The 121896-nt window shown below is 41.9% G+C and overlaps 2 protein-coding genes and 20 non-coding genes across 23 annotated transcripts; 12 read left to right on the forward strand and 10 right to left on the reverse strand.

Moving 5' to 3' along the window:
* Positions 1-5082: 5082 nt before the first annotated feature.
* On the reverse strand, positions 5083-5154 carry trnam-cau (transfer RNA methionine (anticodon CAU)). The gene has a single exon. It is a non-coding gene; the product is annotated as a tRNA-Met (tRNA).
* A 10238-nt stretch (positions 5155-15392) lies between these two features.
* On the reverse strand, positions 15393-15464 carry trnap-agg (transfer RNA proline (anticodon AGG)). The gene has a single exon. It is a non-coding gene; the product is annotated as a tRNA-Pro (tRNA).
* Positions 15465-15996: 532 nt separating this feature from the next.
* trnae-uuc (transfer RNA glutamic acid (anticodon UUC)) lies at positions 15997-16068 on the forward strand. Its single transcript has one exon. It is a non-coding gene; the product is annotated as a tRNA-Glu (tRNA).
* A 6617-nt stretch (positions 16069-22685) lies between these two features.
* Positions 22686-24931, reverse strand: LOC144213398 (uncharacterized). The gene is made up of 2 exons (XM_077741843.1): positions 24866-24931; positions 22686-24261 (listed from the first exon to the last, which is right to left on the reverse strand). The coding sequence occupies exon 2, from the start codon at positions 24083-24085 to the stop codon at positions 22865-22867; it is 1221 nt and encodes a 406-aa protein (XP_077597969.1). The 5' UTR covers positions 24086-24261; positions 24866-24931; the 3' UTR covers positions 22686-22864.
* Positions 24932-46879: 21948 nt separating this feature from the next.
* On the reverse strand, positions 46880-46961 carry trnal-aag (transfer RNA leucine (anticodon AAG)). The gene has a single exon. It is a non-coding gene; the product is annotated as a tRNA-Leu (tRNA).
* A 4804-nt stretch (positions 46962-51765) lies between these two features.
* Positions 51766-51839, reverse strand: trnai-aau (transfer RNA isoleucine (anticodon AAU)). The gene has a single exon. It is a non-coding gene; the product is annotated as a tRNA-Ile (tRNA).
* Positions 51840-54806: 2967 nt separating this feature from the next.
* trnaf-gaa (transfer RNA phenylalanine (anticodon GAA)) lies at positions 54807-54879 on the reverse strand. The gene has a single exon. It is a non-coding gene; the product is annotated as a tRNA-Phe (tRNA).
* Positions 54880-55244: 365 nt separating this feature from the next.
* On the forward strand, positions 55245-55316 carry trnam-cau (transfer RNA methionine (anticodon CAU)). Its single transcript has one exon. It is a non-coding gene; the product is annotated as a tRNA-Met (tRNA).
* A 1246-nt stretch (positions 55317-56562) lies between these two features.
* Positions 56563-56635, reverse strand: trnaf-gaa (transfer RNA phenylalanine (anticodon GAA)). Its single transcript has one exon. It is a non-coding gene; the product is annotated as a tRNA-Phe (tRNA).
* Positions 56636-57628: 993 nt separating this feature from the next.
* Positions 57629-57700, forward strand: trnae-uuc (transfer RNA glutamic acid (anticodon UUC)). Its single transcript has one exon. It is a non-coding gene; the product is annotated as a tRNA-Glu (tRNA).
* A 2242-nt stretch (positions 57701-59942) lies between these two features.
* Positions 59943-60024, forward strand: trnal-aag (transfer RNA leucine (anticodon AAG)). The gene has a single exon. It is a non-coding gene; the product is annotated as a tRNA-Leu (tRNA).
* A 7910-nt stretch (positions 60025-67934) lies between these two features.
* Positions 67935-68016, reverse strand: trnaq-uug (transfer RNA glutamine (anticodon UUG)). Its single transcript has one exon. It is a non-coding gene; the product is annotated as a tRNA-Gln (tRNA).
* A 365-nt stretch (positions 68017-68381) lies between these two features.
* LOC144213388 (uncharacterized) lies at positions 68382-92251 on the forward strand. 2 transcript variants are annotated; one of them, XR_013329945.1, is made up of 3 exons: positions 68382-68794; positions 69950-70114; positions 91983-92251. XR_013329945.1 is itself a non-coding variant. In XM_077741830.1 (2 exons), the coding sequence occupies exons 1-2, from the start codon at positions 68659-68661 to the stop codon at positions 71359-71361; spliced, it is 1548 nt and encodes a 515-aa protein (XP_077597956.1). In that variant the 5' UTR covers positions 68382-68658; the 3' UTR covers positions 71362-72343. The 2 variants fall into 2 exon arrangements, 1 of the variants encoding a protein (XP_077597956.1); XM_077741830.1 differs by lacking the exon at positions 91983-92251 and having other exon boundaries at positions 69950-72343.
* On the reverse strand, positions 88589-88660 carry trnap-ugg (transfer RNA proline (anticodon UGG)). Its single transcript has one exon. It is a non-coding gene; the product is annotated as a tRNA-Pro (tRNA).
* A 2884-nt stretch (positions 92252-95135) lies between the features above and the next one.
* On the forward strand, positions 95136-95207 carry trnap-agg (transfer RNA proline (anticodon AGG)). Its single transcript has one exon. It is a non-coding gene; the product is annotated as a tRNA-Pro (tRNA).
* A 7610-nt stretch (positions 95208-102817) lies between these two features.
* trnal-uag (transfer RNA leucine (anticodon UAG)) lies at positions 102818-102899 on the forward strand. Its single transcript has one exon. It is a non-coding gene; the product is annotated as a tRNA-Leu (tRNA).
* A 6616-nt stretch (positions 102900-109515) lies between these two features.
* Positions 109516-109588, forward strand: trnaf-gaa (transfer RNA phenylalanine (anticodon GAA)). The gene has a single exon. It is a non-coding gene; the product is annotated as a tRNA-Phe (tRNA).
* A 2882-nt stretch (positions 109589-112470) lies between these two features.
* trnai-aau (transfer RNA isoleucine (anticodon AAU)) lies at positions 112471-112544 on the forward strand. The gene has a single exon. It is a non-coding gene; the product is annotated as a tRNA-Ile (tRNA).
* Positions 112545-113858: 1314 nt separating this feature from the next.
* On the forward strand, positions 113859-113932 carry trnai-aau (transfer RNA isoleucine (anticodon AAU)). Its single transcript has one exon. It is a non-coding gene; the product is annotated as a tRNA-Ile (tRNA).
* Positions 113933-115823: 1891 nt separating this feature from the next.
* trnae-uuc (transfer RNA glutamic acid (anticodon UUC)) lies at positions 115824-115895 on the reverse strand. The gene has a single exon. It is a non-coding gene; the product is annotated as a tRNA-Glu (tRNA).
* A 1892-nt stretch (positions 115896-117787) lies between these two features.
* trnal-aag (transfer RNA leucine (anticodon AAG)) lies at positions 117788-117869 on the forward strand. Its single transcript has one exon. It is a non-coding gene; the product is annotated as a tRNA-Leu (tRNA).
* A 3468-nt stretch (positions 117870-121337) lies between these two features.
* trnai-aau (transfer RNA isoleucine (anticodon AAU)) lies at positions 121338-121411 on the forward strand. Its single transcript has one exon. It is a non-coding gene; the product is annotated as a tRNA-Ile (tRNA).
* The last annotated feature ends 485 nt before the right edge of the window (positions 121412-121896 follow it).

Below are 121896 nucleotides of genomic sequence, written 5' to 3' on the forward strand. Positions count from 1 at the left end.
ACTGCAAATTGTATTGCTGGGAGTGCTTATCATTTGCCACAGATGGAATTTCTGTTTGGAGCAACACTGGATTTGTAAATTAGACTTGCCTAACCAAGGCAGCAATGAGACACCAAAGCACTGCTGGACACTTACAAGAAACGGTGCTCTCCAAAACCTTTGGGGAAACCAGAGTGGTGTTACAGCTCAGCGAGCAAATGCACAGGGAAACAGCTCCACAATGAAAAGGCAAAGAAAAATAGGGACATTTTAAAAAGACTAATTTTGGGGTAAGCAGGAACTTTCATTTCAGGGACACGATGAAAGTGCTGCATCCCCAAACAAAGGGAATTATGTAGAGCAGTGGTCTCAAACTGGTCCTCAACGGGGCGCAGTGGGTGCAGGTTTTCATTCCAACTCAACAAGGATACCTTTTGCAAGGGCAATCAGTTAATTAGAGTCAGGTGCTACTTATTTTAAAGACACCTGAATGGTTAAAATGTCGCCACTGGATCGGTTGGAACAAAAACCAGGACCCACTGCGGCCCTATGTGGAACCGGTTTGAGATCACTGATGTAGAGCTTTCTTTCATTGGTGAGAGAAACACAGATTTACATTACAACCTGTCCACTAATAATATGTTTAGTGGGATGTCGATCAAAATACAAAATGACCTGATCACTGCTATTGCTGAAGTGATGAGCGAAGAGATCAAGAGGGAAGTTGATAAAGCAAGCCAGGGTCACTGGCCAATAACAGAGATGTTGTTTCTGCCATTTCCACTATAGTGGCCATACCTCGTGATGCACTTCGGTCTTTCTTTATGTAATTGTTATATGATTGTTAGGTCAAATGAAGGCGTGATTGTTTTTAATCCAAATGTTGTTGGTTTTAGTCTCCTATTTTGTTATTGGTAAAATACCTTGATTGTTATTATAGTTACAGATCTTTTTGTTTACGCATTATGAAATAATCTGTTATGATCACGTCGCGTAGCGCGACGCGATCGGGGGAAGGTTTACCCAGATGCGGAGGTGCCGAAGGAAAAGGGAGGCCGTTCCGTTGCATTTGTTTCTTGGTTTAATTAACTGGCAAAAAACGTAACATAAACAACTTGGGCTTGAAACAACTTACCATGACTGAACTGAAAACATGATCTCCCACGATGCAGACGTGACGTAAGCATGATAACGTGGAACAACTCAGGGGAACAAATCAGTCGTTCCGACGACGATCAACACAACTCATAATGCTTAAATAGCCAAGGAAAAGATAATCAGATAATTTCAACAGCTGATAATAATCATGACATCACGCCAGGAGAGGCAACCGAGCCACTCCTGACATAATCAACAACCTTGTAAATTGTTTTGATTCATGGCAATAAGAGTCGTACAAAAATGTCTATTCGAGGAGGTGCTTCAGAGTGAAGGGGAAATCCGTGTTGCTTGATGTACCTCCCCTTAAGGTTTCTTATCTGTGATCCAATCTATTTAATTAAATGTCAATAATTGAATAAGATGTCTGCCTGCAGTTATTGATAATTACAAAGAGGGGTAATTATTGATGAACCTATCCTTTGGTCCTTCAAGCCGGATCTGAACCAGCGACCTAAGGATCAAATGATAGGTTCCTCAATAATTACCCAACTTTGTAATTATCAATAACTGCAGAGGAGTAATGAAGAACAAATTTGATAGAGGCCATCGAAGGCTGGAGTTCGGCACGCTAATGTAATGTCAGTTTCATTCATTCATCTTCCATACTACACATCCTAGCAAGTGTTGCGGGGGTTGGTGGAGTCTATCCCACCAGACTTCAAGTGAAAGGCAGACAAAACCAGTCAGCCGTAGAGACAAACAACTATTTGCACTCCCAATCATACCGGCACCATTGAGAATTGAGGCCACGCCTGCCTGCAAGTCAGCCGGGTGTCCCACTGTATCCTCGGGAGACAAAGTTGGAAACCTTCACGAGGTGTCTCCTGAGAGGCTGCTCGCCGCGGCCTGCAAATTCCAACAAATACCACTCAGACCTGCCAACAAGGAACTTGGCACCCTACGTTTTTCATTCAGCCGGAGATATTTGACTGCCCCTCACCTCCGACTACCCCCCGGATGAACTAATCCGCGTTCCAGTGGCAGCTCTAGCGCTGTCTGAGGGTGATCCTCAGGCGCTTGTAGTGACTCAACAACAACAACTGCATCCTCAGAGATCTGGGATTGATTGCTATAGTTTTGTGGAAACCTTCTACAACCTCATCTCAAGTAGTGTGGCCATGTGGTCTAAGGCACTGGATTAAGCCTCCAGTCTTTCAGGAGGCGTGGGTCCAAATCCCACCACTGCCAACATTCTGTTTTGATGGGTGCAAATGGCTCTTCCCTGACATTTAAACTAAAATGTCAAAACCACTGGGGAGGGAGCCGAGTCCCGGGTGCATAAATAGGAGACTCGTGGTTTCCCACCACTGCCTTTGTTAACATCCACAAAATACATTTGTTCTGTGTTGAAGCCATCATGGATGACAGTCAATCGTTGGAAGAAAAAAAAAACCCTAAAAGAAAATTTGGAAAAACACTCTTTTGTCTAAAATTAGAAAATTGCAAAAATAGACAAAATAAACAAAAATGGGCCGAAATAGCAGAATTTCAACAAAAATTCCAAAAGAAAAATAACCCTAAAACAAAATTTGGAAAAAATACTATTTTGTGTAAAATTCGAAGATTGCAAAAAGATGCATATAAATGTATTCCTAAAATTATTGGCCTTATAATTGGGCCATTGATGACAAAAATAATATGATGAGAAAGTTATAAAAAGCAAATACATACACGTTACCAAACTTTTTAATGCCAAGTAACGGCCATAAGAAATGTCAAGCTCCCCGCGTTTGTCGGGGAATATTTGAACCACTGAGTGTCTTTCTCTGGGACAACACTGCCAAAAAAGAGAAAAGCAGTTTTTTACTTGCCAGGGGAAGTACAAGCTTACTCCTTGTTGTTGCCTTCCGCTCACATTGTGTTGTCCAAACGGCAAGTTGTGCCACGACAGTTACATAACTCTCTCACAAACCATTCAAAGTTATGACCGTGAACCTGCCACGTGACAATGTGTTGGTTTGGTAAGGGTCCCTCCACTCCATTGAGTAGTAAATCCTTATTATTGCGGCAGATGTATTCATTAAATGACACTTTCTTTCTCAGATGGCTAATGTCCCATATCACCCCACCAAAAATCACAAAGCAGGAGCCCGTCTGGGAGTTGGACCCGGGTCCCATGGCAACCTTAGCAAGAATCATACCACTAGACCAACGAACCTGGTGTTCCCCAAAAGTAACACTTTTTTTCTCAGGTAAAGTATGTGACATATCAACACCCATAATAAATCACAATTTGACAAAGCAAGCGCTCATCTGGGAGTTGGACCCAAAACCTCTCACATCCTACACAAGAATCATACCACTAGACCAAGAAGCCTAGGGTGCCTTAACAGTTACACTTTTTTTCTCATGTCCCATATCTACCCCATAATAGATCACAATTTTACAAAATAAGGGATAGTCCAGGAGTTGTGCCCGGGCCTTCTCCCACTCATTGCAAAATCATACCACTAGACCAATGAGCCTAGTCTGCTCATACCTTGACACTTTTTTTCTCAGGTGAAGAATGTGACATATCAACCCCCATAATAGATCACAATTCGACAAAGCAAGCGCTCGTCCCGGAGTTTGACCTAGGACATCTCGCCACCAGACCAATGAACCAGATGTGCTCTCTGAATGACACTTTTTTTCTCAGATGGCTAATGTCCCATATCTCCATAACTACACACATACCCCGTACAACGTTGATTTTATAATCGTGCCTACCCACAGCACAGGACACTTTCCTTCAAACTGCCCCAAATCTACCTGCCAGAGACTAGTATCAACAGGGTTTTCCAAAAATCGCCATTTCCAGGATGCAAGTCTCATTTCTCAAATGAACCATCACACCCTTTCGCGCATTTGGAGCCTCAGTCACAACATGCTGGCATTTACGTACTCACTAGGGATGCCGTCAGAAGGGTGTTGTAGACGCCGTGCACACGGTCCCTTTCTCAGACGTCGATAAGTAGCGCCTGGCTTCCCGCTTGGGCATATTGACCTCCAAGGCTCTTAAGACCAAAATGTTAGGTACATCAATAATTATTCTTCAATATAATTATAAAACAATACAGGGGGACACCTAATTCAATTATATATATTTAATTAATTTGGCATCTCTGGTGATCCACTTTCAAGGGAGAATACATTCCGACATCGTCCTTGTAACGAATAATTCTACCGTGCGGTAATTTCTCCTGCCCCTTTAAGGCCATAAATCAAAACAATTAAAATGTTATTGATTAATCCAACTGCGTAAGCAAAATCAACACCTGCAACAATCATAGCATATCAAGTATTCAATAATAACAATTAAGGGGAAACTCAAAACAAAACTCCATTGAAATTTAAACCAACAAGCCTTCATTCCACATTCTAATGCCACAAAGAAGCGGAAAGAGCGTCACGATTTACGACAATATGCGAGTAATCACGAAGGTTGCTTGGATAGCGATCTTGCTGCATCCAATCCAATTTGACTGGAGGGTTTGCAGTCAAAATAAATTGAATATCCCTCCCTGTCAATGGCAGCTAATGACACTTACTAAAATCAGCCTAAGATGTGAGTTTTTGGAATGTAGGAGGAGACCGGAGTACCCGGAGGAAACCCACACAGGCTTTTGGAGAACATCCTAACTCCACACAGGTGGACTGACCTGTTCTTGAACCCAGAACCCCAGAGCTGTGAGGCCACCCGCACCACCGGGCCATCCCGAATGTAAATTCAATAAATCAAAAAATCTTGTTTTTATTCGATTCCAATACTCTGAAAATGACAAATTGGGCCCGATTTTCGTAAAATTCTGATACGATTTTTGATCAGTGGGCATCCTTAAGAAGAATGTGAAGTGAGTTATTAATTTTAAAAATTAAAAATTGTCAAGATCAGTTTTTCACAGCAACTGCAATACTTGAAAGTGAGGTATTTTGCTTCTGAAAATAAGAAATGATTGTAAGTAGCAGAGAATGGTTTCGATCCATTGACCTCTGGGTTATGGGCCCAGCACGCTTCCGCTGCGCCACTCTGCTTCTCCTTGCATGTCATATGACAAGTTGACTCACAAATCAAATCAATCAGACTAATCCAAGCCGACATACAGTGGCACGTGACGATTCCCAACTGCTGCCGGAGCTCCTGAGGACCACCAGCACAAGCACCTCAGTCTCGACTGTGGACTGTCACACCCACGGCGAGTTCTGCATTTTAGTCATCCATTTTGCACTTCCATTTGAATGAAAAACACAAATACAAGGAGTTCGGCGGCGCAAACAACATAATCAAGATACCATGTCGAGTTTAAAATGGCACTTTAGCTAATAGCTAATGTTACTTTACAAATCGAGCAGGAAGATTTTTTTTGTTTTACCAGTATGAGTTCTTGTGTTTTTTAAAAGTGTTCTTGTGATTGGATGTTTGATCACAGGGAAAGAATATTTTTTCTGTGTGTGGATTAGTTCTGTGATGCTTTACATTGGCCTTCCAAGTGAATGTTTAACTACAAACTGACAAAGAAAATATGTCTAACCTGTCTGGGTTCTTTTGTGTGATTTTAAGGTCTTTTGGCAACTGAATTTTTGACAACAGACTGAGCAGGAAAAAGGTTTTTCACCTGAATGGGTTTTTGTGGATTTTCGATATTATAAAAACATAGTTAATCATACCACACGTCAAAAAGCTGTCACAAGCGTACTACCCGTGTGTATCTTCTCAAATTAAAACTTTCTTTAAACTTTACAAGCTTATTCCCTACAATGTTTGCAGTTGTTTAAATATATAGATGTTATCTAACCTTTTTAGTTGGTCTGATAAGATTTATGTCAGAAACTGTATTGTAATATAAGTTGAATATTAACATTTTGAAATTGAAAAGGGGTCTATATTTATTTATTGACATATGCCGCCGTAGTAGGGCGCCGTTCAAAGCGGCTGCTTGTTGCAATAGCTCCCTAAGCCCTCACTCGAATTCTGTGTTTGTACAGCTTTTTTACGGATTTTTATCCTTTATTTTATGTTTTTATTGTCTCTTAAGACTTTACTTGTTACTTCACTTTATATATTATATTCGATACTTTAATGTTTTGGGACTTTACTTTCAAGACTCTACTCCAAAACTCAAGCTGTGCGAGAGGCAGTCTTTGATCTACTAGTTCAGTCCATCTTTTCAAATTCAAATTTCACATTTTTGGACACTATTTTTGACCCACCCAGCCTTGCCTATGCTGCTTTACACGAAGGATCAGCTGTAAGCGCTATGCAACACCGGGATTCCCCTGGACCTGGACTTTGACCTCCCCGCTGAGTTAAAGAGGAAGAGAAGAGGATGCAGGGCCGGACGAAAATGTCAGGAGAAAAAGCGACGCTTCAGACCCAGCATTCCATCTATTATTATGGGGAACGTAAGATCTCTCCCCAACAAAATGGAAGAGCTAACGGCGCTGACCAAACAACAAGGACAATATCGGAGCACCTGCATTATCTGCTTCACGGAGACCTGGCTGGATGAGCGAATACCAGACTCTCTCATCTCCTTGGATGGCTTTCAGCTGGTGAGGGCGGACAGGGACGCTGAGGAGAGCAGTAGGAAGAAAGGTGGGGGACTAGCTGTCTTTATTAACAGTAGATGGTGCAGTCCTGGGCATATTACCGTGAAGGAGCAATTTTGCACTCGAGACATCGAGCTAGTAGCTGTTAGCATCAGCCCGTTTTACATCCCCCGGGAGTTCTCGCACGTCATCATAATAACTGTGTATATACCTCCTTCGGCCGATGCGGCAGTGGCTCGTGAGCTGCTCCACACTACTCTGTCCCGGCTACAGACGTCACACCCCGAGTCTCTCCTTCTTATCTCTGGTGATTTTAACCATGCTCCCTTGACTTCGACTCTCCCCACCTTCACTCAGTATGTGAAGTGCCACACCAGGGAACAAAAAACTCTGGACCTGCTGTATGCCAACACAAAGGAGGCATACAGCTCAGTCCCCCTGCTCCCACTGGGCCGCTCAGACCACAACCTGGTCCATCTGATCCCCACCTACATCCCTTTGGTCAGGAAAATAAAACCTACCACGAGGATCATACAAAGATGGACCGAGGAGACCAGCATGGTACTGAGGGACTGTTTTGAGACAACTGACTGGGAGGTGCTGTGCAAATCACGTGGGGAAGACATCGGCAGCTTGACCCACTGCATCACAGATTACATTAACTTCTGTGTTGAGAACATCGTACCCTACAAGAAGGTCCGTTGTTACTCCAACAATAAGCCGTGGGTCACCAGGGATCTAAGGGCCCTCCTGAACAAGAAGAAGAGGGCTTTCAGGTCTGGGGAGAAGGAGAGTCTCAAAACGGTCCAGAAGGAGCTGAAGAGAGGGATAAGGAAGGGAAAGACCAGCTACAGGAAGAGGCTAGAGAAGCAACTCCAAAGAGGCAACACCAAAGAGGTCTGACGAAGCTTGAGGACCATCTCGGGCCATGGAGGCAACAGTGGGAGAGGCTCGGAGTCCGGAGACGGGGAGTGGGCCAATGAACTGAATCAGTTCTTTAACAGATTCAGCCCTGCCCCTGCTCCCCTAACCCCCAGACCAGAAGCAACTCTCCCCCCTCGTTCTCCTCTTCCTCCCCCTCTTCCTGCCCCTCTTCCACCGGTCTCTGCATCTCTGTCGATCAGGTGACAAAACAACTAAAGAAGATCGAGGCAAGGAAGGCTACCGGTCCAGACGGCCTCAGCTCCAGACTACTGAGAGAGTGAGCGGATCAGCTTGGCACAATGATTCTGCATATTTTCAACATCAGCCTCAGTCTGCAGAAGGTCCCCACCTTGTGGAAAACTTCCTGCGTGGTCCCAGTCCCAAAGCCTGCGAACCCCAGGGAGCCAAACCACTTCAGGCACTAACCTCTCACCTGATCAAGACACTGGAGAGGATCATCCTCAACCACCTGAGGCCCCTGATGAATGCAGAGCTGGACCCTCTGCAGTTCGCCTCTCGTCCAGGCATTGGTGTGGAAGATGCTACCACCTACCTGATGCACAGGTCTCTTTCACACCTGGAGAACTCAGGAAGCACGGTGAGAATTATGTTTTTTGACCTCTCCAGTGCATTCAACACCATTCAGCCGGTCCTTCTGAGAGGGAAACTGGAGGTGGCTGGAGTAAGGAACCACCTAGCCGCATGGATCATCGACTTCCTCACCGACAGACCACAATATGTGAGACTCCAGGACTGTACGTCTGATGTGGTGTGAAGTTGCTTAAAACAGGTGTCAGGTTCATTAATAATTACCTTCGTCCGTAATTATCAATAACTGCAGGAAGACATCTTATTCAATTATTGACATTTAATTAAATAGAAATGGATACAACAGGTAAAAGCCTCCGGAAGGGAGAGTTACAGCAAGTGTCCCTTACAACTTCCGAACGTCTCCTCGAATAGACATTTTCGTCCTATTCTTATGGTCACAAGTTACAGAGTTGTTGATCATTCCATCACGTATGAGTAAAAACAACATCTGGGACTACAATAACAATCAAGGTATTTTACTAATAACAAAAACAGGGACTAGACCTAACAACATTTAGATTAGAGTAATTATACAACCTCCTTGACCTAAGAATCATATAATATAATCATAATCATATAATCGTTACATACAGAAAAACCCGAAGTGTACGGTTACATAACGATAACAATATTCTTGTTATTGTCCGAATAGCCCTGTCCTCGTCACCAAGGGCCCACCAAATCTCAAGGACCCAGATTGGGTGGATTGTTTGTATAACCATCCTGGAACAGGCTGTCTAGGTTAAAGATGAATTGGCGTGACCTCAACACTTTTGAAAAACAGAAAGAGAATGATTTAAACAAAGTAATGAATTAATACAGAGAAAAGAAAGAGAATGATTTAATAAAGAAATGAATTAATATAACTATTATAATAGTAAAACAGAACAAACCCAACATTCCCCCGTTTTTATAATATGTATGTTATTAGTCATTTCTTAGTAATCACTAAATGGAAATGTCGGTGACTGCGATTTTATCCGCCTACTCCTTACTCCCATGGCTGGTCTGAAAGAGAAAAAACATAATTATATTCGTCCAATTGGTCCTCGGATTTACCGTACTCCTGGACCTCACTGCTTTCCCCAAACCGTCCCATAAGATACAACTCATGTACTTTAGAATTTGTAGGGGCCATTGCAGTAGTTATAAGTCGGCTTAGCAAGGAGCGCAAACAGGGGATACTACATCACCCACACAATGTTAGGATAGCGGTAATTGTGCCTATAGTCCAAATCTTTAGATTTTCCAAAGGTCTTATCCCACCAATCTGACAATGCGGACGTATCTACTCCAGAGTGCTCTTGCATATTGCGGTTCAGTGTTTGCAGGCCAGTAATGGCCCTGGTGAGAGATCCACTGGGTGACGCGTTGTTCGGTATGAAGGTGGAACATTGTTTTCCAAACATTGCACACACGCCCCCTGTTTCAAGGATCATATCCACCGCTATGCGATTCTGGAACGCCATCAGACTGGTAGCTGCCAGTTGTTCCTTCATGGCCACAAATCCCTGTTCAGTATAATTTCCAAGTTTTGAACATTGTAATGTAAGTAATTTATTCTATCCACATTTTTGTTTGGGGTGATTAGAAGGAAGATAGACTCCCAACCTGCTGCGATCTGATTAGCCAGCTTATACTCATCTGGTACGCCCCGGGGGATGCCAATCGCATCAATGTATGTTGGATCTCCTTCCCTCCATGCCTCTCGACGATGTCGGGAGGGTCGACCCTTCACCTCCGAATTATGAGCCGCCAATTGTATCTCCTCCGCTGTGGATGGAAAAACAGACATCGGTAAGAGCAGTGAGACCAAAGTACCTAGTCCTGCCGCGTTTCGGCAGGAGTCGTATAATTTATCTACCACCCCGCCACCATAGGCCAGAACGTGGTATCAGGGGTGTAGTTTGTTTTAGAACGCCGGTACACCACGTCTCATTTATCGCCCCCAGCTTCAGACCATGCCCTGTAAGGTTTAAGCAGGTAAAATGATTAAACAGTGGAAAAATTGACTTCCTATTTACCGCGTAACAGGATAAACACTGCTTCAATATTTTTTTTCTTGCCAAGTAGGACACGTTTTTTCATTTGTAAAAACACTTTTCCCCAAATGAATGGTGATTTAGGGAGTTGTTAGATCCCATCGTATTTTCCCTTGTCTGGTAGGTTATCCTAATCCTTTGTAAGATGGTTTAGTCTCAATTGAAACCATATGGAGACGTCAAACCCAATATAAAAGAGTTCCCTATAGTTTTATGGTATTGCTTGCTGAGCAATAATCTTTTCAATTAATATTGGTGTTTCCCGTATCTTATTAAGTCAGAAAGTTTATCTTACCCGTCCCCTCAATGTTTCAATTGAGACCACCCTTTTACCAAAGTAGCTCCACATAGTGCTTGCCTTCTTTACACTCCATTAACAGCGCCCAATTATCCCCCGTTTGGGAAATCCCTGTTTCAGAAATAATTTTCACAGGTTAATATTTCAGTCCAAGCTTTCCAATCTTGACCAATTTCTGCAACAAGGCTTTTCCCAATCTTCAATTTTCTGCTGTTAATGTACCACACATATTTCCCACCATAGATTGCCCCTTTGTATGGCAACCGGGGCGTCGCCGAGTCCAAATATATATTTTCATTTTGGAAATTTGATTTAGTAGGTAATGTTAATTAAATGTAAATGTGTATGTTTCTCGGTTTACCCTCCCGTAAGAAGGTGTATCCTCAATTGAAACGCCTCCGCCTTTTTCTCCAACTGGAGAAAACAACCCTACTGTGGAAAGGAATAGAATCACAATCATCATTAATCTCATTGCCCCAAAAGCAATAATTGTTTTCAACATGACTTTTTGTCTTTGTTTAGGGAGTTTTCCTCTTGAAACGTTTCAATTTAGACAACCTTCTTACTGTGGGAAAGGTGCATCCGTGTCCCCTTTCAGTAACAAGGACCCTCCCACTTTGCGTTGCTCCGATGTTTCTTCTTTTATGCTGCTTATCAGCATCCAGTCTTCAAGAATCACCGTCGCTTCGTCCGTTTCCTGTTGACAAGCAAAATCTCCCTCTGATAGTCTAAATTTGGTGTGTGCGTTTTTTTTTTCTCTGATAGATTCGCCTCATCATCCAATTGTCATTGTGTAGTGAATAATAACAATTTGTAAGGTCTACCAAACAGGACTTCATATAAGGTCCGCCAATTGTGGATGGTAGACAACTATTATATTAACAAAATGGGAGCCATTATCACTATAAATAGTTTCTGGAATTCCATATCGTGGAATGATATCCATATGATCTAATAAAAATAAAATAAAATCTATATGTATTTTTTGAAATGGATATGTGGGTATGCATATAGATTTAAACCCTAAGCCTTGTAGTGCCGTTGTAGCAAGGCCACCTCCCCCTTGTCGAGACATAGGTCTTCCCTTGACTCAAGCCCAAATTATTTTCTTTATTGATCTTTTATTGATAGATTATGTCTCGGTGGTCTGCCAATCAAAAAACACAAAAAGACAAACTATCATTCACGCTCACACTCATAAACAGAAGAATTTAGTGTGTTCAACCAGTCTAGCATCCATAATTTCATTTTGTGGGAGTAAACTGGAGTACCCGGAGAAAATCCACAAATTCTCGAGGACGCCATGAATACCCCACATTCCGGAAGGTCTGGATCCACCCCGCATTCAATTAGTAGATCCTTTAATATACACACACCCACTCTAGCATTTTAACCGTTTGTAAAAAATTACCTTCAAGTTTCACACAAAGTTATATCCTTTTTAATGCTATCAGTTTACCTGTTTGTTCCCCGAATTGAGGTGGGAATAGTTTCACATCTAAAGTTTTTATTTTTTACAGCCGCCATGACCTAATGGCCCCCTATCATGTTTTTGGAAAATCCCAATTCCCTCTAATAGCATGCCAATCACCTTTTAATGCGGCCATCCAATTTTGTTTCTACTTGTTTCAGGTGATAAGATAATCTCCCCCATTTGTAAAACAAATTCATCCACGCCTCTTTTATACAACATGACGCCTATGGCCTTTATTACGTCGCCTTGACTCCAAATTCTATGAACCAAGATAACACGCCGAATTTGTAAGCGAATTTCCCCCATCCCATTTTGTTCATAGACAACCCATCTACCTAAAAGCATCACTTGTTTCAAAACATGAAAGGCCCCACTAGAATTCGTGCATCCAGCGCCAAATAGAGCCTATTTACACATTTGTCTCAAACTTGTTTTAGATATGGGGTCCCCAATTTCCCAAAATTTCCCAGAATTCATGTACCAACACATCCTGTCAAAATCCATAGCGACTAACAACCTGTTTCTAAGCCAGATTTTGGAATTTGGAGAATCTTTCCTTTCCCCCCCTTATCTAAGCTTGTTATTGCCACTCGTTATCACTGTAACATTCAGGCGTATCAACCCCATCGTTGCAATGGTACAAATTTCAAGCTAAAGTTCTCACCAATTTGCATGCCCTTAAAGCCGTAAAAGCAACGTTATTTGGTTGTATCAATTGACCAATGCTTATCCAATCCGTAATATCCTTAAAGTCATCAATACGACCTGTGACAACGCATATTTCCTCCCGCCAGGACAACAGACAATGTTCTTTCAAGTGCACTTTGAAAAACATTCCATGTTACTCCATTCTTAGGGAAAATATGCTCATCCTAAACCAATTATTTTATTTACAATTCACCTAATTATTTGGATGAATGCCATGAATTTTATCATGCCACTATTGCATTGTAAATTTCCCATCTGATGTCGTTAACAGCCAAATAATTCAATACCTACTATATACTTTGTAAACCACCTCATATGATGTCTACTTAAGACAAGAGTCATTACCCATAGCTCCCTGTTACCAAAACAAAAACCTACAACAATTAAATTAGAGAAATCAACCTTTTGTTAGGCATTTCCTAATTACAATTTTTAATGTTTTAAAAACCTTATTGTCACCAATATACCATAATATTGTAAATTTTGTCATCCTGGCCTTTTCCTTAACCAGCCAACCTCCTGGATTAAAGTATTTTGAACAATCAAAATATTCAGAAATAGTATTAATATTATTTTATTCTCCAAAAGCTAGTTTCCTTTAACTAAGAGCCCTTTGAAATCCACAATTGCTCAAAAATGACTACCCAATTTCAAAGCTTTTTACCAAATTAACCATTTACTAAACAGATTTTCTATCACCTTAATATACATTTCTGTTTAAAACCCAAAAAATAAATGCGAAAGCATTCGCATAACCTTGCATTCCTTGCAGACCATGTATTGTTCTTATTCTGAAAAGTCCAAACAGAAAACGCCATAAGCCGTTAACAATGACCTCCACTCTGCGAAAGCAGCATTGCTATCTTCTGTTTACAACCCGGCGAGTCAACATTTGAAACGTGGCCTCTTATTCCCTGTGCCCAAAATAAAATGCTTTTTAGAGAAGACAACCATTAAACAGACAAATTAACCCCTCTTCCGATATCCAACTACATCACAATATTTTTCCCAGACCCCATATTCAGAATATGTATGCTGCAAGCACAACAATATAGCAAAAACCCATTTTCTGCCCTCAAGTTTGCTTCAGCACTCCCAAGGCCCCATATTATTATTGTAATGTCTTCACGGAAGGGATCCACAAAATTTTAGTCGTTTACAGGGTCCGCGCGCACCCCAAAGGCTAACACAGTCAAATCGTCTGTCCCGCGGCCCACATGTTTCACTCGCATCTAATCAGCCGCCGCTGCACCAGAGCGCTTCTCCCGCAGTCGACACATTCTTTGGCAATCTAGAGCATAATAAAAAACATAGATGACATTCTCTGCTAAACATTTAAATGATCATTTTGTATATATTCTTTCGTCTTTTTAAACACCATCTTCCCGCTAGCGGAGGGGATCAAAAACCAAGCTGCAATAAGCCATCACATTGCTGTAAATTGACAGTACATATAGGTTATATTAACAAAGCACCACCAGCTTGCTGCGAAATAACCATTCTAATTGTTGTTATACAAGCCCAAGCATCACAAAAAAACCCAATTTAATTGTAATCACAAAACGTCATACCTGGATTAACCAAATCAAATACCAGTGTCTCCATTAATTTTCTAGCTCAACATTCTCGTATCCAAAATATATAAATAAAGTATTCTAGTTTTTACTCTATTTTTTTTAAATTACATTTGAATATTTCGTAATACATTCCTTTTTACTTTAGTTTGGCCTTTATACTTTTTACTTTAATGATGAGGGATGAGTATGTTAAAACGTTAGTCTTTTTTCTGTTTATTTTTAACATGTTCTGTTAACGGATGCATTTTTTATCATATCATATCATATCTTGTGCTGACCTGAGAAATTTGAGATACTAGGAAAATTCGGAAATTTTTTTTTCCTTGAGATACGAGCACAACAGATGGTTTCCGATTGTGAGTCGGTGGAAAATTAGAATGGTAAAGATGTTTTTCTGTTGTAACATCCTGTTTTATTTAATTTTTCAGGATGTAACTGATACATTTGTATTTTGTTCATTTTTATGGGAAGAATTGACTTGAGATACAGGTAAATTGACATACTAGCTCAATGCCGCAGTAAGCTCGCATCTGAAGATAATACTATTTTGCCCCCAAGATGGCGCTGTCACCCGGAAGCCACTGGCAATAGCTCTGTCCACTTTTATTAGTTTTTCGTGTTTTAAAGCCCCTCTCTTTTTTTTAAATTACATTTGAATATTTCTTAATACATTCCTTTTTACTTTACTTTGTACTTTATACTTGAATGATGAGTGATGAGTACGTTAATAATTCAGTCCTTTTTTTCTGTTTATGTTTAACATGTCCTGTTAACGGATGCAGTTTTTTATATGTATCATATCTTGTGCTGTTTGAAAGTCGATGTGGCCCCCGGGCCGAAAGGTTTTCCCACCTCTGCACTAGACAGACGAGCCAGGGGCGCCCATACAGTAACACTTTTTTCCTTAGTTGGCTATTGTCCCATATTACCCCATTATAGATCATAATTTGACAAAACCAGGACTCGTCCGGGAGTAGAACCTCTCACACCCAAAGTCAGAATCATATCACTAGACTAATGAGCCAGGGGTGCCCATTTGCTTACACTTTTTTTCAAGTGGCCAATGTGCCATATTACCCCCCATAATAGATCACAATTGGATAAAATTCGGGCTCGTCCGGGAGTTGGACCCGGGACCTCTCGCACCCTAAGCGAGAATCATACCACTAGACCAACGAGCCAGGGATGCCTTAGACAGATATTTTCACAGGTACCTCATGTTCCATATCACCCCATCATAGATCACAATTCGACATAGGAAAATAGAGAGAACTCGGGATCGTAACAAGTCACCGAGTTCTCGTTCCAAGCTTCAATTTTTTGTTTTGTCATTTATTTCAAATATTAACAACAACAAGTGTTTAATTGCATTCTAGTTTCATAAACATACTTGAGAGCAGGTTATCAACAAAAAGAAAATGCAGTATCAGTTAAGAAAAACAACTGGACAAGACAGGTCAAAAAAGTGAAACAAATCGAAAAGTACATCTAAATATGAGAAAAGAAATTCTTATCCTTAGTGTTGGACAGCATTCTGTAATCCTATTATATATGTGTGTATTTAACCATTTTTGTATGAAAGCTTCTTCTTTCTTGGTCGCAATAAGCCTTTCCCGGTTTTAACCAAGTCGATGTCTGTTGCTAATGATGTGGTTATTTATCGAGTCTATCGTCCAAGCTTCTAAATCATCTGGATCTGCTTCCAATGAAACATCCCATATGGTCTAGCGGTTAGGATTCCTGGTTTTCACCCAGGTGGCCCGGGTTCGACTCCCGGTATGGGAAACATTATACTAGACACCTGTAATTAGATGTGTTGTGACAAGCAACTTTTTATGGTCTCAAGTTTTTTTTTTCTTTTTCAAATGAATGACAACAAAACACAACACAATTTGACGAAAAGCGATACATATGACCCTCTTGTTCTTATAGATGTGGTGTCATTGACTGAACAACTCCCTCCTCTGGCTAGCGGAGGAAGTTCTTGGCCTTAATGAGTGGACAGAATTATGCGCTTGGTGACCTGAGACAGGCCAAGTCAGCTTCCTGCACTCAACATCAGCTACAAATGATAGAAGAAGAGGCAGGAACTACTAGATATCCTCATGAAATTCCATTGACCCAGGTATCAGACGCCTTATTTAAGGCAATTGAAAATGCCTTCCCAAGCCCTCATGATTGTTTACACAAACCGATTAAGCTGGAGGTCCGGTGCACTATGGACAATTTGTTAAAAACTGGATAGAAAGCACCGGCCGCCATCCATCTGGCATATTTGAGAGTGAAACCTTGTTCAGAACAGCTGTTGTTGCGGGTCTTCCGGAACCTGTGAAAAAGGAATTGAAGAAGGACCCAGACTTGTTGACAGGTGACGAACTTAGATTTAAACGTCACCTGACTCACCATTAGAAGATGTATGATGAAGAAAAGGTCAAAGAAAAAAACAAATCAAAAAATTTGACCTCTGCCCTGTTAAACCTCCAACTTTCCAATTTACATAGTGAAGCCAAACAATCCAAACAGGATCGACTGGGCAATCTGCCCAGATGTTCCAGGGTTATGATGAGGCCCGAGATGATGGTCAGTTCAATGGTGGATGCGGTGGTCGCGGGTGCGGTTTCTCTGGTGGCCGGGGAAGAGGGTACTTGGGACAAGGCCAACAGGGCAACTGTTTTGTGTGTGGCGTTATTGGTCACTGGGCACGTGATTGCCCCAGCCAGCAGCAGCAACAGCAGCAACCATTCCCACAGCAACCACTGGCACAGCAGTATGGCCCACCACAGCAACAACGGCAGTATGGCCCACCACAGCAATAACGGCAGTATGGCCCACCACAGCAAGAACGGCCTTTGTGAGGTGGAGGACGAAGCACTGGCAGACCATGGCAGCCCCAGCAAACGGCTCAGTCACCTGGACAATATTACCAGGACGGAGATGATCGCTATGGTCCATGGGATCCTACATGCTCCGAATAGGGGTGCCTGAGAGGATCAAGAAGCAGTGGTACGGCAGACCCAATGCTTCACATGAAAGTCAACGGCGTACAAATATCAGCTTTGGTGGACACGGGGGCAACACACACTCACCCGCTCGCCCCCAGTTGTCTCTCCTCTTCCGCCGTGACTTTGGTCGGCTACTCGGGTTCTCCTCAAGCTCTGCCTATTACCCGACTGAAAAACTTCTTAAAGTAATTGACTGGCAGCCCACTGGCATGCATTTGTAATGTTTATAGAAAGTTTTAATTTAGGAAAATGCACACTGGTAGTACGTTTGTGACACCTTTCTGATATGTGGTAAGATTAACTATGTTTTTATAATATCGAAAATCCACAAGAACCCAAAAAGGTGAAAAACCTTTATCATGCTCAGTCTTTAGTCAAAAATTAAGTTGCAAAACACCTTAAAATCACACGAAAGAACCTAGGCAGGTTAAACATATTTTCTTTGTCAGTTTGTAGTTAAACATTCACTTGGAAGGCCAATTTAAAGCGTCACAGAACGAATCCACAAAGGAAAAAAACTTTTCCCTGCCCAGTGTGTGGTCAAACATTCAATCACAAGAACATCTTGATTTTGTTAATTGCGCTGCTGAATGTCTCGTATTTGTGTTTTTCATTGAAATGGAAGTTTTTAACTGCAAAGGGGATGACTCTGTAAATTGCAGAACTCACCGTGGATGTGACAGTCCACAGTCGAGCTTGTGCTGGCGGTCTTCAGGAGCTCCGGCAGCAGGTGGGAATCGTCACGTGCCTCTGTATGTCTGCTTGGATTAGTCTGATTAGATTTGTGAGTCAGCTTGTCATGTCACCATTGAGAAGAAGCAGAGTGGCGCAGCGGAAGCGTGCTGGGCCCATAACCCAGAGGTCAATGAATCAAAACCATTCTCTGCTACTTATAATTATTTCCTTTTATGCAGAAGCAAAATACCTCACTTTCAAGTGTTGCAGTTGCTGTGAAAAAAATGTTCTTGCAAATTAGGAATTCAGCAAAAGTTACCTTTTCTCACTTCATATTCTTCTGATCAAAAATCCGATCTTGACAATTATTAATTCTGTAAATTAATAACTCACTTCACATTCTTCATAAGGATTGCCCACCGATCGAAAATCGTATCAGAATTTATTAGAAATCGGGCCCGATCGCGTCATTTTCTGAGTATTGGAATCGGGTTAAAACAAGATTTTTTTTATGTACTGAGTGACATTTGGGGGGGACCGGTGGTGCGGGTGGCCTCACAGCTCTGGGGTTCTGGGTTCAAGAAAAGGTCGGTCCACCCGTTTGGAGTTTGCATGTTCTTCCCAGGCCTGCGTGGGTTTCCTCCAGGTAATCGGGTCTCCTCCCACATTCCAACAACATGCATGTTAGGCTGATTGGACATTCTAAATTGCCACTAAGTGTGAGCGTCATTAGCTGCCATTGACAGGTAGAGATGTCCAATCCATTTTGACTGCAATCCCTCCAGTCAAATTGGATTGGATGCCTCTCGTCGTCAATGGGAGGGAAATAGGATCACTTGCTCTGGCAGATAATGTGTTAAGATAGCAAGAAACAAAATGATCCATAAGGGTCAGGCTAAAATGACCTGACACATTTGAAGGTTTAAAAAAAAAAAAAAAAGTCAAGAATCAAAAATGTGTTTTAATTTTATGAACCTAAAATGAAAAAAAATCCCACAAAGCTCTGATTTTTGGAGTGCAACGGCTGAGTCAAGTGCACGGCTTCATACGAGGTGAGCCTCTCAAATGCTGTGAAACATTGCACAAATGACATTCATAATTTCCATTTTCTGAACGGCTCTATCCTCTCCAGGGTTATGCTGTAGTTTATTTCAGCTGACTTCAGGCCAGAGGCAGGTGACACCCTGAATCAGTGAACAGACGATCGCAGGGCACAAAGAGACAACCATTCACGCACACACTCATACCTAGGTTAATTTAGTGTCCAATCGGCCTACCATGCATGCTTTTTTAGGAATGCGGGAGGAAAACGGAGTACCCTGAGAAACCCCACGCAAGCCCAGGGAGAACATGCAAACTCCACGCAGCTGGACCGACTTGGATTTGAACCCAGGACTCCAGAGCTGTGAGGTCGATGTGCTAACCACTTGCATCACTGGGCTGAAGCTTAGTTCTTATTTGTTGATTATTTTTTGTCTGTATGTTGTTGATATTTGTGCACTACATGGTGAAAGCATTCAATCTCATTACACTTGTACGGCAGTGGTGGGCCGTCGGGGCCTTCAAGGCCTTCTCTGATACCCTAAGAAATATCTGAATCATGTCATTGTCCATCAATACTTATTAAATAATTCCAAATTGTCTGTTAGCTTCCTTTCTTCCTGGTTGCACTACTTCTAGGTGTGTGTTTTCATATTGAAGCATTCAACCAACCACATTTGAGCCATTATTTGTTGCCAGGGTCAGAAATCTGCCTCACAGCCTTCACAATCAGTTCTGCGGGCCCTGCTGCATTAAAACAAGCGTCGATAAGACTGTTGCTTTAACCAATCAGATTTCGAGTTGGCAACACCACAATGTAATATAGCGGGCGTAGGGATACGTCATTGCCTTGTTGCAGGTGGAGGGATACGTCATCGCTTTCACCAACTATGAGGCTAGTCATTAGCCAGAGCTACCAAACTGTATTTGGAGCGGGCTGCACAAGCAAATATATTGTTGTGTTGATCTAAAGCCATTTTCAAGACGGACTATGCCAGACAGGACATGCTTGACTTCCAGCATTAGCTTGGATGGCAATATAAAAGAAGAAAGAAAAGAGGATGGATATTGTGTACAGTGAAAAAAGGATTTTTTGTGAGTAAAATATGGCTATAATACTAAATAATATTTCAGTTGTGGGCCAAGTTCTGATATCTGAAAAGCTCCAGTGTTTGTATTTAATCAATGAATGCTGCTAGGGAGTGGATTTTACCCCAGTTTAGTGCATTTTTTGCCATTTCACCATTGACATCCATCGCTGTCTTTTCCCGGGGAAATCACCCCACTGGCCCGGTTGTAAGCTCCAGTATTTTTATTTAATCAATAAATGCTTCCAGGAAATGGATTATGCCCATTATTATGCATTTATCTATTGATTATTTTTATGTGTTGCAGCTGTAGCTGCAGTCGAGGTTTTATAGCCATAAAATAGTTTTTGAGGGTTGGATTGATTCGTTGAAGGCACTACGAGAAAATGCACGGACCACCATTTATACTACTCGTTGACAAGTGGCCGCGCGTTATCCTATTGTGAGGACATTTGTGTGCATCATTTTCGGAATATTTTGAAGGGAAGACAAAAGCAAACAACCCTCTTTAGGTTGTATCCGAAAGTCAGGGTGGAGGCGGGGCAAACAGAGCCATTCCGGCTGGGAGAAGAAAGGTATAAAAATGTAAAACAAAATTAGTATTGAGTTTAGTGTAAGGTTAGATTCAATTTATTTTGGAGTGTGTCTGTGTTGCACCCTCCATTTTCATAACTTGAACACAGGGAGAAATAATCCCGCAGAGATTAGTCGTTGTCTTCAATCCAATTTTTACTGTAATGACTAAAAATCTCCCGTGCCTCCACCTATGTGCACCGAGACATCAATAATCGAATACCGATTCAGACTTTAACATGTCACTCTTGCTATTTGGATCAAGGCATCAATAATCGAACACTGATAAACTTCCAATCCAAAACTAGTTGTACATCACACATGCAATCATTAATAATTTAAATACTTTAGCGTGTCACATCTGCACCGTAATCAAGTTAATTTAAATTAGTTTCTTATTTGACGAGCTTGTTGCCGTGCAAAAAGTCATATATGACTAAATTATGGAGGCAATGTATAGTATTTTGAATGCATCACAAAATTGCTTCTCATTGGTTTTATCATAAATATACTACCTTGATAACTATGAATATATTTACATACCTAAGCATGTTCATTTATGCAAAATAGGAAGGGCATGTTTGTGTTTTATGGAATTACTTACCTGGATATAAACCTGGTAAAATCTTTTTTTAGGTTTGTGTTGTTTTGTAAAGATTTCTTCTTGGCTTTTTCTCTTTCTTGTGATTGCCTTCACCTGTGCATGTCGTCGCTCAACTGTTTTCAACGTCTCGTTAACCCAAGTCTGTGTTATTTAATTCTAGTTACTTTGTTTGTCCATTCTTTCAACATTTAAAACTAAACATTTTGTTAAAATCAAACCCAAAAAGTATTTTTCCCCAAAAGAGAGCTTTATTGGAACGACCAAAATAATGTTTGTCCATTCTTTCAACATTTAAAACTAAACATTTTGTTAAAATCAAACCCAAAAAGTATTTTTCCCCAAAAGAGAGCTTTATTGGAACGACCAAAATAATGTGTATTGCAGTGAATTGGTTTAAAAACATGATACATTTTATAAAAGGACAAAAGTATAAAGACATTATACATTTTTTTTACAGAAAATTAAATGTGTTTTATACCATATTTCTACAAGAAGAAGACACATCCTAGATTCTATATATAAATTATAATATTCATAACACGCAATAGTTTAATTTCATTTTCAAGATGAAGTGTTTAAAATTTCTTAAGAATGTCTTTAACTGAAGATATTTTATAGTGTGGAATTATATTACAGAAAATTGAAAATTAAAACGAAAAAAATTAAAATGAAGAATATAATTGCCTTTCATGCAGAAATTGATGAAGCAATGTCAGGTTCATTAATAATTACCTTCGTCCGTAATTATCAATAACTGCAGGAAGACATCTTATTCAATTATTGACATTTAATTAAATAGAAATGGATACAACAGATAAAAAGCCTCCGGAGGGGAGCATTACAGCAAGTGTCCCTTACAACTTCCGAACGTCTCCTCGAATAGACGTTTTCGTCCCATTCTTATGGTCACAAGTTACAGAGTTGTTGATCATTCCATCACGTATGAGTAAAAACAACATCTGGGACTACAATAACAATCAAAGTATTTTACTAATAACAAAAACAGGGACTAGACCTAACAACATTTAGATTAGAGTAATTATACAACCTCCTTGACCTAAGAATCATATAATATAATCATAATCATATAATCGTTACATACAGAAAAACCCGAAGTGTACGGTTACATAACGATAACAATATTCTTGTTATTGTCCGAATAGCCCTGTCCTCGTCACCAAGGGCCCACCAAATCTCAAGGACCCAGATTGGGTGGATTGTTTGTATAACCATCCTGGAACAGGCTGTCTAGGTTAAAGATGACTTGGCGTGACCTCAAGACTTTTGAAAAACAGAAAGAGAATGATTTAACAAAGTAATGAATTAATACAAAGAAAAGAAAGAGATTGATTTAATAAAGAAATGAATTAATATAACTATTATAATAATAAAACAGAATAAACCCAACAAGCAAGCAATTGTTTTTTGGCCACTACTTCCCACATTTGTGTCATCAACTGCGCAGGAATAAGTTTTTTTCACCAATGTGGGTTGTCATGTGCATAAATGTTGTTTTAAGTTTTCCTTGTAAGCAAATGCTTGAGCACAAACTGGGCAGGTAAATGTTTTTTCACCAGTGTGGGTTCTTGCGTGCCTCATTAAGCTTCCCTTCTGTGTAAATGCTTGACCACAAACTGTGCACGAAAATGGTTTTCGCCAGTGTGGGTTCTTGCGTGACGATTTAGGTTTCCCTTCTGTGTGAATGTTTGTCCACAATCTGAGCATGAAAATGTTTTTTCACCAGTGTGTGTTCTTGCGGGACTATTTAAGCTTCCCTTCCGTGTGAATTTTCGACCACAAACTGAACACGAAAATGGTTTCTCACCCGTCTGGGTTCTTGTGTGTCTTTTTAAATCGTGCTCATGAGAAAAAGCTTTAACGCAAAGTGGGCACGAAAAGGGTTTTTCACCAGTGTGGGTTGTTGTGTGGGTTTTTAAATGTTGCCGTTGAGAAAAGGTTTGACCACAGACTGGGCATGAAAATGGTTTTTCACCAGAGTGGGTTCTTGTATGTACTTTTAACGTTCCCTTATCTGTAAAAGTTTTACCACAAACTGAACACGAAAATGGTTTTTCACCAGTATGGATTCTTATGTGGGTTTTTAACATTCCCTTATCTGTAAATGTTTTACCACAAACTGAGCACGAAAATGTTTTTTCACCAGTGTGGGTTCTTGCGTGTACTTTTAAACTCCCTTTGTGTGTGAATGTTTTACCACAAAATGAGCATGAAAATGGTTTTTCTCCAGTGTGGGTTCTCGTATGTCTTTGTAAATTTTTCTTTTGAGAAAATTCTTTACCGCAGAATGAACAGGAAAATGATTTATCACCAGTGCAGCGTTTTAATTTGACTTTGGGGATGAATCTTTGTCTGCAAACTGAGCAAAAAATTGTTGTTTCACCCATGTGGCTCATCATAATTCTTTTCAAATTAGACCTTTTCCCAAATGTTTTCCCACACTGAACGCATTTGCTGAGTTTGTCACCTCTGGGATTTTCCTTAAAACTTTCATCGTTAACATCGTCGTGAAGCAAGTCGTCACTATCTGGTAAAGGAGAAATTGAACTTTCTGCTTGCCATCCGTCTGTTGAGCTGCCGCTCAGAAGCTCCACCCCTACGCTGGCCACGCCCATATAATCCCACTTCACGGACTCACCAGGTGACCAGGTGGCATAATCTTCCTCATTTTTGATTGGAAGTTGCTCATCTATCATTGTTTGTTGAGAGAACTCTGGCTCCTCCTCTTTAATTCGGGGCCATGAGGAGGTGTTTGCAGGTTCTGCCCCTCCCCTGGCTCTGCCAAGATCACCTTGCCTCATCGACACCTCACAGGTTGACCAGGTGACATCATCGTCCTACATCTTGATTGGAAGTCACTCTTCTCTCATTTGTTGTTGAGGGAAACCTGGCTCCTCCTCTTTGATTTGGGGGAGCTCAACTTCCTCTTTAAGACCAACAAACTCTTGCCCATCAGGTCTAAGATTTTCCCTGAAACCTGCAAAGACAAAAAGATATGTATACCGACATGTAGTCAAAAACGGGAAATATTTGTTCTTACTTTTACAAGTTTATTATCACAGCATGGTTGAATATTTTGCAAAAATGTATACAAGAAAAGTCACGTTTTAGGTTCGATCCAGTCATCCAGTACACAATTTAAAACAAAATAGTGGTGAATTCAGATTATGTTGATTGATTTAAATGTTTGCGCATTTTTATATATTGTGTTTCATTTAGTGATTCAGGGTTTGTGCATGTTTGAGGGTGGAGCTAAAATGATACAATATCAAAGAAGACAGGCGTTTCTTTTTTTAAATTTGAGAAATTTGTAAATTGGGGTTCGGCTGAGTGGGTGGGGGTTTATTTTGTTTCATGAATTTTCGGACCAATAGACGCAATCACAGTCTTCACACGCAAATTGTTTTAATTCGCGGGTAGTATTCCCAATTGCAGGCTTTTAAAATGGAATTGGGAGATAATCAAATGTACACATACCTAAATAGTCTCACATATATTGCAAATTGCAACATCAATTCATAACATTTGGACACGGATAATATAAAACATGCCGAGCAAATGCTCATCAAACATGAACCTACCTTCTAGTCTGTGAAGAATAACTTTTGCTTGCATTAATTTGCAATCAACAGGGTGCTGGTGACGTGTAAGGTCCTCTATTACATCAAAAAAGTTCCTCCTGCAATTTTGATGTTTTTGTTTTCATGGCGGCACAGTTTTAAGATGGGTTACTGATGTTGAATCCGTAAAGTTATTAAATGCTAGACACGTCGTAAATACTTCAGTTTAGTTAAGTGACTGAAATTAAACGACAAATCAGACGGGCAAAAAGTCAAATATTCGCAGAGTAAGCGCCCTCTATACGGCCATCTTTGTTCCCTCCTCGCATTTCCGGTCAGGGGTGCGTGATGGGAAAGACAGTTTCCCGTAATGCCAACCTTCCGTTCTAAATAAGATGTTTCACGTATGTATAATATTCAATCTATATTTGGAAATTTCGGGGGAGGGGGGCATCACTAATGGGAGACACATTGTGTCCGAATTGCTGATTTTTGTCGATATGTTGTGTTCTTTTTTAACAGAAATAAAAGTGTGTTATTATCATTCATAAGGTTTATTCAAACATTCTATTTGTAAATGGATCAATGATGTGTGTTGCAGTCCACGAGTATAAAACCCATGTTAATATATATGGCAGTGGCTCCTTAGCCGTTGACTGGTCAAATAGTCCCAGGGGCTATTTAGCCGGTAACCGGTCAAATAGTATTGCACCCTGCATTTTCATATTGCTGAAACACAGCGAGAAATAATCACAGTGATTAGTTGTTGTCTTCAACCAACTTTTACTGTAATGATGTCAGGTTTAAAACCATATACATTCAATAACTTCGGATCAAAGGTAGCACACGGAGAGTCGGCTTGATGAGATTTTCAAAGACTTCAGATGAAGGAGGGGTCAGAGTAGCCAGCGCTGGGAGATGTGTCCATCCCCCAGCCTGACCAGTTCGGATCCCTAGCTACTACCCCCAACAGTTGAGCTAGTTTTATTAACAAAGTTTCATGTGACCTAGATACAAACTTAAAGTGTATATGTGACAGGGTGAAGTAGTTGATGTTATACATGAGTGCAGGTGTTAAGTTAAAAAGGGACTCATGCCGCTAGCATGCGTTAAACACGGGGCGATGACGTAATGGGCACGCGCAAGTCACGCAGTGATTAACCAATGGTCATAGACCTTGGTATAGTATAATAACGGGCTATTCAGACATTTCTCTAAGTTGGTTTGAAATACAACAAAGGACCTGTCTGATTATTTCACCCGTCTTTTAAAGGTATGTTGCTTTGTTTTGAATATCGATTGAGTGTGAGATGTGCAAGAGGCAATAGTAGCATGTGAGAAAGAACGTAATGCTTAGTGATGCTTGTTTATTTTTTTATGTGTGCGCGTAAATGTGCGAGTCTCGGGTATTGTTTACAGCAAGCTACTTTCGGCCGCTGGTTATTTACTTTTTCATGTGCGCGCGTATATGTGCGAGTCTCGGGTATTGTTTAAAGCGAGCTTCCTTTCGGCCGCTGGTTGTTTACTTTTCTTATGTGTGTGCGTGAATGTGCGAGTCTCGGGTGCATTGTTTACAGCAGGCTACTTTCGGCCGCCGTTATAAGGGTAGCATAATAAGTATGCAAAATATGACGGCCGGAACAAAAGGTAACAAGTTTCTATACCCATAAGTTATAATCGTTTTAGCAACAAGTACATTGTTTGGATTATAACGGGTTGTTAATATGTTACTATGTATATATTTGAGTGTTATTGTATATTATGTTTTGTGTGAATTGCTTTGATATAACAAAAGTTGGTTTGAAATACAACAAAGGACCTGTCTGATTATTTCACCCGTCTTTTAAAGGCGAAATACTACCACCCCGTGGAAAATCACGGGTACAACATTTTTTGGAGGCACCGCTGGGATTGCTGCTTAGATGACCAGTATTCACAACCTGACTACTGAATGCTGAGCCAGCAGAACCAACCACATCCAGGAACAAGACAGTGAGGAGAGGCATTGTGGTGAAAAGGGACGTGAAGTTGGCAGAGTACTCGTCATCTGAGGCCAGTAGAGATCATCAGAGAGACGGTAAAAACGTGCCAGTTCAGTGCTCACACTTTTGCATCATAAACCAAACTCCTACCGTGTTGAGAAAATGGAAATGGAACGGGAGCAAGTACGCATAGAGGTAGAAGAAATGTTGCACAAGCTAACAGTTAATGACCTGTTAGAAATATGTGATTTCCTTAACATAGGGAGTCCGAAACGCATATCAGAATTCAGATTGTGTAGTCACATTAATAAACACCTGGAAAGGAACAAACTCAAAGACGAGGATCAAGGTATGTCTGAGTTGTTAAAATTGAAGGAGAAAATAGATGAGATGAGGCATGAAGGCAAAGGGGCTGAAAATGGGAAGCCAGGATCTTTGCCCCAGCTACCCGCCGCGGGGGACATTCAAAGGGACGTGCCTCCCCAGTACCCGCCAAGCTCATACTGGCGGAAAGATTTTAAGATTGCGGGTCAAGTAGGTGAACCAGGCCAGAAAAACAAGCTAACCTTCTCCAGTCTGGTTCACCAAATTGAAAAGGGAACGAGTAGGGGGTACCAGGACGTGGAAATTGTTGACGCTGTGATCAGAGCTATCTCCCCTGGTCTACAACTCAGAAACTATCTGGAAGAAAAAGCTAATCTTACCCTGCCCACACTCAAGTGCGTTCTCCGTGCTCATTTTCAGGAGAGGAGTGCTACCGACCTTTACAAACAGTTAACTTCGGAAGCACAGCAGATCAGGGAGACCCCGCAAAGTTTTTTCATGCGAGTGTTGGGTCTGAGATAGAAAGTATTGTTTGCATCCCGTGAGGCAGAATCGGGGCTTCAGTACGACCCAAGCCTAGTACAGCGTATGTGTTTACCCACAATACTCACTGGGCTTCAGAGCGACAATATACGCATGGATATGCAGCCTCTCTTATTGGACTGCCAAACGTCCGATGAACTATTATTGGACAGGTTAAACATAGCCTGCGCTAATGAAGAAGAAAGAAAAAATAAAAAGAAGCTTAGTACTCCACAGGCAGCGAGACAAGTGAACCAGGTACAGTCGGAAGACCTGCTACCTTCTAATCGGCCTGCCGAAGAAAAAGCTAAAATGTCTCCGGAAGTAAAAGCGGAGCTTGCCAAACTGCATAACCGTTTCGCGCCTCTTGAAGGTCTCAGTGCCGATGTCGCTCAGATTAAAGAGGCGTTACAACAGACTCGGTTCCAGCATCAGTCCTACCCCTCGCCCTCTGGCAGGAGACCAGTGATGGACCCCCAGGCACCTACGGTCCGACAAAATTATTACAACCAGCCACCAACACCTCACTGGAACACAGGCCGCCCCGCCTATGTCCCGAGGAGGTGTTTTGTCTGCCAGCAGGAAGGGCGAGATGTTCCGTGCATACATTGCTATCGGTGTGGAAGCGAAGAACATTTCCAAGCTGGCTGTAAAAGACGAGTTGTCAGGCCACAAAGAGAAGCCCCTTTAAACAACTAATGGTTGCCCCTGCGGGACGAGGGTCAACCATGAAGAGAGAAAGGTTCCAACGATTCCCACATAGTGACCGGGGGGAACTTCCCCGCAGAGATAAAGGCATTCCCAACCGATCACCCCCGGCAATAATAGGTCATCAACATAAAATTACCTCTCTAGTTGGAAGGCAATGTCTAGTGCAGTGTTACATAAATGGTCACCAACTACAAGCATTATGGGACACAGGCTCACAAGTTTCAATCATTGATGAAAGGTGGAAAGATGAATATTTACCTGACGTGCAACTGAGAAATGTGTCAGAAATATTAGAAACATCTGCAGACCTGACATTGATTGCAGCAAATGGGATTGAGATGCCTTTTATTGGGTGGGTGGAGACAACATTCCATCTAGTCTCAATGGTAAACAGAGAAGAACCATTGATTATCCCAATGCTGGTAACCAGCGGGCATCATCTGTCCCATCCCATTATTGGTTTTAATGTCATTGAACATATTCTGGCACAGACTGAAGTACATCAACAGCACCTTGCTGTGAGTAGTGCTTTCCCCAGTCTTAAAAGAAATGAGGTGAAGACTTTGATTCAGGCCGTCAGTGCGGAACAGAGAGACCAATATGTGGTGAGAACTAAGAAGAAAAGGGTCTTGGTACCCAAACACACCATTATTCAAGTTGAGTGTCGGGTAGCCTCCACACCTTTTAAAGAGGGCACAAGTGTGCTGTTCCAACCAGATGCGAATTCCCAGTGGCCAGATGGTCTTGAGTTCAACGACACCTTGGTCCGAATAAGAAAAGGGTTTTCCCCTGTAATCAAAGTTGATGTCTCGAATCCAACGGGCCATGATATTGTCTTACCCGGGCGCACTGTAATTGGCACAGTACAAAGCGTTTTGACTATACTTCCTGCTGAAATTTTTGAACCAACCCCAGCACCAATTGCAGTGAACCATACCCGCACTCAGACCCCATTCAAGACGGGTGAACAATGGGACCCACCTGTAGATGTAAGTCACTTGTCAGAGAAGCAAAGACAAATAGTCAAACGAATGCTGAGAGAAGAGTGTCACTCCTTCTCCACCTCAGACAATGACATTGGCCGCATTGACAGATTACAAATGACTATCCCACTCAAAGACACTGAGCCAGTCAAGCGTTCATATATGTCGGTGCCCCGACCATTGTACCAAGAGATGAAGGGGTATCTCCATGACTTAATAGCACAAGGCTGGGTGAGAAAGTCAAACTCATCATACTCCTCGCCAGTCGTGTGTGTCAGGAAAAAAGATGGAACCCTTCGTTTATGTGTAGACTACAGAGATTTAAATAGAAAGACACATCCCGATCGGCAGCCGATCCCCAGAGTCCAAGACATCATGGACAGCTTGGGCGGAAACTCTTGGTTTTCCCTCCTCGACCAGGGGAAGGCCTATCACCAGGGATTTGTGTCTGAGGAATGCCGAGCAATGACTGCTTTTGTTACCCCCTGGGGACTATATGAGTGGATACGTATCCCTTTTGGTCTCATGAACGCTCCTGCATCGTTTCAGCGTTGCATGGAAGAATGCCTGGAAGGACTCCAGGACAACATATGCATCCCTTACTTGGATGACACGCTGGTGTTCAGCAAGACTTTTGAAGGGCATGTAGAAAATGTGAGACGAGTGTTGTGTCGCCTCAGAGAGTATGGGATAAAACTAAAACCCAGCAAGTGCAATCTTTTCAAAACTGAGGTTCGCTACTTGGGTCGAATCGTCTCGGCAGAGGGAAGTAGAATAGATCCTGCAGATTTTTAAGCTGTTCGATCACTGAAAGACGTCAAACCACACACTGTGGGTCAACTCAGAAAGATGCTTGGTCTTCTGACTTATTATAGACAATATATAAAAGACTTTTCCCGAAGAGCGAGTTGTCTGTATGACCTTCTGAAAATGGACCAAAGTGATGCCCGAAACAAAACAAAGACAAAGAAACCAAGCCATGTCGTTCCGTCAAACAAGTCGATCGTGTGGACTGATGAGCACCAGCAGGCGCTTGAACAATTGATTGAATGCCTGCTCCATCCACCAGTATTAGGGTTCCCAGATTTTACCCAGCCCTTCATCGTACATAGTGATGCCTCACACCAAGGGTTAGGTGCAGTGTTATGTCAGAAACAGGATGGTAAACTTAGAGTCATTGCCTACGGCTACCGCACATTGACAGCAGCTGAAAAGAATTATCACTTGCACTCTGGGAAACTGGAATTTTTGGCCCTAAAATGGGCGATCACTGACAAGTTTCGAGATTATCTGTACTATGCCACAGCATTCACTGTATATAGCGACAACAACCCACTCACATACATTCTTTCCACTGCAAAGCTAAATGCAACCACTTCTAGGTGGGTGGCAGAACTGGCCGATTTCCACTTCACAATAAAATATAGGCCAGGGAGGGACGCTCCCGCTGGATGTTGAGGCTTTGATGAAAGAATGTTCTGAGGAACTGCCACCCGATGCTATCGTTGCCACGATCCAAGCAGTCAGGGCACAGGAAGTATTCCCTTTGATGCCGCCTTCATTTCAAATCTGTTGTTCAGTCACAGATGTAGAGGCGACAGCTGCTGCGTCAATCAACCCTGTGCCAAAAGAAGAGATAAGGAAAGCACAACAATTGGACCTGGTCATTCGTCCGGTGTTGAATTATAAGCGGTCAGGTGGTAAGCCATCGGCTGAGGAATTGAAGGCGCTCTGCCCAAAGACAAAATGCTTGCTCAGGCAGTGGGAGAAATTGATAATAGACAGTGACGGGGTTCTGTGCAGAACCACAACGACCCGTAACCAGATGGTCCTGCCAGAACAATATCGAGGAACAGTCATGCAAGAGTTGCATAATAATATGGGGCACCAGGGCGTCGACCGCACAGTATCCCTTGTGCGTGACCGTTTCTTCTGGCCGTATATGCAGTCTGATATTGAACATTATGTGACGAAAACCTGCCATTGTCTCAAACAAAAGAAACCATGCCAGGAACAGAGAGCGCCATTGACAAATATTGTGACAACACAACCCTTTGAGCTGGTCTGCATTGACTTTCTTCATCTTGATAGATGTAAAGGCGGATATGAATATATCTGTCAGGCCTCAGACGTGACTGGTGGCGGGGTGTTCCAGACCGACCAATCACTGGCGCAGCTCCAATGAGCGGAGTGGCGCCAGGTGGAGGCAATCAAGGTTCTGCCAGGATATAAGGCCACCGGATACCCAACCAGCTGCCGGATCGTAATCTCAGCTCGCTCGCTGAAGCAACCCCTGGTACAGGCCATTGTTCTATGTTGATTCATTGCCCTTTTCTCGCCCAGGAACTACCAAGTCTGAGACCGCAAGGAGATCAAGAAACCAAAGGATAATCGACCCGGATTGGAGGAGAACTACCCAGGACATCGACAGGATTGGACTTGAACTACGGCAAGAGACAGACTGGTAAAAGGAAGAAGGAACAGCCAGGAGTACCACCAGGACACAAACTGTATATAGTTGAATTGAGCACGTATCAATAAAGGTGAACAAAGAACTGGACTTCTATCTCGCCTGCTTTGGGGCCATTTACAAGATCATAACAGTACGATCCGGCCATAAGAAGCATGGATCCCGCGGGCGCAGATGGAGCGTCGAACAACCTAGCTACAGGAGGTACGGACCAGCAAACCAGAATGATGGAGTACCTCTGTGCCGAGATGTCAAACATGGCGCAGCAAATAAGAGCCTTACAGGCTCAACAGACGCCTTTGCCGTCCTCTCCGGGGGCACAGCCCTACACAGTGGCTCCCGAGGTAACTCAGATATTGCCATACCACCAGCCCAAGGCTTCCCCTCCCGCCCCTTACAGTGGGGATCTGGGCGCATGCCGTCATTTTCTATTTCAATGCCGGCTGGTGTTCCAACTGGAATACCGCTCATACCCCTCTGACGAATCCAAAATAGCTTACCTGATCGGGTGTCTTCGCGGTGAAGCCCTGGCGTGGGCGAACATGGTATGGAATCAGGGCTCACACATATGCTCGTCCTACGAACTGTTTACAAATGAGATGTGCAGGATTTTCGATCACCCGGTGGGCGACCGGGAGGCAGCTGATCGTTTAGAAGCCTGTAGGCAAGGGTCCAGGAGCGTCGCTAAATATGCCGTGGAGTTTCAAATCCTGGCCCCCGAGAGCACGTTTAATGATAGTGCCCTCCGGCACATATTCCGGAAGGGCCTAAATGTGGTTATGAGGGAGGAGTTGGCAATCCGAGATCAACCAGGTTCCCTAAAAGAGCTCGTGGAGTTGGCCATACGGATCGACGGCCAACTACAGAGACAACAGGAGCAGCGACGGGGCGATTCATGGAGGGGCGCCGGGGTTGGTCTTCGACGCTCGCTTCCGGGTTCCCCCGCAACAACGACGCCAACCCCTCCTGTGACGACGTCAGAGCCTATGCAAATAGGACGTGCTGGTTTGTCGGAGGAGGAACGCTCACGATGCCGCCAGTATTCGCTGTGTTACAATTGCGGCCAGGGAGGCCACTTCTCGCGGTCATGCCCTGCCCGCCCGGTAAAAGGGAGTGCTCACCATTAGTTAGGCAGGTCATGGTGAGCCAGGCCATTGGGGAGTCCTCCCATCGTTGTATCCTGCCAGCCTCCCTTTCCTGGGGGGGAAGAATTCTTGACACCACAGCCTTTGTCGACTGCGGTGCGGACGAGAGTTTCATCGACCGCTCATTGATTGCAGAACTAGGAATTGGGACCCGGACTATCGAGAAGCCTCTTAAGATTACTGCACTGGACGGGCGTACCATTGGCAAAGTGGAACAACGCACCGACCCCGTTCTACTGCGCTTGTCCGGAAACCATCAGGAGAAGGCATGCTTCTACGTCTTGGACTGCCCGGAGGCGGCTATTGTGCTGGGTCTTCCTTGGCTAAAACGGCACAACCCAAGAATCGACTGGGAGGTTCCCAAGGTGGTGTCCTGGAGTCCATCATGTCATACCAACTGCCTCCAGGCAGCCCAATTGCCCCCGTTACCGCCACCCCAGATTGAACCACCGGATTTATCGGCAGTGCCTGATTCTTATCGGGACCTCTCACTAGTGTTTTCAAAGGACCAAGCCTCCGTGCTTCCTCCGCATCGGCCTTACGACTGTGCGATAGACCTATTACCCGGTGCTTCACTTCCTCGACGCCGGATTTATAACATCTCCCGGCCGGAGAGGAAGGCCCTGGAGGATTACATCTCCGGGGCATTAGCATCGGGACAGATCCGCCAGTCCTCCTCCCCCGTTGGGGCAGGGTTTTTCTTTGTGGACAAGAAAGATGGGTCACTGCGTCCCTGCATTGATTACCGTGCCTTAAACCAAATCACGGTTAAAAGGAATTACCCGCTGCCACTCATGGACTCCGTTTTTACCCTGCTGCAGGGTTCTTGCAGCTTCACCAGGTTGGACCTTCGAAACGCTTATCATCTGGTCCGGGTTCGGGAGGGGGATGAGTGGAAGACGGCTTTTTCCACCCCCCAGGGCCATTTTGAATATTTGGTCATGCCCTTTGGACTCCGTAATGCCCCGGGAGTGTTCCAATCATTGATAAATGATGTCCTCCGGGACATGCTTGATCGTTTTGTTTTCGCTTATCTGGACGACATTTTGATATTCTCCAACAGCCTGGAGGAGCACGTGCAGCACGTACGCTTAGTGCTGCAACGTTTGTTGGAGAACCGCCTTTTCGTCAAAGCAGAAAAATGTGAGTTCCACGTCTCGGAGACTACCTTTCTCGGGTTTGTGGTGGCTGCCGGGGAGATGCGGATGGACACCAGTAAGGTGGAGGCGGTGACCCAGTGGCCCACGCCAAAGGGTAGAAGGGAGTTACAACGTTTTTTGGGGTTCGCTAATTTCTATCGACGCTTCATTAGAAATTATAGCAGGGTCGCTGCACCCCTCACGACGCTAACTTCCACAAAGCTCCCGTTCTGTTGGTCGGAGGCAGCAGAGGCGGCTTTTTGTGACCTAAAATCCCGTTTTACTACCGCCCCCGTCCTCGCCCACCCAGATCCTAAGTTACAGTTTCAGTTAGAGGTTGACGCCTCAGAGGTAGGCGTCGGTGCCGTCCTCTCCCAGCGCGGGCAAGCAGATGGGAAAGTACACCCCTGCGCTTTTTTTTCCCGTAGGTTGTCCCCAGCCGAACGTAATTACGGCATTGGGGACAGGGAACTGCTCGCCGTTAAATTGGCCCTAGAGGAATGGAGACACCACCTTGAAGGGGCTAGTTTACCCTTCGTGGTGCTGACTGATCATAAGAACTTGGAATACCTCAGGTCGGCCCGAAGGTTAAACCCTCGCCAGGCTAGATGGTCCATGTTTTTCAATAGGTTTGATTTTACCCTGACTTATATTCCTGGCTCCAAGAACGGGAAGTCAGATGCCCTGTCCCGCGTTTTTCAGTCCCCTGACTCGAGGAGAGAGTCTCCGACAATTTTACCCTCCTCCCGCATTCTGGCCAGTATGGAAATAGGGTTAGAGGCGGAGGTGTTAAGGGCCCAGGATGTGGAGCCGGACCCTAGGAGAGGTAATCGAAAGAAATTGTTTGTTCCCACACCAATGCGTCCAAGGATATTGGAATGGGCCCACACCTCACGGCTTACCTGCCACCCGGGGGTTGCCCGCACACAGGCGGTGTTGCGCCAACGCTTCTGGTGGCCAACATTGAGAGCGGACACAAGATCCTTCGTATTGGCCTGCGAAGTATGTGCACGTAATAAGACCTCTAATAAGCCAAGCTCGGGTTATCTTCTCCCTCTCCAGATCCCCAGCCGTCCCTGGTCCCATATTGCGGTCGATTTCGTCACAGGCCTCCCTAAGTCCCAGGGTAACACCGTTATTCTCACAGTGGTCGATCGTTTTTCCAAAGCAGCCCATTTCATCCCCCTACCCAAGTTACCTTCAGCCCTGGAAACTGCCAAGCTCCTTGTAAAACACGTTGTCCGCTTACATGGAATTCCTGCCGACGTGGTCTCCGACCGGGGGCCACAATTCACGTCGCATGTTTGGTCGGCTTTTTGTGCTGCGTTAAAGATCACCCCTAGCCTCTCCTCAGGTTACCACCCTCAATCTAATGGCCAATGTGAGCGGACTAACCAACAACTGGAGGCGGCTATCCGCTGCGCCACTCATGCCGATCCTACCACCTGGAGCGAACAGCTACCATGGATCGAGTATGCGCACAACTTCCACCCCAACGCTTCCTCTAACCTGTCTCCCTTCATGTGTTCACTAGGTTACCAACCCCCCTGTTTTCCTTCGCTGGAGGCAGAGATTGCAGTTCCCTCCGTCCAGGCACACATGACCAGATGTAGCCTTATATGGGAGAAGGCCCGGGCTGCACTGCTGCGCTCCTCAAACCTTGCCCAGAAGCAGGCAAACCGCCGTCGTGCCCCAGCACCCACCTATGTTGTTGGCCAGAAGGTATGGTTGTCCACCCGCGATCTTCCCATTAAGACAGAGTCCCGGAAGCTGTCTCCCCGCTTCGTGGGGCCGTATAAGATTGAGCGGATAATCAACCCTTGCGCAGTGCGTTTAAAGCGCCCACCATCCCTCCGTATCCACCCCACTTTCCTTGTATCTCAGATTAAACCGGTAGCCTCGAGTTCCTTGAACCCACCCAATCCCCCTCCACCCCCTCCACTAATGGTCGATGGAGGCCCGGCATATTTGGTGGAGAGGCTGGTGGACGCTCGCCGCCGGGGCCGTGGCATGCATTACCTCGTCGACTGGAAGGGCTACGGTCCCGAGGAACGGAGCTGGGTCCCTGCCCGCCACATCCTATGCCGGGAACTGATTGAGGATTTCCACCGTGACCACCCGGGGGCCCCTCGTGGCGGGCCAAGTGGCCCGCGTAGAGGGGGAGGTAATGTCAGGCCTCAGACGTGACTGGTGGCGGGGTGTTCCAGCCCGACCAATCACTGGCGCAGCTCCAACGAGCGGAGTGGCGCCAGGTGGAGGCAATCAAGGTTCTGCCAGGATATAAGGCCACCGGATACCCAACCAGCTGCCGGATCGTAATCTCAGCTCGCTCGCTGAAGCAACCCCTGGTACAGGCCATTGTTCTATGTTGATTCATTGCCCTTTTCTCGCCCAGGAACTACCAAGTCTGAGACCGCAAGGAGATCAAGAAACCAAAGGATAATCGACCCGGATTGGAGGAGAACTACCCAGGACATCGACAGGATTGGACTTGAACTACGGCAAGAGACAGACTGGTAAAAGGAAGAAGGAACAGCCAGGAGTACCACCAGGACACGAACTGTATATAGTTGAATTGAGCACGTATCAATAAAGGTGAACAAAGAACTGGACTTCTATCTCGCCTGCTTTGGGGCCATTTACAAGATCATAACAATATCCTCGTCATAGTTGACCACTACACGTTTTGTCCAAGCATATGCCACCACCACCAAGTCAGGAAAAGCTGCTGCAAACCTTATCTTCAATGACTTTGCTCTGAAGTTTGGGTTCCCCGTACGTATCCACCATGATCAGGGAAGAGAATTTGAAAACCAGTTGTTCACCCAGCTGAAGAAACTCAGTGGTATGGCTGGATCAAGGACAACACCGTATCACCCGATGGGTAATGGTCAAGTGGAACGAATGAACAGAACACTACTGCAGATGCTCAGAACACTGACTGAGACACAGAAATCGAATTGGAAGGAGTCTTTGAACAAACTTGTGCATGCTTACAACTGTACCCGTTGTGATGTGACAGGTTATTCACCATTTTATCTACTGTTCGGGAGATCGCCGAGGCTCCCAGTGGACATGCTCTTTGGACTGTGCAACAGGTCCGATACAGATGGACAGCAGGACTATGTGGAGAAATGGAGACGAGGGATGGAGGAGGCGTACACCATTGCCACCGAGAACGCACGGAAAGCGGCAGAAAAAGGTAAAAAGCACTATGACACTAAAGTAAGGAGTTCTGTGCTACAACCAGGAGAACGCGTCCTGATAAAAAACCTGACACCAAGAGGAGGACCTGGGAAGCTCCGTGACTTCTGGGAAGATACAGTTCACACAGTGGTGAAGCAAATGGGATCTGACCTACCAATTTATGAAGTTAGGCCAGAAAGAGGTAAAGATCGTTCCAGAATTCTGCACAGAAATCTACTAATGTCTTGTGACCATTTGCCCGTTGAGATAACACCAGAAGAAGGGAAAATCGGCACGAGGACGCCGAGAAAGAAACAGCAGCCGGCATCTCATCAGGAGTCAGACGAAGAAAGCGATGACGAAGATGATTTCCACTATGAGCTACGCCAGCTAAATGAGAGAGGTACCCAAGAGATGGAGCCGGAGCACAGGCCACTGCCTGTGGACCAGACACACGAAGTGAGGGGCCCTGCTTCCGGACCAGTACAAGTAGAAGAGGACCATCAGCTGGAGGACCTGCCTGGTGAGGGAGCAAACCCTCCTCTTGAAGGTCCTAGTGATGAGCAGTTATCAGAGACTTCCCCGCCAACCGCCGTGACGGAACCTGAGGCGCTGACTGATGAACGGCCGAGAAGGGAGAGACACCCACCACGACGTACGACCTATGACCATCTTCAGTCACCGCAGGAGCGGCTAACTGTTTACCCTGCACCAGGAGTGGCCCCTTGGTTAGTACACCTGCATCCATATTACCTGCAGCCACCTTTTTTGTTTGGACTCCAACAAGCTTGAACATACAAGGACGACGTGCATGATGCTGTCATGGACTGTCATGGACTGTTATGGACTGTTATGGACTGTTATGGACTGTGATTACTGTGCCATCCAGTAAAACGTGGACCGTACGAGTTGTGGATTATATTTGAACTGTGGCCCGTGCCGCCTGGACTTTAATGAGCATCGGCTCACCAAAGTGGAAATGTTTGGGAGCATATTAATGTCGGGACGACATTTGTTTTTGTGGGGGAGAGTGTGACAGGGTGAAGTAGTTGATGTTATACATGAGTGCAGGTGTTAAGTTAAAAAGGGACTCATGCCGCGTAGCATGCGTTAAACACACGGCGATGACGTAATGGGCACGCGCAAGTCACGCAGTGATTAACCAATGGTCATAGACCTTGGTATAGTACAGGGATTTTCAAACTTTTTTGGCCACCGCCCCCTTCACCGCCGGGCCAAAATGCCAACGCCCCCCTCTTTACCCCTTTCCAACGAACGCTAGAACGACTAAATTGCTAAATGTCACAAGAATTGGTTGATTCTTCAATCACAAACAGTTTGAAGACTAAAAAAAACTATTTTAATAAACAAAAATGGTTATCATTTATTCTTCACCTCGAATCATAAAAATTGATAGCTGATGCATTAAGCCGGTCGCTGTGCGCATACGTCTGTGGTTAAGCGTTGCCGGCGCGCTATTGTGTGCTCCTCTGCGGCTGACTGGATGGTGGTGGCTTCCGCAGTCGCCTGCATCGACGATAAACTCGCGACAATTAGTGATATACGGTATATGCGCGCTGCTCGTGAGCGCTCGAGCAGACAACGTTTCTTGTTTCAATAAAGCTTGTTTTTTGTCGACTTTTTATTACAGACAATCAATTTTTCCGGTCTTTCTACAAACACCAACGTCACATTTTACTGTAATTGCTCCATCGCCCCCTTCACTATTTCAACGCCCCCCATTCGCCTGTTTATTCGTCAGCGCCCCCCTGAAAGTTCACACCACCCCCCGGGGGGCGGTACCGCCCACTTTGAAAACCACTGGTATAGTATAATAACGGGCTATTCAGACATTTCTCTAAGTTGGTTTGAAATACAACACAGGACCTGTCTGATTATTTCACCCGTCTTTTAAAGGTATGTTGCTTTGTTTTGAATATCGATTGAGTGTGAGATGTGCAAGAGGCAATAAGTAGCATGTGAGAAAGAACGTAATGCTTAGTGATGCTTGTTTACTTTTTTTATGTGTGCGCGTAAATGTGCGAGTCTCGGGTATTGTTTACAGCAAGCTACCTTCGGCCGCTGGTTATTTACTTTTTCATGTGTGCGAGTAAATGTGCGAGTCTCGGGTATTGTTTAAAGCGAGCGACCTTCGACCGCTGGTTGTTTACTTTTTTTATGTGTGTGCGTGAATGTGCGAGTCTCGGGTGCATTGTTTACAGCAGGCTACTTTCGGCCGCCGTTATAAGGATAGCATAATAAGTATGCAGTATATGACGGCCGGAACAAAAGGTAACAAGTTACAATACTCATAAGTTATAATCATTTATGCAGCAAGTACATTGCTTTGGATTATAACGGGTTGTTAATATGTTACTATGTATATATTTGAGTGTTATTGTATATTATGTTTTGTGTGAATTGCTTTGATATAACTAAAGTTGAATTGAAATACAACAAAGGACCTGTCTGATTATTTCACCCGTCTTTTAAAGGCAAAATACTGCCACCCGTGGAAAATCACGGGTACAACATGACCTATCAACCCACATAATAGATCACAATTGGACAAATCAAGGGCTCATCTGGGAGTATACATCCAATAACTTCGGATCAAAGTAAGCACACAGAGTCAGTCGTGATGAGGTTTACCGGACTTCAGCTGAAGGAGGGGGTCAGAATAGCCAGCACTGGGAGATGTGTCCATCCTCCGGCCTGACCAGTTTGAATTCCCAAACAGATGAGCTAGTTTTATCAACAGAACGTCATGTGACATAGGTACAAACTTTAGGCGGGTAAAGGTGAACAAAGAAATGGGCGTGTCATGGTATGTGACGCGCCCCGAACTCACAGGTGTCATGAGATATATACATATATATATATATATATATATATATATATATATATATATATATATATATATATATATATATATATATATATATATATATATATATATATATATATATATATATATATATATATATATATATATATATATATATATGAGGTATTTTGCTTCTGCAAAAAAAGAAATGATGGTACGTAGCAGAGAATGGTTTCAAGCCATTGACCTCTGGGTCATGGGCCCAGCACGCTTCCGCGGCACCACTCTGCTTCGTTTCAATAGTAGTATGACAAGCTGACACACAAATTTAATCAATCAGACTAATCCAAGCAGACATACAGAGGCACATGACGATTACCACCTGCTGACTGAGCTCCTGAGGACCACCAGCACAAGCACCTCGGTCTTGAATGTGGACTGTCACATCCACGGTGAGTTCTGCAATTTACAGTCATCCATTTTTCAGTTAAGAACTTCCATTTCAATGAAAAACACAAATACAAGACGTTCGGCGGCACAATTAACATAATCAAGATAACAGCTAATAGCTAATGTTACTATACAAATTGAGCAGGAAGACATTTTTCGTTTTACCACTATGAGATTTTGTGTGTTTTTTTAAAGGTGTTCTTGTGGATTGAATGTTTGACCACACACTGGGCAGGGGAAACGTTTTTTTTCCTGAGTGGATTTGTTCTGTGATGCTTTAAATTGGCCTTCCAAGTGAATTTGTAAATACAAACTGACAAAGAAAATATGTTTAACCTATCTGGTTTCTTTTGTGTGATTTTAAAGTCTTTTGACAACTGAATTTTTGACAACAGACTGAGCAGGAAAAAGGTTTTTCACCTATGTAGGTTCTTGTGGATTTTTAATATTAAAAACAGTTAATCATACCACATGTCAGAAAGCTGTCACAAGCATACTACCCCTGTACATCTTCCCACATTAAAACTTTCTATAAACGTTACAAACGTACGCCGCACAATGTTTGCAGTTGTTTAAATATATAGATATCATCTATCCTGTTTAGTTAGCCTGATAAAATTCATGTCAGAATCTGTATTGTAGAATAAATTCATCATTAGCATTTTGATTATGAAAAGGGGCCTATATTTATTGCTTGACATATGTGCAATTGTCTTTGTTTTATGATTTAAGATTTCTGCTGCTAAATCTCTGAACTTGGGGGTTATGCTTCTAAGTACTGTGTTCCTAAATTGTTTTGTTGTGATTTGGAAAAAAAGAAACATTTTCAATGTGAAATTGCCTATGACATTCTAAATTAATATTGTCGCGTATATTTTCATAGGTTAAAAAATGGATTAACGTAATACAGTTGAACCTCGGTTATCACAGTTAATGGGGACCGAGACCACCTGCGAAAACTGAAAATCCGCGAGGTAGCGGCGCCCCTTCAAAAATGCTTAAAAAAGCGTATCCACGTGCACAAAAGCACCAACAAACTATATGCTGTTCATTCAGGTGTTTAATTCTACATCAGAATGCAGGTGCCATGTTGATGCATCCAAACAAATCAAATACAGTATAGTAAAAAACTGTAAAATATGTTGTCTGTTTACAATGACAATTAAGGGTCTAGAACACTGTTCTTCCAAACAATTTACTGACGAACAACCAATTATCGTTATTCAGCTTTGAAAAACAAGCCAACACTACAATTAACTAACACAATTAGCTAACATAGTAGTCCGGATGGATGATCTTCTGCTGATTTTTTGCGCGTAAGAAACATTCACACTTTCACACTTTACTTGGCGAGAAGCGTACTGTATAGCAAAAGATAAGCGTGGACTGAGAATGGGCATCGGCAGAAGCTTGAGCTACTGTAGTGAATGGGCCAATGGGAGGTCAAGTATTCAGTTCGTATTCAGCTGGCCAATCAGCTTGCGTTTATGCCTGTGATGATTTGCGCATACGTGCATTCTTTGTGTCTTAAAATCTTGTAAAATGATGCAATTACTATTATTTTGTAAAATAATGTAATTTTTAATTTCAATTTAATATTTTTCATTATTTATTTATTTTTTTCATTTAAAAAAAATGCGAAGCTCTGAAGCCGCGATGGTGGAACCGCGAAGTAGCGAGGTCCCAATGTAATTTCATAAGTTCATCATCCAAACTTCTTACTTCTTCTTGATCTGGATCAGCAGCCCATGGTATATCCCTTAAGGTCTAGCGGTAAGGATTCCAGGTTTTCACCCAGGTGGCCCGGGTTTGACTCCCGTTATGGGAAACCTCATACTATGTGGATGGATTGAGAACTATTGAACTACTATAATTTCCAGAAACAAATCACTGTTTTCCACAAGCCTTTCCCACTTCTAACCGAGTAGATGTCTGTTGCTAATGATGTGGTATTTTAATGAGTCTATCATCAAAGCTTCATACTTCTACTTGATCTGGATCAGGATCCTATGAAATATCCCATATGGTCTAGTGGTCAGTAATCCTGCTTTTCACACAAAAGGCCCAGGTTTGACTCCTGGTGTGGGAAACTTTGAATTAAATGTCTGGACTCAGAAATATTGTACCTCTATACTTTCCGGAAACAAATCCCAATTGCCTATTACCTGACCTCTCTGTACTGAAATCCCCCACCTGAAACAGAATCTACCATTCCTACGTTCATTCACCCTGAACGCCTGTGAACTTGATGGGAAGAGACTTGTTGATATCTATTGGAGCTACCATCCTATGTGGGCCGGATGGCCTCACAGTGACTTTACCAAATGGCACAAAGATTCCGTGTTCACAACCAGTATGAACTCATGGACAATTGTTGATGTGTCCTTTGCAACAAGAATCAGAGGTAGCAACAGTCTATTGGTCACGTCTTGAGCCTGAAGCTCCGGCCACTGGGGGACTGTTGTCTGTTTATTACCTGTGGAAATCATTCATTGACTCAATCCGACTTTACCATTTGCCCATGGATTATTTTCATTGTACGTTATTTTATGACACAGACGATGACTTAATCTATCAAGACTGTTTTCAGAAGGTTCTTGGAACCATGCGGCTGACCAGTTAGCAAAGTCAATCGCTGGATACGTAGTAGATAATCCTTCTAATCTGGTTCTATTGGCCACTGCCCTTGACTCCGAGACTGTGCATGAGAGTTTGTTTGTGGGTGTGGTTCTGCAGGCTCAGCAGTCGGCCTCTCCAGAGGAACGGACTGTGTGGGCACATGCGAGGGCTGTAAAACAAGGGGATGGTGTATGGGTGGGTCCCATGGGATGCCCTGTACTCCCCATGGGGCCATTATCGGTGTCTGTCTTGACGGAGGCCCACTCACCCGCTCCCGTGGGCCCCCAGGCAATGATGACTAAATTGACTAATCGGTGGCACCCAAATGCTCCTTTACGTCCAATACCCATCATGGGGGAACCCTTTGAACACATTCTAGTAGATTGTGTTGGTCCCCTTCCACAAACCAAATCTGGCAACCAATACTTGCTGACTGTTATGTGTATGGCCACGCGCTATCCCAAAGCCATTCTGTTGCAAAATATTACATCCCCATCTGTAGTGAAGGCCCTGATCAAGTTTTTCTCTACTTTTGGTCTTCCACGGATTGTGCAGACAGATCAAGGGACACATTTCTTGTCGGGATATTTGCTGCAAACTTTCTTCCAACGATTGGTTGATGCCTCTCTCACTCTGAACTTGGCAAAATTTGAATTTGGAAAAGTCAAGGTTACATATTCGGGTAAGGTGGTGGGTGGTGGCAAGATCCGTCCCTTGCAGTGAAAAGTGGCTGCTATCCAGGCTTTTCCACCTCCTACCAACAGGCGAGAACTACGAATAATTTTAGGCATGACAGGTTACCACTGGGGTTTCTGCCAAAATTTCTCGTCTGTCTCCGCTCCCCTGACTGACCTGATAAGTCACTCCGTGCCATTTTTAAGGTCGACTGAGCGCCAGTCTGCATTCGAGAACTGTAAGGCTCTCCTTTGCAGTGCCCAAGGCCTCAGGGCTCCTGATTTTTCTTCACCATTCTCTATTGAAGTCGATGCGAGCGGTCTTGGTGTGGGCGCGGTATTGACCCAGCAGGACCCAGATGGTTCAGTCCACCCCGTTGCGTACTTCTCTAAGAAGTTTAATGCTAGTCAAAAGTGATATTCTACAATTGAACAGGAGACGCTTGCTCTGCTATTAGCGCTCCAATTATTTGATGTTTATGTAGGATCTACTTCAACTCCAATCGAGGTGTACAATCTGGATAAAATGTTTAACCACAATCAGCGGTTGATGCGCTGGGCGCTTGTCCTTCAAATTTATAATTTGAGTATTCATCACAAAAGAGGCTCACAAAATGTTATGGCTGATGCCCTGTCTCGGGTTTAGGAGGAGAGTTGTATCAGGCTTGTATTGGTTGATTGAGGCAGTTTGGTGGTTCAATTTCGTCAACAGGTTGACTCTTGAGGGGGGAGGTGTTACGGCTGTCAGCCTGGACACACACTGTGTAATAGGGTCTGTGGTTTCTTTTCATCTGCAGGTACATGGAGCTGTGGCTGCACCCCTGTGACAAAGCCCTGCCCAGGCCAACACAGCTGTGACTACTTCCCTATCATCCTATCTCCAATCAAGATTCACTTCTTGTCCTGATATAAACCCCTTTATTTGTCAGTTCATTCTCGATTCTTGACTTTGACTCAATGGGCTGCCTGTGATTTTAAATGCTGAGGCAGTGGAGTCTTTTTTTTTCTTTAGAAAGCACATTGTTTAGTGTTGAGTAAAGTTTGAAGGCCCCAGCTTCACCTGATATTGTGAGTACGTTACTCCTTGTTATATTTAGTATTAATGTTGACAAAGATTTTGGGGTGTATAGGGGGTCTTGAGATAAGTTTAGACACCCCGGGGTATGCATATAGTTTGTTGCATTTATACACGTAGTTTATTCCCCTGTCTAGACTTTGATTACATCAGTTCTGACAGTGGCACCCTTCGGCCTTGTTTCCTGTATTTTGTGGGTGTTCATTTGAACAACTGTCTGGGAGGGTGGTTTTACCGTGTTTGAGGGTGCCACTTTAATATCTTTTGCTTCCCCTATGTTATCCTGTAGTCCAGGTTTTGGTAGACTTTGTTGTAAATAAATTATCACTGAAGGCTACTTGCAGTATTTGTCTGACTCATCCTTGACTGAACCCTTCTGCTGTGGTAGTTGCGACTCCCTGGTATATCTTACCATCAAGGGGAGTCGTAACATGGCTAATCTCCCATATCACCCCATCATAGGTCATCTGGGAGATGGACCCGGGACCTCTCACACTTAAAGAGAGAATAATACCACTAGACCAACGAGCCACGGATGCCCATACAATTACACTTTTTTCCCAGTGATGGGCACACCAGGCTCGTTGGTCTCGTGGTATGATTCTCGCTTTGGGTGCGAGAGGTCCCAGGTCCAATTCCCGGATGGGCCCGTGCTTTGTTGAATTGTGATGTATTATGGGGGCTGATATGTCACAGTTGCCACCTGAGAAAAAAAGTGTCGTAGCAGGAAAGCCCCTGGCTCATTGGTCTAGTGGTATGAATCTTGCTCAGGTTGCCATGGGTCCTGGGTCCAACTCCCAGTCGGGCTCCTGCTTTGTCAAACTGTGATTTTTGGTGGGGTGATATGGGACATTAGCCATCTGAGAAAAAAAGTGTCATTCAATGGGTACATCTGGCTCGCTGGTCTATTGGTATGGTTCTAGCTGAGGGTGTGAGAGGTCCTGGATTCAACTCCCAGACGAGCCCTTGATTTATCGGGTGATATGTGACATCCGCCATCTGAAAAAAAAAGTTTAATTGTGTGGGCACCTCTAGCTCGTTGGTCTAGTGTATGTTTCTTGCTTAAGGTGCGTGAGGTCCCAAGTCTAACTCCTGGATGAGCCTTTGTTTTGTCAAATTGTTATCTATTATGGAAATTTAATATACATCTATACTCTTCATTTGAATTTGATCATTAATCAGAAAGTCGGCACTCATGATTGACTTTCCCAGGCCACACAAATTGATGTGGTGGGCTAAATTTGCCCCCCGGGCCGCCACTTTGACACATGTGCTCTGCAGGGAAACAAATTCATACGCGATGACATTGTGATGAAACTCTTAACAAAGGCCCACATGCGACTTCACCCGACCAAGTAGAGCAATAATAAGGATTTACTACTCAATGGAGTGGAGGGACCCTTACCAAACCAACACATTGTCACGCGGCCAGTTCACGGTCATAACTTTGATTGGTTTGTGAGAGAGTTATGTAACAGTCATGGCAAAACTCACAATGTGAGCAGAAGGCAACAACAAGGAGTAAGCTTGTACTTTCTCTGGCAAGTAAAAAGCCGCTTTTCTCTTTTTTGGCAGAGAAAGAAACTCAGTGGTTAAAATATTCCCCGACAAACGCTATTTCGGCCCATTTTTGTTTATTTTGTCTATTTTATGCAATTTTCTAATTTTACACAAAAGAGTATGTTTTTCCAAATTTTCTTTTGGTGTTTTTTTTCTGAAAAAATGTTTGCTGAATTTCTTCCAACGATTGACTGTCTTCCATGATGGCTTCAAAAATGAACGAATGAATTTTGTGGATGTTAACAAAGACAGTGATGGGAATCCACAAGGCTCCTATTTATGAACGCGGGACTCTGCTCTCTCACCAGTGGTTTTGACATTTTTGTTTAAATGTCAGGAAAGAGGCATTTCCTTTTAAATCAGAATATTGGCAGTGGTGGGATTTGAACCCACGCCTCTTGAGAGACTGGAGCCTTAATCCAGCGCCTTAGACCGCTCGGCCACACTACCTTAGGTAAATCTGTAGTAGGTTTCCACAAACCTACAGCAATCAATCCCAGATCTCTGTGGGTGCAGTGGGACACCCGGCTGACTTGCAGGCAGGCGTGGCCTCAATTCCCAATGGTGCCGGTATGATTGGGAGTGCAAATGGTTGTTTGTGCCCTACGGCTGACTGGTGTTGTCTGCCTTTTGCTTGAAGTCTGGTGGGATAGACTCCAGCAACCCCCGCAAAACTTGCTAGGATGTGTAGTATGGAAGATGAATGAATGAAATTGACATTACTGTGGAGTATAGAATCTATTCTTTATACTTTTATTCAGTATAGTCACTAGGATAGTATTTTGCAGAGCCTACTGGAAAGTTACATCATGACACCTATCGGTTAGGGGCGCGTCATATACCAAGACACGCCCATTTCTTTGTTCACCTCTTCCCACCTTAAGTTTGTACCTCAGTCACATGACCCTTTGTTAATAAAACTAGCTCAACTGTTGGGGATAAGTAGGGATGTGAACTGGTCAGGCTGGGGGATGGACACATCTCCCAGCGCTGGCTACTCTGACCCCTCCTTCATCTGAAGTCTTTGAAAATCTCATCAAGCCGACTCAGCGTGTGCCTCCTCTGATCCGAAAGTATTGAATGTATATGGTTTTATACCCGACTTTTTCTGGTGCCGAAAAACCTGGGAATTCATTTCTGAATTTTTCGGACCGCGGTGGACTGAAAGCTAAAATTTCTGACGTCAGCTACTCTTACTTTGAAAGAGAGGGCATTTTTCGGTCGATCGCGGCCCGTTTGAAGAAGGAACCCGGCCAGAAAGAGGATGCACGCACAAGAGACGGTAGAGCTGTTTAAAATCAAAGTATAACAAGGCTGGTGAAAATCCCATTTTTCCTCTCGTGAAGAAATCGAAGAAAAACGTTCCATAAATGGGAAATATTTGCATATCGTTGGGGAGTATGTTTTTCAAAAAAAAAGGGAATACACAAGAAATGCGGCGAATGTACACTTCGGCCATAGGTGACGTTCGTAAGGAAAACTGGTGATGCGGTTTAGACTAGGGGGTGAAAGAATCCCTCGTAAAAGATTTTTGGAGATTGTTAAAAATAAGGGAAACCTTCCAAAAACACAGCACCTGATGAGTAAAAGAGCGCTCAATAAAAGTAATCTTCATATTAAGTATATATATATATATATATATATATATATATATATATATATATATATATATATATATATATATATATATATATATATATATATATATATATATATATATATATATATATATATATATATATATATATATATATATATATATATATATATATATATATATATATATATATATATATATATATATAGAGAGAGAGAGAGAGAGAGAGAGAGAGAGAGAGAGAGAGAGAGAGAGATTGAGAGAGAGAGAAAGAGAGATATATAGAGAGATATATATAGAGATATAGAGAGAGAGATATAGAGAGATATATAGAGAGATATATAGAGAGAGATATAGAGAGAGATAGAGAGAGAGATAGAGAGAGATAGAGAGAGATAGAGAGAGAGATAAAGAGAGAGAGAGAGAGAGAGAGAGAGAGAGAGAGAGAGAGAGAGAGAGAGAGAGAGAGAGAGAGAGAGAGAGAGAGAGAGAGAGAGATAGAGAGAGAGATAGAGATAGAGAGAGAGATAGAGTGAGAGATAGAGAGAGAGAGAGAGATAGAGAGAGAGATAGAGAGAGAGATAGAGAGAGATAGAGAGAGAGATAGAGATAGAGAGAGAGATAGAGAGAGAGATAGAGAGAGGGATAGAGAGAGAGATAGAGAGAGAGATAGAGAGAAATAGAGAGAGAGATAGAGAGAGATAGAGATAGAGAGAGAGATAGAGAGAGAGATAGAGAGAGGGATAGAGAGAGAGATAGAGAGAGAGATAGAGAGAGATAGAGAGAGAGATAGAGAGAGAGATAGAGATATATATATATATATATAGAACAAAAGAAGAGATGCGAGGGGGGGGGGGGGGTAGACGAAAGGATGAGCACATGGCAGGGAGAAGATGGCCGATCAAAGTGGAGCCACAAAACAAAGAAGAGTGTAGCTCAAATGCTCATCCTCCACCAGTTAAATCTCCCCTGACGCAGCGAAACGGGGGTAGCACCAACTCAACCACGCCCTAGGCAAAGAGAGGGGGGTCGCCCCCTCAATAAACTGCACAATGCTCTTAAAGCACCACACGGTGGGGAAATAGAGAGCGAGAGCCCCAACCAGCTCAAATCAACCACCCCCTGCACAAACAGGGAGGGGTGGGGGACTGAAAGAGACAGGCAGAGAAAGAGAGTTGACAAAGAGAGAGACAGAGAAAGTTGACAGGGTGAAAGACTGTGATGTGGATAGAGACAGAGAGCTGGGGAGAGAGAGAGAGAGAGAGAGAGAGAGAGAGAGAGAGAGAGAGAGAGAGAGAGAGAGAGAGAGAGAGAGAGAGAGAGACAGATAGTTGATAATATTATGATATATTAGTGACAAATTATGGGTCCTTTATTAAACACTGAAATTTATATTAGGAAATTCCTGAAATGTTAAAAAGGTTATTTTTCCTAAATTTTAATTGTGGTAATAGTGAGCCCAGAAAATGTCTCTTATTTTAAATATAACTGCCTACTTGGAGCGGATAGGAATTCAATAGGAATTCCGCTAGCGCAATTTAGCTATCCTCATAGCTAATTTAGCAATATGAGAGTGATTTGTGATTTAGATTTAAGTATTAAGAATAATCCAAATTATTAAATGAAGACAATGCAGAAATGGCATTCATCCAAATTATTAATGATATCATATGAGAAGAAAACAATGCAGAAATGGCATTGATCCGAATTATTAGGTAAATTGTACCCGACAAGTTTAGATAAAATAATTAATTTAGGATAAGCACAATTTCTATAGGATGGAATAAGATGAATATGTTTAGTGCACGAAACATGATTCATTGTTTTTTTCCAACACTAGATCAAATATGCTTTAGCGTGAGTCATGTTAATGACTATTAAAATATCACGGATTGCATTAGCATCAAATAATTGATGGCAACCAAATGCATTTAACCTAGTTCTTTTGAGAATGATTAGTGCTGATAGGACAGCAAAAGGTGGTTAGCTGCCAAGAAGCCCCAGACTGGGGATGGCGCTCTCCACTAGTGACAAAAATTGCAGACCACTGATGTCTGATTATGAATGAGTGTGAGCGTGAATGGTTGTTTGTCTTTTTGTGTTTTTGATTGGCCATCCACCAAGATATAATCAATCTGTTAGATATCAAGGTGGAAAAGGATTTAGCAAATTGGAATTGATTTCCGAAACTGCCAATAAGCCCTTTTCAGGGATGGCAACAACAAATTATGGAAACATATTTTGTCAAATGACATTTTTAATGAAAAAAGCAGTACTCCAAATGGCGAACTTGAAGTGGAGGAATAAATCTGCTATGCAGAATTTGGGAGCACTGAGAAAAAAAAACTAAGACAGTGACTAAAACACGATATGAAATTCCAAATCACCATTGATTTATAGTGATAATGGCATCCAAATTGTGTTAACAGATTAATTGACTGAATTGACAAAAGGTTCCGTATTTCATTATGAAATCTTTGCGCCTACATAACGAGGTCATCCGGACAACAAAATATGGAGAGCCTATTTAGTAGAGCATACAAAACGCCATTATTCACTACACGGTTGGAGCTGGATGATTCAACTAACCTGGCTATCTGCGTAAAAGAAAAACTTTAAAGAAATGCATTGAATTTGGGTTAGCAGAAGGAGACTGTGCTTCTCAACAGGAAACATGGAGAAGACGCACAAGCAACCCAAAATGAGAACGTCCGTACAAGTGTTGCTGACCAAACAGCAGACATGAAAATAGCTGAAAAGGAGGATGCAGATCCACCTTTGCACTGTAAGGAAGTTCTCTCAGTTGAAACGTTTGAGGAGAGAGGTAAGATAAGATTATTGACGCGATCAGACGAAATGGAAAGCATCCAATATTGATTGGAAAGATTATTGCTCGAGGAGCAATGCCATAAACCATAAGGAACATTTTATATTAGTTGAGAACATTTTATATTAATTGAGAACAAACCTTCTTACAGATTTCTAAAATAAACGATTAGACCGAAAAGAGAAACTACAATGGATAGATATGTACCTAAATTTTAATTTATGTCTGACTATTGGAAAATGTTGATTAAGAAAGACCCTAGGCACACTTAGCAAGATTTATACCACTAAACATACCCATGAATGGGTGAAAAATGTGACCACAATCCTCATCTATAAATATTTTGTGATGTTGTAATATTGATAGAACATATACCAATTGTGTCTCATCTTGTATTCGTGCTTGCTAGCAATTATTATGAAAAGCTAAGGTTCAAAATGTTAGCCGACTAGCATTAGCAAGGTAGCTCAGTCACCTTACCTGACAGATAAACAACTCTGGTACTGCATTTTGTTGATTCGAACTTAAGAGTTTTTAGATTTTTAGTTAGAGATTTTTGCACTTGTGACAACTATTAAGAGTAACCATATTGTGATTTTCTACAGGCTTCCTCATTGGAGTCTAAGCAAAGTTGAGAAACACTGTTCTGCCCGCTTGAGTATGAAGACAAATTTTATTTCAAAACAATTTCGGAAGAGCAGAAATGTGGTGGGAACGAACCAAGCTAGTATTCCCTCACTGAGATGATTCACATCCAGAGTGGCATCTCCTTCCTTGTGGAGCAGAGAAATTACCAGATCACAGAAACTGAGGAAACATCAAAATGGTTATGGCCCGTGTGGGGGTTGAACCCACGACTTTGGCATTATTAGCACCACACTCTGACCTACTGAGTTAACAGGCCATGTTCTTCAAAATTCAGGTATTTGAATGATAACGCAAATGCAACACGTCAACTAGCTAACCACTGATGTTACGGCAAAAGTAGTTGGACAAGATAGTTTTATCTAACTTTGGAGAGGTCATGGCCCTTGCGGAAGTCAAACCCACGGCCTTAGCATTATTAGCACCACTGTGACCAACTGAGCTAATCAGCCATGTGCAAAATGACCATGATTTTAGTGTGATGACCGTAATTGCAAATGTCAGCTCGCTAAACTGTTACGTTACGGCAAAATGAATCATTGTAGGCAATCTTAACTTACTCTAGGGCAAGGGTGTCAAACGGTACAAAATGATGCAGAAGGCCAGATTTGTTCCCCGGGCTGCCTCTTTGACAACTGTGTTCTAGAGAGGCCGTGCCTGTTGAGCGGTCTAACCCACGACTTTGGCATTTACAGCACCATGCTCTGCCTAAATGAGATGAACAGCAATGTGCTGGCATTGGCTCGGGTGCGACTGTTGGGCCAATCGGCATGGAGATGCGGGGATGGACGGGCGAGGTCGAGCGGAGAGCTTGAACGGATGAGGTCGAGTGGGGAGCGGCGAGTGGAAATTGAATGTCCTTCAAAAAGGGGATCGAAATGTTTAAGTCTACCGGACTGCACTGGCATCTGAGCAAACCCACCACCAGGTTGTGATTGGTTGAGAGCTCCATCCCTCTCTATACCCGAGTATCCAAGACATGCGGGTGTCCTGGTGCCAAATGCACATATGGACACCCTTATGCTTGAACATGGTGTTCATTATTGTCAATCCACTACGAGCGCAGAAATCCAACAATAGAAAACTACTCGGGTTTCAATCGGGGGGGGGGGGGGGGCGTTCTTCCCAATCACCCCCTCCAGATCTCACATCAACATTGAAGTCGCCCATCAGAACAAGTGAGTCCCCCTAAAGAGCACTCTCCAGCACCCCCTCCAATGACTCCAAAAGGAGTAGGAACTCTGAACTTCTGTTTTGTGCATGCACACAAACAACAACCAGGTGCCGTCCCCTCACCCGAAGATGGAGGGATGCGACCCTTTCGTCCCGCGGGCAACTCCAGAGCCAAACTATGTCGAGCCGGTATTTCTCAACCTCACGCTCAGGCTTTTTCCTAGCTGCATCCGGGCGAGGGAAGATTTCGTCCAATAATGTTGCTCAGCATAAGAGGTCCTCTGAGCCATTCTTTGTCTAATGCCTCACAACAGACCAGTTGGCTATGGGTAAGCCTACCAGGGCTACAAGGCCCCGGACAACATTGCTCCAAAGATCACTGGGGCTGATTAACCCCACCACCGGGACACACAAACTTCACCACCACGATAAGTTAATGACTCATCTGTGCGGTAATATTAGCTTAAATTCAACATGGTATATTGTTTTGTAAATCCTGGCGCCGAATGTCTCGTACCGAGTTTTTGATTGGAATGGAAATTTTTAAATGCATGATGGATGACTCTGTGAATAGCAGGACTAACTCATGACGGCTGAGACCGAGGTTCTTGTGCTGGTGGTCCACAGGAGCTACGTCAGCAGGTGAGAAAACCCACGATTCCTCAGTATGTGTGCTTCGATTTGATGCTGGAAGGTGGAAGAAGCAGAGTGGAGCAGCGGGAGCGTGCTGCGCCCATAACCCAGACGTCAATGGATTGAAACCATTCTCTGCTACTGACAACAGTTCTTTTTTGTAGAAGCAAACTAGCCCACTTCCAAGTGTTACATTGCTGTAAAAAAAATGTTCTTGAAAATCATTGATTCTGCTAAAGTTACCTTTTCTCACTTCATATTCTTCTGATCAAAATTCCGATAGAAATTGATCGGGAATCCGACCTGATCGCATGATTTTCACAAGATCGGAATCTGACAAAAAACTAATCATTTTTCTGAAACACGTCCCGCAAATGCCTTGACATTTTGATGAAGGCGGAAGTAATACAGTAAAAAATGGCCAGGCCTAAAAATCATTGTGAAAAAGGAACAGAAAATAGTCAAATAGGAAAATTCCTTTTTATTTCATTTCTTTTTTCTTTTTGTCATCTATTTCAAATATTAACAACAACAAGTATTTAATTGCATTCTAGTTTCATACACATATTTGAGAGCATGTTCTCACCAAAAAGAAAATGCAGTATCAGTTAAAAAACAAATGAAAAAGACAGGTAAAAAAAAGTGAAAACAATCGAAAATTACATCTAAATATGAGAAAAGAAATTCTTATTGTTGGGTTTATTCTGTAATACTATTTTATATGTGTGTATTTAATCATTGTTGTATTAAATCATTCTTCAAATTGTCCAAAGAGAACTCGGGGTTGTAACCAGTCACCAAGTCCTCATTCCAAGGACTAGTTTCTGGACCTTTACCCTAGAATGCAGACCTAGAGCACTTAAGAAGATGCTGATGCAGCAGGATCGCTATCCGCTCAACCTTTGTGATTACTCGCATATTGTCGTAAATTTTCAACATTCTCTATCTGAGCCAATTTTGGTCATGGAGGTGACAAGAATCAAACTTGACTGCAAAACCACTCATGGCTTACAAGGAAGCCAATTTCAAACTGACTGCCTACTGAATTAGGCTTGGTTTGTAAAGTCCAATGTGTTGCCTAAAGCCGGAGTTCAAACAGGTACCGTTACATCCTCAGTCTAACACTCTCCCATCTGAGCTACTTTGGCTGATCTTTATGATTACCAACCAACTTGGACTGCAAATTTACTCATGGCTTACTAGTACAATATTGAAACTGGAGCATTTACTGATATTGGTCTAGTTTAGAGAGTCCAAAGGACTGACGAAGACCAAGGTCGATCAGGGGAATGCTCTCCATCATTTCTTATCTGAGCAAATTCAGACCATGTTGGTGACAAGAGTAAAACTTGACTGCAAAACTACTCATGACTTATAAGGAAACAGTCGATTTAGGACACTTTTGCCTAGTCCAACGCGCTGCCGAAACCCGGGCTTGAACCAGGGACCTTTAGATCTTCAGTTTAACGCTCTCCCAACTGAGCTATTTCGGCTGATAGATGAGAAATGCAACCAACTTGGATTGCAAAATGACTCATGGTGTGACAAGCTAAAGTGATTAAGTTATTAATGATTGCATGTTGGGGATTACAGTAAAAGTTGGATTGAGGACAACAACTAATTACTGTGATTATTTCTCCCTGTGTTTCAAGCAGTATGAAAATGCAGGGTGCAATATTCGTAGGCACCGCTGGGATTGCAGTTCAGATGACCAGTGTTGATGACCTGCTCACTAAATTCTGAGCCAGCTAAATCCAAACATTACAAACCAGGAAGAAGGCAGTGATGAGAGGTGCTGTTAAGAAATGGAAGTTGGCAGTTGAGTACTCGTCTTCTGAGGACATGACATGAGAGAAGAAGCAGAGTGGCGCAGCGGAAGCGTGCTGGGCCCATAACCCAGAGGTCAATGGATCGAAACCATTCTCTGCTACAGGCATGAGTCCATATTTCATGGAAGCAACCTACCCGACTGCCAAGTGTTACCATTATTATGAAAAAAAGATTCTTGAAAATCATCAATTCTGTAAAAGTTACATTTTCTCACTTCATATTCTTCTGATCAAAAATCCAATCGAAATTGATCGGGAATCGGGCTTGTTGGCATCATTTTCACAAAATCGGAATTTGATAAAAAAAAAAACGAATCATTTTTCTGAAACACGTCCCGCAAATGCCTTGACATTCTGATGAAGGCAGAAGTAATACGGCGAAACATGGGCAGGCCTAAATTTCATTACATTTAGTCCATTTTTCTTTGTGTCATCTATTTCAAATATTAACAACAACAAGTGTTTAATTGCATCCTAGTTTCATAAACATACTTGAGAGCAGGTTCTCAACAAAAAGAAAATGCAGTATCAGTTAAAAAAAAAAAACTGAACAAGACAGGTAAAAAAAGTGAAAAAAAATCGAAAAGTACATCTAAATATGAGAAAAGAAGTTCTCATCCTTAGTGTTGGACAGTATTCGGTAATCCTATTATATGAGTATTTAACCATTTTTGTATGAAGTCTTCAATTTGTCTGAGGAGAACTCACGATCGTAACAAGTCACCGAGTCCTCATTCCAAGGACTGTTTACTGGACCTTTACCCCAGAATGCAGACCTAGAAGGACGCTTAAGAAGATGCCGATGCAGCGGGATCGCTATCCAAACAACCTTCGTGATTACTCGCATATTGTCGTAAATTTTCAACACTCTCTATCTGAGCCAATTTGGGTCATGGAGGTGTCAAGAATCAAACTTGACTGCAAATCCACTCATGGCCTACAAGGAAGCCAATTTCAAACTGACTGCCTCCTGAATTAGAATTGATTTGTAAAGTCCAATGTGTTGCCAAAAGCGCGAGTTGAACCAGGTACCGTTACATCCTCAGTCTAACACTCTCCCATCTGAGCTACTTTGGCTGACTATTATGATTAATAACCAACTTGGACTGCAAATTTACTCATGGCTTACTAGTACAATATTGACTGGAGCATTGACTGATATTGGTCTAGTTTAGAGAGTCCAATGGACTGACAAAGACCAAGGTCGATCAGGGGAATACTCTCCATCATTTCTTATCTAAGCGAATTCAGACCATGTTGGTGACAAGAGTAAAACTTGACTGCAAAACTACTCATGACTTTCACGGAAACAGTTGATTCAGGACACATTAACCTAGTCCAACGTGCTGCCGAAACCCGGGCTTGAACCAGGGACATTTAGATCTTCAGTCTAACGCTCTCCCAACTGAGCTATTTCGGCTGATTGAAGAGGAATGCAAACCAACTTGGATTGCCAAATGACTCATGGTGTGACAAGCTAAAGTGATTAAGTTATTAATGATTGCATGTTGGGGATTACAGTAAAAGTTGGATTGAGGACAACAACTAATTACTGTGATTATTTCTCCCTGTGTTTCAAGCAGTATGAAAATGCAGGGTGCAATATTCGTAGGCACCGCTGGGATTGCAGTTCAGATGACCAGTGTCGATGACCTGCTCACTAAATTCTGAGCCTCTTAAATCCAAACATTACAAACCAGGAAAAAGGCAGCGAGAAGAGGTGCTGTTAAGAAATGGAAGTTGGCAGTTGAGTACTCGTCTTCTGAGGCCAAGCTGAGATCATCAGAGAGACAGTAAAGACGTGTCAGAAATTTCCATGTTCAGCGGAGGTGTAAAGGTGGTCAGTTTGACCAGATTGTCAGGCTACGCTCGCGTAGCTATTTCCTGGTCTCAACCTGTCCAATAAACTCACTTTTTCGTTAATTGTTTAAAGAGCGTTTGGGAGGCATCACTAAGGGCTTTACAAAACTTTTACACTTAACTTGGCGAGAAGCGTACTGTATAGCACAAGATAAGCGTGGACTGAGAATGGGCATCGGGAGAAGCATGGGCTACTGTAATGAATGGGCCAATGGGGAGTCGATTAGTTCAGTGAGTATTCAGCTGGCCAATCAGCTTGCATTTATGCCCGTGGTGCTTTGCGCATACGTGCATTCCTTCTGTTTTAAAAATTTGTAAAATGATGGAATTACTAATTCTAATTGAATATTTATTCTCAAATTTTGTAAAATAATGTAATATCTAATTTTGGTTTAATATTTTTCATTATTTATTTATTTTTTCATTAAAAAAACGGGAAGCTCTGAAGCCGCGATGGATGAACCGCGAAGTACCGAGGTCCCAATGTCATTTGATTAGTCTATCATCCAAACTACATGCTTCTACTCGATCTGGATCAGCTTTGCATTACGTATCCCATATGGTCTAGCGGTCAGGATTCCTGGTTTTCACCCAGGTGGCCCGGGTTCAACTCCCGGGATGGGAAAGTTCAAACTTTTAAACTTCTATAATTTCCAGAAACAAATCCCTTTGAATTAAATGTCTGGATTCAGGAATATTGGACCTCTGCACATTCCGGAAAAAAATGCCAATTAGTCGCCATAAGCCTTTCACTGTTCTTACAAAGTAGATGTTTGTTGCTAATGATGTGGTTATTTATTGAGTCTATCATCCATGCTTCTTGCTCCTAAATGATCTGGATCTGCTTCCCATGAGATATCCCATATGGTCTAGTGGTCAGGATTCCTGGTATTCACCCAGGGGGCCTGCAATTTTTTATGGTCTCAAGTTTTTTTTACTTTTTCAAATGAATGACAACAAAACACAACACAATTTGACAAAAAGCGATACATATGACTCTCTTGTTCTTAGAGATGTAGCGTCATTGACTGAACAACTCCCTCCTCTGGCTAGGGGAGGAAGTCCATGGCTCAAGAAATTCTTGGCCTTAATGGGTGGACAGAATTATGCGCTTGGTGACTTGAGACAGGCTATGTCAGCTTCCTGCACTCAACATCAGCTATGAATGATAGAAGAAGAGGCAGGAACTACTAGAAATCCTCATGAAATTCCATTGACCCAGGTATCGGACGCCTTACTTAAGGCAATTAAAATGCCTTCCCAAGACCTCATGATTGTTTCCATACACACCGATTAAGCTGGAGGTCCGGTGCACTATGGACAATGTGTTAAAAACTGGATAGAAAGCACCGGCCGCCATCCATCTGGCATATTTGAGAGTGAAACCTAGTTCAGAACAGCTGTTGTCGAGGGTCTTCCGGAACCTGTGAAAAAGGAATTGAAGAAGGACCCAGACTTGACGACTGGTGACGAACCTAGATTTAAACGTCACCTGACTCACCATTGGAAGATGTATGATGAAGAAAAGGTCAAAGAAAAAAAACAAATAAAAAACAAATAGAAAGTTTTAATTTGAGAAAAAGCACACTGGTAGTACGCTTGTGACACCTTTCTGATATGTGGTAAGATTAACTGTTTTTATAATATCGAAAATCCACAAGAACCCAAACAGGTGAAAAACCTGTATCATGCTCAGTCTTTAGTCAAAAATTCAGTTGCCAAAACACCTTAAAATCACAAGAAAGGACCCAGGCAGGTTAAACATATTTTCTTTGTCAGTTTATAGTTAAACGTTCACTTGGCACGTCAATGTAAAGCATCACAGAACTAATCCACACACAGGAAAAATATTTTTTCCTTGCCCAGTCTGTGGTCGAACATCCAATCACAAGAACACCTTTAAAAAACACAAGATCTCATACTGGTAAAACGAAAAAAATCTTCCTGCTCGATTTGTAAAGTAACATTAGCTATTAGCTAAATTGCCAGTTTAAATTTGACATGGTATGTTGATTTTGTTAATTGCGCCGCCGATCATCTCCTATTTGTTGTTTTTCATTGAAATGGAAGTTTTTAACTGCAAAATGGATGAACTCACCATGGATAAGACAATCCACAGTCGAGAACGAGGTGCCTGTGCTGGTGGTCCTCAGGAGCTCCGGCAGCAGTTGGGAATCGTCACATGCCTCTGTATGTATGCTTGGATTAGTCTGATTGATTAGATTTGTGAGTCAGTTTGTCACATGATAGGTGAGAAGAAGCAGAGTGGCGCAGCGGAAGCGTGCTGGGCCCATAACTCAGTGGTCAATGGATTTTCAGAGTGTTGGAATCGAATAAGAACAAGATTTTTTGATTTATTGAAGCCGCGCGGTTGCTTTAAAATATAACACAGTCTCATGCCTCGTTTTTCCTTTGTGCACGGTTGGTAAGTATGGGGATCTGTAACTTCAGACCCAACATGGGGATCTGTAACTTCAGACCCAACAATGACGCGCCCCTAACCCATAGGTGTCTTGATGGAACTTTCCACTAGGCTCTGCAAAATTCTATCCCAGTGACTATACTGAATAAAAGTACAAAGAATACATTCTATACTCCACAGTAATGTCAATTTCATTCATTCATCTTCCATACTACACATCCTAGTTGCGGGGGTTGCTGGAGTCTATCCCACCAGACTTCAAGCGAAAGGCAGACAACACCAGTCAGCCGTAGGGCACAAAAAACATTTGCACTCCCAATCATACCGGCACCATTGGGAATTGAGGCCACGCCTGCCTGCAAGTCAGCCGGGTGTCTCACTGCACCCTCTGAGATCTGGGATTGATTGCTATAGGTTTGTGAAACCCTTCTTCCTCCTTACCTAAGGTAGTGTGGCCGAGCGGTCTAAGGCGCTGGATTAAGGCTCCAGTCTCTCAGGAGGCGTGGGTTCAAATCCCACCACTGCCAATATTCTGTTTTAAATGGAAATGGCTCTTCCCTGACATTTAAACTAAAATGTCATAACCACTGGTGAGAGAGCCGAGTCCAGGGTTCGTAATTAGGAGCCTCGTGGTTTCCCATCACTGTCTTTGTTAACATCCACAAAATACATTCGTTCTGTGTCGAAGCCATCATGGATGACAGTCAATCGTTGGAAGAAATTCAGCAAACATTTTTTGAGAAAAAAATCCCTAAAAGAAAACTTGGAAAAACATACTCTTTTGTGTTAAAATAGAAAATTGCAAAAAATAGACAAAATAAACAAAAATGGGCCGAAATAGCGTTTGTCGGGGCATATTTTAACCACTGAGTTTCTTTCTCTGGGACAAAACTGCCAAAAAAGAGAAAAGCCGCTTTTTACTTGCCAGGGGAAGTTGCCTTCTGCTCACATTATGTTGTCCAAACGGGAAGTTGTGCCACGACTGTCACATAACTCTCTCACAAACCATTCAAAGTTATGACCGTGAACTGGCCGTGTGACAATGTGTTGGTTTGGTAAGGGTCCCTCCACTCCATTGAGTAGTAAATCCTTATTATTGCTCTACTTGGTCGGGTGAAGTCGCATGTGGGCCTTTGTTAAGAGTTTCATCACAATGTTATCGCGTATGAATTTGTTTCCCTGCAGAGCACGTGTCAAAGTGGCAGCCCAGGGGGCAAATCTGGCCCACCACATCAATTTGTGTGGCCCGGGAAAGTCAATCATGAGTGCCGACTTTCTGTTTAAGGATCAAATTCAAATGACGAGCATAGATGTATATTAAATTTCCATAATAGATAACAATTTGACAAAACAAAGGCTCATCCAGGAGTTAGACTTGGGACCTCACGCACCTGAAGCAAGAAACATGCACTAGACCAACGAGCTAGAGGTGCCCACACAATTAAACTTTATTTCTCAGATGGCGGATGTCACATATCACCCGATAAATAAAGGGCTCGTCTGGGAGTTGAATGCAGGACCTCTCACACCCTCAGCTAGAACCATACCAATAGACCAGCGAGCCAGATGTACCCATTGAATGACACTTTTTTTCTCAGATGGCTAATGTCCCATATCACTCAACCAAAAATCACAGTTTGACAGAGCAGGAGCCCGTCTGGGAGTTGGACCCAGGACCCATGGCTACTTTAGCAAGATTCATAACACTAGACCAATGAGCCAGGGGCTTTCCTACAATGACACTTTTTTTCTCAGGTGGCAAATGTGACATATCAACTCCCATAATAGATCACAATTCGACAAAGCAAGGGCTCGCCCAGGAATTGGACCAGGGACCTCGCGCACCCAAAGCGTGAATCATACCACTAGACCAACGAGCCTGGTGTGCTCATGCATGAGAAAAAAGTGTCATTGTATGGGCATCTTTGGCTCGGTGGGCTCGTGGTATGATTCTCGCTTGGAGTGCGAGAGGTCCCGGGTCCAACTCCCAGATGACCTCTTATTTTGTCGAATTGTGATCTAAGATGGGGTGATATGGGAGATTAGCCATGTTACGACTCCCCTTGATGGTAAGATATACCAGGGAATCGCAACTACCACAGCAGAAGGGTTCAGTCAAGGATGAGTCAGACAAATACTGCAAGTAGCCAGTTCAGTGATAATTTATTTACAACAAAGTCCACCAAAACCTGGACTATGGGATAACATAGGGGAAGCAAAATACATTAAAGTGGCACCCTCAAACACGGTAAAACCACCCTCCCAGACAGATGTTCAAATGAACACCCACAAAATACAGGAAACAAGGCCAAAGGGTGCCACTGTCAGAACTGATGTAATAAAAGTCTAGACAGGTGAATAAACTACGTGTATAAATGCAACAAACTATATGCATACCCCGGGGTGTCTCAACTTATCTCAAGTTCCCCCTATACACCCCAAAATCTTTGTCAACATAAATACTAAATAAGGACTAAACAAGGAGTAACATACTCACAATATCAGGTGAAGCTGGGGCATTCAAACTTTACTCAACACTAAACAATGTGCTTTCTAAAGAAAAAAATGACTCCACTGCTTCAGCATTTACAATCACAGGCAGTCCATTGAGTCAAAGTCAAGAATCAAGAATGAACTGACAAATAAAAGGGTTTAAATAAGGACAAGAAGTGAATCTTGATTGGAGATAGGATGATAGGGAAGTAGTCACAGCTGTGTTGGCCTGGGCAGGGCTTTGTCACAGGGGTGCAGTGACAGCTCCATGTACCTGCAGATGAAAAGAAACCACCCACCCTATTACACAGTGTGTGTCCAGGCTGACAGCCGTAACACCTCCCCCTCAAGAGTCAACCTGTTGACGAAATTGAACCACCAAACTGCCTCAATCAACCAATACAAGCCTGATACAACTCTCCTCCTAAACCCGAGACAGGGCATCAGCCATAACATTTTCTGAGCCTCTTATGTGATGAATACTCAAATTATAATTTTGAAAGACAAGCGCCCAGCGCATCAACCGCTGATTGTGGTTAAACATTTTATCCAGATTGTACACCTCGATTGGAGTTGAAGTAGATCCTGCATAAAAATCAAATAATTGGAGCGCTAATAGCAGAGCAAGCATCTCCTGTTCAATTGTAGAATATCGCTTTTGACTAGCATTAAACTTCTTAGAGAAGTACGCAACGGGATGGACTAAACCATCTGGGTCCTACTGGGTCAATACCGCGCCCACACCAAGACCGCTCGCATCGACTTCAATAGAGAATGGTGAAGAAAAATCAGGAGCCCTGAGGACTGGGGCACTGCAAAGGAGAGCCTTACAGTTCTCGAATGCAGACTGGCGCTCAGTCGACCATAAAAAGGGCACGGAGTGACTTATAAGGTCAGTCAGGGGAGCGATGAAAAAATAATCCAGAATTATCAGAGAAGAGTTATTTTTTCAATGATCCACAAACTGGTTCTTTTTAATTCTGCCTGACAAAATACCACTACTTCATGTTTGGCAACTATCACCTTATTAGGCTGTTGTAGCATTATCTTTTCACTGATGGTGAATGACTGTTGAAGGAAGAGCACTCTGTCTTCCTTCTCGGGTTCCATTAATTTCGGATGTGGAAGATGTTGGGTGTCCAAATACAGGCTGGAGACGATGAAAAATGACTTTGAAGGTTTGATTACAGAATATTCTGGGCACAGGTTAACCACAGGCAATGCTGTCATCCACAAATGTGCCGAGACAGACAACTTTCATTCCTCTACTTCATACAGTAACCAATAAATTAATGTTGGGTTTATTCTGTATTGCTATTATAATAGTCGTATTAATTCATTTCTTTGTTAAATCATTCTCTTTCTATTCTCTGTATTAATTCCTTTCTTTGTTTAAATCATTCTCTTTCTATTTTCAAAGTGTTGCGAGGTCACGAGTATTGCCAAGTGTTCTTTAACCTGGACGGCCTGTTCCAGGATGGTTATACAAACAATCCAACCAATCTGGGTCCTTGAGATTTGGTGGGCCCTTGGTGACGAGGCCAGGGCTATTCGGCCAATAACAAGAATGTTGTTATCGTTATGTAACCGTGCATTTCGGATTTTTCTGTATGTAACCATTATATGATTATGATTATATTATATGATTCTTAGGTCAAGTAAGTTGTATAATTACTCTAATCTAAATGTTGTTAGGTCTAGTCTCCTGTTTTTGTTATTGGTAAAATACTTTGATTGTTATTGTAGTCCCAGATGTTGTTTTTGCTCATACGTGATGGAATGATCAACAACTCTGTAAATTGTTTTGATTCATGGCAATAAGAGGCGTACGAAAACGTCTATTCGAGGAGACGTTCGGAAGTTGTAAGGTGACACTTGCTGAAACTCTCCCCTTCGGAGGCCTTTACCCATTGTATCCATTTCTATTTAATTAAATGTCAATAATTGAATAAGATGTCTGCCTGCAGTTATTGATAATTACGGACGAAGGTAATTATTAATGAACCTAACAATTAATAACTGGCAAATAGAAGATAACGACAATGTTGCAAGTCTTCAAGGATAAGCCATTTGTTATGAACCGGCAAACATAAGATAATGACAATGTTTTAAGTGTGCAAGGACACATCTGGCTACAGCAGTGTTTTTCAACCTTTTTTGAGCCACGGCACATTTTTTTACATTGGAAAAATTTGTGGCACACCACTAACCAAAGATTTTACAAAATGACACTCTGTATAGTATATTTAATTACAATATAATTTCTCAATTTATTTATACTCAGTCAGTGTGAAACCTGGGCCTGTTTAGATGAACACAAAGCCGATATCCTGGCAGGAATAGTAGAAAGACACACACGAAGCTCTTCTTCAACAGCTCTCAGTCTCTCTCTGTTTTTAGTTTTTATAGCAGTTAGGCTTGAAAAGCTCAGCTCACACAGATATGTTGTGGAAAATGGGAGCAATGTCAGAACAGCTTTGTTGGCCAGAATGGGGAACTCCTTGGCAGCAGTCAACCAAAAACTGTCCAAAGGAAGATCAGCAAATCTTAGTTTTAAACCACGATCCTGTCTCAGTTCAGTTAGTTCCTCCTGCTCTTGTAAAGTCATGTCCTTTCGAACAACTGATGCCGAGCTGTATGGGTCCCTAACCCAGTCAAAGCATTCAGTGGAGGCTGAAGAGAAATAAAATGACAACTTCTCCTCAAGACTTTTCAAATGTTTACCTATTACCTCAGACAGTGCAGCAGTGTTGCTTTGCTGTTTGTCTGTGAGTGGGAACATCTCCAGGTTGGCACGTTGCACATGTTGTTGCCAGAGGTGCACCTTTAAACGGAATCCATTTATTTTATCTGTGCTTGTAAGCAGGTTTTCATTTCGGCCCTGCATCCTTGTGTTCAGTTCATTAAGATGATGAAATATATCAGCCAGGTATGCCAACTTTGCGCACCACTCATCACTTGCAAACTGATTTGAGTAATCAGACCTCTCATTTGTCAGAAACATTTTAAGTTCCTCTCGCAGCTCATACACACGGGTCAGCACCTTACCGCGCGACAACCATCGGACCTCCGTATGGAGCAATAAGGCTTTATGCTCCGCTCCCATTTCCTCACACAGAGATGCGAATATACGGCTTTTCAGAGGTCGTGTCTTCACAAAGTTCACCATGCGCACCACATCGTCCAACACAGGAACCAGTTCTACTGGTAAAGTCTTCGCAACGAGGGCCTCACGGTGCAAAAAACAGTGCGTAATAATCAGATCTGGGTTTCTTTCCTTCACTCTACTCACGAAGCCTTTGGTGCGCCCGACCATGGCTGCAGCTCCATCAGTGCACACACTTGTGCAGTTTTCCCACGTAAGTCCTCCCTGGTCAAGATATTCCGATGTGACCCGAAAAATTTCCTCTCCAGTTGTTTTTTCTGGCAGTGTCTTGCAAAATAGGAAGTTTTCTCTAATGGCATCACCATCCACAAAACGCACATTGGCCAAGAGCTGAGAATGTCCACTAATATCCGTAGACTCGTCAACTTGCAACGCAAATTTCCTACTGATGCGTATCTTTTCCAAAACATGGCTTTCGATGTCTGTAGACATGTCATCAATACGCCTGGCAATTGTGTTATCAGAGAGCGGGACTTTATCTATGTCTTTAGCCGCACCAGGGCCGAGCATCTCGTTGACAATGGCTTTACAGGCAGGTAGTATTAATGTCTCTGCCACAGTGTGCGGCTTTTTTGATTTAGCAACAAGTTCGGCGACTAGGTAACTAGCTTTGAGCGCTTTCTCATTTACCTTTGTGGTTTTTCTCATAAACGTTGCCTGTTTCTCTGTGTTTACATGCAGGCGAACAAAATAGTCTATCGGCTTGTTTTGAAGCGACGGGTGTTTCGTTTGGAGATGGCGTTTAAGCTTGCTTGGCACCATGGCGCTGTTGGATAGCTTCTCGCCACACACCAGGCATAACGGAATAGGTGTCGTCTCATCCCCGGTGAAAGTAAATCCAAACGAAAGATAGCTTTTACTATATTGCCTTGAGCTCACCGTCTTTGCTTTGTTTTCTCCACCACTCATACTAGGGCCTTTATCCGGGTCAGAATCTTGTCCAGGGCGCAGTTCGGAGTTTGCAGTTGTCCTTTTTAAAAACTTCTCCATGACTGTCACCACGGTGCATCACTAATTTTCTTGGCGGAACGTGTCAATCAACTACGTGTTGCCACACGGACAAATATTACATTACGCTGCCAGCCTTTGCAGCACGGACATTGGACAATGACATCATATTTGCAGAAATCTATTAATAAATGTTAATTTAAAAAAAAGGATATTGGATAATTTCTCACGGCACACCTGAGGATCTCTCACGGCACACTAGTGTGCCGCGGCACAGTGGTTGAAAATCACTGGGCTACAGGACAGAGCTCTACTAAGGAGAAGCTTGAGACTCATGGAGTCATGACTAGAAACAGGCAAAATACACATTTCAATATGAGACCCACTTCATGACCCAGCTATTTGCAAAGCCCCTCTTTTTAGGCAATGAATCAAATATTTGTCCCAATATCAGTGGTGTGCCGTCAGGGCCTCCAAGGCCTTCTCTGCTGGCCTAAGAAATATCTGAATGACCGGCTGATGTTAATTATATTTTGTCCACAAATAATTGTAATTACTATTAAATAATTCCACATTGTCTGTTTGCTTCCTCTCATTTATTTTCCCCAAGGTTGCTCTTCTTCCAGATGTGTGTTTTCATATTGAAGCATTTAACCCAGATATGTCAAAGTGACGGTCCGGGGGGCAAATCTGGCCCGCCGCATCATTTTGTGTGGCCCAGGAAAATAGTAAAAACAACCCTCATAAGATATTGCAAGGCTGGCGAACAAGACACACAGAACCACATTTCTAAACTGTTAGACTGAACGCTTAAAATTATAAAGGCATTGTTGATTCGTTTCCTGTCACTCTACTGCACAAGTGTCAAAGTGGCGGCCCGCCACAACATTTTGTGTTGGGAAAGTAAATCATGAGTGCCGACTTTCTATTTTAGGATCAAATTAAAATGAAGAGTATACATGTATATTACGTTTCCTGATTTTCCCCTTTTAAATCAATAATTGTAATGTTTTAATCTATTCTGTGTTTGTACTTCAAAATCATTTTGTAAAACCTAAAACTATATAAAAAAAGGCACAAATACACATTGTTTTAGATTTATACAAAAAACTGAATATTCAGGGCTTTTAATCCAGTTCTTCTCATCCATTTCTAGAAAATAAAAAAAAAATCTAAATATTAGAAAAAACAAGTTGCCGCAGCAGCCGTGGTCTGCTCGGCCCAAAAATCAATGCATTGTAACTATTCGGCTGTTTATGGAGGCATCTCTTTTAGCAGAATGTTAAAAGCAAAATGTTGGTGGGGTTGAAACTAACACATCAGACTTTTTGACAGAGTCATTAACAATTTATATTTTTACATTGTAGTATTATTTAGATCCAAAATTTAAAAGTAAAAACACCTGAAAATGTCTATCATTTCTCATCTCATTTCTGAATCACTTTATCCTCATTAGTGGCACGGGACCCCCACGTACTGTAGCCAATCCCAGCTGTTTCCGGGCCAGAGGAGGGGGATATCCTGAATCAGTGGCCAGCTAACCACATGGCACAATTTAATTTCATATCCTACTTTTAAAACACAAAAATCTCTGAATTCTTTAACATTGTTACGCTTTTGATATGCGAAAAGGAGTCCCATAAAAAAATTCATTATGATTAACGCAAAGTTTGATGCACCGTCAGTGGCACAGCGGTGTGCAAACACGATACTCCTATTAGTGTGTTTGGGACTCAGCTCCCTCACCAATGGTTTCACATTCTGTCTTCCTGGTTAGTGAAGAGCCATAAGCACTAAGAACAAAATAAACATGTACAGTGCATGAATTAAAGGCAGTGGTGAGATTTGAACCCACGGCTCCTGAGAGACTGGAGCCAAAATCCAGTGCCTTGGACCGCTCGGCCACACTACCTCCAATCATGTTGATGGGGGATTGGATCAGTACATTGTAAATGAACCTTAAACACCCTTATAATTAAATATTGAAATATATTATCTGTTAGTTACAATAATATCAAACACAATGTATCGTTTAAAGCAAATGTTCTTAAAATCACCCAACTTTTTCCTCAAAATGTAGCTTTTCGATTTAGTGTCACGGCTAGCTAAACTCGAAATGGACTTCGAACTGCTCTCTTCACGCTGTGGCATTAAGAGACCAAATTTAACATTATCGCCCCCTCTGTTTAATATCTGAATTGAGAACCTGGCATGAGGTTTTGAGACAGTAGAGGGCGATCATGCTACAGTACGTTGGCTGCCTACAACCGTAAACCTAAAGAGGAAGAAGGAGTTGGGGTGTTCATTTCGGCTTGGCTAGGATTTTAACTTTTTGTTTGTGCGCCTCTTGTTTCTCCTCAATTTGATTGAACTCAAATGAAACTGAACCTCGACAACATATTCAACATCGAATAGTTTGTGGAATCGGAGGCCAGTCCTTTTTTCTTCAATCCGTTTTGGGAGTCGTACCTTAGCCTAGCCTAGCTGGCGGCTAACAAAGGAACACGTCGTCTGCATCAGTACGTCGTCAAGCGTGCACAAAAAAGTGTGAAAAATGCCCGCGAGAACGACACCCTTTGTGCAAAAGTTTCAGATGGAACTTTATGGCGTGAAAGAGGATCTCTCATGTCATCAACATTCTATTGTTTGCAAAATGATGCAAGTTAAAGTTGTTCTTCACAAACTCGAAGGTACGTTCACTTTTGACGATCATTATTGCATAATAGACCAATATATACTTTATGTTACACAATTGATATTTCATAATGAAATATTTAAGGGGGTGGCAATGTTGTTTCCGATCGTGACTTTATTGAATGAATCGAAGCACGACAGCGCTTAGCATTATTAGTAGAACTGAGAACGTGCTACAATGATAAACCACTAGATGTCGCCAGCTGATCAATATTCATGCCTTTAATCTGCAACATCTTCCTTTAGATTACTGTTCTCATACCTGTCAATTTGTACGTTTTATACGTATGTTATACGTTTTCTTACCATTTCAAATCATGTACGCCGTACACCGACTTTTGTATGGGGAAATACAAAAAAATCGCCAATATTTATGACAACCCATCTCAACGAGACCGTTTTGGCTAAAATCCAGATAGTTTCGTAGGCTGGTAGCCAACGACGCTACTGTCATCGATCGTTACTATTGTCACGGTATACCAGCAAAAAATTATCCTCAATCGTATGTATTGTTTTAGAGGTGTGTACGGCAATATCGGTAAAGGATGACATGCACATGCGTAGATATACATGGAGTAAATATCGTGGAAGCAAGCATGAAGGAGCCAGATAGTAAATAACGAGTTACCGCGCGTAAACACGTCGTACGGTGTTTGTACGGGGAATCATAATCATTTATAAGGGCAGTTAACGGCAGAGGTTGACAGGTATGTGTTCTGTAACTTTAAAGTAACCTTGTATTCACATAAAACATTACTGCCCACCATGATGTATTGTTCTGAACATGAAATATTCTTTTACAGTGGTACCTCAACCTACGACATGCTCGTGGTACAATGAAAATTTTGATCGAATAGTCCGCCCGCGATATGATCAAAATGTCGAGATGCGATCAAGCCAGGTGGCTATGACATGAGAGGCTGTTTACCATTGTAGCGCAGCCTTTTTTGGAACAACACACAGGAAGTCTTCCACAAGATGGGTAACTTCTGCAGCCTGTGACCGAGGTAGAGAATATGCAGAGTCACTCTTCCAAGCTTATCCACACAGTTCCTCAGAAGACGATCTGGGCGTGGCCATTTCTGTGAACAAGAAATTCAGTCATTTTATAATTAGAAAATGGTTAATCAATTATGTTTGTGTCCTTGCAGGTTTCAGAAATGATCATAGTGCTGATGGGCAGGAGTCTGTTGACCTTGAAGGGGAAGTTGAGCTCCCCCAAATCAAAGAGGAAAAGCTACAGTTCTCTCAGCAACAAATGGGAGACGAGAAACTTCCAATCAAAAGGGAGGAAGATGATTTCACCTGTTCACTTGGTGAGTTACTGATGAAGAAAGATGTTCTGGGTGTTGCCAGTGGAGGGGCGGAGCCTGCAAACACCAAAACAGGGCCCCTAATTAAAGAGGAGGAGCCAGAGTTCCCTCTAAAACAAATAGAAGAGCAACTTCCAATCAAAAAGGAGGAAGATCATTTCACCTGGTCACCAGGTGAGTCCGTTCAAATGGATTATCTGGGCGTGGCCAGTGAAGGGGCGGAGCCTGCAAACGCCTCAGCATGGCCCCAAATTAAAGAGAAGCCAGAGTTCCCTCAACAGTGCAAAAGAGAAGACCAATCTCCAATCAAAAACGAATGTGTTAAATGTTCAACTGGGGAATCTTTCAAGAGTGAAGACGATCTGGGCGTGGCCAACAGAGGGGTGGAGCTACTGAACGGCAGCTCAACAGAAGGATGGCGAGCAGAAAATGTAATTTCTCCTTTATCAGATGGCAACAAGTTGCTTGATGATGATGATGATGATGTTGATGATGATGATGATGATGAAGATATGAAAAATCCCAGCGGTGACAAACTCTGCAAATGCTTTCAGTGTGGGGAAACTTTTGGGAAAAAGTCTTCTTTGAAAATACACACAAGAACCCACACGGGTGAAAAACCATTTTCTTGTTCAGTTTGTGGCCAAAGATTCACAGTGAAGGCAAGCTTAACTAGTCATGCAAGAACACACACTGGTAAAAAAACATTTTCGTGTTCTGTTTGTGGTCAGACATTTGCACGGAAGGATAAATTAGAAAGACACACAAGAACCCACACAGGTGAAAAACCATTCTCATGTTCAGTTTGTGGTCACAGATTCACAGTGAAGGCAAGCTTAAAAAAACACGTACTAACCCACACTGGTGAAAAACCATTTTCGTGTTCAGTTTGCAGTAAAGCCTTTTCTACAAAAGAAAACTTAAAAAGGCACACAAGAACCCATACAGGTGAAAAACCATTTTCATGTTCAGTTTGTGGTCAAAAATTCACACAGATTGGACACTTAAATAGGCATGCAAGAACACACACTGGTGAAAAACCATTTTCATGTTCAGTTTGTGGTCAAAGATTCACAGAGAAGGGAAACTTAAAACGACACGTAGTAACCCACACTGGTGAAAAAACATTTTCGTGCTCAATTTGTGGTCATGCCTTTTCTCGACAGCAATACTTAAAAAGCCACACAAGAACACATACAGGTTTTCATGTTCAATTTGTGGTTGACGATTCACAAACGGGAAAAGCTTAAAAGCCCACCTAAGAACCCACACAGGTGAAAAGCCATTTTTGTGTTCAATTTGTGGTCTACAATTCACAAACAAGGAAAGCTTAAAAGCCCACCTAAGAACTGGTGAAAAATCATGTTCATGCTCAGTTTGTGGTCAAGGATTCAGACACAAGGGAAACTTAAAAGCTCACACAAGAACCCACTCTGGTGAGAAACCATTTTCGTGTCCAGTTTGTGGTAAATCACTTTCTCAAAAGCAAAACTTAAAAAGGCACACAAGTACACACTGGTAAAAAGCCATTTTCCTGCTCAGTTTGTGGTCGGACATTTTCCCGAAAGAGAAGCTTAGAAGAACACTTATTAACCCACACTGGAGAACAATGTTTTCCTGCTCAGTCTGTGACCACAGATGCGCTACAACAGCCCAATTAAAAAGCTGCAGAATTCAAAAACATTTCCAGGCGCAGTTAATGTTCCAACATTTTCACATTAGGGAACCTAAAAAGAAGACTCGACAACCCACACAGGAGAAAAGCACCTTTTTGCTCAATTTGTGGCAGGAATATCTTAAAAACACAATTGCCCACATTGGTCAGAAACCCTTTTCCTGCTCAGCTTCTTGCCAGAGATAGAGTCGTAAGGATAGGCTTAAAAGATGCAAATGTGTTGTGACAAGCAATAACCAAGGACGGCTTTGCTTGCTTTATCAAATTCTGCATGAAAGATCATTGTAATCAAAGTATAATTGTATTTTGCATTCTGAAAATCATGTTTACACTTTTTAACGTGTAATAACAATCCACACTTCAAATACAGTATTACCTTAAGATACTAGTTCATTGCGGGATTGAGCTAGTATGTCAATTGACTCGTATCTCAAGTCAATTCTTCCCATAGAAATGAACAAAATATAAATGAAGTCATTTCCATCCTAAAAAAACATCAAATTTGTTCTAATTTACTACCGACTCATTTGGGAACCATCTGGTAGGCTCATATCTTAAATTTGTCTCGTATGTTGGAACAGTTGTGTGTCAAAGTATTACTGTACAGACGCTCCCCTACTTACAAAGGAGTTAGGTTCCGAGCGCTTGTTCATAAGTTGAAAGTGTTCATAAGTTGAAATTCTTCAAATTGAAGTTGATTCAGTGCTATATTTTGTATTATAATTCATGTTTAATGTCTATATAAGTATATTGAGGGTTTATATAAGTGCATTTGTATGTTTAAGGCTTGTATAAGTAACCGGCATTGGTTTGTACTGAAAAAATAATTTAATAAAATGGAGAGAATACATACAGTACTGTATACATACATTAGAGCAGGGGTGGCCAACCCGCGGCTCGCGAGCCGCATGCGGCTCTTTGCCCGGTTTCATGCGGCTCTTACGTCCATATCAAAGTTTGTATTTGTGTTTTATTTGCGTGTGCGCTTCGCTTGAGTTCAATACGGTAGTTTCGTCCAATGCGCATGTGCTTGGGATGAAAATACCTCAAAGTTTCCCAGTAGGAGCAAGGTCATTTGAGTAAACGTTTTTGACAGAGTGGGAGAGCTCCCGTGAACCAGAAGCGACAATGAACGGCGTCGCGCACACAAAAAGTATCCCAAAGATCGAGCGTCGGCTGAAAAAGCCACACCCCCTGCGAGGCAGACCAAGGCGAGAGTGCTCAGCCGGGAGCAGCCAATAGGAGAGCGAGGTGTACACCCACGTGGTGGGCGCGCTAGTTAAAAGCCATTCATAATAAATGACAGCTCACAAGGAGCGAATGTTGCGCAAAAATAGGCTCTGATTTTATGACAGAAGTCCCACTAAGTAACATGCATAGTAAAAGAAAAACGCTATTGTAAATTATTATATTTTTGTTTGTGGACTTGGTTGAACTGAGAGTTTGTCTGTGTGAGACAGTGCACACAATGTTCATTGTTGATAATGACTGGCCTGTGCTGTTATTACTGTAGGAGTCAATTTATGTCATTACTATGCTGGTGTGTGACATTTACAATAAATCTGGCTGAGCAAAGGTATGTGTGTGATGTGGCTCTTTGCGGTAACACAGTAAAAAATGTGGCTCTTTGCGGTAACACAGTGAAAAATGTGGGTCTTGGTCTCTGACTGGTTGGCCACCCCTGCATTAGAGAGAGATTTACTAGAAACTGGCCGAAAGAAACTATCTTGAAGCTATCTTCTTTTTTTTCATCATAAATGATGCGGTAGCACTGTATGGCATCATTCAATTGATTTGCAACCTTTGTGCAACGTTCAATGTTTAAGTCCTGCTGCTCGATCTTTCTGTTTATAAATGGTACTGACGGTCGAACGATTCAAGTTGTATTCCCGTGCAACGCTCACCACTTTCTCACATGCATCAAGGTTGTTTATTATTGCCGCTTAGGATTCAAATGAAATGGCTTGCCTCTTCCTTGCACCTCCCTCACTAGAAGCCTTTTTCGCTTTTCACCAACCATATTGAATAATGAGTGCACCGGATATTTAATGATAGAAATGAAAAAGATTCTTTGCACACTGGAGATACGCTACGCACTTCTGTATTGCAACGAACTGGGCAGAGGAAGGTAGATGCTGGGTGAGCTGAGCTCTTACAGAGCCAGGCGTCGGTATTAGCGGCGGAAAGAAGCACTACTCAGAAAAAGACGCGCAATACAAAATCGAACTTATGAACATTCTTCGACATCAACGCAATTTGCAGATATGTTCGTATGTACCGTTTGTTCGTAAGTAGGGGATCGTCTGTATAATAAAATTCAGTGTTGTTGAAGATTTTATTTACTTCACAATTCTATCCGAAATAGTAGAGCCTAAATTAGGAAATTACAAAGTAAATAATCAATAATGTGATGTAAATAATATGGAAAATGTCTTTACAGTTAAAAACGAAATTTGAAAATTGCAGTATTTGTCTATAGAATTTATTTGCAAATCTAATAAGAATATTGAGTCTTATTCAAACTTAATCCATTTTAATGAAAATAAATGATATATTGAATCTAGGATCTAAGAAACATTAGTAGAAATATGGTGTGAAAGAATGAAATTTGTCAAAATAATTAAGTAGTACAATGTCCTTATACTTTTGTCATATTATAAGTCATATTGTCATATGTTGTGTACTTCCAATAAAGCTCTCTTTTTGGTGAAAATAATTTTGGGGTCTTTTTGTTGAATAAAATCAGCCTTCTAAATTCAAAGGTGACAAAGAAGAGAAGCGTTATTTGCGTTATTAAGATTTAAAACGTACTTTTTTTTAGTTATGCTTCAAAATAAAACATGAAACAAAAGGAAAGGACTAATTTAAACTTCAATATGGTAGATTTAAGTGACTAAAAATGAGGAATATAATAAAAACGCGGATCCAAAAGGCTGTGAGTCTTCTTCTCTTGTATTTCCGGCAGTTGGGCGTAATGCTGCCACCTAGCGGCGAGACGGGGTTTCTGTCTAATCAATACGATAGTTTGAAGTGTTTGAATTTTTACGGGGTTTTAAGGCAATGTGCTTTTTATTTCGCGCTTTTTGTTTCTTATTAGCCTCATGAAAGAATCCACCAAAAGTATCGGAACAGAGCATTTGTTTCATTTCCTTTCGAATTTTATGAACGAAGGCTGAAACCTAGCTTAGCCTGGCATAACTGCGACATAAGGGGACAAACAAGGCGATTAGGATCAACGCATCATCGAGCAAGATAACAACAAACACCAAAAAAAAATCAGGTAAATGGTTTTATTACTCTCATAACTCAAATAGATGATCATTTGAATATTTATAGATTTATTTTCACCCTGCGTGGTTGAGGTTCATCATGTAAACACAGTCGAGTCTGATATTTGTTTTTGGTTACGTGACAACTCGGAGTCAGCTGACCCAGTTTTAACGTCAAAAACACGTTTTCCTGATGTTCACGTATACCAAAACTTTGTTTTGGGCTTTTACACGGGTGTACGGTTCGGTTTTATCAGTCGTACCGGAGGAAAATATGACACCTCTAAACCAGGTATAGAGAACCTAAGGCTCGCGAGTCATATGTGGCTCTTTTGTTGGGTGCGTATGGCTAATTTATAAGCTAAAAGCCCAGCTTTAATCATAATTTTTATATCATTAGACCACCGTGTGAATGCATACTCGTTGATTATCATGGATTAGCAGCAGTGTAAGAATGTTATTAAAAGATTTAAGTGAGTTTTGTACTTTTAAAAGCGGTGTTTTTTTTATTTGAAATTCTGAGTATGGCTCTCAAGGAATAATATTCCAAAATTAGGTATATTTTATGACCCTCTGTCAATAAGGTACGTGAAAATATAGAATCTTGCTTGTAGTACAAATACACATAGTTTTAGCAATAGCACCCATACATTTAGTACAAGGACACACAAGTGCACGCAAGTACACATTCTTTAGTCCAAGTACTTGTAGTACAAGTACATATCCAAACAAGAGCAAATGAAAGATGAGAAAGCGGTAATTTGACCACTAGAAGGAGCTGTTTTTCAATTGTGGCGTCCAGGACAACTTAATAAATTGTTGATGAAAATTACGTTAATAATAGAAATTCCAAGTTCAGTCGCGTTATCTATTCTCCGTTACTGATTGATAATTAATTTACTAAGGATTTTATTCTGACGAGTGTATACTTAATATTAATCACTGTCGTTTTGTATAAAGTTAAATAATCTTTCAGTTGGTGCATTGATTACTTTTTTCCCCAATTGGCGATCATTAAAACAGTGTTTATTGAAATAGCATTTGTTTTCAGATGAAGATGTATTACAATGACAATGTCTTTTAAAAATGGACAATATTGAGAAACCATACTGGTGTCCTGTTTACTCTGTTTTCATTTCAAAAGACAGATTAACATGAATGAAAACTGAAATAAGCAAAGAATTTTGCACACAATGACATTTCTCCACCTCGCAGATATCCACCCAGGGCATTGTCTCGACCACCCGGCGTCCGCTCGTCTCAAAGAAGAAGAGAAGTCGCCATATATCAAAAAAGAAGAGAAAGAATTTGTACTCATCAAAGTGGAGGAAAAGTTTGAACCCGTAAAAGAGGAGAAGGAATTTAATTACAGTTGGGAACCCCCACATTAAGGAGACCCCACCCCCCAATGTTAAAGAAGAAGAGACGGACATCCTCACGTGCACTTTTGAGCCTTTAAAAAGGGAAGACGACGGTCTGAGCGAGGCCAGCAGCTGCCCAACGGAAGCACTCAAGCTCATTGCTCCGCTAACGGATAGCAACGCCGCTACGTCGTTGGACACCAATGACGAAGACGAAGTTCACAATGCGGCCGCCGCGGACAATAAATGCTCACAGTGCGGGAAAACCTACGGAAAGAAGTCCAACTTGAGGAGGCACATGAGGAGCCACACCGGAGAGAAACTTTTTCCCTGCTCCATTTGTGGGAAGAAATTGTCTTCCAAGCAAAACCTAACCAACCACACCCATCTCACACTGGTGAGAAACCTTTTTCCTGCTCGGTTTGCGGTAAGAAAATGACTTCCAAGCAGAACCTGACACAGCACACGAGAACACACACTGGGGAGAAACCTTTTTCCTGCTTTATTTGTGGCCAACGATTTGCGGAGAAGGCTAAATTGACGATCCATACCAGAACGCATACTGGGGAGAAACCTTATGCCTACTCGGTCTGCAGCCAGAGATTTGCGCACAAGAACTCCTTAAAAATCCACCAAAGAACCCACTCGGACGAGAAACCGTTCTCCTGCTCCGCGGGTGGGGAAGGATTCCCTGCCAAGTCAGATTTAACAAAACACACGAGGACCCATACCGGTGAGAAACCTTTCACTTGCTCACTGTGTGGCCAAAGATTCGCTCAGAAGGAGCACTTGACAGAACACACGAGAACCCACAGTGGCGAGAAGCCCTTTGCATGCTCATTTTTCGGTCAAATCTTCTCTTAAAATGGGAATTTAATGCCACATACAAGTACCGACACTGGTGAGAAACCTTTCTCCTGCTCAGTTTGTGGTGAAAGATTGTCTTGGAAATATCAGGTTAAGAGACACGTGTGTGTTCGGATGGAAAATGGTGACCAATAAACATTTTAGACATTCATGCTGATTATTTTGGTTCGAATTATAATATTATTTTCCACCAGTATAAATGTGACAATAAACCAAGTTGCCATTTTTTCCGGACTATAAGTCCAACTTTTTTTTCATAGTTTGGCCTGCAACAAATACTCAAGTGCGACTTTTATACCATATTTTGTCACATGTTAGCTGCCTCCGCATGTAAGTCTTACCTTTAAAATTGCCTTGAAATCATTGAATTTGGGAATTTTTCTCGTATTAGATGCACCCTGATAGGTTCATTAATAATTACACTTCTGATATAATTATCAATCACTGCAAGGAGACATCTTATTCAATTATTGACATTTAATTAAAAAATGCATCTTTGGTAAAACCTTATAAGGGTAGATACATCAAGACTTCCTCCCGATCTCCAAAGTATCTTCTCGAACAGTAATTTCTCGTACGGCTTTAAAGCCATAAATCAAAACAATTACAAGGTTATTGATTAATCCAACATGCCTAAGCAAACACAACATCTGTAACTAGAATAACAATTAAGGTATTTAACAATAATAGAAAGGGGAAACTAAGAACAAACTTCATTTGAATTTAAACAATCACGCCTTCATTTGGCATAACAATTACAATCACGCCTTCATTTGGCATAACAATTACATAAAGAAGTGCAAAGTGTGTCACTATGTAGGAACACTATGTGAGTATTCCTGGGAGTGATTGATATCCATCTGCTGGTAGCAAGAGTCCTTGACGACTCTTCGCTGCAAACGCGGATCAACAGTCCTCGGAGCCAGGGACTGGGTGAGCTGTCGAATGAACAGTCCTTGTGAGAGGACTAGGTGACTGGTTACAACCCCAAGTTCTCTTTGGACAATTGGAAGAATTGTTTAACAAAGAAATGATTAAATACACCCATATATAATAGTATTACAGAATAAACCCAACATTCCGCCGTTTTTATAATATGTATGTTATTAATTATTTTATAGTAATCGCAAAAGGAAATATCAGGTGACTGCTATTTTACCCGCCTACTCCTTACTCGCATGGCTGGTCTGAAAAAGAAACATAATCATGTTTGCCCAATTGGTCCTCGGAATTACCATACTCCTGGACTTCACTGCTTTCCCTGGTACATTTAGAATTTGTAGAGGCATTTGCAGTAGTTATAAGTCTACTGCAGCGCAAACAGGGGATAAGACAACACCCATACAATGTCAAGGTAGTAGCAAATATGGCTTCAGAAAACACAACAGATATGGCCAAATCCTTACATTTTCCAACGCTCTTATCCCACCAGTCTGTCCAAGCGGATAATTCTACTCCAGAATGCTTTTTCATATTGTGGTTTAGGGCCTGCAGGCCATTAATGGCATTGGTGAAGGACCCATCAGGTGATGTGTTGTTGGGTATGAAGGTGCAACATTGTTCTCCATTTTGCACACACACCCCTGTTGGGGATACTAGCCAACACTTCAATAAACTCGAACACAGGAAAACACACTGAGGCAGATAGAATGAAAGTTAAGGCCCGTCTGCAGAGGCGGGGGAGTCAACAATTCAGAGGCCCGAGAGCGTGACTACTCTCCAAGCTCCTCAAAGCGATCTCCCGCTGAAAAGCTGCTTCAACGGTGGTTTTAATAGAGATAAGACAGTTATCAAAATGGGAGGCATTAATACAAATGAAGCAGGTGGAGTACAAAAGGTGTAGTGCACATTTTAACCAATAGGTTTAAATTAAATTCTATTCTAGTAACTTTTAATACATCATAGTGAAAAGGGTGCAAGATTAAATAAAAGAATACAATTCATATATCACACAAGATATAATCAATCGGTCAGAGATCAAGGTGGAAGAGGATTTGGAAATTTGAAATTGATTTCTGAAATTGCCAATTAGCCCTTTTCAGGGATGCAGCGATAAATTATGGGACAAAAATATCAAATGAAATTTTTGATGAGAATGCAGCAGCAGTATTCCAAATGTGAAACTTGGCGTGAAGGAACAAATAATCTCTGAAATGGGGAATTTGGGAGCAATGAGAAGAAGAAAAACAATTGTACATCAGTTTACTTGGGTGAGCTGCCATATTGAGTCATGGGAAGTCCTATCTCTCGACAGGGGCAATGGTGGCCTTAGTACGGTACCACTACACAACTTATGGGTTTAATTGTTTGTGGAAATTTTTGCACATCATTCTTAACGTGCGCTCAGCATATCAGTGCACAATACGGAATTCCAAAGAACCATTGATAGTTATAGTGATAACAGCACCCAAATTGTGTAAACAAAATAATTGATGGTATTGGCAAAAGGTTCCATATTTTGCTATGACATCACTGCGCGTACATAACAGATTTAACCATAACATATGAAAATAGTATTTGGTACACCATACAAAACGTTCACTGCACGATTGGAACTGGATGATGAGGCTAATCTCATTAACTACATAAAAAGAGAACCTTTTTTTAAGAAAACGCATTGAGTTGGGGTGAGCAGAAGGAGACTGTGCTTCTCAACAGGAAACGGACTTGACCAACGGTGGTGCCAGGAGACTGGGTGCTCAACCTGAAGTATAAAGAAGAAGCACTGGCCGACCCAAAGGGGGAACGTCCAACTTGTTGCTGACCAACCATTAGACATGATCATAGCCGAGAGGGGTATGTGGATCCACCTTTTGCACTGTAAAAAGGTTTTCTCAGTTGAAATGTTTGGGGAGACAGGTGAGAACAACTTTCTGATGAATAAATTAAAACGGCAACCACTCCAATATTGATTGGAAATAATATTGCAGAGAGCAATGCCATAAACCATAGGGAACTCTTTTATATCGGTTTTATTGTCTCCATATGTGTCCAAATGTGAAAGTGATTCAACTGAGACTAAACCTTACAAAGGGTTAAAAAAAAAGACCAGACGAGGGTAAATACGATCGGATATAACAGCAACTCCCTAAATCACCATTCTTTGGGGAAAGTGTTTTTACCAAAAAAAAGTGTCCTGCTTGTAAAGAAAAGGAAAAATATTGAAACGGTGTCCATCCTGTTACGCAAACAGTGAATGACAAGCCAATTTTTGTGCTACCTACCTGTTTGAACCTTAAAGGGCATGGTCTGAATCTGGTGCGGTAGATGAGACATTGTGTGCCCATTGTCCAAGACAAACTGCGCCACTGATTGCATGTTTTGGCTTATGGTGGTGAAATTGTACAAATAAATTATATAAGTCCTGTTAAAAAAGAAATAGGACTATGTGTTGGTCCCTAACCAAAGCCGTTGAAGGCCTGCAGACCCTGAACTGGAAACAAAGAGGAACTCTTGTGGAACTGTCTACTTTCTGGCAGACTGGTGGGATAAGGCCGATGGCAAATGTAAAGAAAAAAATGGCCTTCATTGAGGTGAAATCAATGGCTGTTTTGGCTATTACTTTAACAATGTGTGGGTATTGTCTTAGCCCCTGCTTCTGCTCTTTGCTAGACCGACTTATGGTTGATGCAATTGCTCTAACAAATTCCAAATTGGAAGGATTGTATTTTCTTACTAGACAGCCTACTCGTGATAACATTGATGTCCAGGATTATGCAAATTAGGGAAATTAGTTGAACAAGAATGATTTTGTTCTTCCTTTTCAGGCCAGATATGCAAGTAAGGAAGGGCTGGTAAAGATCGAGAGAACGGACTTCCCCCAAGTGTATTTGCCATAAATAAAAAAGATTATGGGATTGCGTTCAAATACATAATAACAAGGTAATGTTAGGGTTATCATTATTATATATTTACTTATAATGAAGAATGCTTTGCTCTATATAGAGTTATTGACATTAAAAAGTCATTTTAATACATCTCTTGCAATAATAATGCTTGCTCCTAAGTTAACCGAAACAAATTGAAGGTCAGTCCCCTTTGCAGCTGGACTTCTCAAAGCTATTGTCCACACCGAGATCTCTTGGGAAGATACAGAGGACTTTCAATTGTTTTGAGAAACATCGGCTTCTGAAAGTGTGGTTCACATCAAGCTCTCTTAGGAAGATCCGGAGGACATACAATTTGTTTTTTGACTTCTGGCAGTGTTGTCCACAGCCCTCCCTCGAGATGATCTGACAGACCTTCAATTGTTTTGAGAACTGAGATACATGTGATAGATCTGAAATACAACTTTAGGAGCAGGTTAAGAAAGAGTGAGATCAATCTAATATGAAAAAGATTTATTACAAAGTTGCAAAGTGGAGAGTGAGAGCTCTAACAGTGGAGTCCTGTTCAGCGCGATTTTCTTGCAACTCTCTCCGAATGAACAGTGGGTCCGTCTTTATCTAGGCAAACAGGTTAATATTTCTAAGACAGCAATGTAGGACAACGTTTATGTATAAAAGTTTAGGCTGATATGGTTAGATATTTGCAGCGCAAAGTTGTATACGAACAATATTTTTTATAGCTCACTGAAAATGCTGCAGCCTATCTTACTGCTTATCGTGATTCGAACAAACAATTGCAAGGTCAGCTAGTTAGCCTATCTTGCATTCCACGATCTTAACAAACAATAGTAAAACCAGTTCGGCCACCTGGCTCAACATAACCAAACAGTTATTAAGCCAGTTGGCTTAGTCTATCCCACAGCATGTTGTAAATCTTATGTAGTAAATAAGCAAGAGAGGCATCGATTCGATAGAATGATCTGGGACGGAGACGAGTCAGGATCGATTCTCTCTTGCAAGACACCGGTTATGACTCAGATGCCTGTTTTATTTGTGTGCATTTGTGAATGCCTATTGGTGAACCTATCACTTGCCATAAAGAAATACTCTTTTTAAGATAAATCTGAAACAGATGAAGTTCAAGATGCCCCTTTTTGAGAAAATCATGGTAAAATACCAGTTAAAGTCAACTCTCGGTTTGCTTCCCTTTAGAAAACAAAATCAAAACTAGATGAAGGCAGGGTCATTGGTGCAGTTTATCTTGATCTCAAAAAGGCATTTGACACCATTAACCACCAGATACTGCAAACTAATTTTAATTTCTCACCAAGCACGCTAAATTGGATTGAATCAGACTAACAGAAAAACTGTTTTGGGGGGTACCGCAAGACTCAGTGCTAGGTCCACTGCTTTTCAGTCTTGAAATAAATGATCTGCCAAACTGTTGTGCTCGGATTGTCACCTCGCAAATGTCTGCCGATGTTGCCATTCTATTTGTCCACATGAAAAAAAAAACATGCTCATCTCTCATCTTGTCTTCCTCTTATCCCAAGTCGAGTCGTGGGTACAGCAGCTTCAGCACGGAAACCCAGACTTCCCTTTCCCCAGCCACTTCATATAGTTTTTCCGGGTGTATCCCAAGGCGTTCCCGGGCCAGCGGGAAGACATAGTCTCCCCAGCCTCTCCGAGGTCGGCCCCGTGGCCCCCTTCCGGTGGGACATGCCTGTTCAGCTGCGATAGGCTCCGGCACTCTCCGCGACCCTAATGCGGATACATTGCGGTTCAGAAAATGAGATGAGATGAAGGGGAGATTTATTCTTTTAATAAAAAAATGTATTTAATAAAAATGTATTAACATTTCACAAAAAAATTATTTATTTTTGCCAGATCCGTTAGACAGGGAATACTCTAAATCAGTGGCCAGCCAATCGCAGTCTTTATGGAACCACCGGCAAACACCGCATGGCAGATTTACCTTCCTGCAGGGTAATGTCCGATGGTCTCTCGTTCTCAAAAGTTGCCGTTGATTAATTTGGTCCGTTTCAAGCAAAAGGGGCAAGAGGCCTAATAAAGAAATGCTCTAATTGGAATCATTTACTAGTAAGCCATGAGACAATTTGCAGTCCAGTTTGGTTCTTTTTGTTTAGAAGACTAGATGAGTAATTTGCTCTGTAAAATAACGGGGGCAGGCATTACCTGATTTTGTGTAACAAAAATGAGAAAAGACAGTGGACTACACTTTTGTGCTACTTCTTTGCAAATATTGACATTTTATACAAATCTTATACAAGCGCGTCTCTGGTTCAAAATGACAAGAAAGCTTTTACCACTATTGCCTGAGTTATTTGTTTTTGCAGAGCCTTGATTTTAATACATACAGCTTTTCCAACTGAAAGTCAACATTGATTTACTATGTAACAATCTGTAAGACTCGCTGTTGAGTCAATTAAATCAAGTGATTAAAGGCATATTTCTTACCCTTAGTTCTTAATGTAATCAATATTTAATGAATACTCAATATGTACTCACATGGATTTTTAGCAATCTACTGTGAACATTTAACTTCAAGGGCTATTATATTCATATCTACTGTGTATGTCTTCCTATTTTGTTCAAAACTGTCAACCAAATTCTCCTCGCACGCAATTCTAAGGGTCAAAATTAAAATAAAATGTTATAATAACATCTATGTGAATTTTGTAATAAGATTTTGTCATAAAATGAAAATAAGTAGGAAAACACTAGACGGCGTCCGTGTTTCGATCCCAAACCAGGATTGAGTCGAAGTGAATGCAGATGAAGTAACCACTGAGCTAAACCAATGCGACAGTGCAGGTGGAAAAACGACTATTTATATAATCTGATTATATGAATACCTGTCAACTTGTACGTTTTATACGTATTTAATATGTGTTTTTACCATTTTAAATCATGTTAGCCGTGCACCGACTTTTGTACGGGAAAAAAAATATTTAAAAAAATCGCCATATTTATGAAAACCGATTTCAACAAGACCATTATCGCTAAAATCGAGATAGTCTCGTAGGCTGGTAGCCAACGACGCTACTGTCTTAGATTGTTACTATTGTCACGGTATACCAGCAAAAATTATCCTTAATCGTATGTATTTTTTTAGCGGTGTGTACGGCAATATCGATAAAGGAGGACATGTGCATGTATAGATATACATAGAGTAAATATCGTGGAAGCAAGCATGGAGGAGCCACCTAGTAAGAAACGAAGAACTCAAGGATTGGGTCGACACCAGAAAGAATGGGAGCTACTTTAAGGTGAATATGCTGACTGGATTAAAGCATCGTTAAGAGGCACTCAATTCTCACTCTGTGTCCCTTGCAATATTTTTGCAAGGGACACAGAATGAGAAAAAAAAATTGTACAATCCACTCGCAGAAACTTTCACGTCTTTATAAAGACGTGAAAGTTGCTGCGAGTGGATTCTATGATCTGAAGAGCCACTTTAAAACTGCCGGAAACGTGGAGAATGTGGAAAAAAAACAAATCACTTTTCCCATTAACCAAGTGTGACATGGTGAAGTGAGTTAAGTTATAAATTATTGCATGTGTGTGTTACGATCACGTCGCGTAGTGCGACGCGATCGGGGGGGAAGGTGAACCCAGGTGCGGAGTCGCCGAAGCAAATGGAAAAGGGGAGGCAGATATGTTGCTCTTGTTGCTTGGTTTAATAAATGGAAAAAACATAACATAAACAACTGGCTTGATCACTTACTAATACAGAAAAGAAACATGCAGCGTAGCGTGGCGTCAAGTGAACGGCATGACAAACGTGGAAACACAGGGAACCTTCAACAAAAACCATAATGCTCAAATAGCCAAACAAAACCTAATCACCTAATTAGCCACGGCTGATAACCATGATGACATCATGCCAGGATGGGCAATCAAGCCACTCCTGACAGTGTGAGGTTAAACTAGTTTTGGGATAGATGTTTATCAGTCTTCGATTATTGATGCCTCCAGCCAAATAGCAGGGGTATGGATCGGTATTCGATTTTTTATGTCTGGGCTCATGTAGCTGAAATGCGGGGAAATCTTCAGGCATTTGAGTAAAAGTTGGCTTGAAGATAGAAACAACTGACCTGTCTGATTTCCCCCTGTGTTTTAATGGTATGTTGTTTTGTTGTAGAGACCGATTGAGTGTGGGGTTTGCAAGAGACAATAGTTAACATGTGAGAAAGAACATAATGCTTAGTAATGTTTGTTTACTTTTTATGTGTGTGCATGAATGTGCGAATCTCGGGTGGAGGACATGTATAGCCTCTAGCAAGCTACCTTCGGCCGCCATTATACTGTTAGCATGATAGTCTGCAGTATATGACGGTCGTAGCAAAGGAAGCTTTGCTATTGATATTTCACGAGCCTCGAGTAGAGCACATGTAATAGCATTAGCAACGTACCCTCGGCCGCCATTAGCGTTAGCATTGTGATGTGTATGTGTGTATGACGGTCGTAGCAAATGAAGCTAATCTATGTTATTGAGATTCCTTTGTTTCAGGACTTTACAAATTCCGAGCAAGAACAAATCCTGAAGGATTGTCCGACACAATGGTCGTCTCTAGAAAAAGTGGTTGAAAGAACATTGTCTCAGTACGAAGCACTCAAAAGCTACTTCGCTAGCCATGCGGATGTTGAAAGGGCAGGTAAAGTGAAAAACATCCATGATCAACTTCAAGACCCTTTTACTCTCCTCAAACTCCACTTCCTCAGCTTCATCCTGCCTCAAATAAATCAATTCAATATTGTGTTCCAAACAGTGGCATGTATGATTGGAGATTTGCTACCAGAAATGGAATGACTCTTAAAGAAACTTTTGGTGAAATATGTGAAAATGGAACATGTCAAATCTGCTGATAATTGAACTGTGACAACTGTTGCTCACAAGTGAGACCCTAATTAGAGCAGATAAAGACTGCTAAATCATGCACATTGGCTTACAATAGGAAGCACTGAAGGCACAGTTTGTTGCATTGTAAACTTTTTAAATTGAATAAAAAACTTTGTATGCAAATTACCTTTGTTATTTCTATTACACTGTCTGGTTACCGCGAGTAAACATGCGTCGTACGGTGTTTGTAAGGTTTTTGGTTTTTTTTAAAGGGGAATCATAATCATTTAAAAGGGAAGTTATCGGCAGAGGTTGACAGGTATGCTAAATCGAAAAGCTACATTTTGATAAGAGGTTGGGTAATTTCAAGGACATTTGCTTTAAATGTTACATTGTGTTTGATCTTATTTCAAGTAACAAACAACACATTTCAATATTTAAATCTAATGGTTTTTAAGGTTAATTCACAATTTGGTGATGCACAATCCCCCACACAAATTTGTTGAAGGTAGTGTGGCCGAGTGGTCCAAGGCGCTGGATTAAGGCTACAGTCTCTTAGGTAGCGTGGGTTCAAATCGCACCACTGCCAGTGGATGATTTTTTATTTTTATTTTTTAGGATGGAAACTATAGAGAAGTATTTCTTACTATCTTGTTTATTCTTTCATTGCCTTTAAATAAGGTGCATCTGTATGTGTCTTGAAATCAAACTTATAACCTTCTTGGGTCAAATTGAGAGAATAAAATAATTTGCAATGGCAGTCGCTCCGTTGCCGGTAACCGGTCAAATAGTCCCGGGGGCTATTTAGCCAGTGACCAGCCAAATAGCCTATATGACCCCATATAGCTATTAAGCCGATGTGACAGTATATATTATTTAATTCTATAGTAAACCCCTTACCCTCCTTTTATATTTTCACAACTTGTCTCAAATAACAGTCCACTATCTCAGCATTATATTAATATTGTGATAGGTTCATTAATAATTACACTTCTTTGTAATTATCAATAACTGCCGGCAGACATCTTATTCAACTATTGACATTTAAATAAATAGATTGGATCACGGATAAGAACCTTAAAGGGAGGTACATCAAGCAACAAGGATTTCCCCTTCACTCAAAAGCATCTCCTCGAATAGACATTTTCGTACGACTCTTATTGCCATGAATCAAAACAATTTACAAGGTTGTTGATTATTTCATAATGCATAAGAAAAAACAACATCTGTAACTATAATATCAATCAAGGTATTCTACCAATAACAAAACAGGACACTAAAACCAACAACATTTGGATTAAAAACAATCACCCCTTCATTTGACCTAACAATCATATAACAATTACATAAAGAAAGACCGAAGTGCGTCACGAGGTATGGCCACTATGCTGGAAATGGCAGAAACAACATCTTTGTTATAGGCCAGTGACCCTGGCTCCGTTGCAAAAGAAAACAATCGATCTCGAAGCCCCAGATTGGGTGAGTTGCTGTATAAACAATCCTTGGATAAGAACTCCACGTGAGAGAGGACTTGACAATTGTATATGACCTCGAGCACTTTAGGAATAATAAGAAGAATGATTTAACAAAGAAATGAATTACTACACATATATGTATAAAAGTAATACAGAATAAACCCAACATATTGCTCTGATTTTTCTTTGAGTCATCAAAACACAGGGATATGACTTTAATGTAGACTAAAGGCAAGGTCAATCCATTATGAGGATTGACATTTGGTAATATTTCTCCCATTTCTAAAGCAATACTCAATAATTGGCAGCTATTGCCTGCCAACTTTACTTACTTACTTTAATACACACATTAATGCGTTAATGGTCTTTTTTTCTGTTTATGTTTCATATGTACTGTTAACAGATGCAGTTTTTTATAAGTATCGTATCTTGTGCTGACCCGACCCATCTGTCAGATTTTTAAAGTCAATGTGGCCCGTGGGCCAAAAAGTTTGCGCACCCCTGCACAAGACAGACGAGCCAGGGGTGCCCACACAATGACACTTTTTTCCTTAAGTGGGTAATGTCCCATATGACCCCGTCATAGATCATAATTCGACAAAACCAGGGCTCGTCCAGGAGTTGGTCCTGGGAAACCTGGCACCACTAAACCATCAAGCCAGGGGTGCCCATTGCCTCACACTTTTTTTCTCAAGTGGCCAAAAATAGGACTCATCCAGGAGTTGGACCTGGGACCTCTCACAGACTCAAACCCTAAGCGAGAATCATAACACTAGCCAGATGTCCTCATAGAATGATGCTTTTTTTCTCAGGCTTATTACAGCCCCTAAGACCCCACCATAGTTCACCATTTGACAAATCAAGGGCCAGAAGTTGAACCCAGGGACCTCTCACACCCAAAGCGAGAACCATATCACTAGACCAACGAGCCAGGGGTGCCCAATGAGTGACACTTGTTTTCTTTCATGGCTAATCTCCCATATCAGCCCATCATAGATCACAATTCGACAAAGCAAGGGCTCGGCGAGAATCATACCACTAGACCAACAAACCAGATGTGCCCATAAAGTGAAACGTTTTTGTCAGGGGAAGTATGTGACATATCAACCCCCATAAAAGATCACAATTCGACAAAGGTAGGGCTCGTCCGGGAGTTGGACCCGGGACCTCTCGCACCCAAAGCGAGAATCATACCACTAGACCAACGAGCCAGAGGAGCCCATATAGTGACACTTTTTTTCTTGGATGGCTGATCAGGTGAAGTATGTGACATATCAACCCCTATCATAGATCACAATTTGACAAAGCAAGTGCTCGTCTGGGAGTTGGATCTGGGATCTCTTGCGACCTAAGCGAGAATCATACCAATAGACCAACTTTTTTCTCAGGTGGCAAATGTGCCATATCACCCCCATAATAGATCACAATTTGACAAAACTAGAGCTCGTCCGATGGTTGGACCCGGGACTTCTCGTATCCAAAGCGAGAATCATACCATTAGACCTACGAGCCAGGGGTACCCATACCGTGACACTTGTTTTCTCAGGTGAAGTATGTGACATTTCAACCACGATTATAGATAACAATTCAACAAAGTACAGGCTCATCCAGGAGTTGGACCCTGTACCTCTCACACCCAAAGCAAGAATCATTCTGCTAGACCAATGAGCCAGAGGTGCCTATTAGGTTACACTTTTTTTCTTGGATGGCTGATATCCCATATCACCCCATCATAGATCTCAATTCGACAAAGCAAGGTGATAGGTTCATTAATAATTACACTTTTCTATAATTATCAATCACTTCAGGCAGATATATTATTCAATTATTATTATAATAATATTAATATAATGTGCATCTTTGGTCAGGAAACCTTATAAGGGTAGATACATGGAGACTTCAAGACTTCCTCCCGATCTCCAAAATATCTCCTCGAACAGTGATTTCTCGTACGGCTTTAAAGCCATAAATAAAAACAATAACAAGGTTATTGATGAATCCAACATGTGTAAGCAAAAACAACATCTGTAACTATAATAACAATTAAGGTTTTTAACAATAATAGAAAGAGGAAACTAAAAACAAACTCCATTTGAATCAAAACAATCACGCCTTCATTTGGCATAACAATTACATAAAGAAGCGCGAAGGGCATCGCGATGTGGGAACACTATGCAAGTGTTCCTGGAAGTGATTGATATCCATCTGCTAGTATCAAGAGTCCTTGACGACTCTCCGCTGCAAACCCAGATCAACAGTCCTCGGATGTCAGATAAACAGTCCGTGTGAGAGGACTGTGATTGGGTACAACCCCGAGTTCTCTTCGGACAATTGGAAGAATGCTTTAATGCTTTAGAGAAATTATTAAATACACTCATATATCATAGTATTACAGAATAAACCCAACATTCCGCCGTTTTTAATGATATGTATGTTACTAATTGTTTTATAGTAATCACAAAAGGAAATTTCAGGTGACTGCAATTTTACCCGCGTATTCCTTATTCGCATGGCTGCTCTGAAAAGGAAAACAATCATTTTCGCCCAATTCATCCTCATAATTCCCGTACTCCTGGACTTCACTGCTTTCCCCGGTACGTTTCATAAGCAGAGAATATAATTTGTGTAATTTAGAATTTGTAGGGCCAATTGCAGTAGTTATAAGGTGGCTTAGCAAGGAGCACGAGGAGTGGTAAGGGACCCATCGGGTGACGTGTTGTTCGGTATGAAGGTGCAACGTTGTTCTCCAAACATTTTGCACACACGCCCCCTTGCTACACAAGGATCATATCCACCGCTATGCGATCCTGGAACGCCATTAGACTGGTAGCTGCCAGTTGCTCCTTTATGGCCACAAATCCCTGTCCAGTATAATTTCCAGTTTTTGGACATTGTACTGCAGGTAATTTATTCTATCTACATTTTTGTTTGGGGACTTGGTGGAGCTACTTTGGTAAAAGGGTGGTCTCAATTGAAACATTGAGGGGACGGGTAGGATAAACTTTCTGACTTAATAAAATACGGGAAACACCAATATTAATTGAAAAGATTATTGCTCAGCAAGCAATACCATAAAACTATAGGGAACTCTTTTATATTGGGTTTGACGTCTCCATATGGTTTCAATTGAGACTAAACCATCTTACAAAGGATTAGGATAACCTACCAGACAAGGGAAAATACGATGGGGTCTAACAACTCCCTCAATCACCATTCTTTTGGGGAAAAGTGTTTTTACAAATGAAAAAACGTGTCCTACTTGGCAAGAAAAAATATTGAAACAGTGTTTATCCTGTTACGCAGTAAATAGGAAGTCAATTTTTCCACTGTTTAATCATTTTACCTGCTTAAACCTTACAGGGCATGGTCTGAAGCTGGGGGCGATAAATGAGACGTGGTGTACCGGCGTTCTAAAACAAACTACACCCCTGAAACCACGTTCTGGCCTATGGTGGCGGGGTGGTAGATAAATTATACGACTCCTGCCGAAACGCGGCAGGACTAGGTACTTTGGTCTCACTGCTCTTACCGGTGTCTGTTTTTCCATCCACAGTGGAGGAGATACAATTGGCGGATCAGAATTCGGAGGAGGTGAAGGGTCGTCCCTCCCGACATCGTCGAGAGGCATGGAGGGAAGGAGATCCAACATACATTGATGCGATTGGCATCCCCCGGGGCGTACCAGATGAGTATAAGCTGGCTAATCAGATCGCAGCAGGTTGGGAGTCTATCTTCCTTCTAATCACCCCAAACAAAAATGTGGATAGAATAAATTACTTACATTACAATGTCCAAAACTAAGAAATTATATTAAACAGGGATTTGTGGCCATGAAGGAACAACTGGCAGCTACCAGTCTGATGGTGTTCCAGAATCGCATAGAGGTGGATATGATCCTTGAAACAGGGGGCGTGTGTGCAATGTTTGGAAAACAATGTAGCACCTTCAAACCGAACACCACGTCACCCAGTGGATCTCTCACCAGGGCCATTACTGGCCTGCAAACACTGAACCGCAATATGCAAGAGCCTTCTGGAGTAGATACGTCCGCATTGTCAGATTGGTGGGATAAGACCTTTGGAAAATCTAAAGATTTGGCTACATCCTTCGTGGTGACTATAGGCACAATTACCGCTATCCTAACATTGTGTGGGTGATGTAGTATCCCCTGTTTGCGCTCCTTGCTAAGCCGACTTATAACTACTGCAATTGCTCCTACAAATTCTAAAGTACATGAGTTGTATCTTATGGGACGGTTTGGGGAAAGCAGTGAGGTCCAGGAGTACGGTAAATCCGAGGACCAATTGGAATAATATAATTATGTTCTTTCTCTTTCAGACCAGCCATGGGAGTAAGGAGTAGGCGGGAAAAATCACAGTCACCCGACATAACCATTTAGTGATTACTAAGAAATGATTAATAACATACATATTATAAAAACGGGGGAATGTTGAGTTTATTCTGTATTACTATTATAAATACATTTGTATTAATTCATTTCTTTGTTAAATCATTCTCTTTCAATTTTCAAAGTGTTGCGAGGTCACGAGTATTGCCAAGTCATCTTTAACCTGGACGGCCTGTTCCAGGATGGTTATACAAACAATCCACCCAATCTGGGTCCTTGAGATTTGGTGGGCCCTTGGTGACGAGGCCAGGGCTATTCGGCCAATAACAAGAATGTTGTTATCGTTATGTAACCGTACACTTCGGGTTTTTCTGTATGTAACCATTATATGATTATGATTATATGATATGATTCTTAGGTCAAGGAAGTTGTATAATTACTCTAATCTAAATGTTGTTAGGTCTAGTCTCCTGTTTTTGTTATTGGTAAAATATTTTGATTGTTATTGTAGTCCCAGATGTTGTTTTTACTCATACGTGATGGAATGATCAACAACTCTGTAACTTGTTTTGATTCATGACAATAAGAGTCGTAAGAGAACGTCTATTCGGAGAGACGTTCGGAAATTGTAAGAGGAACTTGCTGAAACTCTCCCCTTAGGAGGTTTTTACCTATTGTTATCCATTTCTATTTAATTAAATGTCAATAATTGAATAAGATGTCTGCCTGCAGTTATTGATAATTACGGACGAAGGTAATTATTAATGAACCTAACAGGGTCGTAGGCTAATATGTTTCCCCCTACATCACGTCCTGTGAATCTCTCTCTGACTCTGCCCAATCTATGTTTCAGTGAGTTATTTAAGGCTTTCTCCACTTCAGCTCCATTCAGGTTATAGGATGCCACTAACTGACAGAATTTTCTGGCCTATTGTTCCGCATTTTCTTCCACATCTCCGAGTCCCTTGCATGCTTCCAGGCATCGGGCCTTGGTCCAAGGTCGGTAGGCCAATAAGATTATTTTTTCAATGTCCTGTACACGTTTCACACACTGTTCTTTCCATATTTTCAACACCGACCACTGTTTCTCAACTTCCTCACTTTTCTTTTCCTTCCTCTCCCTGTCCTTTAACAATTCCCTTTCTAAGCACATCAAATCTTTCATATCCTTCATATTGGGACAGAAACCATGTTTCTTCACCAACCTTGGCAGATCCAGGCAACTCCCTATACCTTGCATTTGCATATATTTCACAGCCGGTAACTCCCCGATTTTCATTTTGCAGTCTGACAATAAACCCACTTCTTTTGTTACTTTCTGACACATATTAATCATTTACTTAATAGTTTAAACAACAATTATTTTCTAAACTACCTGAAATTGATCTCAATACTTTGTGATTCACCCAATATCTCTGAATATACCAAGACCAAAAGTCCCTGACTTAGTCTTAGTAGAGTCCCTGACTCTATTAACAGACCAAGACTATAAGTCCCTGACTTATTCTTGTTTTACTTACGTTGGTCCCTGTCCACAAATTATAATGTTCTATGCACATTGGTCCCAGACCAAAAACTATTATGTTCACCGTAAGTTGGTCCCAGACCGCCAACTTTTAATACTACTGCAGTGATAATACTCATTCAAATCACACTTCACATAGACAGAAATCAAAGGGTGAACTCACGATCTTTCTCGTTCCGAACCTGCCCTATTTCGGGGACCCGTCACTAGATTACAGGAGTGGCGAGGGAAAGTCCGCCGGGTTCACCCTTTCAATGGAGGATGCTGTCGTCGTGCCCCGTCGTCGCTCCGGCAATTGTTGGCTGTTGGGTCTCAGGTTTTCGGCAACCAAGTATGATAGATCTGAAAATACAACTTCAGGAGAAGATTAAGAAGTAGTGAGATCAATTTAATAGGAAATAGGTTCATTATCAAACTGCAACGAGGGGAGAGAAAGGTTAAACAGTGGAGTCCTGTTCAGCGGGATGTTTTTGCAGCTCTCTATCAAATGAACAGTGGGTTCGTCTTTATATAAGAAAACAGGGCATAGTATGGTTTCTAGACAACGATCAAACTCTGGGCAATGTGCAATTAATTTGTGTCAGGTCTCCATGACAACGACCAAACTTTGGGCAAAGTCTGGTTAATTAGTGGCAAGTTTCCATGGCAACGACCAAATTTTGGGCGAAGTCTGGTTAATCAGTTGGGAGAGCGTTAGACTGAAGATTTAAAGGTCCCTGGTTCAATCCCGGGTTTCGGCAGTACTTTGGACATTAGTGAACCTGCCCTCAATCAGCTGGCAGTCGTTTTACAGTCAAGTTTGACTCTTGTGAGGGAAGATAGGGAATGTTGGAGAGCGTTCCATGAATCGACCTCGGCCTTTGTCAGTCCATTAGACTCTCTAAACCAGACCAATATCAGTTCATGCTCCAATTGGAATATTGTACTAGTAAGCCATGAGTCAATTCCTAGTCCAAGTTGGTTGTGGCTATCAGTTGGCTGAAGTAACTCAGTTGGGAAAGCGTTGGACTGTTGACCTAACAGTACCTTGTTCAACCTTTGCAAAGCCATGGGTCGTTTTTTTTTTTTTACATACGGTAAAAATACTAGAGTGGGGGTGTGTGTTTCAATGTGTCACGACTTTTCCATTATTGCATTATTGGCAAACAGATAGTTAATCACAGCCACTCGCATGGCAGTCGCTCATGCTGACTGACTGGGGCGATGAACGGCGGCACTTTACCTTCCAAAACAAATTTCTATTTGTAGGTGTGTCACACGCAAATCTAATGCATTAATCACCTGGTTCCCTCTGGAATGAATATTGCTGATAAGGCAGCAAAAGGGGGTGGAGCTACCAGGAGCCGCAATGGGGATGTGTGAGGTTCATCAATTAACTCATGGCATGTTGGTCTTGTGGAATGATTCTTGCTTAGGGTGCCATAGGTCCTGAAGCCAACCCTTGGATGAGTCATTGCTGTGTTGTTTGGTGATCTATGGTGGGAAAAAAGCTCTACATCTGGCTCGTTGGTCTGGTGGTATAATTCACACTTAGGGTGCAATAGGTCCCGGGTCCAACTCCCACATGAGCCCTTGCTTTAATGAATTGTGAACTACGGTGGAGTGATATGGGACATTAGTCATCTGAGAAGAAGAGTGTCACTGTTTGTGCACCCATGCCATGTTGGTCTAGTGGTATGATTCTTGCCCAGGATGTCATAGGTCCTGGGTCCAACTCCTGCACGAGACCTTGCGATGTTGTTTTGTGATCTATGGTGCAGTGATATCGGACATAAGCCATCTGAGAAAAAAGTGTCATTCCATGAGCACATCTGGCTCGTTGGTCTAGTGGTATGATTCTCGCTTAGGGTGCGAGAGGTCCCGGGTCCAACTCCCGGACGAGCCCTTGCTTTTTTTGAATTGTGATCTCTTATGGGGTTGATATGTCACAAGGTAACCTGAGAAAAAAAGTGTCACTGTATGGGAACCCCAGGCTCCTTGTTCTAGTGGTATGATTCTCACATAGGATGCGAGCGGTTCCGGACCCAACTTGACTGCAAAACGACTCATGGCTTACAAAGAAACAGTTTTCAAACTGACTGCCAGCGGAATTAGGCTGAGCTTGCAAAGTCCAAAGTATTGCCAAAACGAGGAGGTAAACCAGGGACCTTTAGATCTTCAGTCTAATGCTCTCCCAACTGAGCTACTTCGGCTGATTGATAAAAACCAAAAACAACTTGAACTGTAAATTGACTCATGGCCTACTAGTATAATATTCCAATTGGAGCATTAAGTGATATTGGTCTGGTTTAGAGAGTCCAATTGACTGACGAAGCCCAAAGTAAATTTAGGGAACGCTCTCCAACATTCTCTATCCGAGCCAATTCGGGTCATGTTGATGACAAGAGTCAAACTTGACTGCAAAACGACTCATGGCTTACAAGGAAACGGTTTTTAAACTGACTGCCAGCTGTTTTAGGGTGGGTTTGCAAAATCCAATATGCTGCCGAAACCCGGGGTTGAAGCAGGGAACTTTAGATCTCCAGTCTAAATGGTTTTGGTTGAGTTTACAAAGTCCAATGAACTGCCAAAGATTGGGGTTTATTCTGTCTGTTTACCAAATCTCCTCCACAAACACACCCGGATCAAATGATCAACTCATCAGCAAGATATCCAGAAGCCTAATATACTGATTATTTGATGCAGGTCTGTTGGTGGAGGGAGTTTTGGAAAAATAGACCGGATAAGGGCTCTCGAGAACCGGACTTGGCTTACTTTGACTCACATAGGTGAACAAAAATCAAACTAGACTGCATATTTACACACTGATTACAAGTCAATTGATCACAAATTGAATTGTAGCTGATTTTGGTTGGTTTGATATAGTCCAACACACTGCCAAAGCCTAAGGTTGAACAAGGGACCTTCAGATCTTCAGTCAAATGCTCTCTCCCCAAAGATTTATCCGCTTCAGTAGGTCAATAAAAATTAACATGAACTGTATACTGACTCTAGGGTCCCTAGTAAATAGAACTCAAATAGATTATTAGCTGATTAGATACAGTCCTAGGGAGTGCTGAAGCCCAAGGTTAAACCAGGCAACTTTAGATATTAGGTCCAATGCTTTCCCATTGGAGCTATTTTAGGTCAGACTTACCACAAAAACACTCTGAACTGCATATTGTCTATTGGTTCATTTATACTGTAAGAGCTAAAATAATTCATTTTTGTTGCAAGTATTTTTCAATCCTGTTTGTGTTTCATTCATTGATTTATGTCCTTGTCAGCTGATTGGAAATCAGTTCCTTTATCAGAATACATCTCTGTTACTTGTCTTCTTCTGGCAAGATATCTTCTGATTCCATTGAGCCAAGCATTAGTGCTGAGGGAAGATGAAACTTTCAATGATTTAATTCATTCAACTTCCGTATTGCGCATCCTTGTATCAATATTGCAAAAATGTAGACCAAAAATAATTATGGCTAACCTATTAGGGTATGTTTTGTGCATTGTCTACATTATAAAAGAAACAAGTTTTTCCAGGGTTAAAGAAACTGTTGGGAAATTTTGTCTTTTCCATGACTCTATTTGAAATGTGAATTTTCATTGCAGGGTGCAAAATTAGCCAGGACCACTGCCTTTACTGCTGTTCATAACTACCTGGGATAGACCCAATACAGAGGATGAACAAGTGAATCCATAACACTCCGCTCATCTATTTCATAAATATGTAGGCAAATCCTACCCTTGTGGCAACCAACCCCCTTCTCCCTGAATGTAAAAAATAAACTACTCATAAGATATTGCAACAAAAGTGAAAACTTTCCCCATCTTAGTGGGATACATGATATCCATACATTTTTTATATGCAGTAGTTTTTCACGGTTAGAAAAAAAACTAGAAATACTTACCCCCAAAAAATGGAAAAGGGAGAAAAGAGCACAATTTTGGTCAGCCTGCTCCACAAAGGCTAATATGTAATGTACACTATTAGCGAAACTGCAAGTTTAAATTCAACATGGTATCTTTTTTGTTAATCCCGGCACCGAATGTCTCGTACGTCGTTTTTTTTGAAAATGGAATTTTATAAATGCAAAATGGATGACTGTGAATAGCAGCACTAACCGTGCTATGACGGTCCCCAGCCGAGTCCAAGGTTCTTCAACTGGCGATCCTGAAAGGCTCCAGCAGCAGGTTGGAAAAGCCACGAGTCTCACTATATCTCAGGGCAGCCAACTACTCTGGAATTCCAGGAATTTCCCCGGAAATCCATCACAAACTCCGGACCACCTGCTTAAACTTGAGAAATCCTGAAGTTTTAATTTTTTTGAAGCAACCATTTTGGAAAAGTACCATATTTCCAATTTAAATGCCTCAAAAATGTTCTCAAAATTCACACCATCGCTATGGCTTCCGTCATTTTTATTCAACTGTACAATAAACCAGAAGAATTCAGTAACACGAGTGCTATGTGAATCATTACAAGTTACAAGTTTCGACAAATGATTACACTTTTGCGAGTTCAGCGTAGCAATCGATTTGGAATTGATTGCATAGGTAACCCCTATCGCTTTAACAGTCTCGTTTTTATTTTTTTCATAAGGGAAGTAACTATTATCAAGGCTGACTAAACCACCAGTTTTTTTTAAACAAATCCTATCACTTCCAGGGTTGTCCTAAAGCAGTGCTTCTCAATTATTTTCTGTTAGGCCCCCCCTAGCAAGAAGAAAACTATTCCCCCCCCGCCCCCCCACACTTCCCACCGTGACTATAAATAAAATCATTTTATAAAATTGTTATAAGTACAACATTTTATCCTGATTAACATTAAAGAAAAGGATAAAAGAACGAAATATAGTCAAACTTACAAAGAATAACTTTATTAAATCTTGTTTTAAGTCTGCAACAGAAACGATTTTAAGTGCATCAATGCCTGAAATAAAAAATAAATGAGAGCGCCACTGCCAGCTACTGTAGTAGATGCGCAATTACACTTTATACTAGTACGGCCAAATAAAATCCTGTTCCCCAGGGTTACACGCGCCCCCCCCTCCCCAGGGGGGCGCGCCCCACTATTTGAGAAGCACTGTTCTAAAGAAAGTACTCGTACACAGCACTGACTGGTAAGTCAACCAGTCACTGGTTAAGTGCTAAATTAACGGCATTTTGGATGAAACCTCTAATACGAAACCCAGACAGTCACAGAAGTTTATTGGTTCGTATTTGACAAAATATCCCATGTTGGAGCCATCGCCAAAAAGACCGACATTTGCGCATTGCACTACATCCAAGTGTTCAGCGTGACAAGTTGGAATTACTGACAATAGAACACACGTATTATGCTGTACTTTTTCAATAGATTGCCAAAATGCAGTATTTCAATTAATGTACAAATATGTTTAATTTATATTTCCTATGCTTCTTTTTTTCTCCATTTTATAACAATTTTGCTTGAATCGCATTCACTTTAGAAACACTCTGGAATCGGGGCATGTCTACTCCTGAAATGGGGTCGGCGGAGGTTGGCACCTTTGATAGATGTTGTTGTTGTTGAGCCACCCAGGCGCCTAGGGGTTACCCTCAGCCGCGCGAGCACTGCCACTGGAACGCGGATTAGTTCATCATTTCGACTAAATCTCTGGGAAGAAGCTGAACAGGAAAAGGGTCTATGACCGATGTGCGTAATTGTGTTTTAACGTAGCGTGCCACGTTCCTGGTTGGCAGGTCTGGGTGGTATTTTGTTGGATTCACAGGCTGCGCCAAGCGAGCCCCTCTCAGGCGACACCACGTGAACGCTTCCAACTTTGTCTCCCTTTGATATCTGTGCGATTGGTTTGATTGATTAGTTTTGAGAGTCAGCTTGTGAGATCTGGAGTGAGAAGAAGCAGAGTAATGCAAGGGAAACATGCTGAGATCATAACCCAGAGGTCATTGAATCAAAACCATGCTCCGCTACGAACAGTAGGTTTTTTTTTTTGCAGAAGAAAACTACCCCACTTTCAAGGTTTACTTTGAATTTGGAATGTTGAAGTTACAGTATCATCACATTGTAGAAACAAAACTATCTTTTATTTTTTATGAATTTGTCAAATTGTTCAAATTAATGTATTCCTTTTACTCTTAGTTTTAAATCTTAGCAAATAACGTTTCTGTTTTTTTGTCACCTTTGAATTTGGAAAGCTGATTTTGTCATCAAAAAGACCCAAAAAGTATTTTTCACCCAAAAGAGAACTTTATTGGAACTACCAAAAAGATTACACGTTAAATCGGTTTAAAAACATGATTGATCTTATAGTATGACAAAAGTACATTGTACCACTTATTTATTTTGAGCAAATTAATAGTCTTTCACACACCATATTACTACTAATGTTTCTCAGATCCTAGATTCAATATATAAATAATTTTCATTAAAATGTATGTTTGAATAACACTAAATTTTTTATTGGATTTGCCAGCAAATTTAATAGACAAAAACTACAATTTTTCAAATTTCTTAGGCATGTCTTTAACTGTGAAGACATCACATTATTGATTATTTACTTTCTAATTTCCTAATTTAGGCTCTACTATATCGGATAGAATTGTGAGGTAAATAAAATCTTCAACAACACTCAATTTGCTTGTACAGTAATACCATGACACACAAATGTACCAACATATGATAAAATTTGAGGTATGAGAAAAATTCTGAGCAAATTTTTGACTTGAGATATGAGATATTTGAGATATGAGCACACCAAATTGTTCCTGATTGGTGGAAAATTAGAACAATTAAGATGTTTTTCCATTGTAACATTCTGTTTTGTTTTTTTTCTCGGATGGAAACAGATCAATTTGTATTTTGTTAATTTCTATGGGAAGAATTGACTTGACATATGAGTAAATTGACATACTAGCTCGATCCCGCTGTAATGTATTACTGTATTTGAATTAAAACACAGGATTTTCAGAATGCAAATTACAATAATACTTCGATTACAATGATCTTTCATATGGACATTGATAAAGCAAGCCAAGCCGTGATTGGCCACTGTTTATCATACCACATTTGCGTATTTTAAGTCTGTCATTTCGACTAAATCTCTGGCAAGAAGCTGAACAGGAAAAGGGTCTATGACCGATGTGCGTAATTGTGTTTTTAAGATATTCCTGCCACAATATGAGATAAATGGGCTTTTCTCCTGTGTGGTTTGTTAAGTCTTCTTTTTAGGTTCCCTTATGTGAATATGTTGGAACATTAACTGTGCCTGGAAAATGTTTTTGAATTGTGCAGCTTTTTAATTGGGCTGTTATAGTGAGTCTGTGGCCACAGACGGAGCAGGAAAACATTGTTCTACAGTCTGGGTTAATAAGTATTCTTTTAAGCTTCCCCTTTGGGAAAATGTTCGACCACATCCTGAGCAGGAAGATGGTTTTTCGCCAGTGTGGGTTCTTGTGTGACCTTCTAAGTGGTACTTTAGAGAAAAGGCTTTTCAACAGTGTGGGTTCCTATGTTTTTTAAGCTTTTCTTGTGAGCGAATGTTTGACCACAAATTGAACACGAAAATGGTTTCTCACCTGTGAGGGTTCTTGCGTGGGAGTCTAAGCTTGTTTTGTGTATGAACGCTTGACCGCAAACTGAACAAGAAAATGGTTTTTCACCAGTGAGGCTTCTTGTGTTTTTTTTAAATTTCCCTTGTCATTAAATGTTTTACCACAAACTGAGCATGAAAATGTTTTTTCATCCGTGTGGGTCCTTATGTGGGCTTTTAAGCTTGTCATTTGTGTGAATCTTTGACCACAAACTGAACACGAAAATGGTTTTTCACCAGTGTGTTCTCACATGACTATTTAAGTGTCCCTTCTGTGTGAATGCATGACCACAAACTGAGCAGGAAAGTGTTTTTACACCAGTGTGTATTTTAGCATGACTATTTAAGTGTCCCTTCTGTGCGAATGCTTGACAACAAACTGAGCAAGAAAACGGTTTTTCACCAGTGTGGTTACTTGCGAGAGATTTTAAGCTTTTTTTGTGTATGAACACTTGACCGCAAACTAAACAAGAAAATGGTTTTTCACCAGTGTGGGTTCTTGTGTGTGCTTGTAAATATTGCTTGCGTGAGAAAAGGCATTACATACCGCAATTTGGATACAAAAATGTTTTTTCACCAGTGTGGGTTCTTGTGTGTCTGTTTAAATTTCCCTTCTCAGTAAATTTTTTACCACAAACTGAGCATGCAATTGTTTTTTTGCCAGTGTGGGTTCTTGTGTGTATTTTTAAGCGACCATTCTCTTTATATCTTTTTCCACAAACTGAACACGAAAATGTTTTTTTACCAGTGTGGGTTCTTGTGTGTATTTTAAATCTTCCCTTGTGTGTAAATATTTTACCACAAACTGTACATGATAAGGATTTCTCCCCAGTGTAGATCCTCATATGTCTTTTCAAATGAGACTTTTTCCCAAAAGTTTTTCCACACTGAAAGCATTTGCAAAGTTTGTCGCCCCTGGGATTTTTCGTGATATCTTCGACATCACCATTTTCAAAAAGCAAAAGTTGTTGTCATCTGATAAAGGAGCAATTACATTTTCTGCTCGCTATCCTTCTATTGAGCTGCCACTCAGAAGCTCCGCCCCTCTGTTGCTCACACCCAGATCATAATCACTCTTGAAAGGCTCACTAGTTGACCATTTGACACAGTCCTCATTTTTGCACTGTTCAGGGAACTCTGGCTCCTCCTCTATAATTTGAGGCCAAGTTGTGGCCTTTCCAGGCTCCACACCTACGCTAGCCACGCCCAAATCATCCCACTTAACGGCCTCACCAGGTGACCAGGTGACATCATCTTCCTCCTTTTGGATTGGAAGTTGCTCTTCTCTCATTTGTTGTTGAGGGAACTCTGACTCCTTTTCTTTGATTTGGGGGAGCTCTTTAAAGCCAAAAAACGTTTGCCCATCATTTTCTCTGAAACCTGCAAAGACAAAAAGTTCATATGCATCAGGACATGTACTGTATTTTCACGACTATTAAGCGTGTCCTGTTTTTTGCCGCAATGTCAATAACTAGTGCTATTGCTGTATTTTAGACACACAAAGGCCGGTTCTTCTTCTTCTTCTTCTTCTTCTTCTTCTTCTTCTTCTTCTTCTTCTTCTTCTTCCTCAATAGGTTTTACGGTTGTTGGCAGCCAACGTACTGTAGCAGTATCACCCTCTACTGTCTCAGTACCTCAAATTGCCAGGTTCTCAATTCAGATTTTATACAGAAGGGGCGATAATGTTAAATTTGGTCTCTTAATACCACAGCGTGAAGAGAGAAGCTCGAAGTCCAATTCGAATCGAGCTAGCCGTGACACTAAACGAAAAGCTACATTTTGAGAAAAAGTTAGATAATTTTAAGGACATTTGCCTTAAATGATACATTGGGTTTGGTCTCATTGCAAGTAACAAAAAACATATTTCAATATTTAAATATAAGGGTGTCTAAGGTTCATTTACAATTTACTGATCCCCAATTCCCCATGGGATGACATGGAAGGTAGTGTGGCCGAGCGGTCTAAGGCGCTGGATTTAGGCTCCAGTCTCTCAGGAGGCGTGGGTTCAAATCCCACCACTGCCAATAACTCATGCACTGTGCTTATTTATTTTGTTCTTAGTGCTTATGGCCCTTCACTAACCTGGAAGATAAAATGTGAAACTATTGGTGAGAGAGCTGAGTCCCAAACACTAATAGGAGTGTCGCGTTTGCACACCACTGTGCCACTGATGGTGCCTCAAGCGTTGCGTTAATCATAATTAAATTTTTATGAGACCCAAATTTTGTTGATGGTTTGACGAATAGAGAGCAAAGCCAATGGGAGATCTTGGGGCCAAGACATTTTGCTGCAGTACATTATTTTTGACAATTTCTCTTTCATTCGTTCAACTTTACCTTGGCTTTGTTGGTGATAAATGTGGAGTATAGAATGTATTCTTTATACTTTCTATTCAGTATAGTCACTAGGATAGAATTTTGGATAGCCGAGTGGAAAATTCCATCATGACACTTATGAGTTAGGGGTGCGTCATATACCAAGACACGCCCATTTCTTTGTTCACCTCTTCCCGCCTAAAGATTGTAACTAGGTCAAATGACCCTTTGTTGGGTAGTTAGGGATTCGAACTGGTCAGGCTAGGGGATGAACACATCTCCCAGCGCTGGCTACTCTGACCCCTCCTTCAGCTGAAGTCTAGTGAATGTCATCAAGCCGACTCTCCGTGTGTTTCCTCTGATCCGAAATTATTGAATGTATATGGTTTTAAACCCGACAATAAACACAACCAAATCGATGTTTAGGGCTTAAGATGCTCTCGACCGTCTGTAGGGCCTTATTGTTAAAATGAGTACCATGATCTGATCGAATGAGTGCAGGAAAACCATGTGTAGGGATATAATCAGTCACCAAAGACTTAAAGACTTCCGAGTCCTCCCTAGCACACGGGTATGCTTCCGGCCAATGAGAGAATAAGTCTACAATGACCAGAAGGTATCTTTTCCCATTTACTTGTTATATCATGTCTGTGAAGTTGATGGTGATCTCAGCCCCTGACCAGGGGCTGGATGAAATTCACCATGTCTTGGTTTAAGGGTTGGTTTGGCGTTGAAAAACATACATGTCTTACAGTCGTTGAGGTGCCGCCACACAAGAGAAGACAAGTATGGGTGCCACCGATGAGTCAATTTAGTCATCATTGCCTTGGGGCCCACGGGAGCGGGTGAGTGGGCCTCCGTCAAGACAGACACCGATAATGGCCCCATGGGGAGTACAGGGCATCCCATGGGACCCACCCATACACCATCCCCTCGTTTTACAGCACCCGCATGCGCCCACACAGTCCGTTCCTCTGGAGAGGCCGACTGCTGAGCCTCCAGAACCACATCCACAGACAAACTCTCATGCACAGTCTCAGAGTGATGGGCAGTGTCCAATAGAACCAGATTAGAAGCATTATCTACTACGTATCCAGCTACTGACTTGGCTAACTAGTCAGCCGCATGATTACCTGTAGCTGTAAAACATGAGGACTTTGAGTGGCCAGGAATATTAATAATCGCCACCTGTGACAGAAGGAACATGGCTTCACGCAAGCGTAACATGATGTCTTTGTGTGCAATGGGTTGACCCTTTGCTTTAATGTAATCATTGCGTGCCCATTCATGAAGGTCAATGATAGCAGCTGAAACTGCATACACCGAATCACTATAAACAGTAACCGGATGACCTGCTGCGGTCTCCAAAGCCAAACAGAGTGCTCACGCCTCAGCCGCTCGGGCAGACTGATTAGTAGTCAAGACAGAGGATGCACAATGCACAAAGTCATTTCCCCTGCTTTCCACTACGGCAGCCCCCGCTTAGAGACATCCCGAATGGTCTCTCCAACAACAACCGTCTGTAAACATAATGCGACCGGATGTAAGCGGTTTGGTAGCAAGGTCAGCACGAATGTACCTTTGGTGATTAACTTGCATACCACATTCGTGGGGGCCTAGATGGATGTTTTCTGCCATGTTAATGCCTGTGTGAACGTAATTGATGTTCGGTTACGTAAAAGTCTAGACTGTTGAAGAGATGATAAGGTAAATCCTGACGAAGCCACATACGCCGATACCCCATGATCAGTCAGAACGTATAGGGGGTTTCCCATCACTGTATGTGCTGTAACGAGTACAAACTGTTTGACGGAGTTCAACACTATCCAGTGTAACGCTACAATACATCAATACCCGTCTAGTTGCTGAAACCTTCTGAAACAAAACAGCGTTTACTGTGGTTTCCGAGTTAGACATCATCAAAATCAGGGTTGGCCAGGGCAGCCGCCGAGGCCAGTTCTTGGACCAGAGACACAAAGGCTTCATCCGTTTGTCCAATTAAGTCTTGCTCTGAGGTTCTGAACATCTTTGACTAGAGCACGAAGAGTGTTTGTTTTGTCCACATAACATGGTATATAGGTCCTACTGTAGCCACAGAGGCCTAGAAATGCCAACATGTCTTTTACAGTTTGGGTTCTGGAGTGAGATAAAATGGTTTTTCGATGTTCAGGTGACATGAACAGTCCTCTCGCTGACACAATACGGCCAAGAAAAGTTAATTCTTTTCGACAACACTGAAGCTTCTTTTTGGACACTTTGAAACCTCGATCATGGAGTTTGAGTAGGACCACCCTAGTGACCTCAAGACAGATTTCAGAAGTAGTTGCCGCAATACAAAGGTCACCCACATACTGTAAAAGAACAGTGTCATTAGGTAAAGTCAGGTCTTGTAACAGGTTCTTCAGACATTGATTAAAAATACCAGGTGAGTTTTTAAACAATTGTGGCAGGCGCTGACACTGCATATGGACACCGCTATAGGTGAAAGCAAAGTACTGTCTCGCTGAAGGATGTAAAGGTACACAGAAAAAAGTGTTAGCTAAATCAATACAAGTGAACCATTGGTATACTGGAATAAACGTAGTCAACATCCTATGGGGGTCTGGTCCTGGTAAGATCGGAGTCAGCGTTGCGTCATTTACAGGTCTGAAGTTATGTGCTATACGATTACTCTGTCCGTCTGCCTTAAGTACAGGTTGCAGTGCCGTGTCCCATTGTGAATCCGAAAGTTCTATCACACCTGCGTCCACTTAGAGTGTCTCCGATACCTTTGTCTGCATCTGAGGTCCATCTATATTGTGGCCTGAAGATGATGACACTCTCATCTACTTCTAACGTTACAGGTGGGATTTTAACACAATGGCCCACATCAAATGGTCCTGATGACCACAATGTGTTAGGAATAGTTTTCAACAAATCCTCTGTCTGGTGGTGATCAGTCAATTCCCTGCCGTGTTCTCAAGTCAAGATGTGTTCTTCCAAAATGGAGGAGTTTACTATTGGAGTCTGTGGGTCAATCTGATAAGAGTCATGCATTTTGGAATAAGTCAGTCCTGGGATGTATTTTAAGAAGTTTCTTGACCATTGGACCAAGTTGGCGAGCTTCATGACCAGGAAACAGAGCCAAAGAAATGTGTGGGTCAGCTGTATCTCACATTTTGTACCACACTTTTTGTGATTTATCCAAATCAACATACGACGCTACACCTTTTGGACCCACAAAGATTTTGGTGGATTTCAACTGCCAGGGTGTTCCAAGAACCTTCTGAAAACGGTCTTGATAGATTAAGTCATCATCTGTGTCATAAAATAACGTACAATGAAAATCATCCATGGGCGAATGGTGAGGTCGGATTGAGTCAATGAATGATTTCCACAGGTAATGAACAGACAACAGTCCCCCAGTGACCGGAGTTTCAGGCTCAAGACGTGACCAATAGACTGTTGCTACAGACTTGCTACATCCGATTCTTGTTGCAAAGGACACATCAACCATTGTCCACGTTTTCGTGCTGATTGTGAACACGGAATCTTTGAGCCATTTGGTAAAGTCACTGTGAGGCCATCCGGCCCACATTGGATGGTAGCTCCAATAGATATCAACAAGTCTCTTCCCATCAAGTTCACAGGCGTTTGGGGTGAATGAATGTAGGAGTGGTGTAGAGTCTGTTTCATGTGGGGGATTTCAGTTCGGAGAGGTCGGGTAATAGGCAGAGCTTGAGGAGAACCCGAGAAGCCGACCAAAGTCACGGCAGACGAGGAGAGACAACTGGGGGCAAGCGGGATGTTCAAAGATGAGTGCGTTACCCCCGTGTCCACCAAACCTGATGTTGGTACGCCGTTGACTTTCATGTGAAGCATTGGGTTTGCCGTACCACTGCTTCTTGATCCTCTCGGGCACCCCTATTCGGAGCATGTAGGATCCCATCATCTTCGTCCTGGTAATATTGTCCAGGTGACTGAGCTGTTTGCTGGGGCTGCCATGGTCTAGTGCCTCGTCCTCCACCTCGCATAGGCCGTTGTTGCTGTGGTAGGCCATACTGCCGTTGTTGCTGTGGTGGGCCATACTGCTGTGCCAGTGGTTGCTGTGGGAATGGTTGCTGCTGTTGCTGCTGCTGGCTGGGGCAATCACGTGCCCAGTGACCAATACCGCCACACACAAAACAGTTGCCCTGTTGGCCTTGTCTCAAGTACCCTCTTCCCTGGCCACCAGAGAAACCTCGCCTACAACCACCGTATCCACCATAGAACTGACCATCATAACCCTGGAACGTCTGGGCAGATTGCCCCGTCTTTTTTTCTTTGGTGTAATTTAGATAGTTGGAGTTTTAAAAGGGCAGAGGTCAAATTTTGTGATTCGTTTTTTTCTTTGACCTTTTCTTCATCATACATCTTACAATGGTGAGTCAGGTGACATTTAAATCTAGGTTTGTCACCTGTCAACACGTCTGGGTCCTTCTTTAATTCCTTTTTCACAGGTTCCGGAAGACCCTCAACAACAGCTGTTCGAAACAAGGTTTCACTCTCAAATATACCAGATGGATGGCGGCCGGTGCTTTCTATCCAGTTTTTAACACGTTGTTCATTCTGCACCAGACCTCCAGCTCCATAGGTGTGTGGAAACACGGTTGGGGCCGAATCATGAGGTCTTGGGGAGGCATTTTTAATTACCTGGGTCAATGGAATTTCATGAGGATGTCTAGTAGTTCTTGCCTCTTCTTCTATCATTCGTAGCTGATGTTGAGTGCAGGAAGCTGACATGGCCTGTCTCAGGTCACCAAGCGCACAATTCTGTCCACTCATTAAGGCCAAGAATTTCTTGAGCCATGGACTTCCTCCCCTAGCCAGAGGAGGGAGTTGTTCAATCAATGACGCCACATCTCTAAGAACAAGAGGGTCATATGTATCGCCTTTTTTGTCAAATTGTGTTGTGTTTTGTTGTCATTCTTTGGAAAAAGAAAAAAAAACTTGAGACCATAAAAAATTGCTTGTCACAACACATCTAAATACAGGTGTCTAGTCAGAAGTTTCCCATACCGGGAGTCGAACCTAGGCCATCAGGGTGAAAACCAGGAATCCTGACCGCTACACCATATGGGATAGTACATGCAGTGCAGATCCAGATCATTTAGAAGTATGAAGCTTGGACGATAGACTCGATAAATAACCACATCATTAGCAACAAATATCTACTTTGTAAGAACCGTGAAAGGCTTATGGCGACCAATAGGCATTTTTTTCCGGAAAGTACAGAGGTCCAATATTTCTGAATCCAGACATTTAATTCAAAGGGATTTGTTTCTGGAAATTATAGGAGTTCAAAAGTTCTCAAACCATCCACGTAGTTTGAACTTTCCCATACCAGGAGTTGGACCCCAGCCACCTGGGTGAAGACCAGGATTCCTGACCGCTAGACCATATGGGATACATCATGCAAAACTGATCCAGATCAAGTAGAAGCATGCAGTTTGGATGATACACTAATCAAATTACATTGGGACCTAGGTACTTCGCGGTTCACCCATCGCGGCTTCAAAGCTTTCCGTTTTTTTAATGAAAAAATAAATACAAATTTTTAAAACAGAAGGAATGCACGTATGCGCAAAGCATCACGGGCATAAATGCAAGCTGATTGGCCAGCTGAATACTCACTGAACTACTCGACTCCCCATTGGCCCATTCACTACAGTAGCCCAAGCTTCTCCCGATGCCCATTCTCAGTCCACGTTTATCTTGTGCTATACAGTACGCTTCTCGCCAAGTTAAGTGTAAAAGTTTTTGTAAAGCCCTTAGTGATGCCTCCCAAACGCTCTTTAAACAATTAATGAAAAAGTGAGTTTATTGGACAGGTTGAGACCAGGAAATAGCTACGCGAGCGTAGCCTGACAATCTGGTCAAACTGATCACTTTACACCTCCGCTGAACCCTGGAATTTCTGACACGTCTTTACTGTCTCTCTGATGATCTCAGCTTGGCCTCAGATGACGAGTACTCAACTGCCAACTTCCAGTTCTTAACAGCAACACCTCTCCTCACTGCTTTCTTCCTGGTTTGTAGTGTTTGGATTTTGCTGGCTCAGAATTTAGAGAGCGGGTCATCGACACTGGTCATCTGAACTGCAATCCCAATGGTGCCTACGAATATTGCACCCTGCATTTTCATATTGCTTGAAACACAGGGAGAAATAATCACAGTGATTAGTTGTTGTCCTCAATCCAACGTTTACTGTAATCCCCAACATGCAATCATTAATAACTTAATCACTTTAGCATGTCACACCATGAATCATTTTGCAATCCAAGTTGGTAGTTTATCTCATCAATCAGCCGAAATAGCTCAGTTGGGAGAGCGTTAGACTGAAGATCTAAATGTCCCTGGTTCAAGCCCGGGTTTCGGCAGCTCATTGGACTCGGCAAATGTGTCCTACACCGACTGTTTCCTTGTAAGCCATGAGTTGTTTTGCAGTCATGTTTGACTTTTGTCAACAACATGGTCTGAATTTGCTCAGATAAGAAGAAATGATGGAGAGCATTCCCCTAATCGACCGTGATCTTCGACAGTCCATTGGACTCTCTAAACTAGACTAATATCAGTAAATGCTCCAGTTTCAATATTGTACTAGTAAACCATGAGTACAAATCATACAAATCAGCCAAATTAGCTCAGATGGGTGAGTGTTAGACTGAGGATGTAACGGTACCTGGTTCAACTCGAGCTTTTGGCAACACATTGGACTTTACAAATCAATTCTAATTCAGGAGGCAGTCAGTTTGAAATTGGCTTCCTTGTAGGCCATGAGTGGATTTGCAGTCAAGTTTGATTCTTGACACCTCCATGACCCAAATTGGCTCAGATAGAGAGTGTTGAAAATTTACGACAATATGCGAGTAATCACGAAGGTTGTTTGGATAGCGATCCCGCTGCATCGGCATCTTCTTAAGCGTCCTTCTAGGTCTGCATTCTGGGGTAAAGGTCCAGTAAACAGTCCTTGGAATGAGGACTCGGTGACTTGTTACGATCGTGAGTTCTCCTCAGACAAATTGAAGATTTCATACAAAAATGCTTAAACACATATAATAGTATTACCGAATACTGTCCAACACTAAGGATGAGAACTTCTTTTCTCATATTTAGATGTACTTTTCGATTTTTTTTCACTTTTTTTACCTGTCTTGTTCAGTTTTTTTTTTTAACTGATACTGCATTTTCTTTTTGTTGAGAACCTGCTCTCAAGTATGTTTATGAAACTAGGATGCAATTAAACACTTGTTGTTGTTATAATTTGAAATAGATGACACAAAGAAAAATGGACTAAATGTAATGAAATTTAGGCCTGCCCATGTTTCGCCGTATTACTTCTGCCTTCATCAGAATGTCAAGGCATTTGCGGGACGTGTTTCAGAAAAATGATTAGTTTTTTGTCAGATTCCGATCTTGTGAAAATGATGCGATCAGTTTTGATTCCCGATCAATTTCTATCGGAATTTTGATCAGAAGAATATGAAGTGAGAAAAGGTAACTTTTGCAGAATCAATAATTTTCAAGAACATTATTTCACACCAATGGTAACACTTGGAAGTGGGGTAGTTTGCTTCTACAAAACAAGAACTGATGTTAGTAGCAGAGAATGGTTTCAATCCATTGACCTCTGGGTTATGGGCCCAGCACGCTCCCGCTGCGCCACTCTGCTTCTTCCATCTTCAGCTATCAAATCAAAGCACATATACTGATGAATCGTGGGTATTCTCACCTGCTGACGGAGCTCCAGCGCAAGAACCTCGGTCTCGGCCGGGGACTGTCATGAGTTAGTCCTGCTATTCAGAGAGTCATCCATTATGCATTTAAAAATTTCCATTCCAATGAAAAACTCGGTACGAGACATTCGGCGCCAGGATTTACAAAACAATATACCATGTTGTATTTAAGTTTATAATACCCCACCGACGAGTCGTTACCTTATCTTGGTGGTGGGGTTTGTGTGTCCCGGTGGTGGGGTTAATCAGCCCCAGTGATGCTTGGAGCAATGTTGTCCGGGGCCTTGTAGCCCTGGTAGGCTTACCCATGGCCAACTGGTCTGTTGTGAGGGATTAGACGAAGAATGGCTCAAAGGACCTGATGGGCAACATTATTGGATGAAATCTTCCCTCACCCGGACGCGGTTAGGAAAAGAGCCTAAGCGTAAGGTTGAGAAATCCCGGCTCGACATAGTTTGGCTCTGGAGTTGCCTGCGGGACAAAAGGGTTGCGTCCCTCCATCTTAGCATCTTAGCTACCTGATTGTTGTTTGTGTGCATGCACAAAACAGCAGTTCAGAATACCCCTTTTGGAGTCCTTGGAGGGTGTGCTGGAGAGTGCTCCTTAGGGGGACTCCCTTGTTCTGCTGGGGGACTTCAATGTTGATGTGAGAACTGGAGGGGGTGATTGGGAAGAACGTCCCCCCCTTGATCGAAACCCGAGTGGTGTTCTATTGTTGGATTTCTGCGCTCGTATTGGATTGACAATAATGAACACCATGTTCAAGCATAAGGGTGTCCATATGTGCATTTGGCACCAGGACACCCGCATGTCTTGAATATTTGGGTAAAGAGAGGGATGGAGCTCTCAACCAATCACAACTTGGTGGTGGGTTTGCTCAGATGCCAGTGCAACCCGGAAGACTTAAACGTTTCGTTCCCCTATTAGAAGGACATTCAATTCCCACTCGCCGCTCCCCACTCGACCTCATCCATTCAAGCTCTCCGCTCGCCCGTCCATCCCCGCATCTCCATGCTGTTTGGCCCGACAGTCGCACCCGAGCCAATGCCAACACATTGCTCTTTATCTCATTTAGGCAGAGCATGGTGCTGTAAATGCAAACGTCGTGGGTTCGACCGCTCAACAGGCACGGCCTCTCTAGAACACAGGTGTCAAAGAGGCATCCTGGGGAACAAATCTGGCCTTCTGCATCATTTTGTACCGTTTGACACCCTTGCCCTAGAGTAAGTTAAGATTGCCTAAAATGATTCATTTTGCCGCAAAGTAAGAGTTTAGCGAGCTGACATTTGCAATTGCGGTCATTACACAAAAATCATGGCCATTTTGCACATGGTTGATTAGCTCAGCTGGTCAGAGTGAGGTGCTAATCATGCCAAGGTTGTGGGTTTAACCTCCATACGGGCCATGACAACTCCAAAGTCAATTGAAATTACCTGGTCCAACTTCTTTTGCCTTAACATAAGTGTTTAGCTAGTTGATGTGTTGCATTTGCTTCATTATGAAAATATATGGGCTGTGCAGCAGATGGCCTGTTAACTCAGTTGGTCAGAGTGTGGTGCTAATAACGCTAAAGTCGTGGGTTCAACCCCCACACGGGCCATGACCTCTTTGTAGTACTTGCCTAATAGAATTTATGTATCCCTAACTTAACATAATATCTTGTCTTGATGTTTCTTCAGTTTCTAGGGTCGGGTAATTTCTCTGCTCCACAAGGCAGAAGATGCCACCCAGGATGTGAATCACCTCAGTGAGGGAATACTTGTTCCCACCACATTTCTGTTCTTCCCATAATTGTTGTGAAATTAAATATGTCTTCATATTCAAGCGGTCAGAAAAGTGCTCCTCAACTTTGCTTAGCCTCCAATGAGGAAGCCTGCAGAAAATCATAATAGGATTACTCTTAATAGTCGTCAAAAGTGCAAAAATCTCCAAATAAAAATGTAAAAACCCTTAAATTTGAAACAACAAAATGCTGTACCGGAGTTGTTTATCTGTCTGGTAAGTTGACTGAGCTACCTTGCTAATGCTAGTGGGCTATCATTTTTAACCTTAGCTTTTCATATTAATTGTTAGCTTGCATGAACACGAGATGAGACACAATTGGCGTATGTTCTAGCACTGAGCCTTGCGGTACCCCCCAAAACTGTTTTTCTGTTAGTCTGATTCAATCCAATTCAGCGTGCTTGGTGAGAAATTAAAATTAGACAGTTTTGTTTGCAGTGTCTGGTGGTTAGGGGTGTCGACTGGCTTTTTGAGATCAAGAAAAACTGCACCAATGACCCTGCCTTTATCTAGTTTTGATTTTCGATTTTGTCAAAAAGGGGCACATTGAACTTCTTCTGTTATAGATTTATCTTTAAAAAAGAGTATTTCTTTACGGCAAGTGATAGGTTCACCAATAGGCATTCACAAATGCACACATAAATAAAATAAGCATCTGAGTCATAACCGGTGTCATGCAAGAGAGAATCGATCCTAACTCGTCTCTGTCCCAGATCATTCTGTCGAATCTATGCCTCTCTTGCTTATTTATTACATAAGATTAATAACATGCTGTGGGATAGACTAAGCCAACTGGCTTAATAATTGTTTGTTTATGTCGAACCAGGTGGCCAAACTGGTATTACAATTGTTTGTTAAGATCGTAGAATGTAAGATAGACAAGCCAAACTGGTTTTACTATTGCTTGTTAAGATCGTGGAATAGGCTAACAAGCTGGCCTTGCAATTGTTTGCTTGTATTGTGCGATGTGGCCAACTCGCTTAGTAATTGTTTTTTTCGAATCGCGTGATGTAAGATAGGCTGCAGCATTTTGTGTGAGCTATAAAAAATATTGTGTTTGAATACCACTTAGCCCTGCAAATGTCTAACCATATCAGCCTAAACTTTTATACATAAACTGGTCCCTGCACATGGCCTGTTAACTCAGTTGGTCAGAGTGTGGTGCTAATAACGCCAAAGTCGTGGGTTCAACCCCCACATGGGCCATGACTATTTTGATGTTTCTTCAGTTTCTGTGATTTGGTCATTTCTCTCCTCCACATGGAAGGAGATGCCACTCTGGATTAGAATCATCTCAGTGAGGGAATACTAGCTAGGTTCGTTCCCACCACATTTCTGCTCTTCCAAAATTGTTTTGAAATTAAATTTGTCTTCATACTCAAGCGGGCAGAACAGTGTTTCTCAACTTTGCTTAGCCTCTAATGAGGAAGCCTGTAGAAAATCACAATATGGTTATCTTAATAGTCGTCACAAGTGCAAAAATCTCTAACTAAAAATGTAAAAACTTTTAAAATCGAATCAACAAAATGCAGTACCAGAGTTGTTTATCTGTCTGGTAAGGTGACTGAGCTACCTTGCTAATGCTAGTGGGCTAACATTTTGAACCTTAGCTTTTCATAATAATTGCTAGCAAGCACGAACATGAGATGAGAGACAATTGGTATATGTTCTATCAATATTACAACACATCACAAAATATTTATAGTTGAGGATTGTGGTCACATTTTTCACTCATTCATGGATATCTTTTTAACTTTACGCAAAAATCTAAGATTACCACGAATGACATAGAACCCTTCTTTAGAGAGCAATTACTTGTCCAAGATGCTAAACAAAAAGTGCATAAGCTGATGACAACAAATTTTTTTTCAAAATTGAATGTATTTTTTTACAAATGGAAATATGGTTCTAAAACCATAAAGAGGTAATTAAATCTTAAATGGCCATCCATAATGATTTATCACATTTCCCTTCCCAATACTTGTATGAGACCAACGAAAACGGCAACCAAGTGGTCCTCGGAAAAGGTACGTACGGGGTGGTGTATGCCGGCAGGGACGTTAGTAACCAAGTGCACATCGCCATCTAGGGGATTCCAGAAAAGGACAACTTGTGAGTGGATTGTTTGTCCCTCCACTTGACAGCCACTAACAAACACTCCGTGGACAGTTATTCCCAGCCGCTCCACGAGAAAGTCTGCCTGCACAAGCGACTGTGTATCTGGGCTCCCTCAGTGAGGACTCTTTCATCAAGATCTTCATGTAAGAAGTCCCAGGAGGTTTGTAGAAAAAGCAGCGTTGATGGATTAATCCCATCAGAGTGTCCCGAGAGACTGGAGCCTAAATCCAGCGCCTTGGACTGCTCGGCCACACCACCATAAATGAGGGTGATAGAAGGTTTCCACAAACCTACAGCAATCTATCCCAGATCTCTGAGGGTGCAGTGAGACACCCGGCTGACTTGCAGGCAGGCACGCCCCAATTCCCACGAATGCTAATCCTCAAGAAGATTTTTATTGTTTAAAAACAGTAACATCAGTGTTAAGTTAATTTTTTTTTTTAACCTATGAAAATATACGCAACAATATTAAATTTGACAGTGATAGGCAATTCCACATTGGAAATGTTTCTTTTTTTCCAAATCTAAAAAAAGCATTTTAGTAACACACTATTTAGAAGCATAACCCCAAAATGTTGGCTTCAGAGATTTAGCAGCAAAAATCTTAAATCATATCACAGAGACAATTGCACATTTGTCGAGCAATAAATATAGGCCCGTTTTCAATATCAAATTGTTAATGTTGAACTTTTTTTACTATACAGTTTCTGACATAAATATCAAATTGTTAATGTTGAACTTTTTTTACTATACAGTTTCTGACATAAATCTGATCAGACTAACTAAAAAGGTTAGATGATATCTATATATTTAAACAACTGCAATCATTGTGCGGCATACGTTTGTAACGTTTATAGAAAGTTTTAGAAGATGCACACGGGTAGTATGCTTGTGACAGCTTTCTGACATGTGGGACAACTATTGAACCTCTGTAATATAGAGGTTCAATAGTTCCCAATCCACCCATCTAATACGTAGCTTCCCATACCGGGAGTCGAACCGGGGCCACCTGGGTGAAAACCAGGAATCCTGACCACTAGACCATATGGGATATATCATAACATGCTGATCCAGATCATGTAGAAGCATGAAGTTTGGATGATAGACTCATGAAATTACATTGGGACCTCGCTACTTCGCGGTTCCACCATCGCGGCTTCAGAGCTTCACGTTTTTTTTAAATGAAAAAAAATAATAATAATGACAAATATTAAATTAAAATTAGAACTTACCTTATTCTACAAAATTTGAGAACAAATATTCAATTGGAATTAGTAATTGCATCCTTTTACAACATTTTTAGACACAAAGAATGCACATATGCGCAAAACATCACGGGTATAAACGCAAGCTGATTGGCCAGCTGAATACTCACTGAACTACTCGACTCCCCATTGGCCCATTCACTACAGTGGTCCAAGCTTCTCCCGATGCCCATTCTCAGTCCACGCTTATCTTCTGCTATACAGTACGCTTCTCGCCAAGTCAAGTGTAAAAGTTTTGTGATGCCTCCCAAACGCTCTTTATCCCTTGGTGCATCTAATGAACCGAAGAAAAAGCGAAATATGTTAACAATTAACGAAAAAGTGAGTCTATTGGACAGGTTGAGAGCATGAAATAGCTACGCGAGCGTAGCCAGAGAATCTGGTTGACAATGGAGGGTCTCACCTCCTCCATTGAAGAGCCCGACGAGACCTTCAGCATCAAATCTTATTGGAAGGACTAAAGCTGACGAAGGTGGCCTTACATTGCATAATTTACAGGACCTCTTCAATGTTGCCAAAGACCTCCAAAAAAGGGCCAAAGAAATTGATGATAACATGGTAAGGGCCGTCGAATTCAGCAATTGTATTGATGACGTCATGGCTGTTTATAGGCGTTTTGATATATATATATATATATATATATATATATATATATATATATATATATATATATATATATATATATATATATATATATATATATATATATATATATATATATATATATATATATATATATATATATATATATATGCACTTGGTTTCTAACGTCCCTGGGGTTGGGTTAGAGCAGTGATTTTCAAACTTTTTTGGCCACCGCCCCCTTCACCGCCGGGCCAAAATGCCAACGCCCCCCTCTTTACCCCTTTCCAACGAACGCTAGAACGACTATATTGCTAAATGTCACAAGAATTGGTTGATTCTTCAATCACAAACAGTTTGAAGACTAAAAAAAAACAATTTTAATAAACAAAAATGGTTATAATTTATTCTTCAATAAAAACTGACTTGCATGTGGAGAGAAGCTTAAATAAATAGAAGACAGGCGCCTCAGATATTATTCGCTAATTTCGTTTCTTTTAATAGACCAATGCGCAGTTCACCTCGAATCATAAAAATTGATAGCTGATGCATTAAGCCGGTCGCTGTGCGCATACGTCTGTGGTTAAGCGTTGCCGGCGCGCTATTGTGTGCTCCTCTGCGGCTGACTGGATGGTGGTGGTTTCCCCAGTCGCCTGCATCGACGATAAACTCGCGACAATTAGTGATATACGGTATATGCGCGCTGCTCGTGAGCGCTCGAGCAGACAACGTTTCTTGTTTCAATAAAGCTTGTTTTTTGTCGACTTTTTATTACAGACAATCAATTTTTCCGGTCTTTCTACAAACACCAACGTCACATTTTACTGTAATTGCTCCATCGCCCCCTTCACTATTTCAACGCCCCCCATTCGCCTGTTTATTCGTCAGCGCCCCCCTGAAAGTTCACACCACCCCCCGAGGGGCGGTACCGCCCACTTTGAAAACCACTGGGTTAGAGTTTAATATCCAAGTACATTTGACAACCATAACCCAAACCTAAACGGTGACCAAAGACGGGCGACCAAATGTCTGAGCACTTCAGAGATCCGGTATAGATTGCTATAGGTGTTTGGAGACATTCCACTTCCTCATCTAAGGTAGTGTGGCCGAGCGGTCCAAGGCGCTGGATTAAGGCTCCAGTCTCTCAGGAGGCGTGGGTTCAAATCCCACCACTGCCAATATTAATTGAGGTGCTAATGGCTATTTTAGTGGGTAGAAATAGCTCTTCCATGACATATAAACTAAAATGTCAAAAGCACTGGTGAGGGAGCAGGGTCTCACATGCCTAAATAGGAGCTTCGTGGTTGCACCCCACTGATGAAGCCATCATAGATGATGGGCAATCGTTTTTGTCCACTGCTTACAGTGGCGGGCCGTCAGGGCCTTCAAGGCCTTCTCTACTGGCCTAAGATATAACTGAATCATATATTATTATATTTTGTCCATCAATACTGATTACATAATTCCAAATTGTCTGTTAGCTTTCTTTCATTGCGTCCCCCCTGGTTACACTGCTTTCAGATGTTTGTTTTCATATTGAAGCATTTAACCAATCACATTTCAGCCATTATTTGTTACCAGGGTCGGAAATCTTTCTTAAGGCCATCACAATCAGTACTGCAGGCTCTGCTGGATTAAACAAGTGTCGATAAGACTGTTGCTTTAACTAATCAGATTTCGAGTTGGCAACACCACAATGCCTTGTCGCAGGTGTAGGGATACGTCATTGCCTTCTCGCAGGCGTAGGGATACGTCATCGGTTTCACCAACTATGATTGGGTACTGATTAGCCAGAGCTACCAAACTGTACCTGGAGCTGGCTGCACAAGTAAATATATTGTCTTGTGGATTTAAAGCCATTTTCAAGATGGACTTTGCCAGAAATATGACAGAACAGGTTCAACTTTCAGCATTAGCTTCGATGGCGATATAAAAGAAGGTCCGGGTGACCAAAAGACCGCAACCAAAAGACCGACGACCAAAAGACCGGCGACCGAAAGACAGCGACTAAAATACCGGCGACCAATCGACCGCACACACAAGGTTTTATAGCCATAAAATCGTTTATGAGGGTTGAATTGATTTGATGCGTTGAAGGCGCTACCAAAAAATAAACACAGACCGCCACTGACTGCTTACCATCTAAGTCTTAGATTCTAAGACATGTGTCTCTTAACTTTCACTTTCTGACTAAACCTTTTGCCTGAGCAGGAAACAGGTTTCTCAACATCCTGAGTTATTAAGTGTATTTTTAAATACACTGTTTAATTGTCTTGAAATCAAGCTTGTACTTTCTGTCGACTTGAGAAGTGAAAAAAATAAACCAATTGCGGCGCACAAAAAAGCCCTTTTATTACACATTGAGAGAATATATACATATAAAAATTGAACCCACCTTCTAGTCTGTTAAGAACAACTTTTGCATGAATTATTTAGCAAACGATTGAGTGTTCCTCGTGGAACACTCCTGCACGTGAATTCTGTTGGAGGCACCTTTGATAGCTAATAGCCTAAACCTAAAAGAAGTGGCCCCTTAGCTGGTAACCGGTCAAGTAGTCGCAGGGGCTATTTAGCCGGTAACTGGTCAAATGGACTATATGGCCCCATGTGGCCCAATTAAAACGTTACACTATTCAGAAACCTTCTCAAGGCGCAGGCAATGTTCCAACATTTTAACATAAGGGAACCTGAAAATAAGACTAAACAACCCGCACAGGAAAAAAACCTTTTTTCTCAATTTGTGGCAGGAATATCTTAAGAACACAATTGCCCACATCAGTCAGAGAGCCTTTTCCTGCTCAGCTTCTTGCCAGAGATTCAGTTATAACGATAGACTTAAAAGACGCATGTGATTTGATAAGGGGTGGCCAATCACGGCTTGGCTTGCTTCATCAATTTCCATATGAAATTGGATTGGATTGGATAACTTTATTCATCTCGTATTTGGAAAACTACATTGTGGCAGTCGCACGGGGGTGATTAGACAGAACAGCAAGTAAAAAGCAAATCAAAGTAAATGGAATCATCAAAACATTAAGACAAAAAAGCAGCAAAATCACAAAACGAGCAAGAATGGACGGAGCTACCATGGCTCAAATGAACAGTGGGTTTGTCTTCATATAGGAAAACAGGGCATAGTATGGTTCCTATTACAATGACTAAACTCTGGGCAAAGTCGGATTAATCAGTGACAGCTCTCCATGGCAATGACCAAACTATGGGCAAGTTTCTTATGACAAAGATGTTTCTATTCTTACAAAAACTGATACAATATGAACAAACAATTGCCTAGCGACTGACATTTTAGCTTACAATATTATCTTTCAATTCCCTCCTATTGTAAGTATAAAATTATTATTGTTGTCCGGGCCATTGTAGCCCTGGTAGGGTTACCCATGGCCAACTTCTGATGTGAGGGATCAGATGAAGAATGGTTCAAAGGACCTCTTATGATGAGCAACATCATTGGACGAAACAGGAAACAGCCTGAGCGTAAGGTTGAGAAATTCCAGCGCGACCTAGTTTGGCTCACCTCTACACACAGCTTGGGTTCCGGTACCAATCCTCTCGAGGGGGGTTGGACACTCTTCCACTCTGGAGTTGCCCGCGGGACAAAAGGGGTGCATCCCTTCATCTTTGGGTGGGGGGACGGAACCTAATTGTTGTTTGTGAGCATGCACAAAAGCAGTTCAGAGTACCTTCCCCTTTTGGAGTCCTTGGAGGGGGTGCTGGAGAGTGCTCCTTAGGGGGACTCCCTTGTTCTGCTGGGGGACTTCAATGTTGATGTGAGAACTGGGGGGAGTGATTGGGAAGAACGTCCCCCCTGATCGAAACCCGAGTGGTGTTCTATTGTTAGATTTCTGCACTCGTAGTGGTTGACAATAATTAACACCATGTTTAAGCATAAGGGTGTCCATATGTGCATTAAGCACCAGGACACCCGCATGTCTAGGATACTCGGGTAAAGAGAGGGACGGAGCTCTCAACCAATCACAACCTGGTGGTAAGTTGGCTCCGAAGATGGGGGCAGATTCCAATGCAGCCCGGGAGACCTAAACGTTTCCTTCCTCTATTTGAAAGACATTCAATTCCCACACGCCGCTCCCTGCTCGACCTCACCTGTCCGTCCCTGCATCTCCGTGCCGACTGGCCCCACAGTCGCACCCGAGCCAATGCCAGCACGTTGCTGGTTATCTCTTTTAGTCAGAGTGTGTTGCTGTAAATACCAAAGTCGTGGGTTGGACTGCTGAACGGGCACGGCTTCTCGAGAACACGTGTCAAAGAGACACCCTGGGGAACAGATCTGGCCTGCTGCCTCATTTTGTGCAGTTTGACACCCTTCCTCCAGAGTAAGTTACGATTCCCTAAAATGATTTATTTTGTCGTAACATAACAGTTTAGCTAGCTGACATTTACAATTGCGGTAATCACACAAAATTCATGGTCACTTTGCACATGGCTGGTTAGCTCGGTTGGTCAGATTGAGGTGCAAATAATACCAAGGTTGTGGGTTTGACCTCCATATGGGCCAAGACCTCTACAAAATCGATTGAAATTACCTAGTCCAACTTCTTTTGTCGTAACTTAAGTGTTTAGCTAGTTGACGTATTCCGTCATGATGCAAATACCTGAATTGTGCAGCGTGAGGCCTGTTAACTCAGTTGGTCAGAGTGTGGTGCTAATAATGCCAAGGTCGTGGGTTCGACCCCCACGTGGGTCAGTACCTCTCTGTAGTAGTTGAAATTGTGAAGTACAACTTATTTTGCCATAACATAATATATTTTCTTGATGTTTCCTCAGTTACTGTGATCTGTTATTTTATCTGGTCCACAACGCAGAAGATGCCACCCAGCATGTGAATCATCTCAGTGAGGGAATACTAGCTAGGTTTGTTCCCACCACATTTCTGTTCTTCACAAATTAATGTGAAACTAAATTTGTATTCATACTCAAGCGGGCAAAACAGTGTTTCTCAACTATGCTTAGCCTCCAATGACGAAGCCTGTAGAAAACCATAAAATGATTACTCTTAATAGTTGTCACAAGTGCAAAAATCTCAAAATAAAGATGTAAAAACTCTTAAATTCGAAACAACAAATTGCTGTACCAGAGTTGTCTATCTGTCTGGTATGTTGACAGAAGGACCGAAGTTGGGCAACCAGCAAACCCCCCCCCCCCCCCCCCATAGTAAAATCACTGTTGTTT

Source organism: Stigmatopora nigra, chromosome 20 (assembly GCF_051989575.1).
Source record: "Stigmatopora nigra isolate UIUO_SnigA chromosome 20, RoL_Snig_1.1, whole genome shotgun sequence".
Classification (NCBI taxonomy): Eukaryota; Metazoa; Chordata; class Actinopteri; order Syngnathiformes; family Syngnathidae; genus Stigmatopora; species Stigmatopora nigra.

Excerpts from the sequence above, each read along its gene's own strand:
- LOC144213388 (XM_077741830.1), top strand. The coding sequence starts at position 68,659 with ATGCCCGCGAGAACGACACCCTTTGTGCAAAAGTTTCAGATGGAACTT. Across the intron at positions 68,795-69,949 it reads TGTTCTTCACAAACTCGAAG|GTTTCAGAAATGATCATAGT; the intron begins GTACGTTCACTT and ends GTGTCCTTGCAG.
- LOC144213398 (XM_077741843.1), bottom strand. The coding sequence starts at position 24,085 with ATGAGGCAAGGTGATCTTGGCAGAGCCAGGGGAGGGGCAGAACCTGCA.